Below are 144179 nucleotides of genomic sequence, written 5' to 3' on the forward strand. Positions count from 1 at the left end.
CTGCTTGGGATTCTCTCTGCCCCTCCCCCTGCTCATGCACTCTCTCTCTCTCTCTCTCAAATAAATAAATAAATAAATAAACAAATAAATAAATAAAATCTTTAAAAATGCAAATGTAATCAAGTCCCTTTCCTGTTCCAAACACTTTATTGGGATTTGAAATCCTACAAAATGCAAATAAAAAACCTCAGCATGGTATACAAGTTCCTCTAGGATCTTGCCTCTCTTGTATCATATTTGTTCATGTTCTTTCCTATCCCTTATGCCTTGGATATCTCATATCCCAGCCTTTAAGCTACATATCTGGATACACCATGTGGATTCCTATTTCTGTACCCTCACCTTGAATTCCCTCTTTCACTACCTTTTCTTCTCTTTCCCATCCTGGAGAAATCCTGCTGCATTCTTTTTCTTTGTTTCCTTTTTTGTGTCTTTTTAAACTTTCAATTTGAAATCATGTAAGGTAAATGGCCTAGGCCATTTAAAATAAAAAGTTACAAAATAAAATATTACAAAAAAATCTCTGTACCCTTTTCACCCAGATTCTGCTGGCTTCCCAAGTGCTATTCAGTTATACTAGGATAAGTATGCTAATAAAGTTTATCCCAACCATTTCCTATCAAAGCACCCAGGTGACACCAATTTCCAAACATTTCTGGTTAAATAAGTACCTCAAGAGGAGGAGTAGTCTGTTTTTCTGTATTTACTGAAATGGAAGAGCTACTGTTTTCCTTTGGGAAGACAAAAAACCACAAAGGTAATCAGATATGAAACTGGTTCCCCCTGCCTTTTCTTGGTACTTCAAAAAACTAAACTACAGTGAATTCTGAGAAATAGTTACTCATCAAGAGGAGTGAAGAAAATTGCAAAGCTGTCTGCCACAGTTATCATACCACCTGTCTTGTACTCTGACCACCTAAGAAAAAGGGAAAAATAGACTGGGCATTTCCAGGAAGAACCAGGCTGTAATTAACGATAGTGAGTCTTCTTTCCTCCAAGACAGACCTATTCCAGTTCTTAAGTTTGGGTTCAGTTACTTCTTTGCCACTTCTGCTCTTTATATCAAACTACACATCATACTCTCTTCCTATCATTATTTATTTGTCTCCACTAGACTCTGATCTCTTCAGAAAGGAGGGGTAAGTTTTGGTCATTTTTCTTTTTGGCAGCACTTATTATAGTGCCTGGCAAAGAATAGGAATGTGAAGATATTTGTTGACTGATTGACTGACTGATGAACTAAATTAATGAAGTGCAGCAGAAATTAATAAAGGCGACCTTGAGGTTTGTGAAGTATCTTTAGAAGGGACATCTTGGCATTAAAAAAAAAAGTGCTATTCTTGTGACAACTCTTGGTAGGATATGTTTTATTGTTCTAAATCATCTTAGCTGCCATAGCTAATTATAAGACTTTTAAAGAATTACTGAGATGTTTTTGAACTCGGCAAAGTTATGAGAAGTGGTAGCATTCAAGAGACCACCTGCTATCCCTCATGTACCCTGAAATGTTGGTGGTTGTATCTCAAAGACACTGGCAGCATCCCACCCTATAAACTTCAAGACTTGACCTACAGGTGTATTTTTTCTATGATTCCTAAAGGAGTCTTTCCATTTCCTTTTAAGAGACTGTATTCCTAATGAATCCCAATTTTTTGACCAAAGAAGCAGCCCTAAAACTTTTCATTAAAATAACACTCCATAAGTCAGAAAGGAGGGTTTTTTTTTTTTTTTTTTTAACAGAGTAAGCTTTAAAAGATGTATGTGAGGGCGCCTGGGTGGCTCAGTTGGTTAAGCGACTGCCTTCGGCTCGGGTCATGATCCTGGAGTCCCGGGATCGAGTCCCGCATCGGGCTCCCTGCTCAGCGGGGAGTCTGCTTCTCCCTCTGACCCTCTTCCCTCTCGTGCTCTCTATCTCTCATTCTCTCTCTCAAATAAATGAATAAAATCTTAAAAAAAAAGATGTATGTGAGAAGCAATGTCTTTCCTTCTCCATCAACTCTTTAGTAATCTAAGCATCAAGGCAGACACACTTCTTTTTTTTTAAAGAATTTTTATTTATTCATTTGAGACAGAGAGATACAAAGAGAGAGAGAGAGCAGGAGCAGTGGGGAGAAGCAGAGGAAGAGGGAGAAGCAGACTCCCCGCTGAGCAGGGAGCCCGATGTGAGGCTTGATCCTAGGACCTGGAGATCATGACCCGAACCGAAGGCAGATGCTCAACCATCTAAGCCACCCAGGTGCCCTGAGGCAGACACCCTTCTTACTAGCTTGTCCTTTTAAGTGGCTCTTGTCTGAGTCCTCTTAAGTTGCCTAGCTGTGTATTGGCCACTGGTGGTTTATTCACTCTCCACAGGTTAAGCCTCAATATCTCCTGAGGAACTTGTTAAAAATACAGATGTCAAGGCTCTTGCTTACGATGATAAAGGGATGGCCTGAGATGGACATTTCAATGTTTCTGCACTTCAAACAAAGTTTCTGATTCTTTCCACTATTCTAAAAAGAAAAAGAAAAAAAGTATCTTAGGATGGCTTGCCAAACTAAATCTCTGTGCTTATTATTTCTAATCAATAAAATAAGCTACTTTTCCAATTGAACTTTCTTTTGGCAGATCTTTCCTTTAACTTACTTTCTCAGTAAGAGTGACTCAACTTGTGTTCGGTAAGTGTAACTCAATTTGTGTTGTTTTTGTTTATTTGATTAACACTATGTTGTTATTGACATCTGATTTTGGTTTTACTATAAGGCCTATGGCCTTTGGAGACAGATAAAACAAAAGCAGAAATAAACTATTGGGACTACCCCATACTAAAAAGCCTTTGCATAGCAAAGGAAACCATCAATAAAGTTAAAAGGCAACATATTGAATGGGAGAAGATATTTGCAAATGATATATTCCATAAGGAGTTAATATCCAAAATATACAAAGACCTCAGACAACTCAACACTAAAAATCAAATAATCCAATTAAAAAATGGGCAGAGGGGCGCTTGGGTGGCTCAGTCAGTTAAGCATCTGCCTTTGGCTCAGGTCATGATCCTGGAGTCCTGGGATCAAGCCCCAGGTCAGGCTCTAAGCTCAGTGAGAAGCCTGCTTCTCCCACTCCCTCTGTCCCTCCCGACTCATGATCTCTCTCTCCCACTCTATCTCAAATAAATAAATAAAATCTTTAAAAAACATAAAAATACTAAAAAATAAAAAATGGGCAAAAAGCCTGAATATTTTTCTAAAGAAGAAATAAAGATGGCCAACAGAAACATGAAAAGATGCTCAACATCATTAATCATCAGGGAAATGCAACTCAACACCACAATGAGATATCACCTTATACATGTCAGAATTGCTAAAATAAAAAAACACAAGAAATAACAAGTGTCGACGAGGATGAAGAGAGAAACGAACCCTGGTGCACCTGTTGGTGGGAATGCAAATTGGTGCAGCCATTCTGGAAAACAGTATGGAGGTTCTTCAAAAAATTAAAAATAGAAATACCATACAATCCAGTAATTCTACTTCTGGTTATTTATCTGAAGAAAATGGAAACACTAATTCAAAAAGATATGTGCATCCCTATGTTTATTGCAGCAATATTTACAATAGCCAAGATATAGAAGCAACTCAGTGTCCATTGATAGATGGATGGATAAAGAAGATATGGTACACACACACTCCCAGGAATATTATTCAGCCCTGAAACAGAATGAAATCTTGCCATTCAGGATGGCATGGATGGAACTAGAGGGTATTATGCCAAATAAGTAAGACAGAGAAAGACAAATACCATATTATTTCACTTATATGTGGAATCTAAAAGCAAAACAAACAGTAACAACAACAACAGCGAAAACAGAAACAGACTCATAAATACAGAGAACTGGTGATTGCCAGAGAGGAGAGGGGTGATTAGCACGGCATAGTATATGGAATTGTCAAATCACTAGGTTGTACACTTGAAACTAGTATAATATTGTATGTCAACTATACTTCAATAATAAATAGAGTAAGAATAAACTAATAATGAGGATAAGAGTATTTTATTTCATCAACTACAAGAGTCACAACTCTCATATTTTAAGGTGCCTGAAACTGAGATGCATCTTTCAGTTGATGGCATTTTATAATCTCTCTTGGAGAGACAGCAGCTGTGACATGGTTAGAATTACCTATACATGCTTTCATAGCGTCAGGATCAAAACTTGCTGAATGGGTGGCAACAACATGGAAGGAAATCCTGGAGACAGAAGAGAATTGTTAACTATGAGAAACCAATTGTTATTCTGAGCATTGGCAATATTTCTAGAGCCAGAGTCAAAGAAAATTAACTACATAATTACAAAGCCATGTTAGTGTGATGCTTGGTAAAGGGTTTTCATGATATTATGGGTTATCTTAGGAAAGGCTTCACCATCAGCACTCTTCCCGGCATGGAGGCTGTTATGTGGAGTAACTTGGGTATTGAATGATGACTCTAAGTTGAAAAGTGATGAAGAGTAGGACTTTGGGTTTTGAAGTAGTTGTAGGAATGCCTTAACCAATTTATTTCACTTACATTTCCTTTTTATGTATGCACAGAGTTGACTTATGATAAAAGAATCTATGTTTAATTAAGCCAAAAGCATTCTTCCAATAAATATAATATAAAATTGTAAGTGATAAGAATGCCTTAGGTTAGAAAAGTTTATGGGTTCTGAGAAAGGTCTAGAAAAATACATACCTTTTCTTCTGAACATTGTAGGGCCCACAACTGGGCAGCCATTTGGCTACCAGCCTGAGGATGAAGTTGGCACACAGCAAGGGACAGAATTAAGATATCTGCAGAAGAACAGCTGGAGTTACTGGATTAAGTCAACTCTGCAACTCACCTCAATTTTGGATTCCAGTTATTGAGTCAATTCAATTCCTTATTATTTAGACTACCTTGAGTTGAAATTTCTGTTATTTATAGTGAAAAGCATCCTGATAGAATGAATAGCTCCAATTACTTTGCTCTTATTTGTTCCAAGTCCTGTGCTAGGCACTTTGTATACATTATATGCATCCCTGCATCATTTTCTTTATTTTAAAGATGACAGAATGGAAGTCAAGGGAACATAAGCAGAAGGTGGCACAGACAAGATGCAAACGCAGCATTCCTTTCTCTTTTTGCTTCAAAATCAATGATCTTAACTGTCATATTCTTCTTAAACTTACATTTGATAGAATTTTACAAACTCTGTTAAAATTTTGTTCATGGTACTCTGTTTTGTGTGAGAAATACTTGCCTTTGCAGAAACTGCTTTTAGTTAAATATTTAATCCAGCTTCATTATATCTGCCTTAATATCTTTCCCCAAAGTCACTGTTTTTTTTTTTTTTTAACTGCAGAGCCATCTGCATTTTATTGTTGGTTGAAGTGATTATATTATGGGTGACAGACTCAAATTCCTTCTGGACTCAGAGAAGTAATGAGTGAAATGATCAGGGATAGCTTGTTTCATTAGCTTTTCCTGCTTTTCACATGCTCTCCCCTCCTCTCTAGGTACTATTTCAGTGGAAATTCTCATGGAATGTTTGAGTTGGACTCAAGCAGTTGTCCAGCCCCAGTCATCCATGGGGTTAGAGGTCATTTAGTTGTCATTCACTATTTCTCAACTCCCTGAGATAGAGAGTGGAGTTTCGAGAAGTCAGCTATTCTTCAACAGGCTTATAAACTATAATTGGTTCCACTAAGATAGAAACATATAGCTATATTTAAAGAATCAATAGTCTCAGTCAATTATTAAAGTAGGTTAATAGCTACCTAGGGTCCAAGGACTAATGCAATATATGCAGTGATCCATACCCTGCTTTAATTAAAATTGGTCTAGGTCCTTAAAGCACAGGGCACTGTCTAGATGAAGTATGTAATAACTCCATAATGCTGAAAAGTAATGTGTATATACAAGGATAGTGAGGAAAAAAATCAAGTGATTAAAAGAGAAAAAATAGCTGATCACAGAAAATATACTTTCATAAAATTTTAAGGTTGAGAAAGTATCTGTTTCTTTTTGTCCCAGTTTAGTGGTATTGACTGAGTCCCAAGGTTTCAGGATTTCAGGCACCAGAAATTCAGTCAGGTGGGTGGTTAAGGAGACCAGTCTGAAAGGCCCAACGAGAGGCAATTGGTAGGTGTCCAGGCAAAGATGTTTATTATGATGATGTGAAGTATGAGACTATGCAATTTGAAGAGAACCGAATGCCACAGTATAGGACATACTAGAAGAGAGTAAAGTCTAGGAATCTGAATTAATGGAGAAGATTGGTGTGGGTTAATAAAGGCCTAGACCCCTTGCCTTAAGGTGAGACAACTCTAAACAACCATTCCAGCTCCAGAATTCCCATGGGGTTGGCCAACATCTTTGTTGTTACTCCATCATAGTTCAACAGTTCTCTGCCCAACCGACTTCTGCTCCTCTTGTAGATTTCAATTCCAAGTTTACTCCCTGATAAGCTTTCTGCACAAAAATCATTTTGATCTGTTTTCCAGGTAGCCCAACCCAAGACACCTCTCTTCTGCCATTTAGAGAGACAGTTGCTCCAGATTTGGTAGCTACAAAATGGCAAAGCCTGCAGCGGATATGTGGCATGAATGACAAATAAACCTTTATTGTATTAAGCCATTGACATTTGGGGTTAATCTGCCGTCATAGCCTATCTTTGCATATCTTAACTAATAAATACACTCACAGTGTCATCCATGTCGTTGGTGTTCCTGGTGGGCTCCTGCTAGCTTCATCCAAGTCCCTATCTTCAGGACACTTCCAAGATGGCCCCACTGAGCTTTGCCAGTCCCAGAACAAGAACACAAAGATTAAGTAATAGAGCCTTTATATATGTAACTCTGCCCTGAGACTTAAAATATTTTTGGATGTAAATTTCTCTGAGAGTAGATTCGTGAATCTATTTAATAGATGAGACCACTTCAGGGCAATGAAATATAGCTGGACTCTCTTTTCCTGTTCTACACTGTGGGGTTCTCCCAAATCTATTGGGGTAGGGGGACAAGTGGGGGAAGTGGGGCAAAATACAGCAATTGGCCTCCTAATGTCTCATTCTTATGGAGTCTGGCAGTCAGACTTTCTTCCCAAGTCATCAACAAGGAGAATCCTGGTGGTCCATTTGCCTGGGTGTGGCAGAAGACTGTGTAACTCTTTCCCAAGTTTTGCAGTACGGATGAATTATTGAGTTTCTGAGCAGTACAGGTGGGACATTATGACTTTATATATCTAATTTGACCCTTGTGTCAAATAAAAAAGAAATGGGGAAGCACTTATAGTTTCATTAGGGTGGTCCAAGGGGATGTACCTTCTCTCCTTTGCCCCAGTAACTACATCCTCACACACAGTCTCCCTTGTATAGCCTTAGTCAAGCCAAGACTCATTCTCTAGAATGCCATTCTTCTCCACTTGAGAAGCATTACTTTTTCCAGTGGAAGTTTTGGCTCTTTGATCCTTCTTATGTTTTGTAAATCCCTTCATTTTAGTCTTTTTCTAGGTGTGAATGATTGCTGCAAAGTGGGCATATTGGGAAGTTCAAGCTAATGAGAATCTCTGATTCTCATACAGTCTCTCCATCAGATATATAACTGGCTTCAAAGTGAGTTATTTAAAATCAAGCACATCTTGCCACATGGAGACATGAAGAAGAGAGTTTTCGCATGAATCTGACTTGATTTCTCTCCTTGTGAAATAATAACCAATAAATTATTGGATTACGGGTATTTGACTTCTTCCTGATAACACAGTGAAGGCTCAAATTAGGCAAAATGGCCCTGAGTTATGTGAAACAACTGATATAAACCCCAAAGAGATTTATTATTTTTTTTTATGTTCAAATCTTTCCTTTAATGATATTTTGAGAATTCATCCTGTTTCAGAAGCAAATATGTCCATGCTTGAAAAGAAGAAATGGTATTTAGGCTACAAAATCTTCATTTTTCCTTTGTCTTTTTAGTAAGTTTAAAAAATAATTATAACTTCTATTTATTGAGAAGTTGCTATGTACCAGGAAGTTTGTATACACTCTATTATTAAGAACTCACAATTCTGTTTTTACAGATGAGAAACACCAGAGGTTAGTTAAATTCCTTAAGATCACTCTATTATTCGTAGTATTCAGCAGAGAGAGGATTTAAACCTATGTCTTTCTGATCCGCTAACCAATTCTTCTCGCCATTATACCTACTCACTCTCTGTAATGAATAAAAATTCATAGAAATCACTCATCCTCTAGAGATTTCATTATTGATGTCAACATTAAATGGAATGTGAGAAGTACAATTAGAGTTACTCAAACCTGGAGCAACTTATTTTATTTTAAAGATTTATTTATTTATTTATTTGAGAGAGAGAATGAGATAGAGAGAGAGAAGCAGACTCCCTGCTGAGCAGGGAACCCGATGCGGGACTCGATCCCGGGACTCCAGGATCATGACCTGAGCCGAAGGCAGTGGCTTAACCAACTGAGCCACCCAGGCGCCCGGAGCAACTTATTTTAAAACTATCTTTGGGATGTCATGAGACTGAGGTATATGTACAAAAAGGGGTACAGACAAAAATCTGAGAGTCTTATCTGGACAAATAGCATCAATAGCATAATAATTTTCACTTATTGAGCCCTTTTTATGTGGCTGGCACTGTTTTAAAGGGTTCTTATGAATTGTGTAATTTAATTCTCAGGATAACCCTAGCAGATAAAAATTATTATCTCCATTTTACAGATGAGAGAACAGAGAGTCAGAGGTTGAATTATTTTGTCCTAAAGTCATATATTAATAAGTGTTGGATCCAGGAATTGAACTTGAGTGGTCTAACTCCAAGAGTGTATCCTTAGCTAGAAGGAGCTTCTGTATAATTACTGCCAGCACAATGCTTGACATAGAGAATAGCTGCTACTCAGAAATATTTCTAGGATGAATGGATGAATGAGCTATTTCTTTTTGAATCCTTTCTTTACTCCTAGAACACCAAACAGGTTAAATTTGGTTCACAATTAATCTGAAAATATCTTTTCTTTCTTACTTTTTTCTTTTTCTTTTTTTCTTCTTTCTTCTCTCTCTCTCTCACTTTTTTTTTTTTTTTTGCAGTTAGGTGGACAGAATCCCTTCACCTCAGCAGAAGCCTGACCACCTGCCTTGAAGGTAAACCATGGCAGTCTGTCCAGAATCTGCAGCCAGGAATTCCTGAGGTAACCTCTCTAGCTTCAATTGGTTCAAGAGAGAGAAAGCCAAAGCTCCTTACCATGTCTTTAGTCCCTTTTCTTACTGTGATTTATCTTGAAAGGGTACTGACAAAGCCAACTTCAGGGTGAGGAAGTCTGCAATCATGCACACACTTGAAAATAGGGACATGGTTTTCTGTATAGAATCTTTTACATTTCAGAAGCCTTTTACTCCATTTTGCTAAATATCCATGTGGTTCCCAGGGACAAAATCTGGATTTACAGCTGGCTTTCAGCTTCTGCCCTGCCTCCTTAGTGGGTCTTGGCATTGACACAGCAAGCATATGGTAAAATTCAATAAATATTTGTTGAATTGAATTATCGTAGTGGTAAGGGAAATGAACCCTGGAGAACCCTACAAAGCCACAGTGGTTAGGAGGTTTATTTGTGTTTAATCAGTTTAGAACCCTTGGGACTAGAAATATGATGGATAAAAATTGACCACAGAAATATCTTGTGTTATTTCCCTCATTGTCTTTCTCCTCTTTACCTCTAGCCACACAGACAAATCTTACAAGGTAATAAAATAAAGGTATTTCTATAGGCTACGTGAAAACAATTCAGTTGACCTAGATGTGGGTGGTATTTTGGGGGCTGATCCAATCACTAATATACTGCGTACATTGTAGAACCTTAGAATGAATGCTCACAGGGTCTTCACTCTGATTCTTAGGAACAGGCAATGGTGTTCAAAGAAACATAAAGGACCAAGGAATCCTGTTATAGCTTTTCTTGCTTATTTATCTCCCTGTATTAGCCAATCACTTATGCTGAAAATGGTAACCTAGAAGGAAAAGGAAAAATAGGGCAACCGACTGTTCCTTTTCTTTTCAGTTTCCTTACTCATCCTTAATCATCTATGAACCTAAAGTAGAGAGTACTGGTAGAATTATAACAAGAAGTGAGATGAAAACAGTTGAGTTAGTTTGTACAGCATTTGCACTGTCCTGGTAAGAATAAAATACAATTGCTTGGATGAGCTACAAAGTACAAATTGTGCAATTTCAGTGACTCCACATATGAACTAAACGCTCTTATATTTGCATTTAAAACTCACTGCATGGAGGGGAAGAATGAAGGGGAGTAAGTCGGAGGGGGAGATAAACCATGAGAGATGATGGACTCTGAAAAACAAACTGAGGGTTCTAGAGGGGAGGGGGGTGGGGGATGGGTTAGCCTGGTGATGGGTATTAAAGAGGGCACGTTCTGTGTGGAGCACTGGGTGTTATGCACAAACAATGAATCATGGAACACTACATCGGAAACTAATGATGTAATGTATGGTGATTAACATAACAATAAAAAATAAAAAAAAACCTCACTGCATGATACAGACAGAAAAGTTCATGTTAATAATTTAAATTTTTAATTTTTCTTGCTGAGAACAAATGAAGCACCAAATAAAAACACATCATGACAAGTTGAGAGAGAAGATATAGAAAAAAGGGAACGCTTTGTACTTGAGTACTTTTAACTACACTTTTTTGCCTGATTTTTTAAAAAATATATTTATTTTTATTACTTTTTTTGAGATTAAGAGAGAGTGTGTGAGCATGGGGGGAGGGGCAGAGGGAGAAGGAGAGAGAGTCTCAAGCACACTCTGCACTGAGCGCAGAGCCCAATGAGGGGCTCAATCCCACAACCCTGAGATCATGACCTGAGCCGAAGTCAAGAGTTGGACGTTCAATGGACTGAGCCACTCAGGCGCCCCTGCCTGATTTTTAAATGAGACCCCACATTTTCATTTTGCAAATATGTAGTTGGCCCAGATAACTTGAATGACCATTCAACAAATATTTCCTGAGTGCTCGTTTGTGCCTAGACTTAAAAGATTAGACAGAGAAGCAGAGCTGAGCTTCTGGAGAGAGGGTAAGAAGCTGAGCCTGGGACACACAGGGAATGTTCTTCAGGTGAAACTCTGGTATAAGTTAGGGAGGGTCCTCATGTTGCCCCTAGGAGACAACGAGGTGAGGCCCCCATGGATACAGCCTGAGCAAGTCTCCATTATGTTGGTGGAATCTGTGCTGTGTCTCCTAATCTGGGACTGGAATGAAAAACAACTTAGTTGAATAACCAGTGCCTTTCACAGGTTGCCTGGCTTATTATGGGTTCTACTCTGCTCCTACTATTGCTTGCATTCTGCTGGAAGATGTGTCAGATATCCCCTATGTTAGTTAAAGGTATCAAGGACTGGGCTATTAGCTTGGCTCAGTCCTCCCTAATGTATCCTTAACAAGAAGCTGACAGAATTAAGCTCTTGATATCAGGCTCTTAAAAAGGATGGAACTCTGCCTCCTTGAGTTCTTTCTCCTTTAATCTCCCACCCTTGGTCATGAGGTAAAACATGCCTAGCTATCTTCCTTCTCTTGGAAAGAAAGTAGCTGGTAATGACTATATCTAGAACTCCTTTTAGATCATGGCTTGACAACTTCTAGACCCCCAATTTCAGCAGCTTTAATTTTAAAACAAAATTAAAGGAGTTGAGATGGGGTTTGAATCTTCAACCAGATAAGGTGAATGTGTCCCCATTCTTATCAATCTGGTCTTGAGATAGCTTTCTTCTAGGCTATTTCTCTCCTATTGCTCCTTGATGGCCCATATCCCTCCAAGTTGTTGTATCAGATGCAGGACCTTATATTATTTTGGCTTATATACTTTTTGAAGTTTGGTCATTGATAATGTGGGGGTGGGCTTCTTTTCATTTGCTCAACTGTTTTGTCCTATTAAAATAACTTTTAGTAACATTAGGGTGTATAACTTTCTTGAGGGCAGGAATTCTTGTTAGAAAAATGCACCTATGTGGCACCTGGCTGGCTCAGTTGGTTGATCATCTGACTCTTGATTTCGGCTCAGGTCTTGACCTCAGGGTCGTGAGTTCAAGCTCCGCATTGGGCTCCATCGTGGGCACAGAGCCTACTTAAAAAAAAAAAAGAGAGAAAGAAAAGAAAAGAAAGAAAAATGTGCTTATTTTTTCTTAGAATGGTACTTGCTTGATATAAACAAACTTGACATTCGTTTTTGCTTTCCTCATCTCCCAAACTGAGTTAATTGCAAAATGCATTTAAAAACAATAACAACATTGTACAAATGATGTCCCATGGGAGAGTAAGACAGTCAAATCCTGTCAATAAGCTTTTCCAAAATTCTATTGCTTCATTCATTCATTTAGTCACATATTCAATATTTATTGAGGGCTCGCTGCTTGCTGGGAAGTGAGGTGGATACTGGACTTGAATGATGGAAAACAGAATTTCAGTCCTCATGGAGCTCAGCTCATTGTCCAGTGAGAGGCATGTAAAATTTTCAACTGATCATAAATCTAAATAATTACAAGGTGTGCTTAGTATTACAAAGTAAATGTTTAAAAACCTGCAGTATCATAGAACAGGAGGTCAGGCCTAGTTGGGAGGAGATTGTTCAAGGAAATTTCTCCTAAGGGTGTGATGAGATGAAACGCTAAGCTGTTATAGAGACAGCAACAGCTCTCAACTCTTTCTTTGCACATTTTTGGGCTCATTCTTTCATCTTTTCGTTTTCTTACACCAGTTCTTATGGTTGGAGTTGTGGCCAAGGGTTCTGGAAAGGAGAAGGTGCAGTGTTGATATTGTAGCCTCTCTTCTATACTGATGGGGTTTGAATTTTGCCCTTTTGCAGGGGTATGACTAGAAGAACTTTGCCTTCTCTGCAGAAGTACTGGGTTTGGTGAATACATTAGGAGGCCTTCCCCCTGTGTGTGGCAGATATTGCTACATCAATAGAGGCACTTCTTCTTGCTAAGCCTGGATGAATAATTCTTACAAAATGTCCAGGGTGTTGCTTCCAAATGATTAGAGCTTCAGTGAGGAATGTGGTCTACTTGCTATCCCACATCTTATACTTCTGCCTTAGTTGTTAAATGGAAGACAACTGGTTCTGTCTAGGCCTGGGGCAACTGGATGCTTCTAATGCCAATGGCCTGCCCCTGACTTCTGATGCATCTAACCTTCAGGTTAAGGAAATTTCTTCTTCCAGGTTTCTGTAAACCACATTCTGACATACTTCCAGCCTCCAGAGAACAAATGCATGATTAAATTATTATACTATTAAATTAATAGTATAAATTTTTTAGAATAGTATTTGGCACCTAGCATTTGAAAAATAGATATAAATAAATACTAATAAGCAATAAATAAATATCAGTTTAAACTCTGATCATCATTAGTACCATTATTATAAGAAAAAGGGCATTACTCATTACAGTGAGACTGGGTGGGGACTAAAGACAGAAATGCACCCAAGGGAGAATGGCATATTGTCATGTGAGCACAGGCAAGTTTTTCTTAGCAGTATTTTAACCTTGCATTCTGCTTGTCCTTGAAGCCCAGACCTCTCCCCACTTCTTGCTCACACACAAAACCATGGTGTCCTGGATCACCTGGCTTCTTTGCTTTCCTAGTGCCACCAGGAGCTAGGGATACTAAGAAAAATTACCATGGTCCCTGTCTTTAAGGAACTCACATCCTAGTGGAGAGGCAGAGAAGAGGCAGAAGAAAGTAAGCGAATAAAGCAGACCCCCTTCTTTCCTTCATGGAACTTGCAGTCTGGAAGAGGAACCAGTGTTAAATAATTAAGCACATAATTAAAATTTTACATAAATTCTATGAAGCTAAGTAGCAGAGTTCAAGAGAGTGAAATACAGGGAGACCTAATTTAAAACTGGAACAGCTGGTTAAGGAAGACTTCTCTGAGAAAGTAGAATTTAAGCTGAAGATGGTCTCATTTTTCCATGAATACATGCTTTGAGAGATGAAGTTTTCTTCATGTATTCAATAGTTTTATCACACATAAAGTCATGAAAATGCATTCTGACCAACGAGGACAAGTTAGTAGACTCACCTCTTTTTGTCCCTGTCTTAGTGCAAGGATAGAAATGTTAAAAACACTCAAAAGCTCCAAAAAGTATGAATATTTCTGTCCTACTTTAACCTTTGTCTTCATATGGAATCAGATTCTTGGGAAAGAACATGGCTTCCTCCTTGCCCCAAACCTATGTCAGGGGTAAACTGCTACTGAAAATATTACATGGACACTGAATGCTTAGCAATGCTCTTGTGGGCAACGATGGATGGCATATTGTAATCAAAGAAGAAAAGATGTGGATTTTCATTTATATTTGAGATATAATTTGGTTTCATGTCAGAGATGTTTGGGCTATCTTTTGGCATAGATGTATGTTACAGTATAAACCTCTGTTGGGAATCTACCCAAATCTCCTTCTCTTGGTGAGGGTCTTGTGACCCCTCTCAATCTTATCAATGTCTGGACATAATAGATCCTCAAGTAATGCTAGTTTGCTTCTTCGATCTATCTTTTAGTTCCTCCTTATATTCTTTCTGCACATTCCTTTCCCCTGGGTACAATTTATTACTTATATGCCCAGAGAGTGGAAAGGGACCTACAGAGTCATCTAGTCCAAGGGTCTGTAAATTGTATTTTGAGGATTCCCAGGGATCCACGGAAGACTGTCAAGGACATGAGAAGGTGGATGGACTGAGAAGGCTCAACTCCAGATTCCAACACTGCCATTTTGTTCCCTGAGTTCAACTGGAGTTACATATAAACATGCTTTTTAAAAAAATCTCCAGTGCTAAAAAAAACGTTTAGAAACCACTAATAGTTCTAGTCTTTATTTTATAAAAGATGAAACAGCACCAGAGAGGGGAAATAGCTGGCTCAAGGTCACATAGAAGGTAGAGTGAAACCCAGTTCAAACCTAGGCCTCCAGGCTCAAGAGCCAAGGCATTTGGGGCTCTGTTCTCAAATGTTCTGCCTTTGGCCTCCACCCCATCTCAGGTTTTCTAGTGAAATTTTGCCTTGGGAACAACACAGTTAAGAATTTCTGATTCTATTCATTTATGATTAAGTGCTCACAGTTGGCTGGATTCCTTGACACTGCTGAATACAGAAATAATTGAGAAACACCTCCAGACATAAAATAGCAGAAAGTATGGGCAGAATTGAAGTTGAGATGCAATGTGAAAAAGGGCAACACCACCTGGGGAGATGATGTCTGAAACATCATCAAAAAAAAAAAAAAAATCCTAGAAAGCTGGCTGCCAGTATGGCATGGGAGTAATGGGTGGAAATGCATATTTATGTTTGTAATGGGATTCAGTAACAGAAAATAAACAGACTGTTTGGGATGGGGCACACATACAACACAACACCAAGTCACAGCATATTGGGGAGATTGTCCCTATGGTCTTTGGTAATACTGTTCTTACAAAAAGGGCTGTTCCATTTTGTTAGCTCTGCAGCAAAGGAGAGAGATGACTTGGAGGAAGTTCTGAGCAGAGCAATGAATGGGAAGGATAATTGACTTTTGGGGTTAAAGGTAAAAATTTATAATGCTTTTGAGGGACTGTCATAATAGTCTTCCATTACACTGTTAGAAACCAGATACACCAAATGGGGAGTGAAATTACTTGGGTACACAGAGATTTCATGGAAAATGATTGCATACAGTCAGGAATATCAGAAAATAGGTTATACTTGGGGATAAAGTTCTAGTAGAGAGAATCAATTTATCAGCAAACTGAGTCACCATGCTAGAAGTAGGAGCAGCTTAATATAAAGTATAAGATATGTATCTTTCCTCATAAACTTTTACGTATGGGATGCCTCCAGCCAAACCATTTTCGTTTTCTTCTTGAACAGTCTTTGTACTCTAAGGAGGGTCTTTGCACTCTCAGGAGGGTCTTTGCACCTGCTGACTCCTCTCTCACCCCATTGAGATCACTGAATGACTGGTTCTTTCTTACTGTTCAAGTCTCAGCTAAAATGTCACATTCCCTTCTTTTAAAATGAAGCGTTGAGTGGTTAAGTACCGTGACAAGTATCATAGTGTCCCACTCCAAACCCTAGCTTCCATTTCAATACTGCTTTACTCAATAAGAAATACATATTTCAATTAAAGCAAAATGAGTGTATTGATATCACAGGAGACAGAAAAGTAAGAGCCTCCCATCTTAAGTCTAGGAAAGCTCAACCAAAAAGAAACTGGTGACCACAAGTCATCATTTGGGGTATCTTGAAAAAAGTTTTATGGTAAAAAATGAATGGGACCTTGTGAGAGTCACCAGTTTATACAGAATGTCAAATGGATAGGCTTTCTATAAATTTTACCAAAATAATTACAAACCAGATCCCTGAGGTCTAAATATCATCAGTCTCTGATATAGATTTTGGTACCAGGAAGTGGGTTAGATATTAAATAATCATATACATATGAATATATATTTATGCATGTTTTATTTTAAGGAACAAGTTCATACAATTGTGGCAGCTGGCAAATCTGAAATCTATAGCACAGGAAACAAGAAAGATTTCTATGTCATTTTTTTTAAGATTTATTTATTTATTTGAAATAGAGGGAGAGTGAGTGGGGGGAGGGGCAGAGGGAGAGAATCTTCAAGCAGACTCCCCACTGAGTGTGGAGCCCAACTAGGGGCTTTATCCCACAACCCTGAGATCATGACCTGAGCTGAAATCGCGAGTTGATGCACAACGGACTGAACCACCCAGGCCCCCCTACATCACAGTTTTAAGGCAAAACTTCTCTGGGAAAATCTCAGTTTTTACTCTAAAGGCCTTTCAACTTGTATAAGGACCATCCATATTACTGAGTGTAATCTCCTTTACTTAACATCAGCTGATTGTAGATGCTAACCACATTTGCAAAATATCCTCAAAGCAACACGTAGATTAGTGTTTGATCAAATAACTGGGTCCTACAGGCTAGACAAACTGACGCATAAAACTAACCATCACTGATGCCTGTCTCTATCTGTTTCCATTTCCAGCTTACCTTTCACATTACAAAGAGCAGAACTATGCGTGGCAGTTCAGGTATGACTTCACCAAGAATATAAGAACAGAAGTGGGGCTTCTTTTCATTTTCAGTGCACATGATAATTTTTGGATAGTTTTTCAGTGATAGCTCTTTGTTAGGCTGGTATTGGTTTTGGCTTTATTCAGCTCTCATTGTCTCATTTACTTATTCCACAAATATTTATAGAATATTTATAGAATACCACCGGGTTCTGGGGGGATGGAAAACAGTCTTCATAAATCAGTGCTTTCTGCAGTGATGGAAATGTTTTATAATCTGTACTATTTAATACAGTAGCCACCAGCCACATTTAACACTTGAAGTGTAGCTAGTGTGACTGAGGAACTGGATTTTTGTTTTCATTCAATTTTAGTTAATTTATATTTACATTTAAATCCTCAAATGAGGCTACTGTATTAGGTAATGTAGTTCTAAATTGCTGTTTCTTTAACTAAGATCTAGAGATCCATCGGATTTTGATTACTGCTCCAGAAGATGTTAGAATAAAAAGGACTTCAGAGGCCATTTGGCCAACCTTTAATAGATGAGGATACAGAGGTCAAATGAGTTCTTGAAGGTTAGACTTTGTTACTAACAGCGCAGGACTCAGAACTTGAATCGGCTAACTCTCAGTCCACTGTTCATTTCCTTAGTCTATACTACCTCTAATTAGACCATTTGATTTCCCTTTGGAATCTCCAGACCATTTAGACACCAGTTAACAAATACCCCTAAAAATGGAACTCAACCATGCAGATGGTTTCAGAATGATTACATCTTGCCTGCACCATGGCAGAATGATCTGGCATTTTCTATTTCGGAAGCCAGCTGGCTTGTGATACACCTATCACCTCTGCAGTGATGCCAATAGGATGTTCTCTCCAGTCATGCATGACCCCCATATGCTTTACTGGAGAAAGAACATCATTTTATCTGCATTAACGCTTAGTCATCAGCATTTTCTTTGGAGGAAAATGCAACTTGGGCCATATGATCCAACTTCCAATATAGTACCTTCTTTGATAAATCTCTAGGTGATAGAAATGGGGTGAGCAGAGCGTCCCAAGACTTTCTCATATGGCCACTGATTGACTTGTACTATGAGTCTTTCTTTGTTCATTTCCACTGTGTAAAAGAAACAGATTTATAGACAATGTACATTCGCCAGGACATTGTTCTTGTTAAAATGAGCTTGATACCATTTTGCACTATTACTAAAGCAGGATGCAATATTGACTCTGTATTTAATTTAATATCAAAGTATAAAATATAGGCCATGAGGACTCAGAGAAAAGTTTGCTTTTGCTTTTTAAAAATAAAGTAAAATTTAAAAATAATGGCAATCAGTTGTTGCATCAATGCACCTGTGTCTTGTAACGTGCATTGGATTTGAGGAGCAGATGGAAAGTGTCTCTGAGATGAGAATGATTGAATAATATAATTTTAAACATGGTTTGCCAACAACCGATTTTCTGTCACAGTGATCAATTATTGAAGATGAAATTCTTATACCAGCTAGAAATGAAGATTGTTATTTAAGGGAAGAAGACGATACTATCTCTTGGTGCAGGGTTTTATTATTTGGGGCCAGACGTCCAATCCACTCTCTGTGATTGACACAATGATCAAAGTTCCATCATTCCTATGAGAGGAGAGTCATCTATCCATTGCTATCAGAGAACCAAATTTAGATTGGATATTTGAGCCATAATTGCAACTGCTCCAAATCTGCTCAGCTAAAAAATAACAATAACTATCATCGAAAAATCTACAGGATAAGTCAATCAACTTATTAATCAACTACAATTCAAAGACAGTGGTTTGGAGTTGGGATAATAATTTTTATTTTGCTTTTATGGGAACGTTTCAATAGTTACAGTAAGTGTGGCAAAACCAAGTTCATTCAGATAGTCTTTCCTTTGCTCTCATCACCTTTACCATAATTGGCTCACTATGAAATATATGATTAGGGATATATAGGGTCTCTAAATTCTTAGGGAAAGAAAAGTTCTAGAGGAATTTATTGTTTAATATTTATCAGTATCATTTTATATTTGTATAATGTTTTATTTTTTTATTTTGATGAGTAGAACTATGTTTCTTCCTTAACCAGCCTTGGGGCATCAGTGGAACGATTAAAACTTTCAAAACTATCAGCAGTATTATGAATAAAATATCAGCCACCTCCTAGCAACATTTCAGGTTTAAAACTTTTATTAAAGTTAACAGGAGTTTTGCCTGCACAAGGACTGCTAGATGGGAAATCCATAGAGGAAGCCTACTTTTAAATGAGTAAATTAAAATAAAATGCTCCCAGATGACAAGAATAAGCAGAATGGTGTTTAGAGTGATATGTAACAACAGCCACAACAGGTCTAATATGCTATATTTAGACTTTTCTGATTTTGTTTGTACAGAAATTCGTTCCACAAATGGCTCCAAAGAGTGAATGGCCGGTGCTACTTTAGCCAGGGAGTGAACAGTGCTCAGAGGAGACACTCTGAGTGCCCAACCTGAACAGAAGAATGGAGAATGATCCCTCTCCTCATGGTGTCATTAGATCCTCACAACTATCCTAAAAAAAAAAAAAAAAGTTTAGAGAACCACCATTACCCAACTTTCACAGATGATGAAGCCAAGGAGAAGATCAGGTGTGCAGCCTGCTTCACACATACTGCTTCTTCATGATGGAAAGAGGATTCCAAAAGTTGCTGAGATTCCTTGAAGTTAAGTGGGTCAGTGTAGAGCTTTGGCCTTTAGTCCTGCTGGCTCAACTCTACAAGTTGAACAACACAAGATCAAAAATGTCCTTATCTGGGGTGCCTGGGTGGCTCAGTCTTTAAGCATCTGCCTTTGGCTCAGATCATGGTCCCAGGGTCCTGGGATCAAGCCCCACATCAGGCTCCCTGCTCGGCGGAAAGCCTGCTTCTCTCTCTCCCACCCCCCCCGCTTGTGTTCCCCCTCTCGCTTTGTCGCTCTCTGTCAAATAAATGAATAAAATAAAAAAATGTCCTTATCTCCTCCTCTAACAAATTGTTACTGAGCATCTATTGTGATCCTGCCTTGGAGCTGTTGGCTATTTGAGGATTTAATAAACTTACATTCCTGGATTCACTGTCACCATTTATTTGATAATTTTCTTTCTTCTGTGTCAGTTTTGCTCTCTGGCAGGCTCTCTCCATGAGGTGGCATCCCTTGGCTCTAGCTTTCATTTTCCTAAACTGGATATCCCATAGAATAAGAATGGTCTTGACTGATGATTCCAGCAAAAGTCCTGAGGTTGAGTTTTACTGGATTGTTCTGCATCATGTGCTTCTACCTGAACCAATCATAGTGGCCAGAGGGATTGAACACTGATTGGCCAGGCCTGTGTCATATACCTGATCTTGGTAGAAGAGTGTGTGGGCACAGCCTCATGTAAATTTCATTAGCACGGGGAAGGGATAATTCTCCAACGAAAATTAAGGTAAGAGGTAAGTTAAAGTGCTGTTCATTCTATAAATGAGAAAACTGAGGTTCAGAGAAATTAAGTAGCTTGACTGAGAAAAAGATGGTGAGGGGCACCTGGGTGTCTCAGTTGTTAAGCATCTGCCTTCGGCTCAGGTCATGGTCCCAGGGTCCTGGGCTCAAGCCCCACATTGGGCGCCCTGCTCTGCGGGAAGCCTGCTTCTCCCTCTCCCACTCCCCCTGCTTGTGTTCCCTCTCTCGCTGTGTCTCTCTCTGTCAAATAAATAAATAAAATTAAAAAAAAAAGAAGATGGTGACAAATTTCTTTACTTCCAGCTCCTGAGAAAATCTCCCCATGCATCCATCACATTCCTGATCACTCAGGTCAGGAAGAAGTGTTCTGTTCATCTTTTAAATCCAGCCACTACAAACAGGAAAAAACAAGAGAAGCTACTAACCAGATTTTATAAACATCCAAGAGCCCTGAGTGTATTTTGGCTGGAAAGTTGTTTGCTCACTTGTGTTTAATGAATGGCCCCTTATGTGACAATGCTGAAACACCCATTTAAACTACAACATCTGTATTTACGTTTGCCAAAGACATGCTGTTATTAAGTTGAAAAATTGCTATCTTAACAGTCTCATGTGCTTTCAACTTTGTCTACCAAGGTAAAAAGTCTTTAACAAAGAGCCTTAGTGCTGTTAAGGACAAATACTGAGAATTCAAGGAAGACATTCTATTGAGGGGATGATCTAAGAGGAATTACCACCCTGGATACCGGTCAGGAAAATGCTTCACAAAAGAGACAGCTCAGCAATTAAAGTGATTAAGATGCTCAGAATTACCCTTTCTTTATTGGCTTTTCCAAGCCCTCTCTGTTTTGAAAAACTAAACTATAGTATAAAGCATTTCTGAATTTTTAAATCCCCATTATACCTTGTAGGATAGGTATACAGGTATACAGGGCAAGATTATTAGAATAAAAATATGTTGATTATAAAAAACCCTCTTGAAAAAAATGACAGAAGACGTAGCTGCTCTGGATGTTTGGGGTGGCCCCAGAGAGAGATGCTGAGATTTGTCCAGATTTTTTCCACTTCCCTGAACTTTATAGGAATTCAGTAACATTAGTTTAACAAAAAAGCCATCAAATAGGTGGAAATTGAAGTCTGACACTGTGCATTCTGTCACTTGCTCATTCTGAATGACAAAGCTGAGGATTTCTTTCCAGTCCTGTGGGTGTAAGTGCCAAAAAAGATAAAATGAGCAGGAACAATGACATAAGGTTGCCATATGTCATGGTGTACTGTATGGGGATGGTGACCCAGAGAAAGGCAAGAGGTCCTCCCAGGGGTGGCCATCAGACTTGCAGAGCAGGAATGTAAAAAGCTGAGAGTAAAGGACCTGCAGGAGGTGGTCGGATACCAGGTCACACACTGGGCATACAATGAAGCTTCACCTCTTGGGGGGGGGGGTGGGGATCAAGTACATGGAGTCTCAGAGGATCTGAGAAGATCAGGGAACTGGCTAAAAAGGCTGTTCTTGGCAGAGCTAGAAGTGACTGACTATGGGAACTGGGTGCTGTGTATTTCTATATCCAAATTTATACCTGTATCTGCAATTTTGCTTAATTACAGAAGAAATAATCATAATCATAGTGCTACATGTACATCACCTCATCTAATCCTCACAATAGCCCTGAGAAATGAGATAGGCAGATCAGGGCCAATATCCTCTTTTTCATTTTACAGATGAGGACACTAAAGTCTGAAAATATCAAGTGATTTCCCACAAGACAGGAAAGTATTAATTGTAGACAAGTCCATGAAAATGTAGGAAGGACAGAGTATAGTGATTAATTGCTTAAGACTCTGAAATCAAACAGAACTTTATATCCTGGTTCTCCCATAATTGTCATGTTACCTTGGGAAAGCTCCTTAACTCTGAGCCCCAGCTGTCTCAACTAAACACGGAGTTAAGATAAAACAAATCTTTATAGGTGTTTGGATGATAAAATTAGACATGTAGCACAAATTCTGGCACAGACTAAGTATTTAATAAATATTACTAGCTAATATTAATGTTGTTTTCAGGCAGGTTACCAAGACAAGATCCAGATATAAAGAAAGACTGGGAGCCAGTTATCAAAATGGTGTTCAAGCTAAGGACTGGGTTTTTGAACCAAGGAGAAACCTAATTATCAGAATTCAGACAAAATCTAAGATCAGACTTAAAAGCAGACCTCTCTTGCTGGCTTACTCATCATCCTTTCCTTCTTTTTTTAGTAACAGTACCCCCAGTTTCCTTTGGGGAAATACTCCTCCCTAACTCTTGGTTACTGTGTTACAGTTGGGGTTCCACCCTCCAGCCCAAGAGGAGGCACTCAACTAGACCTGACTAAATACAATACATCTCTGGCAATGGTGATTGGTTTATTTGGCCTTGGACAAGTGGACCAAGCTCAGCAAACTGGAGTGAATCCTGGGAGTTTCCCGTGAACTACTAGTCAAGGAGGCACTTTTTTTCCACTGGGGTTGCTGAGGAGGAGGCCATCTTGCCACCCCAAGGGGACACCTTTCTGATAGTGAAGTCAACCTGGAGGAACACAAGCTAAGAGATGGAGGGAAACTGAGTCCTAATTACATGGTTTGAGGTAGCTGCACAGCAAACTATCTCTGCTCCTGGTGGAGGGTTTTTTGTTTGTTTGTTTTCTCTTTATTTGGGGGTTCTCAATTCCAAAATGTCTTTCTTGCTCAACATCTGGAAATGTCTAGATAATGGGGCTAATCTGTGCCTTGGGTGGAGCCCAGTAGCCTCAAGTAGGTAAGAGGAAGGCTGCAGAAATTAGGAAACAAGCAGTAGCATTTCTTGTTTTGGATTGCATCCCTCTGTGAAGAACAGCAGGCCATCCCGTTCCTCTCTATTCTGGTTATTGTCCCCCCACAACCCCACTTCCTGAAAAAAGTCCTTCCTGCTAAGAGTTTGTGAAGGTAACACCATTCATAGGCTGTTGTACATGACAAGTGTTTTCATGTTTTCCTGAGATAGATTCAAAGTGTCAGAGTGTCTTGTACACCAGACTTTGAAATGGGATTCCTAGAAAATGGTTTAATGTGTATTATATTGTTCTAGCTCACCAACTGTTCAGAGAATTCTAATTAAGTACTGTTGTATTCATCCCTTACTCATAATAAAGCCCTTTATTTCATAAATCAGTTCAGAACAGTTAAATATTTCACTTGAGGTATAAAACCCCATTCACCACACAGGAATTCTGTGTAGGTAAAGAAGTTGGTATATATGAAAAACCCCTTCAGAATCAGCTGAGTAACAAGATCTGGGCTCTAATTTTAGCTCTGTTGGAAAGACTGAGACAACTCAGACTTCTTTCCCCAGGGCAAAAATGAGAATGCTGAAATTGTTTTACTTTGTTGAACCTTGGCAGAAGTATGAGGGAGACAGTGTCTTCAAAGCACAAAACGTACTTGGAAAAAAAATCATCATATTATGTAGAGAGTCAAGACATATTCCGATGGATGCAAATACATAAACAAACTGTGTGATTATGGCCTCCAGAGTGAGCTCAGGGCAACCACTGAGGTGTATCCTAAGGATGCTCCTTCTCTGAAAGCCTTTTTGTTTTACCATCAAGTGATCACATGAAGTTCTTCACAGTCAGCACTTTCTTTGTTTCACTTACTGCTTGATTAATTCATTAATTCACTACTTATTTTGTGAGTATTTTACTATTTGCTCTGCACTGGTGATACAAAAAGTGGGTCAAGAATGGTTGGTCATTCATTATTTCACTGTCAATAAATACTTGTTGAGTACCTACTATGTGTCAAGCATAGCATGGTTACTGCGCACTAGAACCTCACTACTCAAATTGTGGCCTGGAGACCAGCATCCTCAGCATCTCTTAGGAGTTTGTCAGAAATCCAAAATTTCAGGTATTGCCTCAGACATACTGAAGCAGAATTTGTGTATTAACAAGATCCTCAGGCAATCTGTATGCACATGAAAGTATGAAAAGTACAGCATTAGGAAGGTGTATGTCATAGTGCAGTTTAGTGGGAAAAGAATGAATCAGTAGTCTAGAAATTTAGGTGCTAGTGGTGGCCAACTTTCTGCTCTGATGTTTGCCATGCAATGAGACCAATCACTTATCTATGCGATGACTCAATGCATTACCTTCTAAATGAAGATAATAATATCTGCCCTTCCTCTCTTGTGCGCTGTTGTGAAGATCAGATGAGAAAATAGTTGCACAGTGTTAGTGCCATCCAAAAGAAGGCATTGCTATTAAAACATTTAAGGTTTAGAGAGGTTTCTGTATATTATACCTAGCTGCATTGCCCAGGAACAGGGGTTTGATTCTGATTGAACAATTTCCTGCTTTATGATTCTACGTTAAGGCACTCTTACCTCTAGGACTCAGAGATGTGAATAACAGTTTTGTTAACATGCCAGCATGCAGTGAGGTTCTAGTGCTTTTTTAGCTATATACATACAGAAATGGTTGCAGCAGACATCTTATACATTCAACTCATTTCAATAAAACTTACTGAGGGTTTGACTCCTGGGAAAAAACACGAGGTATGGCAGGTTTGGTTCTCGCCCTCACAGAGTGTTTATTTTAGGATGATGATGTAATAGGCAAAATAATTATAATTCATGATACAGTAGGTAGGTGCTCCGAAAGAGGTTCTGACAACAGGCAAAGACATGGGTAGATTTGTAAAATACAAGAGATTTGTAAAATAAGAACATGACAGATTATTAAGAGATTGCATTTTTATCACCTGCTGTTTTAGCAAACTCTCAGGCCATTGCGTCATGAGATATCTACAGGTGTTGTAGAAAACTGCTAATAGATCACTAGACAGTGATGACCCAGCTCCAGGAGGGAAAAAAACACCTTGTTTTATTAACCATCAAAGTAGAGAATTCAGACACGTATCACTTAGGAACCTGAGCTTTTTTCCCCCTTCTGTGGTTTGGAAAGTTTCTCCAGGAAAATGCTACCATACTGCTTATCTACAGTTTGAAATAATTATTAGAGGAAAACAGACAAGGATTTAGATGAGAGAAACAATGTGTAAGAACCATCGCTGAAGATAGCAGGAAGGGAAAAATTAAGGGGGGGGGGAACAGAGGGGGAGATGAACCATGAGAGACTATGGACTCTGAGAAACAAAGGGTTCTAGAGGGGAGGGGTGTGGGGGATGGTTTAGCCTGGTGATGGGTATTAAAGAGGGCACGTACTGAATGGAGCACTGGGTGTTATACGCAAACAATGAATCATGGAACAGTACATCAAAAACTGATGATGTAATGTATGGTGATTAACATAACATAATAAAAAAAATCGCTGAACCCCTACATTTCTATTTCATGCCCTCCTCCCATCTTGCTCCTCTGAATTGCTATTTAGATTCCACCACATAGCTTTTGAACAGCAAGGGAGTATACTCAGTGGGGTAGCAAGGATTTGATGATGATGGAAAATGGGAAATCAATCTGGAGGAATTAAGTTTTATTACTGAACACTTAAGTGGTGGGGTAATCACTTAGAGTGAATTCCCCCCTCAAAGCCTAAGCTGACCCCTGCCAACTTTAAATCCCCAGCCTTCCTATTACACAGTGCATCATTTTAAAAAGTGAATTAACTGGCTGTTGAGTGAGCCAGAGGTTCAAGGTTCCCACTTCCCCTCAATTAGCAAATTCTCAGCCATATGAGACATGGCGACTGGCTGTATGAAAACGACGAAGTCAGCCCTCCAGAATGACTGCCGGGGAGGCCTGGAGCAGTCTCAGAAATGAGAATAAGGAAGTCTGAAGTCTATTTTAGGCTCTCCAAGATAAGCACCTTCTTCCTTTCTCTAAATGGAAAGCCAGCAAGAACTGCTGTAGTTAGCACGTGATCGGGCAAACTCATGAATAGCTCCAAGTTATCTCCCAAGTATCAACCCTGTCTACCATTCTGCCTGCCCTGTCTTTTCCCATCAGTCTTATGTTCCAATTCTCTTTGTTCCTTTTGGGTAATTACTTCTTCCCTGTGCACTTCCCCACTGGATCCCCTTGGCCTCCCCCCAAACCTTTCACCAAGTTTGTACTGTTTTTTTTTTTAGTAGCGGTAAGTATTCACGTTATGATTATTCTTTCATGATTGTAATTTTATTTCACTCCACAAATAGGCACTGAGCACCTACTATGTGTCAGGCAAAAGACAAACAAAGTCCTATCTCTCTCTGAGATTCCTTTTGGGCAAGGCAGGCAGATGCCATCCTAACCAATATATGAAATAGGTTCACTTCATTTAGCAATTAAGTGGAAGAAAGACAGTTCAAAAGTTACATGATGACGAGGCGGGTAAGCATGGAGAGCCACATTCTACAGAGTCATGGGGTAAATGCTCATTGAGGCAGTGGATATAAGCCAAGACCTCAGTGATGAGAAAGGGCCAGATCTGAGATTTGAGAGGATCATTCTGGACAGAGGAATCACAGGTGCAAAACCATTGGTGGTGCCAGATTTTTAATCCAGCAGGTGGTTGGGTGTAGGCTAATAGGAAGGGGGGATTCAGGATTTATCTGGAAGTTACATTTGCAGAGCAAGCACATTCTTCTTGCTTATACAGTGTGTTGAAAGACTATACTTTCAGGGATTGCTTCTTTTTTAAAAATTTTATTTCAGGGATCATTTCTATAGTTTGTTATTTATATAGTGTGTTCAATGTGTGCTTTTATGTGAGTGGCTTGGGGAAAGTTTGTAAAGATTTTACGGAGGGGAGAAGAGCTCCTTTGTCAATGGCATATGTGACATCCTGCTCATAAGGGCTATGGCTTAGATATAATACAAGGTAGACTATGGGAAATTCCCAGTGTCCTAGCTGCACATTCACTCTTTTTAGTGCTCCAAAAACATACCAGAATGCAAGAGTGGCATAATTATGGGCATTATTTTCAAGTTTGCTTTGATTTTTCTATAAAAATTTAGAATTAAAATTATTAATTACACATTACTCCCAGAGTACCTCACACACTGTTGGGTAGCCTGGCTGTCCTCTAGGTCATTCTCTTTCTTCTTGTCATCATCAAAATCTCTCCTCACGTAGCTACTACATGAAATTGGAAAAGTCTGATGACTTAGTTTACACCCAGTTGTCCTTAGGAAATAGGGACCTAATATGTCTATTCTCCAAGTATGTGCCTTAGAATAGGGGCAATGATTTCACCAGTAAAAAGTGTTCGGATGTGGGCGAGTGAGTTCAAGCCTAAGTCAGGGATATAGAGACCAACGTTGAGGCAAGCGCCCTTCAGAACTCTTGATTCCACCCCATGTAGCTCTTCTCCACACATATAGTGTTGCCTACGATCCTAATGTTTTAGAATACTGCTCCCTTTCCCCTACTACTTTGTGGGTTTTAGGCTTTTGAAAATTAATGCTGTGATGCTCTAGAAATGCATAAGACTCAACAAGTAATGAAAACAATTTGTAGCTACCATCATTTTTATCCTTCTAGAAGGCTCTCTCCTCCAAACAACTTATTTCTGTGAAGCATAAAGATTCTTCTGAATAACAACACAAAAACAATAATAATAATAGCCAACACAGGTGGTGTTCTCTGTGTGCCAAGGTTCGTACTGACTCATACTGACTCAATCCTTGCAACAAACCTGTGTAGTGAGCATTGTTGCCCATTCCCATTTTAAGAACAAGAAAATGGAGACACTTATGCTAAATTCACACACTTGTAAATGGGTGGATAATTTAGGAACTGAATATGTAACATCATCTCAGTAAGAGCTTCAACCATGGAGTCACACCCCAGAGGATAGGATTTATTAATCACTAAACTCATCTGTCAGAAAATGCCAACAGCTTCCACTGTTTGGGATGAGGGGGCCTTATCAAGAAAATTTATTCTTGTTAGAGAGTGCTATAAAGCTACAGAGAGGTTTTCAACTTTTAATTATTAAACAGTGAAATAGAATTTCAGATGAATCCCTCAGATGTAATTTATATTATAATGTTTTATATTGCTTTATGTACAGATGTCAGGAAAGATGACTCTTAAATGAATTTTATAGGATTAAGGGAGGGCTCATGGTCTCAGCTCCAGAGACGAAGGCCTGAAAGAAATCTTCATTGAAACCTGAAAATGTCAGAGGTAAAAGGCCTTTCAGACTAAATATTTGGCTTCCAAGGTAAAACTGCAAGTTAATGCTAACATCAGGATCTGTCTCATCTTTTCACTTTTTATTATATTTGCCTTTTTCTTATGAACATGACCAAGAATTCATTGCCTAGAGGTCATCAAAATTATGTAATTGCTCTTAACCTAACTTTTCAAAGACTTTTGGCCCTTGCAAATTTAACTCAGAAAGAGTCTGGGTTATTTTTCTAGTTGATACTATACCATTTCTCTCTCTCTCTCTCCCTCTCTCTCTCTTACTCTCAAAAAAAAAAAAAAAAAAAGCCTTACAAAACAACAGCTGCTCACAAATAAAATAAAAGCAACTGCCCATCTGTCATTATTAGTCTTTTAAAACTAAGAGTTGTCTTTCTAATTTCTCTTCAACTTTTGACATACAACTCAAAACACCTTTCCACTGACAGATTATGCTGTTATTTCAAATACTGTCTAAAAACTCTATAAAGAGATTTGATTAAAATGGAAGCAGAGATGACTGATACTCTTAAAATAATTGCTGTCTTAGTGATTCAACATGAGCCCTGCCATTTATTACACTTTTAAGGGAAATAATCTAAATTAAAATCTTCTAAGATCAATAGCTTGTTTTTTTTTTTTTAAACCACAGCACACTCTTAATGCATTACCAGACTGGATAAGTGATATTTTCAGAACTTGAGTCTACAGCAGCTCAAAATGAATGTAGATTTAGAGTAATATTTTACAGTGGGCCCCTTTTATTTATTTACTTTTTGCACAAATATATTAAAAAAATCAGCCATCCTAAGTGTAAAATTTCTCTAAATATATCTAGTTCCTTCTCTCCCTGTACCTCCACACTTGAAAGATATAATTTTTTTTAAATGTGTGAAACCACTCATAAGTCTGATCTTTTATCACCTGAACAACAATTTGAGACATTTATCTTTGCTTTACTGTGAGGTGATAGTAAAATTTTGGTGAATGTATAGAAAGAAAATCATGCAAACAATTCACTAAAAGTTGAAGCTCACTCCAAGATGTGGTATTGGGAAAAGGCAAATGGCTCTGAGCCTCTGACAGAGGCCTAATGTCCTCGGGGAGTCAGAGTTGATAGAAATCAAATATGGCAGTCCCCTTTTGGGTGACTTCCAGGCCAAGGAATGAAGAAGCCCTAATTTGGAAAGGACAGTCCAAGTTTTCATTACCTGTATCAGTAAGAGGGCTCTGGACCAAGTTCCAGGCAGGCTCTGTTGACAGGCTAAGAGAAGCTGGATGTGGAGCTGGTAAACTGGGGGACCAGCAGTGGTGGACTGAGGTCTAAACAACAGTCTCAGAGTTCTATTCTGCTCACAAAGCAATTCACAGCTTTTGCTGTTGTCTCTACCACCCGTAGTTCACCCACTTAGTGTTAGGGAGACATCTGAGACCAACCCAGGGCTACACTGTTTTGGAAGAGTTGCCTCGTTCCTGTCTTTGTAGCTCAGATTGAGTTTGTAAAGGCGAAAGAAAAGGAGATGCCTGGCCAATGCCAGGGCTCTGCTTGCTAAAGTCTCCCTGTCCATTTGCCACTCCCACCTTAGTCAAAGAGGAAGCTAAGGGGAGTGTGAGAAGAATACATTCTCTTAAGAATTATCCTACTCTCTGACCATGCATTCAGCCATCCTTCCTTCCTCTGTACTGCAACCCTCTCTGCTCCCCACTCCTGCATCACTTCACGTGGTCACAAGGGTGCTCATTAAGCCTAAGTTCCATTCTGCATGGTTAATACCATGTACAGACCGTGTCTAAAGTGCTCTTGGGAAGCCTAACATCTTGAGAGGTGATGCAAGCTACAGTACTGGGAAGGTGCAATATTATATTAATATAAAATATAAAGTGCTCCTACAGTATTGTCTCTGGTATGTGGACTTCTACAGAAATAGAAACCAGGGTATTAAAGAGTGGTCATTTACATCTAATGCTGCTTTATTGGGTGTTTATAGTCAAGCTAATTACTTTCTAGTAACTAAGTTTTAGAAGAAGTGGTAAGACTGGCTTTTGTACAGCCTGTAGACTCATCCTCATTGGTTTATGGCTGGATCCTCTGTGGGAAAATGAGATTAAAAGACCTATTTACAGCTGCAGAGTTTAGGCCCTTGCATCCTTGAATAGTAGGTAACATATCTTGAGTTTGAGGAAAGGTGGGCAGTCTTCCAAGGGCTGTTCACACTTTATCTCTTTTAATCACCACGGCAAAGCAATAACTTAGATACCATTCCAATCATGGACCTTTTACAGATAAGAAAACTAATTAAACTACAGGCCCAGTTGCCTAGCTCCTAAATGGCAGAACTGGGATTCAAACCCAGGTTTCTTGCTCCCAGGGTCCCCTCAACCACTGTCCTACAGCCTCCCCTCAACTGTACCCACTGCGGTTTCTAACAGCCAGGCTCACTGTCTACAAGAACTCTTCAGCTGAGGACAGACAGACATCCATTGTGGACCCCAGATGAACCCACAGTGGAGGCAGGCAATTTTAAACATTCTCATATTCTCATTTAATAAGACTTAGTATTAGCTTCCACACAACATTTGAGCTCTGGGTGTCCACGGAAGAACCCCTGAGCTGCCTGACCCCTTACTGAAGCCTGAGTCTCCTTTTCCACAAGTGAGGACCACAGAGATTTGCAGTGTCCTCGGCATCCTTGTTGATGACCATACTCTCCCTTTACTCCACAGAGGACCCCAGTCCCCAATCCCCTTCAAGGGCTCTGACATTGAATTGGCTTTCCTCTCGACCATTAGAATACACACTCCTTAGGAGAGGAACCTGTTAGACTCAGTTACCATTGCAGCATCAGCACTGAGCACACTGCTTGGCACAGAGTAGGCATGCACCACACATTTATTTGTTGAACGAATTAATATGAAGTTTCTCCATCTTCAGTCTCACCTTAAAGGGTGTACCTCAGGCCAAGCTCCATCTCCTCCACCTTCACTATTTATTCCTTACCACTGGGAATTAACCATCCTTTCGTGGACCTAAGTTTTAATACATGACAACTGATAGAATGTGCCAACACTTAAACCTTCCCATTTACTCAAATGACACAGAGACTAAAGGTCTACTCACCTGATCCGATGCCTTCATGTTTTAAATATGTGATCTACCTGATTTTATGCAATGCATAAACAGACATCAGAATGACACTTAATGATGGCATTTACATAAACAGGCTATCAATATTAAACTAACACGATGGAACATTTAAATGTAATATTAATTGGAAACCTGAACTAATTCTGTTATTAGCCATTAATACCCTGAGGACAACATCATACTTCCTGAAATGCTGAAATGAAAGTCTGTGGTATTTTTTTGTGTGTAGAGTAATAGGAAAATTTCATAACATAAGGCAATAGTTGACTTTTGAATTTATATTTTATTTAAAGCAATCACCCATTTCACTTGGTCATTTTGAATGGTATTTTAAGGTATTATTTACCTAACATAAAATTCACTTGTTTTATGTGTACACCTCAAGGGTTTTTAGTAAATTTAGAGTTGTGAAATTTCATCACATTCTAATTTCAGAACACAACATGTCATCCTTAATGTACTTCACACACAAGGTAGTTGCTTATTTTAATTTCTCAATTCATTCTCAGATGTGGTAGTATGAACCACAAAAAGGACACTGAAGATAGTAAACTATTGATGAAGAAATTGAACAAAGAACCAGCACTAGGTATTAGCTAATACAACCAATATATTGACTTACTGTGGGGAAACCTCCCATCTATCATCTTTTTTTTTTTTTTTTTAATTTTTTATTGTTATGTTAATCACCATATATTACATCATTAGTTTTTGGTGCAGTGTTCCATGATTCATTGTTTGTTCATAACACCCAGTGCTCCATGCAGAACGTGCCCTCCTCAATACCCATCACCAGGCTAACCCATCCCCCTACCCCCCTCCCCTCTAGAACCCTCAGTTTGTTTTTCAGAGTCCATCATCATCTTTTTGTTTGCAATTGGGAAGCAAGTGCCTGGTTAGTTTCATTTGCCAGGACCTCGATAGACAATGTCCAAGGAGAGGCAAAGCTGGGGAGAGGAAGGGATGGACAAATTCTCAAAAAATGGAGCCTTTCCAGGCTTTGAGACTCACAGAGAACTTTGTCAAAGGGTAGAACCTGTCTTACGTGCTCATTCTCTGATAGTAAAACCTACACTAAGGGAATGCAATCTCTTGCCATAGGGAGCAAAGGGTTGTGCCAGACCTTTGCAATAAGAACTGTGTTAGACAGAAGAAGCTAGATTACGCTACAGAAACAAAAGAGCCACAGGTCTCAGATATTTACAGCAACGAAGCAACATGTTTCTGCTCAGATTACAAATCAAATTACCAGGAAATAATTAATGTGACTTTCCCCCTTAACCCACTGGTAATTAGCAACATGACCGCATGCAATTTGAAGAGGGCAGAGAAATGCTCCCCTTTGTCCAGAAAGAGAGGACAATTGAAAATCAATGAATGGCAGGAAAGACTGTCACGTATATAGTACTATTTCATGAAATGAGGAAAAAGAAAGTCAAGAGACTGAAATTGTAGCATCAAAATTCCTTTTAGTGAGAGAACTCTTCTCATTTGGGAAAATACCTTGATAAACGTTTTAATGTGAGGATAGAGAACTACATAATCTGGCAACAGAAGATTATCCTCAAATTACTCTGAAGGTGATAGGTTTAAGAATTTAAACCTGATTTAAATTTAAACCTTGCCCTGATTCCAAGAGGAAGAAGAGAAAAGAACAGAAAAAGAATGAAGTGACAGAACTCAGCAAGATGGGCAGACTGAGACCAGGTGAGTGAAAGACAGGTGAAAACCTTTAAACCCATTAGTACAAGGAATGAAGTATCTTTTTGGAATGCCGATGCCTATGGTCCCATTATGTAATTTCACATGGATGCAATTTAACTTCCTCCTTCACCCCTGGCCTCCATCTTTGGTAAATCTTCTACGTTCATTAATGCACTGTGTGCATAGTTTTTCTGTGAAAAATGGAGGAGAGTCTTTTCTGGTTTAATATGTTGCTAAGTGAAGATAGTTGACATGGAAGGAAAAGCTGGAGTCAGACATCTTCCTACTCCTTCCGTCCTTTCTGTTCCTCAAGAAAATTGCCAAAATAAAGGGAAGACTTTGGATTTCTATAGGCCAAGTATCTCAGGGGCCAGGAGACCCCTCAGTTGGTTATATCAGCATATATGTAGGATTTTTAGCAGAAAAGAAATCTGGGTGTTTAAGAAAGTTCTTTGTTACATTTATTGAGATTATTTGAATCTAGTCCTCAAAACTCGAAATGTAACTTTGTCTTATGGGTTTCAGTTCTTTTTAATTTTTCCATTCTCTCATACTTTTTGCATTGCCCCTTCTTCACTTCACCTGAAGAGACACCAGCTCAGATATGTGTGTGTCCAGTGTGGTCAGTGGAGAAACCAGGAGTTTATACCATCAATTTTCATTCCTACTTCTGGAGCCTTTGGAAACATGAATATTTAGGAATTTCTTTTCAGCTCAAGGAAAAAATTCACCAAATGTTGTTATGAATGGAGATGTGCATGAGAAACCAGTCACATCAATGGGTGGCATTGTGGAGAGTAGGGGACCACTCCCAGCAATGGCTCTTGAGGCTTGGGAAACCAACATGGCTAGGATGCTCAGAAATGCAAAAAACTTACCAGGTGGTTGTGCCTTCTTCTAATTTTAGCAGCAATTATAAGGCTGATAAAATGGAAAAATAAATATTTGTGCAATGACTGGGAAAAGCCAATTAGTTTTGCACCAATGAGAAATAATGCAGAACTCCTCATGTCCTATAATAAATTGGTTCTCTCCACATATATTTTTAAATGCATATATACTGTCCAAATGTACCTAGAAGCTTAAATAGCACTAGAATAAAGTATATTCTGAAAGTTTAGTAAGAGAAATAAGCAATAAAGCTTCTGTATTTTATGAAGATAAAATTAAAATAGCATCTAGTTGTGTGATATTTTAACTAGTACGTGTCAGAGTTGTCTTTTTTGCTTCCATAATGTGTCAGCTTGCATGATCTCCTCTCTCTTGCTGTCTTTTCTTCCCCATTCAAGGAAGCATAGATAAAACTAAGACATGCCAGTTAGCAATGCAATTTCAAGCTTAGTGCCCTGCCAACTCCAGATTTTTTTAAAGGGCAAAAAGTCCAGTCTGTTATAGTTTTTCTCCTCCTTATAAGTTGACTTGACAACTAGATCTAAAAGTACTTTGTGATTTTTTTTTCATATTTGATCAGGCAGAATTGCCTGATTACAGGCTAGCTTTATATATGGAGTATTAACATGGATATCCTTTATTTATTAAGCAGTAACTATTAGGTTTATATGTGAAATGAATCTTCCATAAATTACTGCAGTTAATCTTTATAACTATAAGAAAAATCTAATTACTCCTATTTTACAGGCAAGAAAACAGAAGGTTCAGAAAGGTTCAGCACAGTTATGATGACCCCCCCTGGCAAATAGAGTGATACCCAATTCTCCATGACTTTAAATGGTTTACCCTGAATCCCTATGCAGTATTTCTCACCAGTATTTTCCATCCGTCCATCCATTCAGCCATTCATTCCTTCATTCACGGATTAAGAAAATGTGTATTATTCTTTATTTTTTAAAGAATTTATTTATTTATTTGAGAGAGAGAGACACAGCGAGAGAGGGAACACAAGCAGGGGGATTGGGAGAGGGAGAAGCAGGCTTCCCACCGAGCAGGAAGCCTGATGGGGGCCTCGATCCCAGGACCCCAGGATCATGACCTGAGCTGAAGGCAGACGCTTAACGACTGAGGCACCCAGGCGCCCTGAAAATGTGTATTATTCACCCATGACATACCACACACTCTACACCCAGAACTGAGGATAGAACAGCATGAAACAGCGGGACTCATTCTCATTAAGAGCTTACATCTCATAGGAGTGGATGAGACCAGAAACAAACACATAGTGCGGGTAACACAGATAGTGATAAGGTCTCTGAAGGAAATGAAGAGTGCAAGGTGGAGGGAAACTGGATGTGGCTGAAATCACACTGCTTTTCACAGGAAGATCTGAGAAGGGCTCCCTGAGGTGGTGATATCTGAGCTGAAACCTTAAGATGAGAAGGTTACACCCGTGTGCTCAGCCAGAGTGAGAGGAAGTGTTCCAGGAAGATGTGGCAGTATTGGGGAGGTGTCTAAGAGGGCCATTTCCAGGTGGGGGAAGCTTACTTGTTTGAGTGCCAATTTTAAAAAACAAGGCAACTAGTTCAGTGGAAACTCTCCACAATCAATTATACACACGCTGCTCTCCAGAAGAGAGGCCGCTGGACCTGTCCTCTGTTTTTTTGTTGATTACATTAAAGCCACTATTACATTCTCAGGTGTTCAGTTTAGATAAATAACTCTAAAGCCTGTTTATCATCTGTACCACATTTATTTTTGAAGCCTAGGAGAAAGAAGTCTCATGTGGAAGTTCTTAGGGAAAATGATGGGCAAGTCACACTTCTAATTAGTCTTTTCACATTACTTAATGTCTTAAATTACTTTTTTTTTTGGTAGCTTTCCTATTTCTTCTCATCTACTGAATAATAAGTTGCTGAGTATTTGTAAACATTATGCTGAAGAACAAGAACTGAAACTCTCTGTAAAAGAGATATGTAGTGTAGAGCAATGAGGATAATTTTACCCTTAGGGTGTTGGAAGAGAGATTATTTCTTGGGTACTGTCATTACTTTCACAATTAGACTAAGCCAGAAAAGATTCACCTTCTTGTGACATTTCCCTGAAAGGCAGGAAAATATCTGGATTCATATGACAAAGTAAATGTTTCATTTTAAGTTGTCTTACTGTTCAGAACAATGTTAAAATCTTTAGTGTCTGTAATTTCAGGCCCTGGAGAGTGAGATTTTCTTTTTAAGGTCGCGAGAAACTTTAAGATAATGTGTGAAGTGTAATGTTTTTGACTGATGGAGCCAGATCTAATAACTCGAGGGCCTAAGATAGGAGTTTCTAATTTCTATAGTGTTGGCATTTGAAGGTAACTGGGCTGGTGATAGTCCCTTTTATCCTCACTCTCTGCTCAGGTTTTGTGAATGAATGTTATATACTTTAAGTATAAATATGTGGGCAGTCCTGTGACATGTTTGCTAGTTTGTGATTACTGTGATATGTCACCCAGTACCAAGTGGATTGCTTTTCAAAGGCAGTCCTCCTTTAGATTATAAACTCCCAGACAGCAGGAATTATGTCTGTCTAAATAACTAGAGCTTAGCATACACTTATAGCTTAGCTATTAGAAGTGGGAATTTTGTCAAGGCTTGGGAGGAAGAGGAGTATGGGTTGATGTGCCAATTGTTGGATTGAGCAATGGAGCTGAGTTCTCTCTTAGGCCTTCTTGCTTTCTTCTTCACTTCTTTCCCAGTGAGAGCAACTTCTGTGAATTGCAGCCTGTTTAATTTGCTAGTAAACAAGTCATGAGGTAGACGTGGAAGTGTAGCGCTGCTGACTCATGGGGCAGTTATGGACCAGCAGCCACAACCATCAAATCTTCTTGCTCCAGTAGGTAAAGGACAGGCCTGGGAGTCTCCCAGCAAAAGCAAAAGTTAAGAAAATAGCTTCATTATCGATGCTTACCTTAACATTCACTAAACAGCAGCCTCATAAAAACTGGACAAGTTTGGTTTAAGAAACTGTGAGTGAATTTTAGGGCAGTGAAACTACTAAGCAGGATGCCAAAATGGTAGATACATGTCATTATACACTCAAGCCATGGAATATACAGCACCAAGAGTGAACCCTAATGTAAACCATGGACTCTGGGTGATAACAATGGGTCCACGTAGGTTCATCAGTTGTAACAAATGGACCACTCTGGTGCAGGATGTTAGTAACTGAGGAGGTTATGCATGGGTGGGGACATGGGGTATGTGAGAAATCTCTGTACCTTCCACTTAATTTTTTGGCAAACCTAAAACTGTTGTAGAAAATATAGTCTATTAATAATTAAAAATGACATGTAAGTAATTAACTGTTGACAACCTCATAAATTATTCCTAAATATACATATCTTCCATGAAGATATTCAGGATATTCTTAAAACTGATTTATTCCCTGGATCTTAGCCTAGGATCTTAGGTGGAGGACATATTGCCCATTGTCTATCTTTTTTAATTTTCAATGTGTTTTGCTGTGTACATATCTTACTTTTTAAACTAAAAATATGTTTAAAATTTTCTTTATGTGGTATTTACCTCATGGTACATTTTACTTATTTTATCCATAAATGACTTCTCAAATTTTAATGTGACTATTTGACAATATTAAATACTTGGAAGTAGTTTTGTTACTTTTGAAGGATGAAGGGGATTATTTTTACTCACAAGTCTGAGGTGGCTCAGTACTGTCATTCAAAATTTTCTGGTTAGGAAATTGGGGCAGAAAGAAGCAAACATGTATTGATTGACATACTGAAAATCAGCAAAAGGAACAGACTTAGATTTTACAGCCCCCAAATTTACTAACTGGGTGCATTCAGCATGATAGCATAGTCAACTCAGCAGTAGTATCAGTTAAAATGGGTGGTTGGACTGATTCAGGTGTCAAATATGATAGTTCTGAGGAGAAATATCCTGAGAAGAATTTAATATGTGGAAGTATCCCATATTGTCTAAGCCATTGGGTAGAAATTAAATAATCACATTTACCCGGCAAAGACTTTGAATTAGGAGCTAATGACCACAGGGGTTAGAGTGGAATGCTCAAAGGCCTATAATCTGGTCAGTCAACAGTGGAAAGGATATATACAAACAGACAATGAATCCAATGTGTTCAAATCTTAAGATTAATCAGTAGACTTCTCTTCAGTTGGGGGGCTGGTCTTTATTAATAAGTTAGGGTAGAAATGGCTATGAGTATAAAGCAGATTAAAAAGAACAATTCTTCATTTGCTGACAGCAACATCCATAATAATGATGACTCTAAGAAGTAATGAAGAATTAGTATTCATTGGGACATTACATTAATCATAGAATCGATTTCTCCTTCTGTTTCCTTCAGGAGAAAATGGCCAAGGGGCATCTGACATTACTTACTTACCAGCTTTCTTGGAAATTAACTTGTGACTAGGAAATGCAAGTTATGCCAAATCCCACTCTAACCAACTTCTATCAAATATTGTTCATACTGTTTTGTCATATTGATTTTTTTTTAAAGATTTTATTTATTTTTCTTTTTTTTTTTTCTTTTCTTTTCTTTCTTTTTTTTTTTAATTTTTTTATTGTTATGTTAATCACCATATATTACATTATTAGTTTTTGGTGCAGTGTTCCATGATTCATTGTTTGTTCATAACACCCAGTGCTCCATGCAGAACGTGCCCTCCTCATTGCCCATCACCAGGCTAACCCATCCCCCTACCCCCCTCCCCTCTAGAACCCTCAGTTTGTTTTTCAGAGTCCATCATCTCTCATGGTTCGTCTCCCCCTCTGACATACTCCCCTTTTCTTCCTCTCCTGTTATCTTCTTCTTTTTCTTTTTTCTTAAAATATGTTGCATTATTTGTTTCAGAAGTACAGATCTGTGATTCAACAGTCTTGCACAATTCACAGCGCTCACCGTAGCACATACCCTCCCCAATATCTATCACCCAACCACCCCATCCCTCCCACCCCCAACCACTCCAGTAACACTCAGTTTCTTTCCTGAGATTAAGAATTCCTCATATCAGTGAGGTCATGTGATACATGTCTTGTCATATTGATTTTTGTTGCATAAATAACATTTAAAATATGAGGACAATGTCACTGTGCCTTGGATATTATTTTTGTGGCAGTTTAATCTGGGCATTGATAATGTTTAAAACAAAATTTTTATTCTGTGAATGATGAATTATCACAATTCTGTTGAAGACTGACAGAAAAATCTTAGTTTTAAATTCTGAAGGGTAAGGGGGACTATTACCCTAGGTATTTAAAGCTTAAAGTAATCTGTTATGAAATGTAATACTTTCAATAATGCATTACATATTTGTCCATGACAATTAAATACATATTTTTGTTCTCTTTTGGAGTTAGCTGCCTTTGAAGGAAATGCAAGCTCCCATTACCTGCTCCTTGACCAATATCTGAGTGACTGAGTAGGGAATTTAGGATTGCAAAAGGCAATATGATACCTCACTCATGTACATTGGATGCAAATTCAATGGTGGATGGTGGCGGAGAGACTTGCTACCATTGGACTGACTGCATTTTAAAATGTAGATTCACCAGATGCAAATCTGTTAATACCCAAAGAAGAGATGAATTAGTTAGCAGTGCCTTGTGGTTGTGCTTCCAAGCAGAAAACGCACCTGCCGTCCCTTGATGCATTTTGGGTTTGATGTGAAAAACAATGGCTCAGTCTTTCAGGGGAAAGCTTCCAGGTGGCTTTTGTTTTGTCTTCTGGACTATCTCCTGAGAGGCAGTTTTGTCAGCCTCAAGTCAAATAAATCCAGACTTTGAGATTCAGGGGAGAAGATGAGCTATGTCTTTGCTTTCTTGGCATCCATCTGGGGACTTGCTGTGAAAATCCGTCTCCTAAGACAAAAGACCCCTCAAGGCCTTTCACTAAAGGAAAGTAGACTGTACTCATAAAAATTAAATGGTAGCATTCCAGATAATGACAAGGGGCTCTCTCTCTCTCTTTAATTAAGGAATACAGTGCTTCAGTTTTTAGTGAGGCTCTGTGCATATATAGACTAAGGAGCTGGAATATTAGAAAGTATGTTTTTGTCTACCTTTTTTTTAAAGATTCAAATAGGGAAGTAATTTTCCAGAAAGACCAATACAAGTGTTTGTCAGCCACAATAAAAATGCTCAGATAATAGTATTAAACATCCAAGAGATGTCCAAAAGCAGTAACAACAGAAATAAAATTTTGGTGATTCGACAAAACAGACCAATGGGATTGTTGTCTTGAAGCCAAAAACAGAATAAAACCTAGCTTGATTGAAATTTTCTATGTAAACAGAGATAGACTGACATCCTAAAGTGGTGTCAGAGACAAATACTCATTAGCCACTCTAAGGAGGCATCTTCAGTAAGTTCCTTCCTTGACAATTAGATACTGTAGTTCCAAGATCTATGCCTTCACTTCTAACAGAGTAGAGATAGGACCAGGGAAAACAAAATGCAGATGGGTAAGAGATAATCACAAAGTCTCTATAAAACCTTTTGTAAAACTTAATCTGCTAGACACAAGAGCCGTGGGCTGGATGGGCAGAAACAATCTCTAGGTGACACTTTGTATACAGTCTCCACTAGAGGCAAGAAGCAATCAGCAAGGGAAGGAAAAACTAATTGAATGAAAAGGACCAGCTGAAATGACAGAGAAGTGACCCTTCTGGAAACGAAGGTCCCTGGCCAGCCATGCATCAGGATCCTCCTCTCAATGCAGAGTTCTTAAGGACCAGCATCCTCAAGGTCCTGCAAGGTCACCACCTTGGGGCAGCCTCCCCGGGGAGCCTTGAGTGTTCTCCTTCATGTACCTTCCACTGGGATTAGAGCTGTTAGTCTTGGTCTCCCATCTGGCAGGACAGTTTATTGCAGTGAATTGTTGATCTGTAATCATTCTAGGGAAGAGACTTGCGTTCATCAATTCCATCAGTGCTTGGCACAGAGCCTAGCTAAATGAATTCACACACACACACACACACACACACACACACACACACACACACACACACACATTTAAACTTCCTGAGACTGTGCCTTTTATCTTCTGTTCTCCAGAGCTTAGTGAGATGCCTGGCACATAGCAGTCACTTGATAACTTCTAAATAAAATCGAAGTATGAATCATGCTAAAGCTCTAATTTTATTTGTTTATTTAAAATGTATTTATATCTCTTGCAAAAGGCAGTCTAATGATGTATTTTTTCCCTCTGCTAGCCCCAAAAGAACATAAAAATCTTCTGCCTCACAGAAATTTGAAATTATAATTTTTTTCTCAAGTATTTCAATTACATTTTTTTTCTTTTTTTTTTTTTCTGGTTAACTTTCTGTCATCCAAGGATGATAACTTCAAGCTGACTGAATAAGGATATTTACCATTTTTTCCATTAACATCCTAAATTATCTTTAATTCATCTGCAATCTAATTAGACAGCTAATTCCTTGACCATCTTAAATGGTATCCCTAGATGTTACACGAAGGCCAAAATGATTGCTAATGTCATTGCTTTTTCTTTGCCATTTTTCAAAAGAAATTACATATTTTGTAGTTGTCAAGAAACCAGGTGATAACAATTTGGTGGAATATTTAAGGGTAATTTCTTTTGAAAAATTTTTAAAAATTTATTTAAACTAAAAAATAAAAATAGTTCATCCATTTTTCCCACCTCTGGCAACCACCAATCTGTCCTCTGTATCCATGAACTTAGATTTTTGTATATATATAAACATATATATACATATTTTAGATTCCACATATGAGATCATATTGTATTTGTCTTTCTCTGTCTGACTTATTTCACTCAGCATAATGCTCTTGAGCACCATCCATGCTGTTACAAATGGCAAGATTTCCTTCCTTGTAATGGCTAAGTAATATTTCATTGTATACATATATCACAATTTCTTTATCCATTCTTCCATTGATGGACAGGTATTTTCATATCTTGGCTATCACAAGCAAGGCTACAATGAACATGGGGCTGCATATATTTTTTTGAATTAATATTCCTGCTTTCTTTAGATAAATACCCAAAGTAGAATTGCTAGATCATAGGATAGTTCTATTTTAAATTTCTTGAGGAACCTCCATACTTTTTTCCATGGTTGCTCCACCAGTTTGCATTCCCACCAACAGTGCTCAAGAGTTCCCTTTACTCTACATTCTTGCCAACACTTGATATTTCTAATCTTTTTAATAACAACCATCCTAATAGGTGTGAAGTGATACATCATTGTGGCTTTGATTTGCATTTTCCTGATGATTGATGATGTAGAACATCTTTTCATGTACCTGTTGGCTATCTCTATGTCTTCTATGGAAAAATGCCGTTCAGATCTTCTGCCATTTTTTAATGATTATTATTATTATTTTTTTGCTACTGAGTTGCATGATTTCTTTATTCCCTTATCAGATACATATTTGCAAATATCTTCTCCCATTCAGTAGGTTGCCTTTTCATTTTGCTGGATGGTTTTCTTTGCTGTGCAGTAGGTTTTAAGTTTGATGTAGTCTCACTTGTTTATTTTTACTTTTATTACTTTTGCTTTTGGTGTCAAATTCAAAAAATCATCACCAATACCTATGGCAAGGAGCTTAAGGGCTCTGTGTTCTTCTAGGAGTTTTATGGCTTTAGGTCTTTTGTCTGTAATCTATTTTGAGTTAATTTTGTCTATCATGTCAGATAGTGGTCCAGTTTCATTCTTTTGCATGTGGCTGTCCAGTTTTCTCTGCATCATTAATTAAAGAGACTGTCTTTTCTCCACTGTATGTTCTTGGCTCCTTTGTTGTAAATTAATTGACATGTATGTGTGGGTTTAATTCTGGACTCTCTATTCTGTTCTTCTCATCTATGTGTCTGTTTTTATGCCAATACCACACTGTTTTAATTACTATAGATTTATAGTGCAGTTTGAAATCTATATTAGATAGAGTCTAATCTCTATTAGATGAATGTGATGCCTCCAGCTTTGTTCTTCTTTCTCAAGATGACTTTGGCTACCTGGAGTATTTAATGGTTCCATACAAATTTTAGGATTTTTTTGTTCCATTTCTGTGAAAAATGCCATTAGAATTTTGATAGGGATTGTGTTGAATAGATTGCAGTGGGTGGTATGGACATTTTAGCAATATTAACTCTTCCAATCCATGAGCATGGGATATTTTTTCATTTATTTGTCTCTTCTTCAATTTCTTTCATTAATGTCTTAGAGTTTTCAATATACTGGTCTTCCACTTCCTTGGTTAAATATACTTCTAGGTATTTGATTCTTGTTGATGCAATTGTAAATGGGATTGTTTTTTTTAATTTATTTTTCTGATAGTTCATTATTGGTATATAGGAATCAACAGATTTTTGTGTAGTGATTTTGTATTTTACAACTTTATTGAATTTATTAGTTCTAACAGTTTTTTAAAAAGGTTATTTATTTATTTGAGAAAGAGAGAGAGAGCACAGAGGGAGAGTGAGAGGGAGAAGCAGACTCCCAGCTGAGCAGAGAGGCTGATGCGGGGCTCAATCCCAGGACCCTGAGATCATGACCTGAGCTGAAGGCAGACTCTTAACCGACTTAGCCACACAGGCACCCCAGTTCTAACAGTTTTTTGATGGAGTCTTTAGGATTTTCTATATATAATATCATGTCCTCTGTAAATAGTGACAGTTTTACTTCTTCCTTTACAATGTAAATGCCTTTTATTTCTTTTTCTTGCCTGATTGCTCTGGTGAGGACTTCCAATACTATGTTGAATAAAAGTGGCAACATGAACATACTTGTCTTGTTCCTGATTTTAGAGGAATCGCTTTCAGCTTTTCACACTAATGGGCTTATTATATATGGTCTTTATTATGTTGAAATACAGTCTCTCTATGTCCACATTTTTGAGAAGTTTTAATCATAAATAGATGTTGTGTTTTGTCAAATGCTTTGAAATAATCATGACTTTTCTTTTCTTATTCTTTCTTATACATTTCTTATTCTAATGCCTTAAAAATCATGGCTTGGGTCCTTAGAACACTCTCTTGCTTGTCAAAGTAAAAAAAAATAAAGAAAAGAGACATATATAGTTGTAAGAATGTGAAGCCAGCAGATAACTACTTTGGAGTTCGTAAGACTAAGTCAACCATATCTTTCTTGGAGAATGCATTTAAGGGTTAATTAATTTAAGTTTGCAGAGTGCTTGTGAAAGGAATTGTGGGACATGGAAACTAATCAATAAAATATACACTTTCATAAACATTTTAACCACCTAGTCCCAATATTTCCCCTACTAAAACAGTGCTAGTTTGTTTTTGTATTATTTATTTGCATCAATCAGGCTTAATAAAGTATTTTTATTGTTTTCATATCAATATTTTGTCAAGTTTTTTTCAACAAATATAAATTGCATTTGCACTGAAACATTTCTATAGCTCAATCTTTTTAAAAATAAAAATGGCAAAAGAAAGAGTTACATAGTGCCAATTTATCAAGAAGAAAATAAAACTCAGATGGCTCAGTCCATTCTCACATAAAGTATGAAATATCAGGAAATGGTTTGTGTTTTATACATGATTACTTTAGATTAAAATGAAATTTTCACAATGTTCTTTAAAATACAATCCAATTAAATTTTCAGTGTCTTTGTTTTCACATTCCTGGATGGAACTTTTTAAAAACTCACACTGTAGTAATAACCACAAAACCACCTTGCTAAGGAAATGCCACTGAGCTTAGAAATAATATCTTTATAGTCTGTGTGGGACTACAGAAGTCCAGAATCTTCAGCAGGTGATTATACTGATTGAGTTCTCATTTCCTTCCTGTTTTGTCCTCTTTATGGAGGACACATTCTGAATGGCACTCAACTGCTAAGCGAGTAGAATGAGGCAGGCAAAAATCCATTTGAGAAATCACAAATCACAGATTATTTGAGAACATTGGGCCTAGGGAGCTTGAGGGATTTACCTGAAGTCATATAGCTGACTGACGGCGGGTTCAAGCCCCCGGTCTTCTTTGCAATAACTTCTACTTCCTTGATGGATTCTTCCATTCATGGGTAATTCTTAGCCTTCTGCTAAGACTGGGGTCAATTTCTCTGAGATAGCCGGGACATTTTACTTAGACATGGCCAAATCCACAGCAACTCACTTCTATATAACACTGATTATATGCCAGATGCTAGGCTAAAACTTTTATACACGTTATCTCTTTTACTCTTCACGAGCACTCTGTAGAGAGGGATTCCATTAATGCACCATTTTACAGATGAGAAATTGAAAACCACAGAAGCCAGGTTAACTTGTTGAAGGTCACACATGTGAGGAAATGGTCAAACCAGAAACTGAAATTAAGTCTCTCTGATTTGAAAGCCCATGCACTAAGCCCCTTTACTATACTGCCTCTCCACACAAACAAGAAATAGCCAAACAGAATGAAAATCCACATTATTATTTTAAAACAAGCACACTTTCACGTCTCTTTTTAAAAGACAGTTACATGCAAACAATGGCAATATGAAGTGTTTCTGAAGTATTAGTTTAAATTTGGGGAATGCAAATCTTGAGAACTCAGTACTTTAGTGTCTAGGGATGATCATGGTGGTTTTCCAAACACACACTTTCTGCAAGTAAAATATCAAATGATGTGTAAGACACCTGTGTAAATTATTTTTGCACGAGTATTAGTTACTGTTTGTAAAATCCTATTAAGAAATTGTTGCCAACAACAGCTAGCACTGGGAAGCTGAACCAGTTCTTTGGTCATGTCAGTGATGTTCTTGTGGCTGACAGGATATTTATTCCCAGAGGTAACTCTTATAAACTGCATTTTGCCCCTTCAGTTGCTACAAGCTTGTGATGGTGAGTGGGAGGAGAGGACAACCTGTAATTCAGGATGGTTTAGAAGCTGGTTGCCTTGGAAACTGGAAAAAACAGCACAATGCCCACCAAAACGACTGTCAAAAAGAGAAAGGATTTTCTTTTTTTGATCTGTGTTGCTTTCCAAGTGCATATTTTGTGAATTTTGCCAGTTTGATTAAGGCCATTGGTCCTCGGTGGGCAGTGCAAGCCAGAGTGGGCCAAAGGTCAGTCAGCGAGGATGGGAAATTCTTCAGAGACATGGTACTGATAGAATACTGGGGGGAAGTGGATGATGGTGTAGTTAAAATGAGTTTATAAGGTGATAAAGTTATCAACAGGTGAATATTTCACACAATGTGACATGCAGGCAATTCTTAATCATAATTTATGTACATTTAAATTTATAGCAGCAAAACTTACTTTTTTAACATAAAAGTTTTTTTTTTGCTGTAATCTACTCTTTACTACTCTTATGCTACTTACACCGGAAGTTTTGGTTTATACTAGAGTAGTTATTTTCAAGAGTAGCACTTGGAAATTCACAAAAATTTGATGAAAGTAATTTCTTAATACTTTTAAAGTATGCATTTTTTATTTTTAAATGATCACACATGTACACATACACATTTTATAGGTTTGTATATATGTGTGCACATATATTTAAGGAAATCATAAGAAATTGCTGATTTTAGACTATATTAGGTCTATAAAAATGGCAATTTTACATATTTCAGCTTATAAATAAATAGCAGAGATCACAGAATACATGTTTTTCTTCTTCTTTGCTGGGGTCCCCATTCCCTCTTTTCTCATCTCCACCTGACCCTCTTCTGTATCAGTCCTTCCCTACACTTCCCATATATCCTCACTCTCTTCTTGCCTCACAGGCAATTCACATTAACAACCTAGTATGTATCACTGTGCTCACAGAATCATGAACAGATGTAAATATGTCTGCGCATCTATATATGTGTTAGTGACAAAACTCACCATGCAGATCTCAAACTTCCAGATTGTTTTTTTCCTGTTAATAGTTATAGCTATATATTCACTTTCCTGCATCTGAATATTGCTTATCTTCTCTTCTTTGCACTTATCCTTAATGGATTTCAGCCTAATTCCCTTTTTGACATTCATTCACTTGAATTCTATTTCTCTCCTATGTACTAGAAACAATTCACAAATGATTCAAGCTGCAAAGTGTTGCAACATGTCACACAGATGGATTAGTAATTCTTTTCTGGTTTCCTACTTTGCATCCACAGAATAACCTATTATTTTGCAAAGTTAAGAGTAACGATATATGAGAAGGAAATGCTTTGGATTATTCTAGTAACTCTAGACCCAGAATTTCTCCTGCAAGGAAAAATGGCCTTCCAGAGCCATTTCTCTGATTTCCATCAGTCACAACCAAGTTAACGATTGGTTAGGCAATGGAGTCATATGGAAAGACCTTAGAACTTACGTTATGGATGAGGCTGTTTGAAATCTTAAACATGAGGTACAGCCTCACTACAGATGTCATAGGACACCTGATGCTCTCACTGTTAGCCAAAGGTGACTTCTCCTCTCACTGCTACTGAAATTGCCTTTGAATCCCATTTTCTTCTTCAGAGGCAATATCTCTCCTATTTAGGCCATTGTGGCAGACTTTGGCTCAGTACTATGGGCAGATTCCCAAGATGCTGGGCAACTGGGCTATTCCAGGACTACACCACTCTTGAGTTTTCTCACTAGGAAGTGAATGTTGACAGAGGGAGAAGGAAATGAGTACTCAGTAGTTGGAGATTTATGGCTTCTTCTCCAGTCTGTACTCCCCAATCCCCCATGTGCATCTGTACAGGTCTTGGATGCTCTTTGGCCTCCCCACAAATGCCCACCACAAAGAGCTGCTGCCCTCGGGCTATAGTCCCTTCTCTTATTTGGAAAGCAAAATGCTTTATAATGAAGTAAAATGTGAATTCCTAGGAGTTTGGGGGTTGAATGTCCCTTGGGATCAACTCAGAAGATGCCATTCCTGAATTGTGATTTGTTTTCCTGATAGGGTTTCCTTGGGTGAGTCTTTTATCCTCAGCAGAGGATACCCTAGCCAGGGAGAAGACAGATCATTCCAGTTCTTGTAGGTATGACCGAGGGCTGTAATTTAGAAGCTGAGTCTGCCCTTTTCCTGCCTGTGAAAAGGGCTTCAAAGCTGCCATACCAGGAACTGTTTCAGATTACAGACTTCAGCAACTAATGACCCATGTCCTCCCTTCAGCAGTGAAATCCCAAAATGGCCCTGGGAGAGGAGAAAGTAAATCTTGACAGTATTTAGAAGTCATCTTAGAACTAACTCTCAGGAGAAATGTTTTTAGGTTGAGAGAGAGATTTCCCCCCCCCCAAAAAAAAGGAAAGGAAAAGAAAGGGAAATCATGAGACTAGTGCCCAGAAGGATGTCTGCAGCTCACCCAGGTGTGTTCTGAAGACCAAACATCTACATCAGCAATTAGCAGGAAACCCTTGAGTCCTCCACCTCCCAGGAAACAGTGGAATCAGATAGCATCGGAAGCACACACACACACACACACACACACACAGTCTCTCTCTCTCTCTCTCGCTTCACCTGATCCTTCCTGCAGGTGTCTGTAGGAAAGGAGTTTCTGTGGATGAGAGAATGAGACCAGGTGATTGTCCGAGGAGGCTGTAATTTTAGCAGACCTACCAAGAACCTTGATGTAGGAGGCTTGTTATTCTAAATCACAGAAGCCTTTTTATTTTTTTCTTTGGAAAGTATGTGAATGATTGTAATGCTGCTTTGCTTCCCAAACTGAGCAGTGAGGTAAACAGCAGAAGTCACAACAACCACAAACAACAGCAGAAGCTCTCATCCTGACTACCATGGAGTTTCTTGAAAGAACTTACCTTGTGAATGACAGAGCCACCAAGATGTATGCCTTCACCCTAGACAGGTAACAGGTATCTGTTTCTGCTTCACAACTTTCTGTGCCTTGACTATTCAATAAATCCTTAGATCCTACTTCTTCAAAATTTGAAACTTTTGCTGTGCAACTCAGGGCCATTTTGTAAAATCTGATAAGCTGTTGACTGACCTGTATAATTCATATCCTGAAAAATACAGGATTTGATTCCTTAAATATCCTAAGTGCACAAAGGATACATTTTATTAATATATTTTTCATCTGTAGTTTATCTTCCAGAAAACAGGCATATATGATCTAATCTTTTTACCTTTCTTTTCCTCAATTATTCCCATTTTTAAAGTTCTAAGTACATTTTACTAAATTATATTTAGAAAAAATTAAGGCTTTTCAAGATTGTGACAGAATTGGGGTTACATTTACCTTTAAAACAACTGCTGTTTTCTTAATCATAAAATACCATAGTCAAATGTACACAACTATAATGAATATAGCTGAGTTTAATGTGCTACATAGTTCTAGTCTGTTTACTATCTCCACAGTACCACATGCACAGTATCACATTCATTCATCTTCCCCTTATTGAACTACTATTGATTGAACACATTCAGATATATAACAGGAAGAATACATGCCTACTTTCAGATCTCTGTCCTCTTGAAACTTTGAGTCTAATGTGGAATGCACACAGAAAATGGCAATTACAAAATAGCATAGAAGTGTCATTCTGGAGGTGTTTAATGAGAAGATCTCAAAGGAACTTAAGCCTTAGCTAGACTTTAGGGGTCAGAGAAAGCATTTCAGAAGTGATAGAGTAAGAAGTGAAAAATGAAAAGGAGTTAGAGCAAGGTTAGGAAAATTCCATAGAAAATACAGGTGGGGGACATTTTCCAGACTGAGATAATTGCCTGGTAAAAACAGAGACATATAAGAATAAGAGTTTGGTGTGTTTGGGGAATTTAGTCTGAATGAGGAGCAAAGAGAAACATCCTTAGTATGTACAGATGAATGAATGGAAATCTGAAATGATTTCATGTAGGAGCAGAGCTTAAGAGAACACATACCCATTAATAGTATGTGTAATGTTTGTTTCATGGAACCAAATTCATATTCTAAAAAGTAGCAATATTGTGTTTGATAGCATCAAATGTTCGAACAACTGTAAAGGGACATTTTTAATAGGATCTTTATAATTTTGCTTAAAAAATATATGATAGAATCTAGCACATCTATTATCTCACATTATAACAATTATTTTTCTTAGAAAATAATATTAGACGTGATTTATTAAGACCATAAATAACAAAACCTCATGTTAGGTCAGGCAGAAATTTTAGACAAAGAATTGTTTTTACTATAGACACTATTAATAGAGCATCTCTACATTATTAAAATAACACTATTTCCCTTCTCCTTAAAATGGACCATTAACTCTGTTATACAAATAAAGCTAACCATACAGAGTTACAGGTCTCTTTCACTTCCTAAATGGGTATGGTTTTCAGGATATGGTGATTATAGAAACTATCAAACTCATTTTTATTTTCTTTTCATATAAAAACAGTTAAATCTTGGAGAGATGATTTATGCTGATCCCTCATTTCACCAGTTAGGAACCTGAATGCCAAAGAGAAGTGCCTTTCTTAAGGTCAGCTGTCTGATTATGGCAGAGTTGGGATCTGAACCCATGCCTCCTGTTCATGAATTTAGTGCCTGCTTACTCCTCTTCCACATCTCTGCACACACACTTTCACCTTGTGGCCTCCTGAATCCTTAATCTATTTCTCCCTGAGGTCACATGGACCTTGATTTCCTCACTTATTTGCTTCCTTTTATCATCTTCTCCGATCTCCTTTCTCATGGGTTTTCTTCTTTCTCTATTTCCCAGACAACTTTGCCCTCTGATAGTCCTTCTCTTTTCTCCTTCCTTCTCTCTTTCTACTTATAATCAGCTTTCAATTTAAATTGTTACTAGCTATTGAGAAACTTAACCTGAAGGAATCTTTATTCTCTAATTCCACGAAAGGAGTATTTCATTTATCTACTGCTGGGCTACAAACTAGTCTTGGAATGTAGTAGCTTAAACAGCAGTCATTTTATTATTCACAATTCTTGGGTCAGTGAGGTTTGTTCATGGGGGTGCATTCTGCTAGTGTCCGGGCTGTGCCAAAAGTTCCAAGATGGCTTTACTCACATGTCTGGGGGCTTTGTACCAGCTTTTGGTTAGTCTTCATTCTTCTTCCCATGACCTCTAATATTTCCCCCTTAAAGAAACCTGCTATGGACTGAATATTTGTGTCCCCCCCTCCCAAATTCATATTTGGAAGCCCAAACTCTTATGTGACTGTGCTGGAGATAGGACCTTTAAAAAAGGTGATTAAGGTTAAATGAAGTCATCAGGATGGAGCCCTGATATGGCAGAACTGGTGTCCCCACAGAAGAGGAAGAGACACCAGATATCTCTCTCCACCGTGTGAGGATATAGAAAAGCAGCCATCTATAGACCAGGAAGAGAGCTTTTGCCAGAAACTGAATTTTCCAGCACCTTAATCATGAACATTCAGCCTCCAGAACCATGAGAAAATAAATTTCTGTTGTTTAAGTTACCCAGTCTGTGATATTTTGTTATAGCAGCTTGAGCAGACTAACACAAGGTCCAGCTTTAATTGGATCAGATTGTGGAGCAATTTATGCCTTAGGGCATTGTTGAAGACAGTAGAGTAATCAATAAGTGATTAAATAGGTCAATAGTTGGATGTGATACCCATTTACGCAGAACAGCCAGAAGCCTAACAGTGAGACCATGGAAAGAGACAATCAAAGCAAACATGATTAAGCATCCCTGGGCTGGGGTGGAGGAGGTAAAGATGATTCTGTGTATGCTAAGGCTTCACCCTCTTGGGAATAATAACAGAAGTTGCACATGTAGGGGACATCAGAGGAAAGAGATTCCACTTAATTAGACAAGCCATTCCCAAACAAATAATAGAGCAAACAAGTAAACATCAGCGACAACAGGCCCATAGGGGATCAGTATTCAGAACTGTTACCATGTATTATCTAAAACATCCAATTTTAGGCTAAATATAAGACCTGCAAAGAAACAGCAAAAAATAACCCATACCTAGTAAAAAGAGCAGGTAATAGAAACTGCCTTTAAAAGAGCCCAGGTGTTGGACTTAGCATTCAGAGATTTCAGAGTAGTCATTATAAATATGATTAAAGACTTAAATGAAATCATGTTTAAAAAAATTAAAGAGAGGTATGATGGCAGTCTCATCAAATAATGTCAGTAAAGAGATAAAAATTGTATAAAAAAGAGATAAATAGAAATTCTGAAGTTGAAAGTACATTAAGTAGAATTAAAAAATTTGTTAAAGGGGCTCAGCAGTAGATATGAACTGACAGAAGAATCAGTGAACTTGAAGATAGATCAACAGATATGCAACATAAAGAACACAGGGGAAAAAGTGAGGAAAAAGTAACAGAACCTCAAAGAAATGTGGCACATCATTAAATGTCCTAACACACACGTAATGGGAGTACCAGAAGGAGAGGAGAAAAAGGAGGAGAGAAATATTCAAAGAAATAATGGTTAGAATTTTCCAAAATTTGGTGACAATATTAATCTACACATCTACAGTGGGTCAACAGACTCTAAGAAGAATCAAGGAAAACAGATCTACTTCACTGACATATCAAAGTGAAAATACTGAAAGCAAAACACACAGAAAAAAATCTTGAAAGCATCAAGAGAGAAAAAGATTCATCATGTTCAAGAGCATCTCAGTAAGATTACAACCTGACTTCTAGCAGAATAAAAGGACCTGGAAGGCAGTGGAATGACATATTCAAAGAGCTAAAAGAAAAAAAAAGAACTGTCAACCAATCATCTTATATCCAGCAAAACTATCTTCTAAAATGAAGGTGAAATGAAGACATTCCCAGGTGAGCAAAAACTGAGAAAATTTTGCTAGCAGACTCACTTTTCAAGAACTAGCAAAGGAAAATTTTCAGGCTGAAAATAAATGACACCAGACATTAACTTGAATCAAGACACAAAAACCAAACAGCATCAGTAAAGGTAAAGGTAATTTAAAAAGACAGCATATTTACTCTCCTTTCTTCTCTTAACTGATTTAAAGATAAATTGCATACATAATATATAATATATATTATATATATTATAATATTATATAATATTATTATATTATATATTATATAATATTAGATGACATGTTAAAGTTATAGGAAGATACAAACTACCAAACTAACTCAAGAGAAAACAGAAAATCTGAGTGGATCTATAATAATAGTACTAAGGAAACTTCATGCAAAGAAAATCCCAAACCCAGATGTCTTCACTGGTGGTTTTTACCAAACATATAAAGTAGAATTAATACCAATTCTTCACAAACTTTTCCAAAAAATAAAAAGGAATGAACATTTTTCAACTCATCCTATATTTTAATATTCCACTGATAGCCAAATAAGAAGATATCACAAGAAAATAAAACTATAAGTCAATATGCCTTATATATACAGATTCAAAAATCCCTCCACCCAATACTAACAAACTGAACACAGCAAGACAAAAAAAAAAAAAATTATGAACTATGGTGAAGTCAGATTTATCCCAGTAATGCATACTTGATTTAACATTTGAAATACAATCAAAGGAATACACCACATTAATAAAATAAAGGACAAAACCCACCATATGATTATCTCATTAGATGCAGAAAAAGCATTCAACAAAACAACAGCATTATGGTGACATTCACCAAACAAGAAATAGAAGGGAACTTTTTCAACCTGATAAAAATTTTCTATGGAAAACATGAAGCTAACATTAATCTTAGCGGTAAAGGCCTGAAAGCTTTCCCTTAACATCAGGAACAAGACAAGGATGCCCATTGTCACCATTTCAACATAGCAGAGCCCTACTGGGGCTCGATCCCAGGACCATGAGATCATGACCTGAGTAAGAAACCAAGAGGCCAACACCAAGAGTCCCATGCTTAACTGACTGAGCCACCCAGGTGCCCCTAGCTTTAAGTTATTTCACAGTACAACTTATTTTATTGTTTCTGAAGAACAATGATAATCATGTAATGTGAAAATGGTAGACTAACTTAAAAATTCACATTTTTTGTGTGTATTTATCTTGTTCCAAACACACTCTGACGTGTTCATATGAATTAGATAAAATCTCAAAGCTACCCTGTGAGAGAGGTGTTATCATTATCCCCATTTTGCAGGTGAGGAAATTGAGGCACAGAGAGGTTAAGTTGTTTTCTTACAGTCATACAATTACTGAGTGGTAAAGCTGGGATTTGACTTAGCAATGGGATGTCAGAGCCCAAATTCTCAGCTTCCTCCCTGTACTGTCATCTACTCAGCCCATTTTGGAAACTGGCATGATCTTCACCTAGCTGTTGTAACCAGGAATCCATGAGGAATCCTCGGGTCCCACCCTTCCCTCTTCCCCTCTAAATAATGCTATTGGTTAGTAAATCCCATTAATGCTACCTCCCAAACATCCCTCAAATATGGCTACTTCTTCCCCTTTTCCTTGTCACTGCACTGGTCCAAATTGCCAGCATTTCTGCTTCAGCGACCTCCTAAATGGTCTCCATGTTTTGTCTCTTTATGCTCAAGCCTTCCAAGCATCACCCGAAGTGAGCATTCTAGAAATGTGAACCACATTATGCTACTTCCCCGCTTAAAACTTTCCAACTTCCTTCTTTCAGACTTTGAAGAAAAGGAAACCCTTTTTAATGGTTCACAGAGTTCTGCATGATCTAACTTCTGCCTACTTCTCTGATGTCATCCAATATCACTTTCTTCATCCCACAGTGGCCACCTACGTAGTTCCCTTTCTGTCAAGGCAAGCTTTTGACAGGATAAGCTCTTTCTTGTCTTTGTGCCTTTGCACCAGCAATACCCTCCACTTGTGATGTTTCTCTTTCATGTAGGTCTACTCCCATTATCCTTTAACTCACTGTAGAGATACCTCTACAGAGGTGCCTCCCATTACCACTCTGTTTGAAGTAGTCCCACCTTCACTCCGTGATCACTGACGATCATACTACACAGCCTCTGTGACTATCGGCTGGCTTACTATTTGTCTCCCCCTGCTAATATATAAGCTTCTGAGGTCAGGAACTTAGTCATAAATACCATGGATCAATTAGCATCTCTGAAAGTGTAGGCACATTGCAGGGATGCAGTACAGATTTGAATGAATGAATACCTGAGGTATTGGATATGCATAGTGGGACCTAAGCTTTCATCTCCTCTTCTCATAGGAATAGTGATTTGAGGTTCTTGAGAGAAGTGATGTGAAAGCGCAAAATAGAAGTGATTTTATGTAGTCAACATATGAAATAAGAGGGTGAATGTTTTACCAGCTCTACTTTAGAGACACAGAAACAAAGGGGTTTAACTTCTACCATCAAACAAAAATAAAATACAAAAGAAAAAAAAAAAACTTCTCCAAGATCACAAAACAAAGCTCCATTCTCTAATTAGTATTTTAAGAAATAAACTCAAAGTTGTAGGCTATTGCAAGAAAATTTTTGAGTATTTCCCTATTTCTCCTGTTATTCCCCCTTTTTTTCTTTGATGCTACAGTAACTTCCTCTGCTCTGGCTTATTATGCCTATTCTTCAGAACTTCAACCATCTTTGAATTCATGGGAATCTATGGAGATTTATTCATAATTCATTTTTTGATGCATCATAGCATTTGCTTTTTAGAACCTTCTTAAAATTCTCAGGATTCACATCATTTTTTAGATTAAGAGCCTCTTCTGCATCTATAGGTACCCAGACCACTTTGCTCTAATGAGGTAAAGAGAAATGTACTTTAATTTTGGTTTTTAAGTTTTGGGGGGATTACAGACACTTTTAGGAGCCCAGTGAAGACTGTGGGTTCTTGCATCCCCCCATAACACACACACAAACACATATATGAACACATTGCATGCAGTTTCAATGGAGCCTCTGAAGCCCACCTTTGGATCTCCTGCTTAGTATTTCAAGGAGCAATCTCAGCTCAAAGTATATCCATATTGGTTAGTCTTAGAGTCTAGGACAATAAAGCAGTATTTAAAGGTAAAAATTGGCCAGGTTTCTTGCACTTTTCTTCTTGTGGCATTGCCCTGGAGGCTGTGCCCTTAGTAGGATTCCTGCCTTTGACTTCTGCACTGCTCCAGAATAAGTTCTTTCTCCTGGTCACTTACCACCTGGTTTTCTTTGGCCACAAGATTCATGAAAAGTATAAAATAAAGCAAAGCTTCATATGACTTCAGCAAATCAGTGGCCATATGAACAGTGCCAGAATGATCGGTGACCCTGTCTTGCTCATGTTGCCTTCTCAGCACAAAGGAAGAGGAAACCTCCATCATGCTATATTTTTAGTTCTCAGGCTCCTCTGAGTTGATGGCCATTGGTGATCCACAGTGCTACATGATATATTTTTTATTATCAGGGTATGTATCACATCACAAAGGTAAAAATGTATAGATACAAATATTCTATGTGCTTATTGCCAAATGGTTCCCATTCCAGCCAAGGAGATTATTTAGAACTGTTGGAACTGTTCAAAATCCTGAGTGTTATTAATATCAGCAGTACAAACATTCCAAAGTCAATTTGGTGATATATACCAAAATCCTTAAAAATGTAGATACCTCTTGACCAGACAATTCCCCTTTTAGGGTTACATTTTAAGAAGATAATAATATACTGAGTAAAGATTAACTATAAAGATCAACAGCCCCATTTATATGAGCAAATAATTGGAAAAGAATAAATTGTTTAATAATAGGAAATCAGTTCATTATTTATGACATATTTATATTAAATACAGTGCTCTCTATATGCTAAAATAATAGTGTAGAGTATTTAATAAATTGAGAAAATGTCAACAATACATATAGCTAAGAATCAGGTTCCAAAGCTGTATCTTTGGTAGGATCCTATGGTGACACTGTCATTTCATCCATAAGCCATTCCAGCCCTTCTCCACAGAGTTGCAGCCATATGATTTGGGTAGCATCTACCCCAATCTCAGCTCCAGGAGTCAGCATGGTAGGGTTTAGCCATTCTGATTATAAGAAGGTCTAAGCCAATTAGCCCATCCATATTCCTCTGGCTATAAAGGTTGGTTCTCATTTGGCCAAATCAGCATACAACTCAGGACCCTTGTTTAGGAGTTGAGAATGGACACTCTCTCTGCCTGTATAAGAAAAGGCAGGTGCACAACTGTGATTACCTTGGGCAACCATTCCACTACCATGAGGAAAACCAGCATGCGGTTAAAATGTACTTGAGAATGCAGAGCGATGCCTCTGGTGTCTTCCTAAATCAGGTTAAAGCCTGATACATCTAGATGCTTTCAGTTGCAGAACCAATAATTCCCATTTAATAGCATGAGCTTTGTTTTCAGTACTTGTAACCAAAAACACCCTAATTAATTATGGACTCTGATTATGTAAAGAAAGTGTGTTTATATATTACAAAGCTAAATGACAAAATATCAGTAACAGCTGTCTTTTGGAGGTAAGGTTACCAGTGATTTTTCCCTTTTCTTTGTGCTTTTCTGTAATTCTAGATTTTTTGTAATGAATATATACTTTAGTTTATTCAGGAAAAACCCAAATATAATGATAAGTAGGGTCATAATAATTACCATCATCTAAACCAAAACCTTCAGACCTTTAATTCCAGATGGGGATGAGACAAATGAACTAGCTCTTCATTGGAGGTGAATTTATTTTTCTTCTTATACCCTTCAAAGTCATGAATGCTAAGTTCCTAATTCTAAGAATCTTATTAATGTCTTCTAATAAGTTTATTTAAAAAATGAAAGTCTGATCAGCTCAAGATCCATGGACATTGATATTGGCATCAGTAGAGATTGGTTTCAGGTGTACCGAAGTTTAGGTAGGGAGGTGGGGTGGAGCCCAGCGGAAAAAACACTAGGTTTAGAATCCCAGTTCCACTGTTTCCTGGTTATTTGGTCTCAGGCAATTACTTAACCTCTCTGAACCTTGATTACTTCCGCTAAGAAACTATGGCATTGGACTGACTGTTACCTACAATCTTTTTATCTATGAAATTCTAGAGCCGTATACATGGCTCTAAATAATGCTCTACATTTGAGAGGAACTGATAGGTACTGCCTGCTTCAGGAAGTGTAAGTAAGTTTGACTCCCAATACAGCTTTGATAGATTGAGACAGATCGTCTGCAAAGCTGTGTTAAGGTTTCTGAGAGTCCACATGGACTCAGCAGGAGAAAGTGCTATGATCTATTAACAGTGTTGCTGTGGAGAAGAAAGGAAGAGTTTTGGCATTTAATATTGAGTATTTGAATCATCAAGCTGACTCCTACGCACATATCCAACATTGCCCTGCCTCCCCCCCTTTAAATTTGTAACACAGGGTCCAAAATCTTTTCAAAGTGCAGTAATTTGGAAGGAAATGCATCAAAGTGTATCTGCTTCCCTTCTCCTGTTCCTTTGACATCTCTTAATCACTGCTGGTAGAGACTGAATAAGAATAAAAGCAAAACCTTTAGTAGTTGAGAATTCAGAAGGAAATTTCTTACTTGTTCCTTACACTTGATATTTTTTGTGGAAGGAGCTGTGAACAGCAACTTCCCAGCTAGTTAGCAGATGTCCTAATATCAGTTCTGAGAATGGGCAGGGCTGTCAGTGAGGTATTTGCAACCATGTTCACTTCTTGCTTCTATCAAACTCATCCAGTGTGGAACTCCAGCAGAAATCCTTGAATAAAGATCAGTGTCCTGGAGAGAAGCCAGAGGAGCTGGAGTCAGGAGCCATCTATCACTGCCACAACAACTCCAAGGCCACAGAGAACAGAGCAAACGAGCAAGTCTATGCCAAGTGGAAACTCTGTGCTGCTTCGGGAATATGCTTCGTTTTCATGATTGCAGAGGTTGTGGGTGAGTATTACTTAAAAGAGACTTCTCTGATTAAACAAGCAAACAAAACCCCACATCACTGAAGGAGGGTTATAGACGTTCTCCTTTGAAAGAAAGATTTCATATTTTTTGTAAGTACTGAGTAACAATATGCTCATTATAGATAAGGTGGAAAATATTAGGAAACAAAATAAAATTCATCACCGTCACACATTTGAGTAATAACCTCTAATAACATTGTGGAGTATTTTTGTACAATATATTTTTCTATTCATAACTCAGTTTTTTTTAACATAACTGAGAGCATACTGAATGCTTTTGACCATGCCATCAAATACTCTTCAAAAACATTTTTATGCCTGAATAATATTCTATAATATGCTCCACTGTGATTTACATAACCATCTCCCTATTGTTAGAAATTTAGGGAGTTGTTTTTTTTCCTGCTATGGACAATGCTGCAGTGAAAACTCATGAATAAAAGTCTCCCTGCCTCTCTGGTTAATCCCTTGAAAGAGATTCCTAACAGTGGGAAAATTGATTGAAGGACATAAATATTTTTATTACTTCTTGATGCACATTGCCAAACTGCTATCCAGAAAGCTTAAAACAATTCATATGTCTGCCTGCTGTATGTAAGAATAATTCTCCAAATCTTTACCAGAACTTATTTTAATCTTTTAAAAATCTTTGTTAATGTATAGGTTAATATGCTTTATTTTATTATTCATTTTTTTGTTACTGTTAGAATATTTTTGCATGCTTATTAGTAATCTATATTTCCCTTTGTTGATGCATTTCCTGCTTGCCTCTTAATGTCTCCTGCTCATTTGTTTTTTAGATAATTTATAATGTTCTATATTGATCTCTGGGAGCTCTTTATATAGTTAGGATATTGAACTTTTTATATTTGTTATAAGTACTTAGTTTATTGTTTACTTTTTAATTTTTGGTTTGATGTAGAAAAGTTTTAAATTTTATATATGTAATTGTACCAAACATTCCATTTTGAGCTAACTTCTTTTATTGCTCTTTCACTATTTTAGTGCTTTGGTCCCTATCTACTGAGAAGATAAATATCATTTTGTTGTTCAATTTTTTGCATTTAATTTTAAATCAGTGTGGGATTAGATATGCTCTAAGGGCTAAAAATTCTTTTCCTAAATAACTAACAGTTTTCAGCATTATTTCTGGAATAATTAATTATTCCTTCCATTGATTTTTGATGTTTCTTTAATCATTTATCAATATTTTATAAAAGAATAAGGGTTTGGTTCTAAGGTGTTGCACTGATCTGTATTGTTCTTCTCTGTTACTAGTAACATATTTAATTAACATAGATTTATATGTTACAATATCTGTTGTTCTTTCCTCATTATTCCTTGTTTAACAGAAAAAAGGAAAAATGCATTTATTTCTGTTTATTATTCTAATACATGAGAACCATTGTGTTCAGTTCTCTCCAAAATCAGATTATGATTTTACTGGTATGTAAGTTAATTTGGAAACACAAATCTTTTTAAAATACTGTTTTCTCCTCTAGGAATATGGTATGTTTCTCCATTTATCCAAATACTCTACATCTCTCATTTGTTTTGTGATGTTAGTTATTTGTTTTAATACAGGGGCAGACTATTTCTTGCCAGGGTTATTTAGATGTGTTTGGTTTATTCTTTCCAGAGGTGAGTGGGGTCTTCCTTTTTGCACGTCCTCTTTTCTAGGTGGTTACTTTTGGTATTCTGGAATGTTTTCCATTTTGCATATTCATTTTATACTGATCAGTGTATTTGCATTATTTTCTTTCTAAATGTATCTCAGTCCATTTCCTTTGTTCCTCTCTCATCCATCCTCCCCCCTCCTAGGAGATAACACTCTCTTGTGCAAAAAAACATATTTCTCTTCTTTTTCAGTAATTGTATCTCTTCTGTATGTTTCATATTTTTATCATGTTAAATAATACTTTGTGCTAAATCAAGTCTTCTGTTCGACTCTTTAACTGTTAAGTGAAATGTTTCCTGAGAGGTTAAGTATTTTCATTCTATGAATGAAGTGGGTCTTTTCCCTAGTTCTTAAATGATTAACAAATAATTAAGGATACTTGTTGATTTTTATCAAGTATATTTTCCTTTACACATACTCCATTAAAATTTTTTTGACACATTGTTGATGTGTTTCATATTCAGAGATTTCCAAATATAATACAATCTTTGCATTTCTGGCATTATGATAATAATAACTGATACCTACTTAATGCTTATTATGTGCCAGGAACTGTGATGAGTGCTTGTCATTATGTTACCTTACTTAATCCCGTCCAAATCCCTGAGAGGTAGGTCTTCTTATAATTAGTTGCACTATATAGATGAGGAACCTGAAATGCAAAAAGTACTCTATTTGAGTACTTGTAAGTGGGCAGGCAGTCTGAATTCAGGGGCTCATGTTCCTAAGCTGTGCCTCTCAAATTCACTGTGGTGGACCATTCTTTCAGTGCACTGCTAATCTGGGTCACTCATATTTTCATTAGGATTTTTTATCTTTATTGATAATTGAACTTGATAGTTTCTGTTTGGAGCTATTTTCCTAAGTTTTTGAATTAGAGTTATACATATTAAAATGAAAAGTTTAGTCTTAATGATACCTCTTTTTTAATTAAAAAAATGGAAACGATTCATGTAACTCTGTAATTATATCTTCCTTTTTTAAAAAGAAATCCCTGGCAAATTGTCTAGCTTTGGAGACATTCTTGGAAACAATTTTAAAAATATTTTTATTAGCTTCTTCCTCATTTTTTGATGTACTCAAAATTTCTACTTCTCTAGTAAATTTTGGTCATTTATGTTTTTCCAAAGTCAGCCATCTCATTGAAATTTTCCAATTTATTTTCATACATTGGAACATGACAGTTTCATATTAATATTCTCTTCTTTATTCTAGCTACTTTCTCATTTTAATATTGTTTATATATTTTCTTTTCCTTGATTTAACTTGGTAGGTGTCTAGTGTGTATATATATACATATTGAATATATTATTATCTAAATTTTTCCTCTGTTTTTAATTCACAGTTTTAGCTTTAAAAATATTTGTTGCTTCCTCCATCTTTCTTCAGGGTTGTAATCTTATTGCATATTTTAATATCTTGAGTTATATCCTTCTCTGGTTATTTTTATCCTTTCTTTTTATTAACAATAAAATTATGTTTAACTATGAACTTAGTCTAAAAGTTTTGATATGCAATGCATCTTATTTATTATTTCTACCCCCAAAAATAAAAAAAAAAAGAACACTAGGAACTACCTGGCATACAGTATCATAAGCTACTATTACTCCATTACCACAATTACCTGTTACACTCTTACCAATATTTTGGCTTCATTTTTTGTTACCCAAAAGGTGGACCAAATTAATAATAATCCAAGACTGGAAGAAAACAGAACCTGCTATGTTTTTGTCTTTGTTTTGTTTTTTGGGTTTTTTTCCTTTGTTTTGTTTTGGCTTGGTTTGGTTTTGCACTATCAAAGCTAACAATCGGAATTAATTGGTTTCTTAAACCTCTGGAGTCTTATAGCCTATATATCCACACTTAGACTTTTATACCTTTTGAAAACTGGAAAAGAACTTAGACTCATCCAGTCCAAGAAAAACCCAGGGTTGACAAATAATTTTCCAGTCAAAGATTATACAAATAATTGATACCATCCCAGGGTAAGTCTTTTGAAGGAACCGACTTAATGGTTTGATGAAGTTGCAAGGAATTTACTTTGAGTAGTTCCAGTTTGAAAATCCACTGACATTTATGCCAGAGGTATATGTCTTTCTATTAGTTAAATTCATAAGATCGTGGACAGTATTCTATTGCTCATGTAAGAGATGGATAAAACGGAAAATTTAAAAAACAGAACCTATTCAAAACGTGGCTTAAAAAGGTGATGTTCTGGAAATTCATAGCTCTCCAGATAAAGTCCTAGCAGCACTGCACGTAAACACAGCTCAGCAAGACGTATAAACTGGCTTGTTTTCTCTACTACTTTCTTCCTCTGCTTTCCCCAGAATCCATGTAGATGCTGAGAACAGAGGGCATCTTCTCCCCAGCTGATGTCTAATCAACAGTCTGAAATGAGATGGTCTCCCATTCATAAAACTTACTTTTCTCCCTGTACCTTTCCTATGCCCTGTCATGTTGCTACAAAATAACTTATATTTTTAGGGGAGGGGGGATGAAAAACTATTCACTTGGAGTGAGCCAATCAATCTCCCTCTTCTCTCTCATTCTTAATCATTAATTAGTCTATAAATTCTAATCTGGCTTCAGTTTAGAGCCAGAAGAAAGTGATGTTGTCAGTACAGGAATTAAATGGATACTGACACTCATTTTGAATTTGAGCTGCATTGATTTTGAACTGATTTCCCCAAAACATTGCTCTCATCATGTAAATCCATCTTCAGAATTCTTCAATGGTTCCTCTTTGCCTAGTTCAGTGCTTCACAATGTTTCCCCCATCATGGCAAGCACAGGACACTTTACTGAGTACTGGGATAGACCCACGAGCATGCTGTAGCAGGGAGAGGGTGGTTCAGGGGCTCCCTCTGTGCTTGGGCTCACTGGGCTACCCCAAGTGAAAAGAGATCAACGTACTCGAACTCTCTGGCATTCTGGAAAATTTGACGTTCAAGTCATTCCACCATCTGGCTGCCAAACTGACTATCAATCTCTTTCTTTTACTATGTCACAACATGATTCTTCTGTTTCAGCTATTTATCCATCCTGTGCAAAATAACCATTGTATCTTAAAGTCTCTGTAGCCTTTGCTTATGTCTTTTTATTTGAATGGAAAATGCCTCTCCTCATTCCCTGCACTCATCAAAACCCTGATCATCATTCAAGACCCCAACCAGACCTCACCTAAAGCCATTCTTGACCAGGTCAGAGAAAGCGATTCTTATTCTCAGGTCACTTTTGGGAATCCAGGAGGTCCTCATACAGCGTATGGGATTTGAGACAGGCCTTAAAGTTTGTGTAAGAATCAAAAGGTGGCTAAAAGGGAGATGAAAAAGGCCTTCCAGAGGGAGGGCCCTGATGAGCAGCACCTGATAACTACTGTGGTCCAGGAGGTACAAAATAACAGCCTTGCTTGGGAAGATTTTAAGTGGGTGGGTGAGCAATAGGACAAGAAATCTGTATTCTTAGGAAGAAATTCAAGTGATTCTTGATGTGTAGCTGCATTTGGTGGCCACTATTTGTAGTGGTCAAGGATTGCTGCGTTCCAGAAGCTTCCTCCTACTCTGTGCTGGCTGCAGTTCTGGTCCTCCTGGACCAAGAAACTCATGCTCAGAGGCAAGGCTGGGCATGAGATGCCAAGCAAGATTATTCAGTCTCTGGGTCTTTTTCATAGAGAGGCTCGGGGTGCGGGAGGAGAAAAGCTTGATATCCTCCACAAATACTCTGCTGAAATGATATAAACCTGGAGCTTCCCAAGTCCAACCCTTCTTGCTAAGGGTGAGGTAGTCTGTCTTCAGTAAGACAATAAATAGCAATAGTTAGAGACAGAGCAGAGCCCCCCAAACGTTTTTTGAACCTTAGGATTAGGCTGCACTTGATCCAATCCCACCCTGATTTGTTCTCAGTTGTTTGGGCCAATAAATTATCATTTTGTTGCTGTTGTTGAAGCCAGTGTGAGTTAGGCATTTATGACTTACAGCTGGACCTCTGAAAGATCTACCAAAGTCAGTGATGTAAGATAAAACATGACAAGTGCAGAAGAGAACTAGAATGGTAGCTGGGATTCAAGAAAGACCATGAGGCTTGACTGGAGAATCTGGATTAATTCTGGAGGCCTTGCGGAATAAATGACATTTAGAACAGGGGAGAACCAGGTCAAAGGGCTGTGTTTTGAAAGAGAATTGGCCACAGAGCAGACTGGTGGAAGGAATTAAAGAAGGCTATGGAGACATCCTGAAGGAGAACTATTTAAAGTGTGAAGCACAGACAGAGGACGCAGGAGGTTACTAGACAGGAAAACAGGGCTGGGAGCGGCGTGGGGAAGATAGTAAGTACCTCCGAGTACAGAACTTCTCCTAGAGAAGTGTCCAAACACACCTATGCAAACTGTGATGTGTTTTAAATACTTGTTAAATAATAACTCCATGCATTGAGTCTTTGATAGTATAATTTCGTTTTTATAGTATGCTATTATGGTATATTATTATTATTAATATACTATTATATAGTATTATATAGCATAATAATGCTATTCATAAGATAGTTAAAGGATTTTTAAAAATATGAATTAATAGCAGAGAGTGGTGTCATCCAGTAATGGGACACAGGCCAATGTTGTCGGAGAGATATTTGCTTCTTTCATTCCAGTCGGTATGTCTCTGTTCTCCACAGAGCATGTCATGTGTACTTAACATCCACTTCCGCACCTGAGGTGAGTATGAAATGCAGGTCCAATGGCTCTGCCGATGTCCTCTTACCCCACAAGCCCTAAGAAGAGTGCATTTCCAGAATTTAGTCCTTAGTGCCTCTCCTATCTTGTTATCAGTACACTGCTTTCTCCTTCTTGTCAGTAATCCATAAATGAGTGCTCCTGCCTTCCTTCATGCCTTCCTCATATTTCCTTGGCTCTTACTGTTGCGCCTTAACCTCCAGTTTCTCCTCGCTCCAGGTCAGCCTCCACATTGCCGGCAAAGATCTCTCTCTTCAATACAGATTTGAGTATGTCACAACCTCGCCTCAAAATCATAGTAGGTTCCCCTATCCCAAAGGATAACATTCAAATTCTTTAGCCTGACATAGTTTCCCACAAGTGGGTCCCCAGCCCACGTCTCCACTCTTATTTCTGGTTAGTCCTTCAATGCTCCACTCCTCTTGCTTTTCCACAATGGCACCATCTTCCTTCATTTCTCTCTGTTTTTGTTCCTGCTCTTGACTCTTCCTGAAAAACCCTTCCTCTCTAGCTCAGTCTTACCCCTCCCTCTGTGAAAACTTCCTCAATGCTCCCAAGGAGAGTGGTTGTCTGAGCCTCTAGCCACCGCACATGTCTTCAGTACGTGAATGCTGGACAAGGAGATCACTGAAGACAGAGACTGTGATGTGTTTAACTCTGTTTTTATCTTTGTATACCCCATCCCTGTACCGCACACAGCAAGAGCTCAATAAATACGGGCCGGATGGCTGCGTTCATGGTCAATAATACCCCATGCTTTCAGAAGCAAACGCAAGTTCAGTCAGAAACTACCTCTTGCACACAGTTTTCTCCATAGGATTCAGCATGATTGCTCACAGTTTTCTGGGCTATTCTTATAAGTAGCAGGGATGGTTGCAAACTGGTTCTCCCTTCCCGGGCCTCCATATAAATGTGCTTCTTCCAAAGCAAGTTCTTTTTCTCACTCAGTTGCCTCCTGATTCAGCTGAGCCTGTTGAAGAACCCCTATAGGACTCCATTTCCTTGACTTAGGCTACAATTTGAGCCCAGCACATGGAACTGTCACCATCATTCTTTGCTGAGATGGTAGATGGCTGCTAATCTGCATGTCGCCATTCTTCGTGTAAGAAATAATGCATTATTAACACAGCTTTATTATCAGACCCAAGTTTGTCAGATAGAGCAACATTAGAGGATAATTGGAAGAAAAGCTGATTTGTTAGCAAAATGTTGCTTTTTGGCTAATGAATCATTCTGATTTTTTGCACTGACAGCTCAGTAACAAGCTTGAAGACTACTTTGTTTCAGACCATTAAACTTTGACAAACCAGTTATTAACTACAGCTAGAGCCAGTGGTCTGTGGGAATTATTGCAATTATGCACCATATATGTAATTTTAAAAAATCATTAGTTGAGACAAGGTGAGTCTGATGATGGAGGGGCTGGCGACTGATAGTCCCTGTTGCCTCACAGGCAATAAACAGCTGCCGGGAGGACAATGGGTCAGCAATAGCTCTTTTTTGGGGGGAAGAAGTAGTAAGAGGAATCCAGATTGAACCCCAACAAGGAGCCCTGTTTGGGAAGGAAGAGAAAGAAGTTTCTTCTGACTTCTATTTTGGAGGCTGGAGGTCTTTTCTCTAAGGGGAACTAGAAGGAGGTAGAGAAGGCAAACCAAATAGAAAGAAAGGCAAGGCAGGACTGCCACGGCTTGGGTTCTCTTCCTATGCTTTTTTTTTTTAATTTTTAAATTTTTAATTTTTGTATTATGTTATGTTCGTCACCATACAGTACTTCATTAGTTTTTGATGTAGTGTTCCATGATTCATTGTCTTCCTATACTCTATTGGGTTGTCATTATAGTCAATGACCCCAGCCCTTTCCTTTATGGCTCCCCACTATTCATAATAGGGATCTTGAACTCAGATGGATAATACAACTTAGTAGAGCAGAAGGCAGTGGTGAAAACGATGGTAAAATCACAAGTCAAATGCAGACACAGTTGTGTGCCAGAGCGCAACCCCTAGGTTACAGACAGAAGTCTAGGTCCTCAGCCTTAAGTGCAAGACTCTTCAAATCTAGCCCACACCTCTCCAGCCTCATCTTTTCATATTCTTTGTGAAATCTAATGTCCCCGTCTAACTGTGATGTTCTCTAGATGTGTCCCACACTTTCCAGTCTCTGCCCCTTTGCTCTTTGAGGAATGGCCGCTCCCCTGAAATCCATTTCTATGTGTTCACATCCTACACACTATCTGGGTGTCAGTTTCTTGTCAAATTGGGAAGAAGAGGTAGACTGAATCCATGTTAAGACCTTTTCTTATAAAGTTTTGTGAGTCTGTGGCATCTTTCACCAATTGTGGTTAGTATGCATGTGAAACTAGTTGCATCCTGGGGCCCTAATCCCACGTAATGTTCTGCATCCCCTAGGTGGGCACATTGCTGGGAGTCTTGCTGTCATCACAGATGCTGCCCATCTCTTAATTGACCTGACCAGTTTCCTGCTCAGTCTCTTTTCCTTGTGGTTGTCATCGAAGCCCCCTTCGAAGCAGCTGACATTTGGATGGCACCGGGCAGGTACAGTTCACCCACTGAGCATTAATGGCAAAGTAGCTGTGCAGTCAGACCAAGGATAAAAACAGAAGAAACAAAGCAAAGCCTTGTTTGAAAATCCTTTAGAGGCACATCGGTGCACAGAATATAAAGGATGTATGCATGGGAACACGTGTTCTCAATGCTGATTTGGCAAAAAGCCAGATTAATTGCGCTACCTCTACTGCAATAGGACAACAAGAACATCTGTATTGCTTTAGCAACCGCCCCAGCCCAAGGGTCTCAAGTGTACAGTAATAGCCATGAGACCATTCATTAAGCTACTCTGCATCTGGGAGGGAGGATGGGATAAAGCTTCTACCATTTTGCAAACTAAGGTGCAGAGAGCCCAGGACAGCTGGAGAGATTAAAGAATTTCTCACAGGTAAGTCGAGAATGGAATGGGAAGGAGAATTTAGGGCAGAGCAAGGGTGGCCAGCACGCTGACACGGTCAGCCTTCATTGAAAGCTGCCTCTAGATACAGACCACAACTTATATACTGACAATTTGGGCTGTGGTTTTTCAAGCTTAGACTGGTAGGAAGTTCTAATTTCACACCAAACAATTTATCATCACAAGTGTTTTGAATTGCCTTTTCTTTAACATTCAGAGAGCAGGAGAGGGAGAGTGAGAGGTGAGGCAATAAACATCAATAAAAAGAATTTGTCACAATGTGATCTGAAGATGCTTTTCAGTCCCTGAACAGTGCTACGCCTGAAAACATGTATCTTTGGCTGAGCACCTGTCATTTTTCTGTATATATTTTTACATGTACTTTCCCCTTTCTGATACTATATATCAAAGCAGTTTTGTAAACACAGAGAGAACTTAGAATACTGCTTGTATTTTCTCATCCTGGTGATGGAAGCCCACGAGCACTGATGCTCTAGAAGACCAGTGCTATTCACTAGAACTCTCTGCTTCAAGGGAAATGTTCCATAATATAGAGTATAATGTGGCCATAGAGCACTTTATTTTCTTTTTAATTTTTTAATTTATTAATTTTTTTAAGTAGGCTCCAAGCTGGGCTCCAGCATGGAGCCCAGCGTGGGGCTTGAACTCACGACCCTGAGATCAGGACCTGAGCTGAGATCAAGAGTCGGAAGCTCAACTCACTGAACCACGCAGGTGCCCTAATAGAGCACTTTAAATGTGGCTACTGCTACTGAAGAACTGGATTTTTAATTTTACTTAATTTAAATGGAAACTGTCACATGTGATGATGGTTACCATATGAGGCAGCCCTGTTAGAGACATAGAGGTGAAAATGAACTAGCTTGTCACACATGTAATTTCATGGATGGCTTTGTTTAGGAAGAAGCTAAGTTATACAAAATAAATTTATTAAAAAATATTAAGTGGCTAATGAGACAGGTGGCATGCAGATGTGGTTACAATCATGAAGGCTGTGTGTAAATGACCAAAGTCTGGGAAACAATAGCCCCACCCTAGGAAAACCATATGTTACATTGTTCTGCTTTAAAAGAGGGAAGGCCAAAAGTACCGAATGTGCCTGGCCACTGAGTCCCAGATTTCTAGACCCTCCTAGGCTTTTAGTACCTACCTACAAGGTTAAGTTAAAGATCGGGGTGAGGTGTTAAGGAACTCCTAAGTGAGCAAAGGTGCTTTACTCAGCCTGCAGACTGAACACTATCTTATCTTTAAATATTAATGTAAATGTCTCCACTCATACTTATTTTCCATATAGTTGCTCTTAAAATGCTGTCAGAGTGTTGATATAACTCTGAGCTTGCCTCTGTGTTTATAATACATTGGGCTGGCAAGTGAAACTCATCTTCATCAAGTACCCTCTGAAGCCTTCCCTTGTTACTATTTTATTCCACACAAGGTACCAGTACTGGCAAATTGTAAATGTTTAATGACGAAATTAAGAATTTCTAAACACATTTTACTCTTTGTGTCTCATTATTTCATCTCTTAATAAGTTTCAATCATTTTAGCACCTGTTTAAATTAAAATCCCTGAGGAAAACAGCAATGGCAGAGAGCAATTAATATGCTTTAAAAATTTGCTAGAAATTACTTAGTAATATGGAGCATAATGAACTCAGATGCTGGTGTTTTATGAATGCAACATTAAAGTGTCTCATCTTAGTGCTAAAACCCATCCACACTTTTGCTTTGTGAATCACTGAGTGAACTAGTTTAAAGCCTCTTTGAGGGGAGGGGGGGTACATCAAGGAACATTAATGTCTTATGACTCTCGGGAGGTTAAGGTGATTCACAAATTCTTTGTGTATGGGTGTCTGTGTGCTTGAATCCCTAGAGATCCTTGGTGCCCTGCTGTCCATCTTGTGCGTCTGGGTGGTGACTGGGGTGTTGGTGTACCTGGCATGTGAACGCCTGCTCTACCCTGATTACCAGATCCAGGCGACTGTGATGATCATTGTTTCAGGCTGTGCTGTGGCAGCCAACATTATGTAAGTCACCCCACACACTGCCCGTAAAGCTTGTCTTTAACCCTGTGTGGATGCAGCTGGTGGGTTTTTGTTGATGCTGTTTGTTTTTGTTTAATTTCTCTACTTGTGAAGATGGTAAAGTGAATAAATTGCCAATGAGGTAGTGCAGAGCCAGGATCCGAATCTAGATCCACTAGGCCCAGAATCAAGCTCCTAGCCAGTCTGCTCTCTCATGCATACTGATGGTTCCATATGGGATATGACTTATTCCTACTTCGTTTTTGTTACATGAACACATTATGGGTTCCCGGAAGGCTGGGTTGGAAAGGATCTTAAATTTTATTTACTTCAGTTCCCTTCCTACTTTTGAATTCTTTTTTGCAACATCCCTATAAAATAGTCATTAGTGTCATATATTTTAACAGAACTAGTAACAGGGAATTTATTTCTCTCCAAAGCAGCCTATTTTATCTTTGCATCATTGTGACTGCATGAAAATTCCTTCTTAAGCTGCATTAGCTAAACTCTCTCCTAAACTCTCTCTTTAGTATTCTACCTGTTGGTCCATTCTCTTGTCCAGGCAGTCTTAATTCATTCTTATGAGACATGTGATGTCCTACTGGACACGTGATCATTGCCATATTGCTCTTCTCTTACCCAAATGAGCTGATTGTTTGTGACAAGGGGGTTTTGAGGCCAGGCCTTTGATCTTTTTGGTTGTTTGGCTCCTTCCCATTTGATAGCTTGATTCCGGGCAACCCCACTTAAAACTGTATTATCTATCTACCTACCTACCTACCTATTAATCATCTATGGTAGAATAATGGTCCCTCAAAGAGTTCCACATTCTAATCCTTGGAACTTCTAAGTATGTTAACTTATCTATATAGCAAAAGGAACTTTGCAAATGTGATTAAGTTAAGGATGGGATTTTGAGATGGGGAGATTATCCTGGGTTATCCAGACAGGCCCAATGTAACCAGAAAGATTCTTGTAAGAGGGACACTTGAGGTCAGAGTGAAGGGAAGATGCTGTATTGCTGGCTTTGAGATAGAGAAAGGATCCTGGCACCAAGGAATGTACGTGACCTCCTGAAGCTGGAAGAGGTAAGACAATGAATTCTCTCCTAGAGTCTCCATAACGAATGTAGTACTGCACACCCGTTTTAGACTTCTGACCTCCAGAACTATAAGATAATAAATTTATGTTGTTCTAAACCACAAAAGCTTTGTGGTAACTTGTTATAGCAGCAAAAAAAAAAAAAAAAGACTCAGACATACTATGCATCGTCTATCTTGCAATACGACATGATACATGCTATGAGGTGTGCTTATACATGAAAGTGAAGAAGATAGTGATAGAAGAATCGAATTTAATTAATTAATTAATTAATTTTTATTTATTTATTTTTTAAGATTTCATTTATTTGACAGAGACACAGTGGGAGAGGGAACACAAGCAGGGGGAGTGGGAGAGGGAGAAGCAGGCTTCCCGCGGAGCAGGGAGCCCGATGCAGGGCTTGATCCCAGGACCCTGGGATCATGACCTGAGCCAAAGGCAGACGCCCAACGACTGAACCACCCAGGTGCCCCAAGAATCGAATTTTAAAGAGTGTCTTTTAAGAGAGGGCACAATGGAATCCCTGGTATTAGAGGAAATTCTGAATGTGTACATTTTGAAAAAGCTCCTCAGGTCACTCTAATCTCCTTACCTTATGCCTGCCTCAGTTCCTTACCTCTTAGTGTGCAAATCATTGCTTGAAGTCTCTGAGCTAAACAATTAGAAGAGTGGTATTTTGACTGCTATTACTGAGTAGATTCCTATTTCTATCCAGCTAACTTGAAAATGTGTTTCATATTGGAACCAGGAGAAAAAGTGTGTGGAGATCAATGCAAATCTATCACCACAAGGAGACAAATAAGGCAGAGCACATGTACTGCTGACTGGGGGTCAATAACATTGCCTTTGCATAAGGAGAACAATATGTCCACAAGACAGCAGGGAAAATGAAAATATTAATAATTTCATGAGAGTCATATGTCACATAGGTTGTGTCGATGCTACATGAATATGAAGGATACACCTAGCTAACTACCCCATAAATCTAGAAACTTGATGATCAAGTTTGACTTTCTAAATAGATACCATCCAAATTTTCTTTTTACTGCAACTGCTTTTGAACTTTGACAACGCTGCAGGTGTTTCTCATACTGACAAAGACAAGGGAATTGAAAAGTGGTGACTTCCCTGTGCAAATAAGTAGTCATTTATGGATAAAGATACTGAGTGACTATAATGTTTTCTCCCAGAACCAGGATTATAGGTTTCAAGTGTTGCTAGATGCTGTTATCAGAAATATCAGAACGATAGTTTGGGAATAAATCTATTCCTTGGAGACCCAAAATCAGGACAGGAGGTTCTAAGAGATGTTGCAAAGGGATCCTAGGACAAAGATTACTAATACAGCCTTAAGGCTGTCTCATGCTAAGTTTTCTCTGCCTAAAACATTCTCACCCCTCCAGCCTGTAATTTAACTCTACCATAACCTTTTGAATCCAACTCAATTTCTTTGTCTAACTAAATCAGACTTCCTTGTTGTATTACCCAGAGTACCCAGTTCTTAGTAGACTTACTAAAATTAGAATTTTTATTTATCTGGGTCTTTTTAAAATCTCTACCATCTCCATCATACTTAAAGCTACTTGGGGGAGGGACCATGTCTCTTTCACTCACCTTTATACCCCAAGCATTTAACAGTGCTTGGCACACAAGAGCCCCTACGTAAGTTTTTTTTAAGAAAATGAGTAAAAGAATGAATGACAATATGATAAGCACACATGAATAGACCTAGAAAGAGAGTATGTTTAACTGTGAGCTATATCAGGCTGTCTGAAGATTCTTAAGTGGTAACTATTAACTAAGGGTGAATTTCTGCCCAAGCAGCAACCATCTAAAAACTGTACATTATGTAATGATCAAATCTTGCTGGATAGCAGTCATTCCACTTTGTGGTGATGACCTTAGATTTAACAGATACTTTACCAGCAAATAGACTGGTATATGTGGTACTAAACAATCATTTTTTTAAAACCTTTGTTCCAAAATAAAATCAGGTACATAATTTATAGTGCCTAATACTTATCTCCTTGACTTGGATAGGAGATGTTAAATTTTGCTGTATGTTATATATAGAGAATGAGGCCACAGCTCATATTCTTAGGACCATATAAAATATACATATGTTTATATATGTACATTTCTATATACATTTGCATGTTAAATTACATACATATTTACACACATATAAAATACATTAATATATTTTACTTTCTTGTTAATAGCTACATATATACAAACACATGACTATCATCATTGGCCACTAAGAAATTATTCAGATTTTTAAGTTCTCATAGAAATGCACAAAATTAAGTAAAATAAAATATTTTTAAAAATCCGACCTTGGTGACATTTTCTTATTTTGTTTTACCCCTTATGCCGCTTTTTGCATTTGAAACCAGTACATTTAATTTAGCTCCCACCAAAGCTCAGCTTTAAGCCTAGCTTAATGCCTAACGTTCAGTAGATTCTCAATAAATGATATTTCCTCTCCTCATTGTCAAATTGTTTCATCTAGGGAGTGATGCTTGCCAGTTTTCATGTGAACCAGAGTAGCACTGGGTAGATGGAAGAGAAAACTGAGGTGAACTTTTGTTGTCTATCCTTCTATACAAATTTAAAATTCTATGGTACATGTGTTTTCAAAATTAGTCCAAAATAGGACATTTTACAGCCTTAATATTTCAACTCTCTGTGACCCCTGCATAATACATGCTCTTGCCAACTCTCCATTATGCTGCATAGGTTTTCAAGGGCTAATCTCATGTGCCAAGAACACCCTTCTCTCTTTCAGGCTAAGTGTGATTCTGCACCAAAGACACTCCAGCCACAATCACAAAGACATGCAAGCTAATGCCAGTGTCAGAGCGGCTTTTGTACATGCCCTTGGAGATCTATTACAGAGCATCAGTGTGTTAACCAGCGCAATTATTATCTACTTTAAGGTGAGAATGTTTGAGTTTACTCATTGTCATAGTAAGTTTATAGATTAGGTAGTACAGAAGCTGACCTGTCAATATTAACTTAAATGAGGGTGGACAGCCTATTTGCCCATACCAACTGCTTTGCAGGGTTTACACAAGCAAACAAATGTTCAAAGCCTGAAACCTTAGACTTTCCAAATTCCTAAGTGCTCTGTCTTCAACTGTAGGGCTATCAGTCTTTCTGTAAAGTAGTTCCTTTTGTCATGGAGTTAAGGTAAACACCATGGATACCTTAGGTTTCTTGGGTTGTATGCAACAGAAAAGATGCCTAGCTTACTTAAGCAAAAATATATTTATTGGCTGAAATTTACTAGATGTACTTTTGGACAGAAATCAAGGTAGAAATAAGGGCAACATTGGGTATCTTAGTTTTAGAAACTTATCCACATTCTGTCCCAGGCACCAATGCAGAAATGAATGTGATTCAACCAATTTTTTTTCCCCATTTCTTGTCATTCTGCTGGAGAGTCATACTTCTGGGAAAGAGTCCAACAGCCTAAGGTTGGGTCTTTTACCTGCTGCTTGGCTGGGGAGGGAGAGCACCTGATTGACTGCCCCACCAATAGCACCCACAATGGGGGAAAGACAATTCTCCTCTCAAAATCAGGGTGTTAATAAGAAGTTGGATGGATCCTAGATGAACCTCTGACCCTAAACAAACATTTACTACAGATCTGTTAGACCAAGAACTAACAGAAGTGGGTTGGGGTATAGGTGGGGGGTAATGGAGAAGAGCATTTAGCTCTCATTTGCACCTTGATCATCCAGTTAGCGGGGATTCCTTATCATTTTTACTAAAAAATGAAAACACATATATAAAAATTACAAAGACATATCTGAATTCAATTGAACAAGCATTCATTGAAAGCTTTAAGTTTAAGGCAAAATTGTTCAAACTTGTACTGGTTAGTGAAGTTTGAGAGTTTCTCAGAGGTAATGAGGCATGGACTCTTCTGTGGAACAGAAACTTCATCAAGGGCAGAAGACAAGGTACCCCAGCCTGAGGCTAAGGGCTCTGGTGGTGAGACAGTGCAAGAATGAGGCCTCAGCTCATACTCTTAGGACTTAATCAAAGATGCCTGCCTCGAATATGTGTCATCCTGAAGAGGGAAAGAAAGAAACTAACCCCAGTCTGCCAAGACCAAGCTCCAGCTGGACCTTGGTCATATGCAACCTCTGGGCAGGTGATACCCTTTCTTCTCATCATGAGGAAGGCTGAAAAGCCATCTAATATTGTATAAACTTGTGCATATTTTTATCACATACTCTGTGCTTCTATTAATTTGAGCAAAGTCAAATCAGGCCTTTGGAAAGAACACTCAAGGATATTTTCCCCTGTACATAGTTCGAAGCTTAAAAGAAGGATTGAGTCTTCAGGAAGTCTTGGCTCTGAGTTGGATGTAAAGTGTCAGGGAGGTGAAAGGGTGACAGTGTGAAAAAGAAGCAGGGACATTTACTTATTTTATTAGACTTTTTGCATGGAGGGCCTGAATTCAGATAACTGAAGTCCCTTTATTTTCTAGCCAGACTATAAAATGGCTGACCCAATCTGCACATTTGTCTTTTCCATCCTGGTTCTGGCCAGCACCATCACTATCTTAAAGGACTTTTCCATCTTACTCATGGAAGGTAGGAGTGATTTTATTATTATTTCCAGGATCAATGTTTTCTCTTCCCTATAATCACAGAAGGGAATGGCATCAAGACATGTTCACCGTTAATTTGCATTCTAAGGAAAATACAGATTTGTAAGGAATTTTTGTGAAATATTGTGAAAACAAATATTATGATTTTTATTCGTATGGGAACAAATAAAAAAAAACTGGCTTCTCTTTTCCTCCAGCAACTATTAAATAATAATATGACACAGTATAAAAACAATATGTACAAATACTAAGGATAGATATTGAGGGAGATATTGCAAAAACATAAATTCCTCCCTAAATATATGGAAAATACCTAAGAAAAATTGCATGATCTCTCTCTCAGGCAGCATTATAACTCCTATGAAGGGCTTGCCTAAAACCCTTGTTAGACCAGGCCAGCCCTGCTCCAGCTTCAGTGCATCAGAATCACTTGGGATCTGCTGGGGCTACCCCCATATTCCTGAACCAGTCAGTCTGGAGTGAGGCCCAAGAATTTGAATTTCTAACAAGATGCTGATGCCGCTGGTTCAGGGACCATACTTTGAGAACAACTGGAATAGTCTTTTCATAGCACTTAACGGGTTACTACATGAGGGCACTGAGAGTGGCACCTAGAAAATTCAATCAGAACTAGAGGGTTGCATCACATCAAGCATTCAGATGATCAAAACTATCCAGACCTTGGCTTGACCTTTTCTTTTTTGTTTAGCACATTTTGACATAAGGGCAACACAGTCTCAGAGCGCAGGTGCCTTGACAAAAGCCCACACTTCCTTAGCATTCACTGCTGAGTACACGTTTAAGGGTTTTGTCCTGTTGGACACTATAACTGTTAGAGTACTTGTACTTAATGAAGTTTTCTAAAAATATGGAAAGGTATAAAGTTATAAAAAGTCTCCCCACTTTTCCACCTTTGAAATCTCAATCCCATTCTTTAAGGGTAACACCTACTAATAAGTTGAAATGTATCTGTCCAAAAATATCCATGCATTTACATATATATGTACCTGAAATATATATGTATCTATAGAGTATATATATCTTTTTTTATACAAACAGAATTATGCATTGATACATATTTTGTTCTGCACTTTATTTTCTTCACTTGGAGGTCTTTCCATATTAGCACATACAGAGATACACCCTATTCCTTTCCATGGTACAAAGTATTCCACTGTATGCATGTACTTGCTTATTGATGGATATTAGAAATAACAGTGTAATTACCATTCTGTACATATATATTTTTAGTGCTTATATATCTGTAGCATAACTCCTAGAAGTGGTATTGCTGTTTCAAAAGTTATATGCATTTTAAAATTTGATAGATATTGCCATTTCTACCAAAGATACCATATCAATTTCTTTCCCACCAACAGCATGTGAGAATGCCCATTTCCTCACATCCTCACCATCGAGTATTATCAAGATGTTGATTCTTTCCTAATCTGATAGGTGAAATATTATGGGTCTTTGATTCCATATGCAATTCCTTCATTATGAGAGATATTGAGTGATTTTTCATATATTTATTAACCTGGGTAATTATTTTTTAAACACTAATATGGGTATTTTCCTGGATGCTTTGATATGTCTGCAGGCTCTCTCTCAGGAAAAAAATTTTCTAGTATATGATGGAGCACTGAAGGCCACTGGGAACATATCCTCTTGCTTGTCAACATTATTCTATAGAGTAAAATAAGTAACAGTGGATTTGTGTTCTCCATAAAAATAAAGAGATAAGTGAGGCAAGAGGAAAGGGGGTAGTGGGCTTGTGATTTCATCTCGAGGGTCCTAGATGAGGACAATAGGTCTTCAGAGGGTTACATGAAACCCTCAGAGATGACACATTAGGCATAATAGTCAATTTTGGGTTCCAAGACTTGGTATAACATTTCACACTCAGAGCATGGACTTGAGAATCTGATGTCCCCCTTCTTTCTTGGCCTTAGCAATGGTTCTTAACCTCTCCTGACTCCCAATTTCCTCTCTCCCAGTTAAATAGGAATTGTGACATTGATAATTAGCTCTTAAAGTTCTTATAACTATTAAGTAAGCTAATCACTATGAATACAGTACTTAGCATAAACCCTGACATATGGTAGTTTCTCAGTAAAGGTGTGTTATTATCATTACAATATAACAATGTCGACCATGACATTCTATGGCTAATCTAAGAACTCTTTTGTTTCTAGTGCCCTGGGCCCTGTGCAGCTCACAGAGTAAAAGAACATGCTTTTGTTACCTCCATGAAACAATATGAACCAGCTCCTTGTTACCTCCATGAAACAATATGAAGTGGGATTAAACTAAACTAAAACTGTAGAGAATTTTAATATTAGCCCCAAGAAGGAAATCCCCATGAGCAAAGTTCTTAAATCCTGGAAAAGGAGGGTTAAGGATTCCCTATTCCTCTAAGTAAGTTGTTCTTGACTAGCTGCTCATTACAATCCTTTGGGAAGCTTTTTAAAATACTTATGCCCAGGCCCCACACCCAGAGATTCTGATTTAATTGACTCAGGTGGGGGCTGGCTTTGATGTTTTTTTAACATGCAGCCAAGCTTGAGAACTAGAGCTGCCCAGTGGTTTGTAAATGTTAATGCAATGGTTCTCAAACCTGGCTGTGTGTTAGTCACCAAATGAGCTATAAAAATAGTGATGCTTCATCTTATCCCCAGAGGATCTGATTTAATTGGTCTTGGATGTAACCTGGCAATCAGGATTCCTAAAATCTCCTCTGATGATATTAACATGCATTCAAGGTGGAGAGCCACTTTGAAAGCATGTCGATTTCAGAGCCTCATCCATAGAAATTTTCTTCGGGAGGACGGGAATGGAGCTAAGGCATATTTATTTTTAACAAACACAGCAGGTGTTCATGTTGTGTATATATGATTGAAGTAGAAGTTAAAATGTGGTCATCCTTAGAAATCTCTTCTACAGCATACTCTTTGGGTCATCGTTAGTTGGCAGGGATTTACTTATTGCATCAAGTGGCTTTATCAGTGTTATGCTGGTTGAGTTGATTAAAAAAAAACTGGTATTAAATTGATGTGTTTTATAATTCTAACCCACCATTGGCTTGCCTTCTCTCTAGCCAAAGCAAGGACCCTTACACTTTCATATTCTCTCATCTTCCAAATGACAATCTTTGCAATGTTTGAGAAAAGTGATCCTTCTAACCTGAGCTATCACTTCTTCAGGCTAGAGAAACCCCAGTTCCTTCAGCCCAAAAGAACTGTTGATTGGCTGACAGGGTCCATACCTTCTTCTGTGCCCCTACACCATTCCTTTAGAAGCAAGGATGATGTCAAACTCTGACATTATATGACCCGGACCAATAAACCCTGGCTAATGCACCTAAATCAATAAAAATTCTATAAAGCGAGTAATAAGATGGCATTCTAATGTTAGTAGCAACTATTAACACAGTTCAGTAAGTGACCTGTTGGATAACCACTATTTACATAGCATTTCAAGTGTATAAAGAGCAGATATTTTCCCATTTGCTCCTCAAAGAACTTAGTATACCTATTGCTCTTCCTGTCCCTATTTTAACCACAGATGTGCTGAGGATCAGAGAAGTTCCAAGATTTGGGTAAATTCATGGTAGTTGTGGTCAGAGTGCTAACCCAGAATTACTTGGTACCAAGTCCCATGTTTCTTCATTTTGCTTTCTAGAGTGTATGCAAAGATCATTAGAAAAAGCTCAATTGGTTTAATAAAACACACCGAAAATAGAGAATGATTACTATTGTTGGTTATTGCATAACATCTGCAAACAGTCTTTGATGTTAAACCCTTTGAAAGAGTCAGGTGAATCTGAATTGTAAACATCTGAAGTCAGAAACCAGAAAGGGGGAGGGCACATTGATATTCTGGAGCAGATTTTGTGGCCCCTTTTAGCCATGTGGATGAGCTGTATTTAGTTAAATAAAAACGGCCTCCCTCCCTTTCCTCTTGTCAGGTGTGCCAAAGAACCTGAATTACAATGATGTGAAAGAGCGCATCTTGGCGGTGGATGGAGTGGTGTCTGTGCACAGCTTGCACATCTGGTCTCTAGCAATGAACCAAGTGATTCTCTCGGCTCATGTTGCTGCAGGTCAGTGCGTTCTGTAAACACTCTGCCAAAATTCAGTCCTTGTCCTGTAAACTCAATAATTTCTCTCCTTTTTGTAGAGCTGCTTATAGTGTCCATTGCCTATCAAAACAACCATGGAGTGTTTCCTTTTACCAAAGGCCTTTGAAAGCACCTCTTGTCAATGTTATCGTAGCAACAATGATACTGAAGGCACCTTTTGAGGCAGACTGCAGAAGGTATCGGGTAGACTAGATGGTTTATATGCACCCCAGACTTCAAGGTCTTAGACTCTGAAAATCAGACCTCACCTGTTTGAGTTGGTACCCGATCAGTTAAATAATGGGATGAATTCAACAATAAATCTTTGTTGAATATTTCCTGTGTCTAATATGCTCTGTGTATCACTGAAGATAAAAAGATGAAGGAGACATAGGTCCCATCTTTAAGGTTCTAACAAGCTAAAAGACGTGCTAGCAGGGTTTAATGGTGGTTCCCTCAGTGGATGGTTGGAAATTCTGTAATCATGTGCGATAATTCTTAGGATGTTGGGTTTATTCTAAAAATTACTTTCTCAAGTAGAAGGTGATTTGTCCATTATGTGAGCTTGGGGTGGGGAAATGGGCAGTGGAGAAGGGGAGGGGAGAGGATCCCTCACCACCTCAGGAAGACAGCTCAGGAGAAATGATATGTCAGGCAGCTAAAAAATAACTCAAGAAGTCACGGAGAGGCAGGCTACAGCAACAACGGTGACAGGCATTTGAGGACTATGCTTTCTTTGACATCCTCATCTTTGCTGAGAGGCTTAGATCTGGCTACAGGTAATTTATAGCATCTGCTACACCAATATTTCACTGCAGATGAAAGAATCTAGTAAGCAATCAGGTTACTATGGAGGGAAACTTACAGTCTCCTGATGCCTTTTGGGACAAGAGAAAAGATGGCGGGGAGATTGCTGTTCTAAGAACAGTCTGTGGGGAGCTCTAAATGCTTCCCTGTTCCTATCACTAGCCTTGATATAAATGCTCATGAGATACAAGGGCTGCAACCCAGAGATCTCTGAGGACTGGTGGAAAGGGCCATATAAGAAATAAATAGCTGTGTCTTAGCTTTCTTCAGGCCTTATCTCCCCTTCCATGCTCAGCTTCTAAGTGTGCCAGACCCCAGAGAGAACTGTGGGCAGGAAGAGTTCCCATAGTGAGAGGTACTTTGCCGCACTCGAAATTCCCCGTCTTGTCCGTGCGAACAGAGCTGACTGTCAGAGCCAACATGGCTTCTTCTGAGTGTCCCGCCTACGCCCCTCCCATCAGGTCAAAGACAAAGTACTTGAAGCCGGAAATGTAGCAGTCGCCCACGTGTGTGCAATCAGTGCCAATCTTACCGTAGTTCTTTCTCAACAGGAGCCAGCCGTGACAGCCAGGTTGTTCGGAGAGAGATTGTTAAAGTCCTCAGCAGTAGCTTTACTCTGCACTCACTCACCATTCAGATGGAATCTCCAGCTGACCAGGACCCCGACTGCTTTTTCTGTGAAGATCCCCGGGACTAATTCAGTCACAACATTGACTTCTCGCATTTGATGGGCCACTATATGCTGCTCTGCCATTTCCAGCACACAAGAAATAAAGAACCAAAGGATGAAGTTTGAGAAATTCGTGATACTGTACAATGCACATTTTATCCTTCTTTATTTAGCTCCATCTGCCAAAGATGAAAATCCGTTTAGATTCATCAGCCAATTGGGTTATCAACTCATCAGTAGCTGTGTTCAATTACAGGAATGTGTGTATAGACTGTTCCTGACTGGGGCTGAAGTAACAGCTGTTTGTAACCAGAGGCAATAAAAAGTTCATGTCCCTTCAATAAGGTATCCTAAGGATGAGTGGGTAAAATTGAACTCGGGAAAGTCTTATTGGAGTCGGTGCCTAGGAATTCTCCCAAAATATGAGAAGCAAAAGAAGAAGAGCCAAGCCAGGTTAAAAGAGATTCTGGAGACCTAACACGCCACTATAACTTGACTCTCTCACCATGTTATAATATGATTTTGAGCACTATCTTTTTGCTCCCTATCCACATCACTATCCACCAAATGGGGTACAAATATCCTCTTTCTCTCTTGCTTACAAATTATGTTTTAATATGCTGAAACTATTGAATGATATTTTACTTGTCTGTATAAAAGCTCTAGACAAATGAAAAATTATGAAATTGCTGCTTTTTGAGTGTTTTCATGTAGTGTGACCTAATAATAAAATAAGGAGGCACAGAGCATTGGGGTTCTTGTCCCAGGTCACATGGAAAATAATTAAGTCAAAGAATTAAGAAGTCCCAGGTCTTGAATAATACTGATGGAGTCCCAACTATTGTCCAGGTATTGTACCAGGCTATTTAGATGTGTCATTCTATTTGAATGTCAACATTGGAAAGTTGGAATTAATACCATCATTGTATAGATAAGGACATAGGCTCACAGAGGTTTAGTAAGTTAACCAATGTCATTTATTTATTCATTCAAAAATAATTTGTCAATGCAGGCTATGAACTAAGCATTGGTGAATTATGTCAATATGGTCTTTATGTTCAGGGAGCTCCTTCCCTTTTGTTGGGGAGACAGGCATTCCATCAATAAACACCAGGAATGTACTATAAATAGTGGCAAGTGATGAAAGAAGAGAGCCTGGTTTAGATTGGGGGAAGTCAGTGGAGATCCTCTCTGAAGAAACAGCATCCAAGTTGAGACCTGAACAGATAAGTAGGTGAAAGCCAAATGAATTATAGGAGGAAGTACATTCTAGAAGAACCAAGAGCATGGGTGGGCACCAAGAAGAAAGAATTTGGTGCATGGGAGGAAATGAGGAAGGCCCTTGTGGCTGGAGGGTACTAAGTGAGGGGTGAGTTAAAAAACATGGAGGACATCAGGGAGGAGATATAAGCAAGTGCAGTTGGCAAGGCAAGATTCTCTCATTCAGAGTCACTGATTGTATAATTCCATGCTTCTAGCACTGATTGTAGCTTAAAGTAAAATAAAGATGTACAGGCCTACATCCTGGAAATCTTGAGTTGATGGGTCTGGTTTGGAATCTAAACGTCTGTATTTTTTTTTTAAACATACCCAGAGATATACTAAAGAATAGCTGGAGTCTAAAAGAACTTCAACCAGGGGCGCCTGGGTGGCTCAGTTGTTAAGTGTCTGCCTTTGGCTCAGGTCATGATCCCAGGGTTCTAGGATCGAGCCCCCCATTGGACTCTCTGCTCAGCAGGAAGCCTGCTTCTCCCTCTCCCACCACCCCCTGCTTGTGTTCCCTCTCTTGCTGTCTCTCTCTCTCTGTCAAATAAATAAATAAAATCTTTTAAAAAAATTAAAAAAATAAAAGAGCTTCAACCAAAGGAGGTCACTGAGTGGGGGATTCACATACCCAGATACCTACAGTAATATCTTGAATTGCAAACATGCAGATGGGGTATAAAGGGGCATTGCTGTGTGGGCATGGCCACTGAGGCTTCATGTCATTGAAGTGACAGTCATGTTGGACTCTGATTTGTATCTGGAATTTCCCTAGACAGATCAAGAAAAGGGCATTCTAGACAAAGAGAAGACTATATGGAAGGTATACTCATGTTTACCTGTTAAGATTAATATTTTAAGATTTATTTATTTGAGAGAGAGCATGAGTGGGAGGGGCAGAGGGAGAGGGAGAGAGAAACTCAAGTAGACTCCACACTGAGTGTGAAGCCTGACTCGGGGGCTCAATCTCATGGTCCTGAGATCATGACTTGAGGGGAAACCAAGAGTCGGACGCTTAACCAACTATACCACCCAGGTACCCCTACCTGTTAATTTTTATTTATATGTGGCAAAGGAAACTTTCAACTCTGACTTTTAAAACTATATAATTTTTACTACTTTAGCATTGTAGAGAACAAAAGTTGTCTTTGATGATTTTTATATCATTGTCAGCATCTAGCAGCGTGTTGGAAACCTAGCAGGCATTAAATAATTATTGGGGCAATGACTCTGGGGCTATGTGTGGGCCTTGCCATTATTTTTCATTTACATTTGTATTTTTCTGAAATTCTGAGGGCCAAGAAAACAATGACTTTGACTTAGGCGGTCACATCTGTGCCATCTCTGTGAATCAATCGGCACTGCTGAAATAGCTACTTAGCATTCTGCTGACGATTCACCCTGCTCAGTAGAGACAAATAGACTTGTCCCCCACCTCGGTAAGCACGTTTAGGCAACCAGAATTACAGCCACTCGGGTTTCTAATGTGCCATGCCTCAGCTGGCTCTCAAGATGGAAGGGATAGTTCACGCCAAATCATTTCTCCTGTCTCAGAGGCCATTGAATGGTTTTGCTTTTCCATATTTTGTGTAGGACAGAGCCCTTAAAACCTGGCAAACACAAAAGTTCTTGTGTAATTTCTCTGCTTTTTTTTCAAAATCATATTTATCTTTTATTTTATGTCAGGAATACACTGAATGTCAGGTAATCGTAAGGTAGGGGGATTTGTATACCAACCAATGAATTGCCCCATGGTCCCTAGCCATTTCTGCTATTTCCCTGAAATTTGACCTCTTTTGTCAGCTAGATTGAAAACTCTGGATGGTAGATGTTTTGGAGTAAAGTGCAAGACAATCTGCAATGGGGATTTTAAGGATTTGAAGATGAAAGAACAGATGACACCAAGAGACTTTAGGTACCATGTATCAATTTTGAAAGTCAGCTTCTCTTTTTGCCTCTTCCCTGGAGTCCAGGATTGTGAACTCCAGGCCACTGACATTCCTGGAATAGCATAGTAGAATTCTTCACTTTGTGGCATTGTATTCTCTCTGGCTATCAACACATCTTTCACGTCATTCAAAGAAACACACTTTATTCTTCAGAGTACTGAAATCAGGCCAACTTTATTGCCACCCTCCATCCTTAATATGCTTCTTTGTCATCCAGCACCCAGTCAAGATTTATCTAGGACTCTATGGTGATGTTAGGGCCCATAAAAAAAATTGATGCATTCCATATGTTTGGTTATAGATGGGAAACGGGAATGTTGAAGGACATGAAGGAGAGAATGTTTGCACTTTGAACATCACGTTTGTAGTTAGATTGCCTGAGTTTGAATCTTAGCTCTTGCCTTTATTAGCTCTGTGACCTCGAGCGGGTTACTTAAATGTTCTGTCCCTCTGTTTCCTGATCAGTAAAAGCTCCCTATTCAGATATGTGAGAATTTAATACATTAGGACACTTAAAGATGTCAGACTTGTGCATAGCATGTGGTTAGTTAGCACTCAGTAAATCTTAACTTTCATTGATTATTATATATGAAGTAAGTGCGTATGTATGTATGCACCAACACAGATATTTATATCATCCCCACTTTTAAAAGGTTTTGAGTCTTCAACACAACTCCTGCAACAGAGTGGCAGAATTATTGGAGAGCATTGAACAGCTCTTTCTCTCATGGAGTAATTGAGGCTTGCTGAGATAAAGACGTCTACTGAGAACATTGCCTAGTGTGTGAGGCATGGACTCATTAAAATAGTTAAGTCCCATTCTGACGCATTCTGAACACTTCTACTTTTATCTTTAAAGGCTGAGTTAGTCACTTCAAGTACACTTAATAACAAAGTACAGCTGTCCAGTTCAAGAAAGCAGAGTCACTGATCTCCCAACCCTTTCCCCCTGCTCCTGTGAAGGATCCCTTCCTTGGTTTCTCTCTCCTAGCCACAGTTTGTTCTAACCAGATGCATTTCCTCCTTCTGGTTTCTAAATTGTCATTGGCATGGAGGCACCATTTCCTTATCTGTTAAATTTTGCAGAGCCATCAAAGGCCTTTAGCACTCAGGTGTCCAAAAAAACACCCGGCATATACACTTTATAGATTCTTGGAGAATGCGGCTCTCCAGCTCCAGCTCCACCACTGAAGTATGGGCCAGAGACTCCTTCAGAGATAAGCCTCATTTTCCTCAATTAGTTTAAAGTACCTTTAGGAAATGATTTTCTCAGCTCATCTCCCTGCATTCCCTGCATTGGATCACAGGGCAATCTGTTTAAATGACTAATTACAGAAATCATTAAAGGCACCAAGCAAATGTCTTTGAATACCCACATCCCAAGTTTTACAAGTCCTGCTTGATGTGACAATGATGAAACCACTTAATGGTCCAGCGCAGGCGGATATTTAAAAAAAAAAAAAAGTGACCATATGTGGCTCAGTTTCCTAACTTTCAGATTTCACACTTAACATTTGTCATTCTGTTACTGGACACCTGTTTAAATTCTATTTTAAAATGTTAATGTATGTTGTTTAGAACAAAATCAGGAAAAAGAGAGAGTTTGGGTTAAGTCATCATCTTTTTATCACTAAAATCATGGCGGAAAATATTTCTCATGACACCAATCAGGACTGTAATGAGAATATACTTTTCCACTCTCAAACTTTTATTGGAGGAAAGAACCCATTGAGGGAGCAAATTGGGCTAAAGGAGATGGAAGATGATCTGAGAATCAGGGGCACTTCTGAAATCATCTTGGTCATCCGTATGAAACCCCAGTGAGGAAAAGGATGGGGGTCAGAGTCAGTGGGAGCCCTTGACAGTTGCAAAAAACAAACACACTTGTGCTTTGTCACCCATGAAGGCCAGGAAGTGGAGATGTCAAGCTGAATTGCACCCTTTTCAGGTGTGTCAATCAAGCCCTAGGAGACAATGTTTCAGCATAATTGCCCTATATTTCCTTCCTTCAAAGGGATACCCATTTGCTAAAAACATAATTATCCTATTTGAAGCTATTGAAGCCATGTGGTTGTTGTACACAGTCCAATGGTCCCTTCAAGTGTTATTTCCCTAGATTGTAGAATTTAGGAGGTTTTGGGGGTATTACGGAAGAAGAAAGGGCACCGGTTGTACTGAAGATATTATAAACCACGGTGAGTTAACCTGTACAAAAGAATCAGGATCAGATGTGACTTTGGGTTCTTGTTTGAAGTTGAGCTGCATTCTTCACATGAGACTGTAGGCACTTAATAAGCTAATACCCTGTTTCTTTTCCATCCCCTCTCTTATTTTTTTCAGAGATGAAGAATGGATTTTATCTGGCATATACATGCAAATGATGAGCAAGAATTTCTGTTACTGTCCCATTCTCCACTCCATATTTGTCTTTGATGTGGGAGAAGTCTATAGTCAAAAAAATATAAGTACCCTGTGTTGACATTTCTTCAGAGCAATACTTTCTATGAATAATTAATGGCCTAGAAAGATGAAGTGTCCTTTTCTAGTTTCCACTTTCTCACAGAGTTCAGCACCTTGTATGAATTTGGAATGGGAAAGGATGGTTCAGATTTCCTTGGCTCAGTAAGCTCTGAATTCATAAACAAGAAGCAGATTCTCTTTCCATTCAATCTTTAATCCTTTACAAACACAAAGCTATAAAGAAGATTCTTTAGGGTCTTAGATTAGATCATCTTTAAGGTTGACTAAAGAGAAAATTCTGAGGGAGGCACTATGATCAAGCACAGCTGATGAGGACATATAATTGTTTTCCTCCTCTACCTTTCTCCTTCTTTCTTTTCCCTTACCCTCTCCTCTCCTCCTCCTTCCTCTTATCATAATTATTATTTTGATAGCTTTTAAATACTCTGGAATTTACCCCTTATACTACAACAATGGAGAATGTTTTACCTGGGTATAAACATTTGCACAATAGTAGAGACATTTCCATATATAGATTTTGAAGAATACTACCAATCCCCTACCCTGAGACTTTTCATTAATTTGTTAACTCATGTAATTCATTTTTCAACTCATTTTACTAATATTTATTGATCAACTACACGTCAGACACAAGGCCAGGAAGTACAATATTGCTTTAGGTATGTTTAGATTAGTCTAGAAGATTCTATCATGGATTAAGAAATGGCTGCATAACAAAACCCTGGAGGTCCTGAAAAAAAATTAATACTCAAATGCTAGGCATCAACTCTGAGAAGTAAAAACACCTGCACTGCTTCTCCCTTGAAAAATATATTTCATAAAGGTATTGTTCAGGTGCAGTCAAATCATGAAATTAGTCACATTTCCTGATGCAATCTTACTGATTATTACAGAACTTGAAGTATTTCACTTCACTTCTTTCTCCAATGACTGAGGTATCAGTGTCTCTAATGCAATAGCAAATGTTGGGCAATGACTTGAGGATTAGATGAGCTTGGAATGTTAATGCTGGAACAGGTAAGATGACATACTTAGGAAAAGAATTAACCAAGAAGGGAAAAAATTTGCACACTGAAAATGATATGACACTGATGAAAGAATCTGAAGAAGACACACATAAATGGAAAGATACCAGCTGTTCAGAGATTGCAAACATTAATATTGTTAAAATGGTTATACTACCTAACATTATCTACAGAGTTGATGCAATTCCTACCAAATTTCCAATGGCATTTTTCACAGAAGTAGAAAAAACAACCCTCAAATTCCTATGGAACCACAAAAGAGCCTGAAAAGCCAAAGCAATCTTGAGCAAGAACAGAGCTGTAGGCATTGCACGCCCTGATTTCAAAATATATCACAAAGCTACAATAATTGAAACAGTATGGTATTGGCATAAGAACAGACATACAGATCAATAGAGATCTCAAAAATAAATCCATGCATTTATAACCAACTGCTCTTTGACAAGGATGCCAAGAACACACAACTGGAAAAGGACAGTCTCCTCAATAAATGGTGTTGGGAAAACTGGAGATCCACATGCAGAAGAATGAAACTGGACTCCTATTCCACACTATGTACAAAAATCAACTCATAATGGATTAAAGACATAAAGGTAAGACCTAAAACACCAAAACTACTCAATGAAAACATAGGGGAAGAGCTTCTTGACATTAGCCTGGTCAATAATTTTTTAGATATTACCCCCAAAGTACAGGCAGTAATAGCAAAATAGACAAGTGGGATTACATCAAACTAAAAACTCCTGCACATCAAAGAAAACAATCAGTAGAATGAAGAGACAACCTATGGAATAAAATAAAATATTTGCAAATCATACATCTGATAAAGGGTTAATATCTAAAATATATAAGGTACTAAAATAGCTCAATAGCAAAAACCAAATAACGCGATTTAAAAATGACCAAAGCACCTGAATATTACTTAAAAGAAGACATGTAACTATAGGAAACAAACTGAGGGTTGCTAGAGGGGAGGTGGGGGGGATGGGGTAACTGGGTGATGGGCATTAAGAAGGGCATGTGATGTAATGATGTAACATACACTATATATTAATTAATTGAATTTAAATAAAATAAAATTAAAAAAAAGAAAAAAGAAGACACACAAATAGCCAACAGGTATTTAAAAAGGTGCTCAATGCCACTAATCATCAGGGAAATGAAATCAAAACCATAATGAAATATCACTTCATACCTGTTTGAATGATTATTATAAAAAAGACAAGAGATAAAAAGTGTTGGTGAGGATGTAGAGGAAATGGAGCCCTTGCACACTGTTGGTAGAAATGCAAACTGGTGCAGCCATCGTGGAAAACAGTATGGAAGATCCTCAAAAAGTTAAAAATAGAGTAACTATATTATCCAGGAACCCTGATCCCACCTCTGGATATATAGCCAAAGGAAATGAAATCAGTATCTTGAAGGGATATCTGCACTCCCATGTTCACTGCAGCACTATCAATAGCCAAGGTATGGAAACACCCTAAGTTGTCTGTTTACAGATAAATGGATAAAGAAAATATGGTGCACGCACACGCACGCACAGACACAGAAATATTATTCAACCTTAATAAAAGGAAATCTTGCCTTTTGCAACAACAGGGATGAACCTTGAGAGCATTATGCTAAGTGAAATAAGCTGGACACAGAAGGACAACTACTGCATGAGGCCACTTATGTGTGGGATCTAGAAAAGTTGAACTCATAAAAGCAGAGAGTAGAATGGTGGTTGCCAGGAGCTTAGGAATGGGTCAATGGGGAGATGTTAGTCAAAGGGTCCAAAGTCCCCGTTTCTGCATGATAAATACGTTCTGGAGATCTAATGTACAGCATGGTGACTATGGTTAAAAATATTGTATTATATGGGGCTCCTGGGTGGCTCAGTTGTTAAACGTCTGCCTTCAGCTCAGGTCATGATCCCAGGGTCCTGGGATCAAGTCCTGCATCGGGCTCCCTGCTCTGCAGGAAGCCTGCTTCTCCCTCTCCCACTCCCCCTGCTTGTGTTCCCTCTCTCACTGTCTCTTTCTATCTCTCTTTGTCAGATAAATAAATAAATAAATCTTTAAAAATACTGTATTATATACTTTAAATTTGCTAAGAGAACAGGCCTGAAGTGTTCTCATCACACACACACACACACACACAGTAACTACAGAAGTGATGGAGACATTAATTAGCTTGATCATGGTAATTGTTTCACACAGTCAAAAAAAGTCAAATTGTACATCTTATAGACAATTATTATTTGTCACTTATACCTCAATAAAGCTGGAAGAAAAGAAAAAGAGAGTGGGGAAAGGTGAGAGGATGGGATGGGGCCGGATTGGGAATCTGGAATTAGACAAGTTAAGTTATTAAACAAAAAAAAAGTAAAGATGTCAAATAGGCAGTGTTTATGAGACTACAGTTCAGGAGAGAAATCCGGGCTGCAGTTACAAAAGTAGTGGTTTTGTAAGCCCCACACAGTTATACAGGTGTCCGTGGTAATGAAGGTCATATAATGGCACCGTGTGGAACATTTAGCCTCTGATGTAAAGGGGGAGAGAGAGAGAGAAGGAGAGACACGCTGGTTTTTAACCACTTCTTAAACTTGTCACTTGTAATGCCTTTAAACTGACACATCCCATTTCTGCTCAGAGTCCACTGGCCAGAATTAACCCCAACCTAACTGAAAGGAATCTGGGAAATACAAGTAAGCACATGGATTACTAACTCAGAAAGAGGAGAGAATTTCTAGAGCGGTATACATGGATAAGCAGGAGGGGAATGATTCTATTGTGCAAGTGTTGGGACTGGCTCTAGGGGAGCATGGGTAATTTATCTACAAACCCGAGATTCTACAAGAACAGAACTCTGCGGGTTGGTGGGCAGATGCAATGGAGACGGCGTGGCGTGCTCTTCTGGTTGCTTCATTTTTCTAAGTGAAGGAGGAAGCAGGATTATCAACAGAGTATGACAATGGAGGAAGAGGTATTGGGGGTTTAAAGCAAGAGGAGAGAGAGTGAAATAGTCATCTAGGAGAGTGAACAGTGGAAGGGCAATGATGAGAGGATGACCAGGTGGCTGTGCTAAGTCCTTGTCTCTCAGCTCCCAGCTCTCTATACTCGGCTTCATGATGCTGGGGTAGGGATCGTGTTCACCACACTTCTCCTTTGCGGGCTGCTCCCTGGTCAGAGGCCCTGGAGCGAGACCAAAAGCCACAGGGAGGAAAAGAAGACTTTCTGCTTGTCAGATTCCTGCTTGATCTTCTGATCTGTGTCAACCAGCAATGTTTCTTCAACCTGGCATTGGAAGTTCATTCCAGTTGCAGCAGTATTTCCAAATTGCAGTTTATCCAGCACTCACAGAACCAGTGTCATCACAAAACTCAGAGCAAAGCACCAGCTTACTATATTCCCTCCTCAGAGGTCTAGATCCCAGCTCCATGGTGGCCACCCCAGGCTAAGAAACCAGCATCAACTGCTCAGTGCCTCCTCCTCATGGGACAGAGTTTTAGTTCCATGGGGGTTTACTTCTCCAAGCTTCTGATTTCTATTACCTTCCCAAGTCCTAGGAGTGTCAGCTGCTTTGTGCAGTTCTGTGTTTTATATTTTAGTGTTCTCTTTTTGCCTTCCAGTTCTTCAATACCTAGTTAAAATATTTATGTGAAATATAAAATAATAGAGAATAATGAATGTGGTCTCATTGGACCCTGATTGACAAAGTGGCTGTCTGGCCACAGTTGAAGGCTATTCAACTATTCAACTATTCAACTGACTTAAGTCTTTGTTCCATCACTGATAAATGGGTTAATAATACCCACTTTATTTTGGTAGTCATGAGGATTAAATGAGTTGTGAGGATTAAAGCACTTAGCATAAGGCACTACTCAGAGTAAGTTCTCAGTAAATTTTACTTATTATTTTTCTCTTTTGGGGCAAACCTGCTCAGATGGTCCCTCATCTGGAAAGCTTTCCTGACCTTCCACCCAATGCCAGTTATTCCATCTTCAGTGCTACCCTTTCAACCAGATATGTGCTTGTGCTTTTGCTTTTGTCTCTTTGTATTATGTCTGTTTCCCTCCCTATTTATCATATTTATGAATAATATCAGCTAGCGCACGGCCTAGCACAGAACAGTATTCAGTGAATTACCTTATCCAGAGTAATGTACTCTTGTCCAGCAGACTTTAATAATCATTAATAAGATGATGAAGCATTTAACTCTTTCATATGCTTTGTTTTAAACACTAGATATGCACATTTAAATTCTAGCCTTGGATTCATTCACTCCTGGTTCTAATCCAGTACGTTTTTCTAGTTGCATGACTTGGGCTACATCATGAAGTAGAGTTAAATTTCTAATAATAAAATGAGGATACTGAATACTGCCACCTATATCACAAGGTTGTTGCGATTGTTTAGGTAACTAATGTGACATCCTCATTGTGGCCTGCATCTAGCACAGACTGAGAACATAAAAGTTTCCTCTTTCTATGAACTAGATCTCTGCTTTTGATGCAGTGTCATAGAAGGTATGGGTTCTGTATTTTAAATGAAAAGTTAATGGCCTCACTTGGAGTATTCAATGATCAAAATATGCCAGGAAAAGATATCTGGCCCATATCAGGGGACCTTTAAAAATTAGATTCGTTCTGTTGAGTATACAAGTATTTTAAGGAGTTGGTGGAAATAAACAGGAAATGGAAAAATAGAAGGGAAAAAGAAGCTTCCAAAAAAAGAGGAGGTTATAATGCAAATTTGTAGGGTCTGACAGTATTTGTAAGGTATTTACAGCAAATTGCGTTGAGATAATGCATATAAAATGCCCAACATAAATAAGTGTACATAAGATAAGTATAAATCCCTCTCCTTTCATGTACCAGAACAGACTAGACTGAGAGACTGAAGAGATATGGGGTGGAGAATGGGGTATGGGGTGAGAAAGAAGGGTAGGAGGTTGGGGATAATAAAGGAAAACTGATTTACAAGTTACACACATCCTGGCTGGGGGACATTGAAATAACGTGATGTAAGCATAAGAAGAGATGGCATTTCCCTCCATGCTTAGTGATGTAAAATAGAAATTAGGTATTTGAAATACTAATGCTAAGGTAGGGTAGAATTTAAGTCACCCTAAAACTGTCTTTGCTTTTTCATCCACTAGTTTATTTAATGAGCGTTTAGTGGCTGCCGAGTATGTGCTAGGCTCTGTGGTAGGCATGGGCATCCAAGAGTGACCATGACACGCACTCTCTAATGGGGAATATAGGCAACAGACCAATAAATGAAGGCTTAAATGAGAAATTTTCAGATATCTATAAATGGTACTAAAATAAATTAAGAATTAAAATGGAGTCAAAAAGCCCTGAAGTGGGAGACCTCATGCACGTGGCCTGCAAAACCAACAGGAAGGAGGAAGATGAGAAATATTTCAACAAGGGAGGGTCCTTTTCACATAGGACTTCCTCTCTTGCCTTTACAAAAGGGCAGAAAGATCCCTCCCTGCCCCAGCAACAATGCAGGACCTGCCACCAGCGGCCAACCAGAAGCCACACAACCTCAAACTCTTGCTCTCCAATGAACTTTTGTTCAGAATAACCCTCCCTAATTTTCTCCTACAACCTAGTAAAAGCTGACTTTCCCATTGTCTGTCTCTTTGGACTTTCCTATGGTTCACCATAGCTTGCTTTTCCCAAATTACAACTCCTCTGTTATGCCCAAATAAACTCATATTTTAACTAAAATAAGATTGCTCTTCATTCTGTTTAAAGTTAGCAGTGGTAAGAAGAAAATCAAACCAGAGGATATGGTATTGAGTGGGGTTGCATTAGAGGGAGGTCACAGTGTGGCATACAGCTTGGTCACATAGGTCCTTTATGCGTAGATGACTTACGGGCTGAGGCTGAACGTCAAGAAGGAGCCAGCCGTGCAAAGGGGCAGAGGTGAAGGGAGGCCAGCATGAGCAAAGGCCTGAGGTAGGAAGAACTTGACGTGCTTGAGGAAGAGAAAGGAAGTCGCTGTGCCTGAGCATTGTGAGCAAGCCTGGGGGAAGAGGGGCAAGCTGGGCTGGCATGGCTCAAAGTCTTGTAGGCCGTGGTGAGGAACTGGAATGTTAGTAAGTGCAAAGCTCTCCACAGAGTAGAAGGGGAAACTGCTGCAGAAGCGTGGAATGCTGCCCTTTGGCAGGTTTGTATGTTTTGGCAAAACACATTTTCAAACAAATTGATGAAAGATTGACCAAGCACCCCAAAACCCCTTGTAAAGAAATTCTTTGCTTTTAACACACACACACACACACACACACACAGTGAAGCACTACTCTCAGGGCGATGCAACCCATGATCGGTGTCAGGAGAATCACCAGGTAGAGGTGGGGGACAAGATAACTAGCTAATCTCATCTTCATGCTCCTGAGATGCAGCTCTTCTTTGGAGCCCTTCTGCTATCTGCTATCACCACCGTTTAAACAAGATAATAATAAATAAACCCATCCTTGGCTATCTTTCCCCTTTTTGGCTATGATGGTATGTTTTCCTCCAATGGGTCTGCAGAAGCTGTTCTTTTCCTTCAGGCAGCCACCTGGGAAAAGCCATGGTACCCAGACAATCCCCACCATGAACTTCAAGGCCCATTTCCTAACCACACCTGATCTGGGACAATCTTGGCCTCTGTCCTGAGGAGGGATTTTAAAGTTTATTAAGCAAGTACACAGGTATAATACTTGTGCATAAACCTTGTGCCTTTCCAAAAATTTAGTTCTGAGAAAATACATTACACACAGGATTAAAAACCAGACTTCTCAGTATGGGGTCACCTGACTTGATTTCATTTTCCAGTTTCATCCACTGTCACTCTTCCCAAGCATCCTATACTCGTAGCACACTAAGCTCCTCATCTGTTCACAGATGGCCATCCTGGCTCATGGCTCTGCACTAGGACTCACTTCCCCTATCTGAAATACCTTCCTTCTCTTCTCCTCCTCCTTAAAAACTCATATCCCACAAACTTCAAGTTATAAGATAAACACATTCCAGGGATGTGATATACAGCATGGTGACCATAGTTAACAATCCTGTATTGTAAATTCGAAAGCCGCTAAGACAGTAGATCTTAAAAGTTCTCATCATAAGAAAAAATTTGCGTCTATCTTAACTTACTGTGATGATCATTTCACTATATATATATATATATATATATATCAATCATTATGCTATACACCTTAAATTTATACAATATTATATGTCAGTTGTATCTCAACAAAACTGAAAGAAAATACAAACTCCTATTCATCCTCTAAGGCCTTGCCAAAGATCACCTCTCTCCAAAGCTTCTCTGACTTCCACCCTCAGAAGAGTTAGATCCTCTACCTTCTTTGCTTATTCAACACTTTGTAGGCATTTATCACATTCCACAAAAAAAATATTTATTTACAAATTTGACTTTCCCAGTTAGGTTTCAAGTATCAAGAAAGCAGTGATCTTGGGTGCCTGGGTGGCTCAGTTGGTTAAGCGACTGCCTTCGGCTCAGGTCATGATCCTGGAGTCCCTGGATCGAGTCCCGCATAAGGCTCCCTGCTCAGCAGGGAGTCTGCTTCTCCCTCTGACCCTCCCCCCTCTCATGCTCTCTCTCTCTGTCTCATTCTTTCTCTCTCAAATAAATAAAATCTTTAAAAAAAAAAAGAAAGCAGTGATCTTTCTCTTATTTAGCTTTTTATCCTCCCCTAGAACCCATCCTTATGCCTAGCATCTAAGTACTCACAGGACTGTTTATTGAACAAATAATTATGGAATGTATTAATTTTTTTAAAAGATTTATTTATGTGAGAGAGAGAGAACTGGGGAGGGAGGCAAGCAGACTCCCCACTGAGCTCAGAGACCGACTCGAGGCTCGACTGCGTCCCCTGACCCATGAGATCATAACCTGAGCCAGAACCAAGAGCCAGATGCTCAATCAATTGAGCCACCCAGGCGCCCTGCAATATATTAAGATTTAAAATGTAGGAGTGGCTCATGGGTCCCTGCCTGAGCCTCTGGGAAGTGGCGTGCGGGGAGCAGATGGGAATAGAGGGTAGCAAGTGTAACAAGACAGGTGTCCACAGAGCCAATTCCGTCATTGTAAATCATTCACAGCCAACTCTGGAGCTGTCTCCCTACAAGTAAAATGGGGATAAGAGTCTTCTTGACCTTTTTTAACCCCCTGCACTTGGTATGGAGGTCAAATGGGAAATCACAGGCAAAAGCACTTTGTAGACTGTAAACTGTCATATAATCAGTGGCTATTATTATTATTATTATTATTACTAACTGTAATGATTACTGCATGGCGCCATCTTATAGAAATTGTATTATATAGATTTGCCTCTTTTCATGGGAGTATTGCTCCCCAACCTTCAACATATCTAAAACACACACAGTCGTATACACAATGACTATTTGCTTCTCTGAATTGTGGAGAATTGCTTATTGAGGTCTTCCTGTAAGACCACTTGACCATGAGGTTGCAAATAGAAATCCATTTAAACCGAGAAATAATTCTTTAGGTAGTAATTATTGCACTCTGTTCAGCAAACATCGACTGAGCAGCTTTTACACACCCAACACTATACTTGAGGAACTCAAAGTAGTTCAGTGGAAAATGAGGCAGAGGGTCTGATCTGAAGTTTCCCCCAGGCACTGTAAGTCACATTTATAACACAGGATTTTAACAGGAAGTGTTGCTTAACTGGCTGTGGGAAAGTAGACACAATCAGACTTCTTGGAATGCCATTTACCTGGCTGAAGCAGGTATTCAAGAAAGCAATTACGGGATGCATTTTGTGACTTAGAATAGAATCCTGTTACTAATTAATATGTTGGAGGACACAGCTTCTGCACTGATGTTATGTTGGAATCCAGGACACCCTCGGCCTTCAAACAATTTTTGGAAGGGTTGGACGTCGAGGACTGGGTGGTTCTAGAAGGAACGGTTGGCCAGAGAAAGCCAGCCCACTTTCCTAACAAGAAAGGGAATCTGGTATCTCTTCTAGGAATATTACTGGAGTGGCAAAGCCATAAACTACCAAATGTGTTTAGGCCTCTTAAAGTGAGGGTTTGGCAGTGGTGTTTATTCAAATTAGGATTTTGATTTATTATAAGGGAAAAGTCTCTGTTTTCCAGTGGATCAATCCAGCTGCCAGGAGTGAGATGGGGCAGAAGAAAAAGCAGCAGCCTGATTGATGCGGGCTCCTATACAACACAGGCCTCTTTATGACAAATTAGCATCTTAGACAGGAGGGCTTGGAGAATTTTAACGTTAAACTGATTAGAAGCCAAATTATTTGGTTTAGTCAGAGGCCCCATGGGTTTCCTGGGAGCCCTGAATGCACTGGGCCAGATGGTCTTTTTTGGCTGTGCTGTTCCCAGCCACATACCCAGCCGGCTCTCAGCTCCCAGCTCTATTGAGAGCTGGAGAGATTTGCCCCCATGAATGCTGTACCTTCTCAGTGCTCAGTGAATATTAAATAACCAAATACCATTAATAGCTCAAGCTTGGCATATCCCTTCCAAAGTCTTGGACAGGGGTCAGGTACTGTCTTGAACTGGCTGCTAGAGGGAGAGAACAGGGTCCAAACATTTCCTCATTATAAATGATAATCATGACAGCAATATACTGTTGATATAATATCAATAATAATGATAACAGTAGCTAGCCAGGTGTCAGGTACTGGCATAAGAAATTAAATACATTTTCCTATTTAACCCTCAACAAACTTCATGATGTACATATGATATCCCCCATGTTGCAGATGGGAAACAGCTCAGGCGGGTGAAATGACTGGTCCAAAGCTTGTAAGAGAGCATAGATTCAAACCCAGGTTTGTGTCATTACCAAACACATGCTCTGAAACTTTATTCTATATTCCTTATTTCTCATCATGGCTACATGCATAACATGAAAATATAACTTTATTTTAAGATTTTATTTATTTATTTGAGAGAGAGCAAGCTTGAGGGTATGCACGGGGGGAGGGCAGAGGGGAAGGGGAAAAGTAGGAGGGAGAGGGACAAGCCAACTCTCCACTGAATGCAGAGCCCAATGCTCTGAGATCATGACCTGAGCTGAAGTCAAGAGTTGGGAGCTCAACCAACTGAGCCACCCAGGAGCCCCTCTATTACTTATTTTAAAAAATAAACTTTGAAAAACAATCACCTTCAATGGCTTAAAACGCTTAATTAATATATACTTAATGTAGAGTTCTACATCTATAGTCTCTGAATTTTCCATATGCAAAAAATACACAAAACAAAATTTATGAATAGCTTTTTCCACTGTATTCCCCTTGTTTCTCATACTGTGGATTTGGGTGAGGCAGACTTTTCTTTAGAACTTCAAAAAAGACACCTTTGCATATGAAGGTAATCACTGCTCTCTTGTACATGTCATTTGAGGGAAAGAAAAAGTCCAAACTTTCAATACCCTCTAGCCATCATTAAAGGTTGGTTGTAGCTGCTAAATGATTCACAACCACCCAAGAGCCCAAGATCTGGGTTTGACCTTGTGCATCTCACATTAAGGTAATTAGACTGTGCCATCAGGAGCAGACTACAGGATGGCTGGGCGGGTGTGGGGAAACTTCCACTAAGTAAAGAAGATATTAATCCAAGGCTTGCTATAAGGCCAGAAATGCAGGGAAGGTATATGACAGCTTAATGGAAGTTGCTGAAATATGGACTGCTTCCTATTTTTGCAGAGCCTCATAAGTGCAAAATGTCTTACAGGTGCAGAAAGTACTTCTGCCAGAGATGTTCACATTTGTCAAAAGGCCTCCTCCAGCAGTACATACTCAAGGCAGATAGATGACTAGTGATTTCTTCTTGGAATTGTAGTCTACTTTCATTCACTCATGTAGCCAACTGATATAACTGATGTATGGAACACGCTTATCAATCCGCTCTCCTCCGAAACACAAAGCTAATCATTAGAGGCAGCGTCAGGTAACGGTTCTGGGAATCTGGAGCCAGACTGCCCCCGGTGTTAATCCCAGTTCAGCTTTATGCTGGTTGTCTAACATCAGTTACTGAAATTTTGTAAGGCTGAACATCTATAAAAGAGGGGGAAGATAGAAAATTATCCACCTGGTAGGGTTGTAGAGTTAACACATATAAAGTACTTAGAAGAATTCCTGGCTTGTTGCTATTATGTCACATCCCACCTTAAAATTTGTCACGTAACTTCTAAGTGCTCTTAGAATAAAATCTGAAAAAAAAAAAAACAAAAAAAAACAAAAAAAAAACAAAAAAAGAATAAAATCTAAAATGCAAACTACAGTTGACAAGGTCTTCCCTGACCCATCTCTACCGTCTCATGCGGCACCTCTCTTCCTTCTTCCTGTTCTTACTCCAGCCACATTCCCACTCATCAGACGTCCCAACTTTCTCCTTCAGGGACTTGGCATATTCTAATCCTCTGCTTGAAAAATTCCCACCTTCTTCCTTGCAGAATAAGGGCTAAATTCGCATTCAATCTTGATTTAAATGACACACAGTTAGGCCTGGCTTAGATCACCTATATTGCACTCCCCTATAAGCATCCTGAACTCCTCCTTTGTAGCACCAATCACATTTATAATTAAACATAGATTTTCTGCATTTTAAAATGTCTCTTCCTCCACCCTATATTGACTGTAAGTATTTGCCAGTGATGAACGCAATCAGTGACATTTAATAGAGGCTGAAGAAATATTGGATAAATGAATAAAGGCAAGCCTACCATGGGTAATGGTTGGTACCTCGTGTTACACAATAATAAACTTGGTCAGCAGTTTATCAATATGGACCTGATTTCATGAGTCTTTGTAGAAACTTTTTGAGGTAATGGATAAGTTTATGGCATAGATCGCTGGTTTTCTTGGATGTGTTTACTTATCTCCAAACTCATCGAGTCGTACCCATTAAATATATACAGCTATTGCATGAAAATCATAACTCAGCAATGTGGTTTTTAAAAAATACTCAATTATGTTACTTCTCAATTGTTTTTTAAATAGAGTCCAGTAGCTGTTCATGTGCCTATCTCCCCACGAAATTCTACAGTCTTCAAAGACAGAAGCCAGTGGCTGAAACATATTGAATCTAACAGAAAGCATGCAGAAATCATTTAATTGAAAATAATAAAAAAGATCGGTTATTCTGTAAAAGAACAAGGATTCACTCTTACAAATGTATGGGTAATATGTATGAACTCGACTAGAAGTTGACACTTCAGGGGTGTTGTGACTTATAATTATCAAGTGCTGATACTGCCCAAGGCTAGGAGTGCAGTACCTGACCTCTCTGTGCCACATTCCTGATAAGCAGCTATGCCAGCTGCTGTGTGTCATCTGTCACTCTGTTCTGCTCCTTTGCCCCGGGAGCTGTTAAAATGCTTTCTGCTCAGGGTCAGCCTATCTTGAGTTACCAGATACACCTGTGTATCTTTCTGCTGAGAAAGGGACTAGGCTGCATTATGTTGCTGCAAGTTGGCTGTGTGGATCTCCTTTATCAGCGTTTGGCCTGTCCTGTAAACTGTGGGTTCCTTATGAGCCAGGCTTGAGCATCTGTAGGTAAAGCCACCGATCATCTTGGCCCAGTGGCTTCAGCCTAGCCCTTGTGCAATATGGAAGTCAGCATGATTTCAGTTTCTCTAGGAACAATACAGAGAAGTAGTTAAGAGCAGGAACTTTGGAGTCAGATGGCTCTGAGTTCATTCCTACCTCTGCCATGTGTTAGGTGTGGTTTTGAAAATTGGATTCAGTTTCTTTAGCTTTTAAAAGGACTAACTTACAGATTGTCACAGGATTTAGTGAGACAATGTATATAAAGTGATCAACATGGTGGCTACTATGTACTAGTATTATTACTACTACTGGTACTACTATTCTTATTTCAAGTTAACCCTGAGTTGATTGAATTTCCCCAATCCACACGACATAGGGCAGGTGCCAGGGACTGCTGTCTTACAATTAAAAGTACATTAAAATATCTGAATAGATGATTCTGTACCCCATAGGGAAGACTTCTGGCAATTCTTTAGCATCTTCATGCTGATGGAAACACGGTGGTTCAAATAACATTGAAGGGAAGAGGGCAGATGAAAAGTGAGGACTGATGAAAGACTTGTAAATTGAAAATTATACTTGAGAATCAGATAGAAGCCCTTGCTATCTATTTTGCAAATTAGTTTGCTTTTTAAATTTCCAAAAAGCTCAGCTTCACCAACTAGCAAGTCAGCAGGAAGCAAAATTTTGTGAGTTTCTCATATTACACAGCATACTCTCAATTCTTCATTTCATAAAGTATATAAACACACATATAATAGATCTTTATGGAGAAACATAAAGGCTCCTGTTTGGAGTCTGATTTCCAAAATTACCATTTCTTTGCACCAATTTTGACCCATGGCTATTGGGGATAGGGGAGAACAAAGACAGAGGTATGATGAACATTTTTATGAGATGGTTGTTATCCCTGCCCTCTGACAAAACCTACTTGTAGCTATCAAGAGGAGGCCCTTCCTCCTGATGACAGGATAGATCAAAGCAGCTTCAGGTTCACAGGCAAAAAGGGTCTTTCCTGTGAAATTTCCAGGTAGAGGGACATACACATGTTTTTCATCTTGGATGGCTTGTTTGGAATCTTATTTTATTTTTTGCTGTTTGGAATTTTAATCTACTTAATTGGGCAAGGGTATGATGATAAAGGGATTGACCCAAGTCTTGAATACCTATTCCAGGTACCAGATTCAGATTAGGGTCATATTTGCCTTATTTGCTTATAGGGCTTCCTTGCTCACCTTCTCAGGACTTGGGACCCACTGTCATGCTGACTTTTACTTAATCTTACAAATAATCTTTTTTTTTAAGATTTTATTTATTTATTTGGGAGAGAGAGAAAGAGGGAGCAAGAGCAGGGAGGAGAGAGAGAGAGAGAAGCAGGCTCCCAGATGAGCAGGGAGCCCGATGCAGGGCTCATTCCCAGGACTCTGGGATCGTGACCTGAGCCGAAGACAGACATCTAACAGGTACCCCCAGATAATCTTTTATCTCAGCAAAATCTCAGCCAAAAACTTATATTTAGCAGCATCTGCCACCATTGTAGGTAATTTCCTGAGGTGTGTTTATGATACATGTAAATATATATGTACATGGATATATATACACATACATATATAGCAAATATAACATATATATACAAACAAAATACGTATACATGCATGTGTTGTGTGTGTGTAGCTGAATCGATATATAGGATGTCTAATATAAATACATTTATACAGTTTTTATAAACTTGCCTTATAAATTTTATAACTCACAAACAATATTTCTACATCTCTTCTCAACTAGGTCAGAGATGGGAGGCAGTCTTCCACAAACACCCCTTAATACTGTACCTAAACATTCAAAATTTACATATATATTTATTGTAAATATTTATAATATAAATATAATTTCATACTTGTTTATTTATATATAAATACATTTACATATATATAATTAAGTATATTTAAATACACTTTATTTTTGTATTTTATTTATACAAACATTGAAAGAGAAGACCAAGAACGAAGAAAAGGCCAAGTTAGGTTGTATTGTTTCTTTAAATCACTATGAGCACTCCTGCTCAAATGTAGGAGCTGAAGGCTAGAAGCTGTTGGTTGGGTTAGCAGTTATCTCTCTTAAGGCCCTGGCAGTCTGATCCACTGTGCATAATCTGAATCTTATTTAGCAGTATCAGGATGCTCCACTCTGGGGTCTAACAAACTGTGAGCCTTGGGAATTTGTAAGTCCCATTCTTGAGAGTCACCTTGAAAGTCAAAATAAGCTAAAAGTTCAGTATTGAAAAATATTTTTAATCTCTAAATAAAAGATAATTGTAAAGGTTTCCAGTACACGAGAGAATAACTTTACCAATAGTAGCATATATGGTGTATGGTAACCACACCCTTTACGATGAATTTGTTCCATATCTTCTACGACAAGGTGGAGTCTTTCCCTCCAACTCTTGAAACTGAACTAATTTGTGGCTTGCCTTAGTCAACAGAAGGCAGTAGAAATGAAGGAAGGCTAGCTCCAAGTTTAGGTCTTGTAGATTTCTGCTCTCTTTCTTCCTCCTTTTTGTAGGCTAGTCTTCTTAGAATGAGACACATGGAGCAGAGCAGTCAACCTAGTCATCTCAGATGAAGCACTCACTAGTCATGTGAGAAAGACTATTCTAGACCAATGTTTCCCAGCCAACCCACCAGCTAACTGCAGAGTCAGCTGTGAGGCCAACCAACGTCATCCAAACCCAGAGAGGAAAATTTCCCAGATAACCCATACACTTGTGAGAAATAGTAATGCTTGTTTTTTTGAGGTATTAAGTTTTGCAAAGGTTCTTACATAGCATTATTGTGACAGTCTTAATTGGTATAGCCAAGTGTATAAAAATTTAGAAAAGTCTCCCATCCAAGTACTAACCAGGAGAAGGACCTATACCTAAGACAGAGATAAAATAATTGTCAAGAGGGTAGCTGATCATCAAAACTCAGTTATTTCCTACTGTGCTAAGTGTGAGACAAGAGAGGAATGTGATTACCAATAGCTAAAATTGACTGTTCAGTCCTAAGACCTTTAAAGATGGGCTACTTGGAGGTGTTTGTCTTTCTCTGACCAACTTATTTCACTTAGAAAGACAAATACTGTAGGATCTTACTCATATATGGAATTTAAGAAAGAAAAGAGATGAACATATGAGAAGGGGGAAAAGAAAAAAAGGAGAGAGGGAAACAACCATAAGAGAGTTCTTAACAACAGAGAACAAATTGAGGGTTGATGGAGGGAGGAGGGTGGGGGATGAGCTAGGTGGATGATGGGTATTAAGAAGGGCACTTTTTGGGACACCTGGGTGGCTTGTTAAGTGTCTGCCTTCGGCTCAGGTCATGATCCCAAGGTTCTGGGATTGAGTCCTGTGTCGAGCTCCCTGCTAAGCGGGGAGCCTGCTTCTCCCTCTGCCTGCCACTACCCCTGCCTGTGCTCGCTCTCTCTCTCTCGCTTTCTCTGAGACAAACAAATAAAATCTTAAAAAAAAAAAGAAGGGCACTTGTTATGATAAGCGCTGCGTGTTGTATGTAAATAATGATCCCTGAATTCTACTCCAGAAAACAATATTGCACTGTATGTTAACTACCTAAAATTTAAATTAAAAAAATGTTTTGAAAATAATGAATGAATGAATGAATGAATGAATGAATGAATAAATAAATGAAATGGGCTACTGGGAGGAGCAATGTCTAATATGTACTTCACCTCCATCTATGGACTTCACATTCATCTATGATTTGGTGTATACTTCTGCCCATGTACAAGACTCAGACACTCTCCTAAGTGTGAATGATGGGGCATAGGCCATCAGAGTCCCACCGGGGAGTTCAAGCATGTTTGACCAACTGCTCAGAGTGAGACATGATTCTGGTCACTCAAAAGTGAAATTCTTGGAAGTCAGATTTCTGATGCAAAAGTGGGACACTGCACATGCACAATAAACAGCAGAAGTGGTTACTTATTAAAAATTCAGGGGCGCCTGCGTGGCTCAGTCGGTTAAGCGTCTGCCTTCGGCTCAGGTCATGATCCCAGGGTCCTGGAACCGAGTCCCACATTAGGCTCCTTGCTCGGTGGGGAGCCTGCTTCTCCCTCTGCCTGCCACTCCCTCTGCTTGTACTCTCACTTTCTCTCTCTCCCTCTAGAAAAAAAAAAAAAAACAACTTAAAAAAAAATTCAACTAAATGATGTTTGAAACCATTTCAACCACCCAAAACAGGGAAACAAAGCCTGCTCCAGACTGCTCTAAAGCCAGTGGGCCTCGGAGGTGTTAGAGCCTGACCATAATCCCAATGTAAATCCTGGAGGCCTCACATTTTAACTCTCGAGATTAAGGCCTCCACTTAGCTCCGTGTGGCACAAATCCCACTTTGAGGGCTGTCTGTGCAAAGGGTCAGAGGAGAGATGCAGCTTTCCCCCTTCTCACCTAGAGGGCAGGGATTTCTCCTGAGAGGGCAAGCTGTGTTCCCCTTCATTGATTGGGCTTCCCAGATAATCCTAGGACTGTGAGTTGTTTGTGACTCTATTAGGATTCTGCTTTCTCAACCTCAGCAGCCTTCTGTGGATGGACACATAGAAGTTTCCAGCACACTAAATATGATTTCTGCTGTCTTTGCTCTTTTGACATCAAAGATAATTTGTTTCAGACCAGATGGTGTCAGTTTAATCACTGGCAACTAATGTAGCATGATAACTCTTGTTGACCCAAAGTACATTATGGGTAATTTTCTGAGATTTTGCTTTGGAAAGGAGAATGGAGAAGGGTTTAGAGAAAAAAAAAATATTTGTAGTAGTATGAAAATCTGATCTAAGATTTTTTTCCTACACCAACATTAAATATACATATATTAACTATTTAATAGTAGTATTCATCTTCTATTAAAAATCTAAAATATGCAATTGGTTGCTTTATTTTTAATTAAAAATTTTTCTTATTTTCTTTTTTCAGCCTCGTTGATTTTACTTAATATACAAAAATTGCACATTTTTAATGTGTTCATTTTTATTTATATTTGGACATAGGCATACACCTATAATAATATCACCACAATCAAGATAATAAAGATATTAATCATCTTGAAATGATTTCTTGTGTTCCCTTGTTTTGCTTTTTTTTTTTTTTTAAAGATTTTATTTGAGAGAGAGAGAGCATGAGCGGGGCTCAATCCCAGGACCCTGAGATCACGACCTGAGCTGAAGGCAGACGCTTAACCTTGACTGAACCACCCAGGTGCCCTGCTTTATCTTTTTTCAACCAGGGGGTCAGGGGCAAGAGCACTTAACACGAGATCTACATTCTTGACAAGGTTTTAAGTGCACAACACCATATTGTTAACCATAGGCAGTATGTTACACAACAGATCTATAGAATTTATACATGTTGTGTAACTGTGACTTTATACCCATTAAACAGCAACACCCCATCTCCCCCAGCCCCATATCCTAGAAATCACCATTCTATTCTCTGCTTCTGTGAATTTGACTATTTTAGATAATTCAGATACATGGGATCATGCAGTATTTCTGTCTTTCTGTGTCTGGCTAATTTCATTTAGCATAATATCTCCCACCTCCATTCATGTTGCTGTAAATGGTAGGATTTCCCTTTTTTTTAAGGCTAAATAATATTTTGTTGCTTGTATACACCACATTTTCTTTATCCACTTGTCTATCAATGGACACTTAGATTGTTTCCATATCTTGGCTATTGTAAATAAATGCTACAGCGAACATGGGAGCACAGGTATCTCTTTGAGATCCTGATTTCAAATCTTTGGGATATATATCCAGAAGTGGGATTGTTGGATCATCTGAGAGTTCTATTTTTAATTTTTTGAGGACCTTTGTACTGTTTTCCAAAGTATCAGTATCAATTCACATTTTTATCAACAGTGTACAAGGGTTCCCTTTTCTCTGCACCCTCACCAACACTAGTTACCTTTTGTTATATTGATAATAGCTACCCTAACAGGTTTTGATTTGCATTTCTGATGATTAGTAATATTGAGCACCTTTTCATATACCCGTTGGCCATTTCTATGTCTTCTTTATTTTTTTCAAAAGATTTATTTATTTATTTATTTGACACAGAGAGAGAGATAGCAAGAGAGGGAACCCAAGCAGGGGGAGTGGGAGAGGGAGAAGCAGGCTTCCCGCGGAGCCCGGAGCCCGATGCGGGGCTCGATCCCAGGACTCTGGGATCATGACCTGAGCCGAAGGCAGACACTTAATGACTGAGCCACCCAGGCGCCCCTCTATGTCTTCTTTAAAGGAATGTTCGTCCAAGTCCTTTGCCCATTTTTTAATCCAGTTATTTGCTTTTTGTTATTGAATGGCAGGAGTTCCATATATATTTTGGAAATTAACTCATTATCAGATACATGGCTTATTTTCTCCCATTCCATAGGTTGCTTTTTCAGTTTGTTGTTTTGTTCTTTGCTGTGCAGAAGCTTTTTAGTTTGATGCAACCCCTCTTGTTGATTTTTGCTTTTGTTGCCTGTGCTTTTGATGTCATCTCCCTGAAATCATTGCCAACACCAATGGCAGGAAGACTTCTCCCTTTGTATTGAATCCACTGAATTCCCTAAGTATTGAATCCATTTTGAATTGATTTTTTGGTACATAATGTGAGATAGGGGTCCACATTCTTCAGAATGTGGATCTCCAGTTTTGCCAGTACTATTTGTTGAAGAGACTATCTTTTCCCCATTGGTGTTCTTGGTGCTCTTGTGGAAGATCAGTTGCCCATATACGTGTAAGGTTAATTCTGGGCTTTCTGTTTTGTTCCATTGGTCTATACATTTGGTTTTATGCCCGAACCAAGCTGTTTTGATAACTGTAACTTTGTAATATGTGTTTCTGAAATCAGGAAGTAATGCCTCCAACTTCATTCTTCTCTTCAAGATCACTTTGGTTATTCTTTTGTGTTATATCTTTTGTTATTCCATATAAATTTTAGATTTTTTTTTCTATTTCTTTAAAAAAATGAAATGTTGATATGAACAGAATTGAATCTATAGATTGCTTTGGATAGTATGGACATGTTAATAACATGAATTTTTCCAATCCATCAACATCAGATGTCTTTCCATTTACTGTGTCTTCTTTAATTTCTTTCATTAATGTATTACAGTTTTCAATATAAAAATATTTCACCTCCTTGGCCAAGTTTATTCTTAAGTATTTTACTCTCTGATGCTATTACAAATGAGAGTGTTTTCTTAATTTCCTTTTTGGATAGTTTGCTTTTAGTGTATAGAAATGCCACTAATTTTTGTAGGTTGATTTTGTATCTTGCCAACTTTACTGGATTCATTTATTGGTTCTAACAGGTTGTTTATGTTTTGTGGAGTCTTTAGAGTTTTCTATGTATAAGATCATGTCATCTGAAAACAAAGGCAATTTCATGCCTTCCTTTCTGATTTGGATACTTTTTATTTCTTTTTCTTGCCTCTGTGCTTAAGATCTTTAAATTCCAGACTCTATCATGTTCTATAGGGCTCTGTGTGGTCTGACTTCTGTTGACATTTACAACTATATCAATTAAGAAGTATGGTTATATATTCAGTACAAAAAAAACTCAATAAAATGGGTTATTAAAGGAGGGAACCATTTTTCTCATATAACCACTTTCTAAAAGTAGGAAGTCCAAGCAGCTGATCAAGAGAGTCATCTGAGTCCAGGCTCCTTCTATCTTTTCTCTGTACTATTTTTACCATGTGATTTTTGTCCTTATGACTACAAGATGGTTGCTATATCTCCAGGCACTGCATCACTGTTCCAGGGAGAGAGAAACATAAAGGAACAAAAGCAAGAGTCTTATCATTTGAGACTTTGTTAATGTTTTTATTTCAGAAAGAAAGACTCTCCACTAAGGAATTGGGTCTTACCCCATCAGCTCCAACAGTGTCATATGGTCACCCTTATCCAATGGAATCTGCTATTGCGCCAAACAAAATCAGGGTATTGTGAAGAGTGAACAAAGACAGACTAGGAGACGATTAGCATCTGCCTCAGTAACTTCATCTTATACCACTCTGCTTCACTCCTCATTTCCCAGCCACACTGGTTTCCTTTGGATTCCTTCAGTGTAGCAAGCTCTTTCTTCCTCAGGGCATTTTTGCACTTCCTGATTTTTCTGCTTCGAATATGGTTGCCCTCACTCTTTCCCATGATGTGCTTCTTCACAGCTAAGCTTATACTATGTACAGTGGTGCCCTCACAACCCCTAAGCAGTTACTTCTGAGCACATCCTTTTGTTCACGGCTCCAGCTACCATCTGTAATAACATTTATTTGCTTGCTTGTGTGGTATCTGATTTAATTGAAATCTCCATAAGCATCTTCTAAAATTTTTCTCTTGTTCCAGGTGCATAGCAGGTACTAAGTAAGTAGAAGTGGACTAAATGAATATTTTACTGTGTTTAATATTCCCAGCAACCCTGGGAGATAGAGAGTCATTTCCTGTGGTTATAGAACAATTGAATGTGTCAGAGTCAGCATTCAAACCCATGTCTGCCTGGCTCTGAAGGCTTTTATCTTTCCAGTAACACTGCTTCTCATAGAAGAAGTCTCAGCTGCCAGTTCTTAGAAGTCTCTCTCTATTTCGAGGCACAGAGGTCATGCTCTACACCAAGCTAATTTGTTTGTTTGCCCCCTCCTCAGCAGCCAGGGGTTCCTGACATTAGCCCTCTCCTAAAAAGCCAGTCTTTTCATTTGATTCTCTCCAGAAGGCCAGAAACCAGAGTGTTCATAGTTCCCCTTGAGTGGCTTCATCTTCCATGATGGAAATTTAACTTCATTCTGCTGACTAGTAAATGGGAACCCCCAGTCCACACTGTATTTATTAACAAAGCATTTCACTTCAGAGATAAGGGAGTTATTCTCCCCAGAAAAGGGACCCCTTGGACTCAGGTTAGTTGTTTCTAAGCATCATTACTTAATTGCAGTCACAACATATCTTGCATATAAATCTTGCTTAAGGACACCCTCTCCTGATACAACTTTTATCAAAGCAACTACTGACCAGGGTCTCTAGTGCTTAAAAATGACTCTGACATTGGAAATGGATTAGCTGCCTAGCTCATCTCCTGGGCAATTCAAAATTTCTGCCTCTTGCACACCTGTACATTCTCATTTCGAGTGTTTTGAATGCATTCCTATTCCCATTCAGAAAATTTCACTATACATCTTGAAGATTTTTTGTTGTTGTTGTTATTGTGTTTCTTTGTTTTCTGTCAGCCATACTTCACTCTCTGCTTCTGCCTCAATTACCACCAGAAGCTTCCTCCTTTTGCCTTTTTTCTGTGTTAAGTTAATGGGGGTTATGGTTGGTTTGTCTTCATGATAAACGCTGTTGGTTTTCTTCCTCAGTTTTTAATCATGGATGTTGAGAGAGGCCTGTGCTCCATAAGAAACATTAATTTTTTGGCCTTAATTGTCATGCCCTTTTAGCCTGGGTCAGATGCACTGCCATGTGATTTCACCGCACTCTTTCCCTATCTCTCCTCCTCCTCAGATTAAATAAAACCCATATCACACTTGATCCATACCAGACATTGCTCTTTCTTCTGCTTCTTACCTTGATCATATGAATAAATATTAGTGAAAATAATAAATGAATGAATAGATTGCCAGTATTCTTCTCTTGCCCTATAGGAAACTAGAAAAAGAGGACTTGACACAAAAATAGTGTTCAATAAGTATTTAATGAATAGGTGATCACTTGCTTTGCATCATCTCTTGTGAGTGACTGTTACCTTATCCCCAGTTATTTTGTCTGTGGGCTTTATCTTTTCATCAGTAACACTCAATGAAATAACTTCAAGGCTAGTGGGCAAATCAAATTTATGTCTCCAATTCAAATACTGAGCATCTATTTTGTTAGGCACTGAAGAGAATACGCAGATGAGAAAGACACTGGCCCCTGTCATTTAAAATAAAAAAGACTAGAACTATACAGTCCTGTAGTTGTGCAGGGGGAAATACAGTCAGGGCTAGAAATCAAATAAAAAGGAAGTGATATGACAGTCCAATGAAGAAGGTGATAACTTCTGTGTCCTAGGTATGAATTAGGAGAAATTTCTTTGGCTATAAATATAAATAAAATACGATTTCCCTTTTCAGAAAAGTTAAAATGAAAAAGAGTGGGATATGCTTGGCTAGTTTATCAGCTTGCTATGGGTTGACTGGATCTCTCTACTCTACCCCAGGTCCTGGTAGGGAAGCCTCTATTATACTCAGCATAGCTAACCAACCCTCACCTACTAGGACTGGTAATGGGTCCTTGCTGGGGCTAGCCCCTACTCTTCCTCACTAACTCCCTAGACTTTACCCTTCCCTTTATAAGAGTCCCATGATGAGACAGTCCTCAGTGACTCAGTTTGAATGTCTGTCTACTACCAGGGCAAAGCTGGAATAGGTAACTTGCAAAGTGCTAAGCATGGCACACTTTCTGATTTAATTTTCAAAACAAAAAGGAAGTACGATTACTGCTTTAAACATGAAAGATATTCATTTCTGAAATATTAATTAACTTAGGAAGTAGCAAGGGGACCAGGTAGCCTCAGTCTCTGTTTTCAGTTCTTTAACCCCCCCTTCTTTCTAACTACAGAAACATGACTTGAGCAGATTTTTCTTACTTCCCTTTATTTTAGTGCTCAAGGCCTATTCATTACTTCCCACCCCTCACCTCCTGCCCTTATATGCTCTACATATGTGCCTTTTGAGGGACTTGCCTGCCAACTCTTTTATGGATAGTCTGAAAATGAAAGCACAGAGAAGGCCATTTCTCATCCACTATAGGTACATAAGAGTGGCAAAGAAAATAAAGTTCAATTCTTGCAAGTGACAACCGCAGATAATAGATATGATCAAACCAGGAATTGGAGAGTGGGTTGTAAATCAAAACAACACAATATGCAATCAAATAGATAGGAATAGGAGTGATCAGGGCTCTTTCCATCTATATATTTATCCACTCTCAGCAAAAACCTTTGGCTCTGGGGAATCTGAACGCCTAGAAACGCCAGTTCTCATTGCCAAGCAAGGTTGGATACTGAAAAGTTATTTCACACATCAGGCATCATGCTGCCAGTGTAGTCCCCATGGCAAAATCTACCAAATGCCAGAGAAGGCTGTTATGGAGGGATGCATGTTTTCCATGATGGTAAGAAAAATAATAAGGCTCCCAAATGGAAGCATCCATCAAAGTAGAGGCTAGCTGACGTCTTTGACAGGAAAAGGGTAAAAGATGCTTCACTGTAATACCATGAGATGCTGTATGGCATTTTAATACCATGATAGTGATAAAGCCATTTTAAATTTATAAAGTCCTTTGTATTCTGAAGGAGACAGCGGGAAAACCACAGAAAGCACTGTACATTTTGCAAATCTGGTGCTAATTGCCCTGCTTCGAGACAGTTTATGGTCCAGAGAATGTAATAGGATTACGTGGGGTATTTATCCTGACTTGAATTAGCACTTTCCTGGTTCAGGAAAGATGGTATCAGGCAGAAATATTTGATTCACAGTATTCAGGCACATGAAGCATCATGTTGCTTTATTTTTCTAAATCAAATGAAATATGGTTCTGAGTGCCCCCAGGGCCACTATGGGAGAACCAGTATCTGTCATGATCAAGGAGCTTTTCTTTTTCATTCTGGTTGTTCTGGGTCCCAAATGGCTTATGCAATCCAATGAACTTGAGCAAATGTACACACCATGCAACTACTCCCATACTTAAGTCATAGAACATTTCTATCACTCCAACAAGTTCCTGGTACAGATTTATAGGGAATATACTCCCTATGCTTCTGGCCAAAGGCAACCACTGATCTGCTTTTCTGTTACTATACATCAGTTTTAGATTTTCATATAAATGGAAAGAATATAGAATGTATTCTTTTGTTCTGGCTTCTTTTGCTCAATAGTATGTTTCTTTAGGTTCACACATGTTATTGTGTGAATCGATAGTTTATTCATTTTATTGTTGAGTAGTATGTCATTGAATACTTTTATCACACTTTCTTTATCTATTTACCTGTTGACAGGCCTTTAGGTTGTTTCTATCGTTTGGATATTCTGAATAAAGCTGCCACCAACATTTGAAATACCAGTTTTTGTGTGGACATGTTCATTTTTTTTCAGTAAAAATCTAGGAATAGAATTGCCAGATCTTATGGTAGGTATGTTTACTATATAAAACACTAATGATCACTTTTCCAAAGTGAGTATACAATTTCACATTTCTATCAGCAATATTTGGGAATTGTAGTTGTTATACAACCTAACCAAATCATGGTATTTTAAATCTTTTTTATTGTATTCATTTAATCAGTGTATAGTGGTATCTCAATTTGCTTTTAATTAGCATTTTATTGATGACTAAGGATATCAAGCATCTTTTCATTTGCTTATTGTTTATCCTTTTCTGTGAAATCTAAAACTTGTGCACATCTTTATTTTCTTATTCTTGAGATGTAGGAGTTCTTTATAGATTCTGGATACAAGTTCTTGTCAGATATATATGCACTGCAAACATATTCTTTTTTTAAAGATTTTATTTATTTATTTATTTATTTATTTGAGAGACAGAGAGAGAACAACCAGCAGGGAGGAGCAGAGGGAGAGAGAGAGAAGCAGACTCCCCACTGAGCAGGGAGTCTGACTCAGGGCTGGATCCCAGGACCCTGGGATCATGACCTGAGACAAAGGCAGATGCATAACCAACTGAGGCACCCAGGTGCCCCTGAAAATATATTCTTCTAGTCAGTGCCTTGTATTTTCATTTTTGGAATGCTGTCTTTCAAATACCAGAACTTTCTCCCTATAATGAAGTCTAATTTATTAATTTTTAAATTATTTCTGCTTTTTGTGCTTTATCTGAGAAGACATTGCCTCTTCCAACTTTGTAAAGATTGTTTTTTCTTGTTTTAATCTTGTAGTATCAGAAATTGGCATCATTTCATCTCCTTACATCTTTGTTCCTAGTTTAATTGCCTGTTCACTTTCTAATTCTCTTGCCATGAAATTATTTCTTTCTTCTTCCTTCTTTATCTTCTCTTCTTCAATTCCTTTCTCTTCCACAATATTTTTAAGTACTAAGTATAGACTTGAAAACAGAACAAAGATTATTGTCTGTCTATGTCTGGTCTATGGTAGGAAAAGATAATTTTAAGATTTATGCCTCATTCAGGTGTGTGTTTTGAATTTGCACTGCCTGTGTTGGGAACCCCAACCCAAAAACTTAATATAAAAATTGGATCCAGAAAGTGCCTACCAAAAACAAATGCAAACTCACTCTTGAAAAATGCTTCTAGAATCTAGGTCACTCAATTAAAACAACAATAACAAAAGAAATCAGCTAGATGAACCTGTTATAAGAGAACATATGAGGAAATAATTCAAGTGCACTAGAGTCAACACACAAAGTAACTACAGAATTACTGTTATTTACACTTGAAGTATTAAAATGACAATCTGAAAAAATAATTATATTAAAGATGAATAAAAGTTAAATAAAGGAATAAAATCATCAAAGATGAAGATTTGGAAAAATAAATTAATTAAATAATTAAATTAATTAATAAATTGTACAGACACTGAACCTAACAATTCGATAGATGTGTTTAACATCAGATAAACACATGGAATTAATGAATAGAAACATGTGTCTCAGAAAAAAAATCAATAATGCATTGTGAATGATAAGGGATGAAAAATAGGAAAGCACTGTTTAGAAACAAAAGAGACAAGAATGTCCAAAATAGATCTAGTAGGAATTCCAAATGGAAACACTAGAAAGGATGGGACAATGGTAATATTCATAAGAGATAATAGCTGCCAATTTTCCAAAATTAATGAAAAAAAGGAATCTATAAATTCAAAAGTAGAACAAAACTGAAGAACTATTAATAATATTTTTAAAAATCAGAGAAAAATAGATTACTTCTAATAAACAAAAATAATCACACTGAAATTGTAATTCAGTTGTAATTCTCAGCAGCAATAACAAAGATCAAAAGACCTTAGATGCTGAGGGAAGAAACTGATAATCTAGTTAGCTTGAACTATATAAAGCTGTGGATGTTAAAGCCTTATGCCTACATGATGGTTAATTGCATATAGTTTAACCAAATAATAGATTTTATTCAGGCAACTTCTTATTCAATTGTGATGGCAAAATTCTGATATTTTCAGAAAAAGACTAGGAATTTTTCACCTGAGGATCCTTGTAGAAAAAAAATGCAGTTCAAGAGAAAGGAAACTGCAGACAGAGGACAGAGAGGAATGCGGAAGGCAGTCGCACAAAAAATAATTTAACATGGATAGGCTGACATCTAAACGATCATGAGCTTCATTAAGCAATCAAAAATAATGACTAACTGGATTACATAAAACTAAGGGATAACTAAAATACTAAACAACAATTACATTAAGGGACAGGAAATTTGGTTACAAATTTTCTAATAACCGCACATAGTTCAGAGAAGGATAAAGATAGTGGTTTCTTTATATTTTTTCAAACATGAGGGAGTGTTAAAATTTAATGGTAATCTCAGAAGAAGAGAAATCAAATGTATAACCTAATGGAATAAAGGAGAAAAAAAACCTAGACTAACACATTAGTAAGCAGAAAGGAGAATAAAGGAAATAAAAGGGAAAAAAATCCCACTAAATGAAGAATTACATAATAAATAAAAATATATCAGCAATAGGAATACATGTTAGTGAATCAAATTTGCTATAAAAGATAGTCACAGGTTCATTAGAGAAAAGAAAAATCTGTTTTGTTTATTGCTTTATCTCCTGAATCCATAATAAGGCCTAGTATTTAGAAGGGGCTAAATAATGCTTAATGCTCACTGAAATAATTAAAAATCAGATTGAAATCCTATTATATTCTGTTTACGAAAGACATAGTTAAAGCAAAACAAACAAACAAAATACAAAGCAGGATAAAAGTAAAGGACAAGTAAAGGACTCACCAAGTTATTTCTAATGAGAGGGAAGCTTATATAGTTATATGAATAACACAAAATACTGTTAAAAATTTATTAGAAATGAAATCATCATTAGGGATAGAGTATCATTACATACATCAATCAGACAGGATAGGTTTTGCTACAGTAAAAATGAACCCAATCCCAGTTTTTTAACATGACTTGCTCACATTTTATATCCATCACAGGTCACTGTGGTATTCAATTCCACATAATCCCTCAGGACCCCAGGCTGACAGAGTCTCTATTATCTTGAGGCAGCCCCATCAGAAGTATACATAGCCTTTTTTTTGCCATGGAAGGGTAAGAAAGCACCAGAAGGTCTCATGCAATGAACTAAATGTTTCATCCTGGAAGTGACATTCATTTCTCCACTAAGCTTCTTTTGTGTAAACTGATTCCTTGGTCTTGCCTTACTGAAAAGGAGCAGGTAAGTATAGTATTCCAATGTATCCAGAAGGCAAGGCTAGGAATCACCATCAGAATTTGATAAAAGAACACATCTAAATTTTTATACAGCTAACAACATGTCCTAGTATAAGATAATATTTAGCACATTTTTTAAAAAATGTCAAATATACTATCACAGAAGGCAGTTTCAACACACGTTTCTTAGTAATTGATGGGTTAAATAGACAAAAATTAATAAGAATAAAATATTCTTAAAACACAATAAAATATCTGAATTACTCAATTAACAATTAGATCTAACAGACATATGTGGAATCCAGTACCCAACAAAGAGAGAATGCTCATTCTTTGCAAATATACAAATTTTGAAAGAACTAAATTTTCAAACTAGAATTTTATACCCAGTGGTATCTTTCAAAAAAAAGGTTAATAAAGACTCATCAGATATACAAAAACTGAAAAAAATGTATCACTAGCAGACTTTTTCTCTAATTATTTATAAATGATAGTTTAAACAAAAATAGTAATAATGTAGTATGAAACTTTTAATCTATGTAAAGGTAAAATGCATGACAATAAGAACACAGTAATCTGGAAGGGAAAAATGAAGTGTACTATTCTTCCAGTCTTATACTATACTGTGAAGTCATATAATATTGATCAAAGGTAGACTGTAATATGTTAAAGATGTGTACTAGACACCCTAGAAGTTACTAAAATAATAAAATTAAGAATAATGGCTAATAAGTAAAAAAAGAAGATAAAAGGGAAGCATAAAAATAACACCTAACCCAAAAAGGGGCAGAAAGAGGGGAAAAGAAAAACTAAAACAAAAACAGGTGAGATAAATAGAAAAAAAATAGCAAGATGATAAATGGAAACCTAAATGTATCAATATTCACATTAAATGTGGTGGTGGGAAAGTAAAGTGGTATAACCACTTTGGAAAACATAAACATACACATACCTCAGCATCCAACAATTTCACTCCTATGCTATTTACCCAAGAGAAATAAAAGCATATATTCATACAAAGAACTGTTCACAAATATTTATAGCAGCTTTATTTGTACTAGCCTTAAATGGAAAATTCCCAAATATCCATTAACAGAGATGAGTGGATAAACAAACTGGCATATTCATACAAGGTAATGCTCCTCAGGAATAAAATGGAATGGACTACTGATATGCTCATCAATATAAATAATCTTCAAAATAATTATGTGAGTGAAAGATTCCAGACAAAAAGAATGCTTACTATATGATTTAATTTTTATAAAATTCTGTAAAGTGCAAACTAAGGTAGAGTGACAGCAAGAAGGTAAATAGATGCCTGGAGGTTGGTGGTGGGTGGGAAGAGGTGGGAGGCACAAAGTTATAGGATGATAATATATTCATTTTCTTGGTTATGATGATGGTGATGGGTCTGTATATACCAAAACTTAAGAAAATGTACACTTAAAATATGTGCAGTTTATTCCGTAATAAACCTGTCTTAAAAAAATCTCACTTCCACTCCTTCAAAAATTATGATGCTACTATATGCTCTATATAAGAAAGTAATTTCAAATATAATGACATATATTAGGGGTCAGTAAACAATGGCCCATGAGCCAGTCCCATTTTAGTAAATAATATTTTATTAGATCATAGTCACTAACACATTCATTTACATATTATTTATGACTACTTTGATGCTGCAATGCCAGAATTGATCAGTTTTGACAAAGACCACGTGGACCACAACATTTTGTGGACCACCAACTGAACAACCAATATTTGCCATCTGACCCTTTAAAAAAAGTCTAATGACCAATGATATAGGTAGGTTGAAAGTAAAAATGGAAATAAGATATAATATGCAGATACTATTCTTTTAAAAGCTGGAGAGGTTATATTAATATTAAACAAAATAGATTTTGTACTTAAAACATTATGAGCAATAAAGAGCTATGTTCCATAATCACAAAAGGCTCAATACACCAAGAAGACTCTACAATCCTAAATAATTATGCACCTAATAACAATTCTTCAAAATACATGTAGCAAAAAGTGACAAAACTAAAAGGAGAAACTGACAAGTCCCACAATACAGTTGGATATTTCAACACTCCTCTCTTGTAATTGGTAGAACTGGTAGGCAGAAAACAAAACATTTTCTTGAAGTATTTGACAAATCATTCCCAAAGTGTTTGGTATCTGAAGGTTTCTTTTTACATCATGTTCTGATATCAAGTGACATATTTTGAGAATTACTCAATGATGAGAAACAAAAGCTTAACTTGTTTCATATATATATATATTTGTTTTGTTTTCTTTTGCTTTAAGTGCATGTTACTATTTGATTTAAGAATTGTTTAAGTTTCCATTTCTGGCAGTGTGGTGGAGTACATAACCAGAAAATCCTCCTGTAGCAAAACACCTAGAAATGCTGGTGAAAATGAGAATTTTAAAATGCATAGTTACCTCACAAAATAAATAAGGGAAATTTCCAGGAGATACAAGGAAAAAGATGAAAATTCTACAGTTGTCCTTGAGGTGGGTTTGGAATTGGGACAGATCTGGTTTCAAGCAGACAAGATTTGATAACCATGCAGGAGCAGGAGATAAGACCTATAAGCCTTCATAAAACAATGAGCTAGTATTGAGCCACAAAAAAATGCCACATCCTGATTGAATTGGTAGAGTAGAAATGATTCAATCACCAGCACGAGAAGAAGATAAAGCAATTCGTGTATTTTTACCTGGTATTTATAGGAGAGGGTCTCTCTTAAAATTGGTAACCATATGCATTTGTGGTCTGACTTTACATTACCTGCATTTTCAAGAAAACACTCAACTAAAAATTAACAAAAGCTCCAGGTTACTGATACTGAGGCACTTGGTGAACACAAACATCAAATCTATTTCTTGGGATACATCCTAAATCCAGACCTCCTATGATTTTCACAAATGAGTCTCCTAAAGATGTGCTCACAACCCCAAATTAAAAAGCTCAAAAACAATGGGTAGACAAATTAAATAGCAGGTTAGTCTCCCAAACACCTGACATAAAGCTTACATGGACTATTTCAACTGGGAAAAGAATACCACATTTAGTAAATTTAATCTAATCATTATTTCTTTTGAGCTATAGTCTTCTTCACAAAAGTCACTGCTGTCTGTCACAAAATAATAAAATTTTTAATTTACAAAACATATGTGGACTTCATGATCATGTATTTCAAAGTTGGGATCTGACTGACTGAATAATTTCACATGCAGTTTTCTGTTTTACAATATAACTCCTACAGAACTTTTATTCTTCCATTTCTCTTGTTCTTGAGATACAATAAATACAAACAATATTGTATCTAACTTGAAAATAAAATTGTATAAATCTAGAGGTCAGTATTAATCTATGCTAATGCAGAAATTAGAATTTAGTTTTTGGATTATTTGTTCCATATTAAGCTTCAGTGATTTTAGCACATGGAGTGCATGTGTCTGTGTGTGTTTGTTTTACATGCACATGTGTGTATGTGTTGTGTGTTTTACAATGCCTATTTAAAGATTAGATTTTTACAATTTTTAAATTTTTTTATTTTGGGGGGAGGGGCAGGGGGAGAGAGAGAGAGAGAGGGAATCTTAAGCAGGCTCCACGCCCAGCATGGAACCCCATGCAGGGATTGATCTCACAACCCTGAGATCATAACCCAAGCCGAAATCAAGAAGTGCACACTTAACTGACTGAGCCGCCTAGGTGCCCCTAGATTTTTTTTTAAAAAGAAGTGGCTGAGAACCAAATAAAATTTGGGAGAGAAATTTTTATCATCTCATTTTATTTTTACTCAATAGCCAAAATTTGGGACTTTTTAGCTTATCAACAGTTGTTTTCTTTTGAAAGCCCAGTTTGTAATGTATTATTTACCTATGTTCTGTATGAACCATGAGATGATTGGTGCAACTTGGCAATGACCTTGCCTATTTTATATTAAGCACTGAACATTACTTGCATGTTAAGTGGATTGAGGATTGTTTTATAACTGATTTCTTTTTCCAGTGATGATCTCATTGCAACTCATACTGCTCTGACAACTAATGTGAGTTCAGTAGCTTCAAGGACTTCATACATTATTTGCTGTGAACACAAAGAATCTTGGCAAAGAAGCAAAGGAATACAAAGATAGGTTTTGCCCAGGCACATTTCTAGAAACTATATAGATATTCAGGAAAAAGAATCTGACTACATCCACTGTGGTTCCCCTTCTCCATCCCAAATTATAGTTTGGAATGACCCTCTGTGTAATAAAGGGGTAAAAAAAGAAGGGAAAGAGTCTGATCTTTGTATAGATGTAGTTTGAATAGAATCAATCCAGGAATGCTTAAAGCTTTGTGGGAGTGATTAGGCAGTTTACTTTTGGTAGAAACAATGAGACTGTCAAATCTGATTTTCAGTTATTCTTATTCACCATTGAAAACCATGAAGTGCTATACAGAGAAAACTATGTAGCTTAGGCTTTCACATACTCTAATTAAGGCAAACTATACCTTTTAAAAAAGAGTTAAGGAATTTCATAATAGCATAACTCAGTGGTGATTTTACCGGTGCATTACTAGTGGGATTGGCCCAGGCTGAACTGTAAGATAGATGAAGCATGATTTCTGATGCCTAGAACATTCAATTTCTAGGACCCTCTATGTAAGTCAATCCTTCCAAAGAGTCCTGTCCACCAATGCTTTCCCAATCAACCTCATTCATCAAAACTTACTGGTTTATTTCATGAATCTTTATTGTGCACTTCCAATATTTCAGTCTTTGGGTAAAATATGCTGAAATTATAACAAAGGGAAGACACAGCAACTGAACAAGAATTTATAATGACAACAGATCATTGCTTTGATAGAGAGATGTGTGGATATTCTGAGAACAATTAGGAAGGGCCCCACATATGTCTTGGAGGATTGAGGAAGAAATCCTGAAGGAAGAGACATCAGGCTGAAACCTGGAGTAGAAGTTAGCCAGTTGGGATGAAGGGCAAGGGCATTCCAGGTAGATGAGAGGCACAAAGGACAGAGCATGGCATGTTTAAAGAAGGACAGTAGCTCTTGCTCAGTGTTCATCAGAACACCCCAGGACCCTCTTTCAGAAATCCTTGGCAGCTATTTACAAAAATACAAAAATAATTCTGAAGGGTACTTTTTATCAAAGTGGTTGAAATTTAAGTTCCAAATTTCATGCCAGTGACCAATCCTCCACAGTTAACACAGATCATGGAGATAGAATCTTCCTTTGTGAGTCATTTCTAGAGTTCATTTGGTCCCTTTTTCAGCAAACATCCAATAAACGTCTCCTCAGTGCCAGGCACTATGCCAGACACCAGGACTAAAAAGACTGGGTTAGGAAAAGCTTCAGTAGAGATGACCACTCAAGATTTGTCAATTCTTGAATCAATTTCATTTGTTTAGAACATTTCAAAAATAAATGTTCTTATTACGAAAATTCTTTTCAAGTTATTTGTCCATTTTTTTCTACCATATAAAACACTCATTTGTGTACTCATTCTTTCAACAAATATTTAGTAAGCACTTATTATGAAAGAGGACAATTTCATCTTCCATGGGGCTTACAACCTGTTAGGGGAGACTCCTATAAATCAATAAGTATAGTGATAAGTAATTATTAATTAATAATGAATGATAAGGGTTGCCATTAAAGCCCATTTAATCGAAGGGGGGCAAAGATGGCAGAGGAGTAGGAGACCCTATTTCAACTGGTCCCCCTGAATTGAGCTGGCTATCTACCAGACTACTCTGAACACCCAGGAAATCAGCCTGAGATGTAAGAAGATATATCTGGATCTCTACAAACAGAATATCGCAGGCAGTTGGTTTCAAGGTATGAAGTGGGGAGCCGATATTGGAGGATAAATGGAAGGGGGAGGGAGCCTCCAGGATCCTGCACTGCTGGTGTGTGAAAGCCTCCTGCACTGGGGACAGGGCACAGACTTGCAGATTGGTAGCCAAGGGGAAAGGACTTTAGGGCAGCCCCCCAGGTGAAACCTGGAGCTGAAGGGGCATGTGTGCAAACTGGGGGCAGCTGGTGGTTTTAGAAGCACAAAGGGCAGAGACTAACCCTAACCTGGAGGCGAGGACTGGGAGCCCTCTGAGGGGCGCACAACCCAGGATGCCGCAGTTTATAGCAGCACAGACAGAAACGGAGATAGTGTGGCCTGGAGAGCTCACTGAAGAACAGACTGTGATCTCTCTGCTCTGAGGCAGAGGGTTGGGAACAGTCTCTTCTGCTCTGACTCTCAGAAGAGAGGCATAAAGTCACGAGGGAAAGCCACCAGAGAACAAAAGCCCCCCAAAACCGGTTTTCACTGAGCCCATCCCCCCCCACAGGGGGCAGAGCAACTCTGCCCAAACAGGGTTGCCTGAGTAACAGTGCAGCAGGCCCCTCCCACAGAAGACAGGCTGGGAGAACAAGAGGCCAGCAACCCTAAGGTCTCTAGAAAACAGGTGCATCTTGCTTGGGTTGTGGTCAATAATTTGGACTCTGTACATTCCCTCAACTACCCCTCAACAGAATGACTAAGAGGAGGAACCCCCAAAATAGGAAAGACTCAGAGACTGTGACTTCTGCCACAGATTTACAAATGGATACAGATATAAGCAAGACGTTGGAAATAGACTTCAGGGTAACAGTTATGAAGACAATAGCTAGAATGGAGAAGTCAATTAATGGCAACATAGAGTCTCTAAGGGCAGAAATGAGAGCTGATCTGGCAGAACTTAAAAATGCTATCAATGAGATCCAATCCAATCTAGATGCTCTAACAGCTGGGTAAATGAGGCAGAAGAACGAATTAGTGATCTGGAAGACAAACTGATAGAAAAGAAGGAACACGAGGATGCCTGGAAAAAACAGCTTAAAATCCATGAAAACAGAATTAGAGAAATAAGTGACACCATGAAACGTTCCAATGTCAGAATTATTGGGATCCCTGGGGGGTGGAGAGAGAGAGAGAGAGAGGACTAGAAGATATATTTGAGCAATCATAGCTGAGAACTTCCCTAATCTGGGGAATGAAACAAGCATTCATGACCTAGAGGCAGAGAGGACCCTTCCCAAGATCAAGAAGAACAGACCAATGCCCTGGCATGTAATAGTAATTATTACTAGTAATAGTAAAACTTGCAAATCTTAGAACCAAGGAAACCATCTTAAGGGCAGTTGGGGGAAGAGATTTCTTACGTACAGAGGGAGGAACATTGGAAAAATGTCAGACCTATCCACAGAGACCTGGAAAGCCAGAAAGGCCTGGCAAGACATATTCAGGGTACTAAATGAGAAGAACATGCAGCCAAGAATACTTTATCCAGCAAGGCTGTCACTTAGAACAGATGAAGAGATACAGAGCTTCCAAGACCAGCAGAATCTGAAAGAATATGTGACCACTAAGCCAGCCCTGCAAAAAATATTAAGGGGGGTTCTATAAAAGGAGAAAGACCCCAAGAGTGATATAGAACAGAAATTTATAGAGACAATCTATAGAAACAAGGACTTCACAGGCAACATGATGACAATAAAATCGTATCTTTCAATAATCACTCTCACTGTGAACAGCCTAAATGCTCCCATAAAATGGCACAGGGTTGCAGGTTGGATAAAAAGACAAGACCCATCCATATGCTGTCTATAAGAGACTCATTTTGAACCTAAAGATACAACCAGACTGAAAGTGAAAGGATGGAGATCCATCTTTCCTGTCAACGGACCTCAAAAGAAAGCTGGGGTAGCAATTCTCATACCAAACAAATTAGATTTTAAACTAAAGACTGTAGTTAGAGACACAGAATGACACTATATCATCCTTAAAGGGTCTACCCAACAAGAAGATCTAACAATTGTAAATATCTATGCCCCCAACACAGGAGCAGCCAACTACATAAGCCAACTGTTAACCAAAATAAAGAGACATATTGATAATAATATGTTAATTGTAGGAGACCTCAATACTCCACTCTCAGCAACAGACAGATCTAAGCAGAAAATCAACAAAGAAACAAGAGCTTTGAATGACACACTGGACCAGATGGACCTCATAGATATATACAGAATATTCTACCCCAAAACAACAGAATACTCATTCTTCTTGAGCGCACATGGAACTTTCTCCAGAATAGACCATATACTGGGTCACAAATGAGGTCTCAATGGATACCAAAAGACTGAGATTATTCCCTGCATATTCTCAGACTATAATGCTTTAAAACTGGAACTCAATCACAAGAAAAAATTTGGAAGAAATTCAAACACTTGGAAGCTAAAGAGCACTCTGCTCAAGAATGTTGGGTCAACCAGGAAATCAAAGAAGAACTTAAACAATTCATGGAAATCAATGAGAATGAAAACACATTGGTCCAAAACCTATGGGATATTGCAAAGGTGGTCCTAAGGGGGAAATACATAGCCATCCAAGCCTCACTCAAAAAAATAGAAAAATCCTGGATTCACCAACTAACTTTACACCTTAAAGAACTGGAGAAAATAAAACAAATGATGCCTAAGCCACACATTAGAAGAGAAATAATTAAGATTAGAGCAGAGATCAATGAATTAGAAACCAGAAATATAGTAGAGCAGATCAATGAAACTAGAAGCTGTTTTTTTGAAAGAATTAATAAGATCAATAAACCACTGGCCAGACTTATCCAAAAGAAAAGAGAAAGGACCCAAATTAATAAAATTATGAATGAAAGGGGAGAGATCATGACTAACACCAAGGAAATAGAAACAATTATTAGAAATTATTATCAACAACTATATGCCAATAAATTAAGCAACCTGGAAGAAATGGATGCCTTCCTGGAAACATATAAACTACCAAGACTGAAACAGGAAGAAATTGACAAACTGAATAGACCAATAACCAGTAACGAAATTGAAGCAGTGATCAAAAACCTCCCAAAAAACAAGAGGTCCAGGGCTTGATGGATTCCCTGGGGAATTCTACCAAATATTCAAAGAAGAAATAATACCTAGTCTCCTGAAGCTGTTTCAAAAAATAGAAACAGAAGGAAAGCTTCCCGACTCATTCTATGAGGCCAGCATTACCTTGATCCCCAAACTAGGCAAAGACCCTATCAAAAAGGAGAATTTCAGACCAGTATCCCTGATGAATACGGATGCCAAAATTCTCAACAAAATCCTAGCTAATAGGATCCAACAGTACATTAAAAGGATCATCCACCACTACCAAGTGGTCGATTTATCCCTGAGATGCAAGGGTGGTTCAACATTCGCAAATCAATCAATGTGAGAGAACACATTAATAAGAGGAGAAAGAAGAACCATATGGTCCTCTCAATTGATGCAGAAAAAGCATTTGACAAAATACAGCATCCTTTCCTGATAAAAACTCTTCAGAGTATAGGGAAAGAGGGAACATTCCTCAATTTCATAAAGTCCACCTATGAAAAACCCAGAGTGAATATCATTCTCAATGAGGAAAAGATTAGAGGCTTTACCTTAATATCGGGAACATGACAAGGATGCCCACTCTTACCACTATTGTTCAACACAGTACTAGAACTCCTAGCAACAACAATCAGACAACAAAAAGAAATAAAATGTATTCAGTTTGGCAAAGAAGAAGTCAAACTCTCTCTCCTCACAGATGACATGATACTTTATGTGGAAAATCCAAAAGACTCCACACCCAAATTACTAGAACTCATACAGCAATTCAGTAATGCGGCAGGATACAAAATCAATGCACAGAAATCAGTTGCTTTCTTATACACTAACAAGGCAACTGTAGAAAGAGAAATTAGAGAAACAATTCCATTTATAATAGCACCAAAAACCATAAGATACCTTGGAAGAAACCTAACCAAAGAGGTAAAGGATCTATACTCTAAGAACTACAGAACAGTCATGAAAGAAATTGAAGAAGACACAAAAAGATGGAAAAACATTCCATGCTCATGGATCAGAAGAATAAACATTGTTAAAATGTCTATGCTGCCCAGAGCAATCTATACCTTCGATGCCATCCAGATCAAAATACCAATGGCATTTTTCAAAGTGCTGGAACAAACAATCCTAAAATTTGTATGGAATCAGAAAAGACCTCAAATCACCAAAGAGATGTTAAAAAAGAAAAACAAAGCTGGGGGCATCACATTTCCTGATTTCAAGCTATATTACAAAGCTGTGATCACCAAGACAACATGGTACTGACACAAAAACAGACACATAGATCAATGGGACAAAATAGAGAGCCCAGATATGGACCCTCAACTGTATGCTCAAAATAATCTTCAACAAAGCAGGAAAAAATATCCAATGGAAAAAAGACAGTCTCTTCAATAAATGGTGCTGGGGAGATTGGACAGCTATATACAGAAGAATGAAACTCGACCATTCTCTAACACCATACACAAAGATAAACTCAAAATGGATGAAAGACCTCAATGTGAGATAGGAATCCATCAAAATCCTAGGGGAGAACATAGGCAGTAACCTCTTCGACATCAGCCACAGCAACTTCTTTCAAGACACGTCTCCAAAGGCAAGGGAAACAAAAGTGAAAATGAACTTTTGGGACTTCATCAAGATAAAAAGCTTCTGCACAGCAAAGGAAACAGTCAACAAAACAAAGAGGAAGAGGCAACCCATGTAATGGGAGAAGATTTTTGCAAATGACACTACAGACAAAGGGTTGATATCCAAGATCTATAAAGAACTTCTCAAACTCAACACCCAAAAAACAAATAATCAAGTCAAAAAATGAGCAGAAGACATGAATAGACACTTCTCAAAAGAAGACACACAAATGGCTAACAGACACATGAAAAAATGTTCATCATCATTAGCCGTCAGGGAAATTCAAATCAAAACCACATTGAGATACCACCTTATACCAGTTAGAATGGCAAAAATTGACAAGGCAAGGAACAACAAACGTTAGAGAGGTTGTGGAGAAAGGGGAACCCTCTTACACTGTTGGTGGGAATGCAAGCTGGTACAGCCACTTTGGAAAACAGTATGGAGGTTCCTAAAAAATTAAAAATAGAGCTACCCTATGACCCAGCAATTGCACTACTGGGTATTTACCCCGAAGACACAGATGTAGTGAAAAGAAGAGCCATATGCACCCCAATGTTCATAGCAGCAATGTCCGCAATAGCCAAACTGTGGAAAGAGCTGAAATGCCCTTCAACAGACGAATGGATAAAGAAGATGTGGTCCATATATACAATGGAATATTACTCAGCCATCAGAAAGGATGAATACCCAACTTTTGCATCAACATGGATGGGACTGGAGGAGATTATGCTAAGTGAAATAAGTCAAGCAGAGAAAGTCAATTATCATATGGTTTCACTTATTTGTGGAACATAAGGAAGAGCATGGAGGACGTTAGGAGAAGGAAGGGAAAAATGAAGGGGGGCTGATCGGAGGGGGAGATGAACCATGAGAGACTATGGACTCTGAGAAACAAACTGAGGGTTCTAGAGGGGAGGGGGAGGGGGGATGGGTTAGTCCGGCGATGGGTATTAAGGAGGGCACGTGCTGCATGGAGCACTGGGTGTTATATGCAAACAATGAATCATGGAACACTACATCAAAAACTAATAATGTACCGTATGGTGACAAACATAACATAATAAAAAAAAAGCCCATTTAATCCTCAAAACCACCTAAAGTAATAAGCACTATATTATCTACATGTCAGCTCAATATTTCCATTTGAAAGTCTACCTGGCCTTTTAAACAACATGTACAAAACCAAACTCCGGTCTTCCTCTCCCTGCCCCCACCCCAACACACTGCTTCTGCAGACTTCTCGAACTCAGTAAAGAGCGTCCTCATATGCCCAGTTGCTCAGGGTAAAGTCATTCTTCACTCCTCTTTTCCTAACATCAGATATCTTGACTACCTATAAATCCTACTGATTCTACATTCAAAATCCACCCAGAATTCAGCATGTCTCACCACCTCCCGGCCTAGCCACCATCACCTCTAGTCTAGATAACCACTGCTACTTGTGAAGTTGTCTCTCTACTTCTGTCCTGACTTGCACTCTTACCCCTTCTTTTCTCAAACCAATGGTCAGAGGGCCCTTTTAAACTCTAAAATCATATCACTTTGTTCAAAACCTTGAAAGAGCCTTCCACTTAACTCAACATAAAGGGCATTGTGGTACAAAGGGTGACAAGCCCTACAAGATCTGTGCCTCATCAGTGCTTCCACTTCACCTCTTACAACTCTCAGTTCCTCACCTTTTTCAACCACCTCAGGCTCCTTGCTTTTCCTGAAACTTAGCCATCCTCCCATATCTGGCTCTTTTACTTCCTTGCCATGCCCCAGATATTCCCACGACTCATCCCCTCATTTCCTTCTGATCTTTGCTAAAATGTCACAGTCTTGCAAAGACTGTCCCGGGCTCCCCTATTTAAAATTGCAACTCCCACCTACATTTCTGGTCTCCTTTCCCACTTTACTCTCTTCCACAGTATTTTTATTTACTTAAGTTTGTAAAGTTTTTGTGCACCTAAGGTTTTGTTTCTTTTTTTAAGATTTTATTTATAAGTAATCTCTATACCCCACATGGGTTTCAAACTGACAACTCTGAGATGAAGAACTGCGTGCTCTATTGACTGAGCCAGCCAGGTGCCCCAGAAGTTTTTCTTCACTTAAGTTTTCATTGTCAAAATCCTCTTAGAATGTAAGCTAATTTAGGGTAGAACTGTTTGGTTTGGTCACCGATGTATCTAAGTACTTAAAACAATTTCTGATATGTAATAAACAGTCAAAAGATATTTGCAAAATGAATACATTGCCCCCATGTCACAAATGAGGGCCACAGAGAGGACATGAAACTTGCTCAAGGTCCCACAGTGACTTGTGTGCCATGCTGATCTTGTCTGGTTATTTCATAGGTGACAAAGTTTTTCAGAACTGAAGGCTTTATTCTAGGCTACATCTTTTTAGAAATATTAGAGTCTGAATCAGAGTGCAGGACTGATGAAGGAGAGTGGGGTCCTTCAGGTCCCTGATGGCACTGATTCCCTTTGTCTTGACAGGTGGTAGGATAGTGATCCCATAGAGCTGCCTCGCAGGGGGCAACTCCTCTCATCTCCAACAAGCCAGTCAGGGACTTTTCCTGCCTTTTTCATGCAGGGACTTTGCTTCTGCCCCCTCTTCCTCTGGGTGGGGAGTTCCCTTTGAAGCTTCAAATAGGGTGGGTAGGATGTGAAGGACTTTAGGGGTGTCCATTATGAGATGGGCACCACTGGGCTAAAGGAATGCTTTGAAGACTTGCCTCTGAAAAGGTCCTCTGATGGTTCCATGGGGTTTGCCTTTTAGAGGCTCTATGGAAAAAAAAAAACTTTATGATAAAAATTACCTATTCTGCTTTGACTGTTTCTTGATAAATATGTGTGAAATTTAAAATCTCATTTCAAAGGGGAAAAAGTGATCCTTGTTCAATGGAATTCTATGAAAAAAATCCAATTGGAGAGAAAGGGGATTTATCTATTGTCAATGCATCTTTATGTAGGAAGACAAGCTTTGATGTAACTGATAGCTTGGTTATATAATAGCCCATGAATGCAGAAACGGCATGTGATGTATTATGCAGCACTTGAGACCAAAAGTTTGCTTCTCTTAGACAAGAATGAAAGTTCAGTCTGAAAGCTTTTGTTGGAAGAGACTTTCTTTGTAATAAATCAAGAGGACCTGTTAAAGTTATCTTCACTAGGCACCTCATATACACTTTGGAAAAAAATTTTAACTCATTAAGCTTAATGGCCCCCAAAGCATCCCATGATGCTACAGAAGCTAAACCTTTAACAAAGAACTTCACTTCTAAGGAGGTAAGTATTGAACCTACAAAAGAGAAATTCTTTAAAGTGGAGATTAGAAAGCTGAGCTATTATGGAAGAGCCAGAACAGAAGCTAAGTCATTCTTTACTAAGGGCAGTTAACAATTCCAGAAATGGATACTACAAATTGTGTAAACTGGGAAAATCACTTAATAATGATCACGTGGCAAAAAAAAAAAAAAGAATCGTAAAAGATCATTTCCCGAAAATGAGTCAGGAGGAAAATCTGCTTAATTTGGGAAGTTCTGTTAAGTACATCTGTGTGTGGATGTGTGGGTATGTGCATACCTGTGTTGCACAAGCAAAATATTCATCTCGTAAATGGCATGAATTGACAGAAAAAGCAATGACACACAGTAAATGCATAGGAAGTGACACTAGGGTCTTCGATGAGTAGTAGGCAAATAAAGCACTGAAGAATTTCTGGTTCTATGGTCATGATTTCGGTACAGAAAATTAAAAACTAAATGCAAATGTGAGGCATGACTGCACGTAAGGGGACATAATGTTTTCTGATCTCTGCATTAAATTCAGTAATAAGAGGGGTAAGCTCAGGGTGCCTGGGTGGCTTTGTTGGGTAAGTGTCTGCCTTCGACTCAGGTCGTGATCCCAGGGTCCTGGGATCGAGCCCCACATTGGGCTCTTTGCTTCGCGAGGAGCCTGCTTCTCCCTCTCCCTCTACCAGCTGCTCCCCCTGCTTGTGCTCTCTCTCTCTCTCTGTCAAGTAAATAAATAAAATCTTAAAAAAAAAAAGAGTGATTAGCTCAGTGTCCGGCTTATAAAAGAGCTCAAACATTGCTAGCTATCATAATTACTATTATTATTAGCCTACTATAGACCAACATTTGTGTTAGCAGATTTACATGTGCTATTTGACTTAGCTGCCCACATAAATGGTTAAAAAACACTGAGTGAAAAATTCTTTCAAAATGAAGTTGAACACCGACAAATTAAAATCTCAAGGAATCCAGATTTGAATCAAAAAGATCTAACTCTCTGTCTATGGATAATGCCTTTCACCTGACCATCCAAAACCACCGAAGTGAATGAGGCATCAGGCAAATACATGGCATGGCTTATGTCAAATCACTTTTCTCAAATAGTTCAGATGTCTGTCTTCCTAATTTATTATGGCCAGACACTTACTTCCAGTTCTTTTCCCATCTTTTCTTCTGCCATTGAGACTCAAACTCCCACCCATCATTCAGAGACATACTACTTGACTCGTTCTTGTCCAAATTATTTGCAAAGATGCTGTAATTTAGTGTGGGTGACTTGGGGGAGTGCTACAGTGAAAATTATTGCTTGCCTAAGGTTTCATTTTGGGATCCTGATAAGTCATTTCAAATGTGAGCCGTGTCGAGTACATTTCAATTTATTACTTTTTCTAAGTGAACTAATCTAAATTAAAATCTCACCAAATCAATACCTCATTTTTATCATCGAGCATTCAAATTCTACCTCCCAATCATTCATCCATCGTTCACTGTGGCTCAGAAATTTCTAACAATGAGGAGTTATTTCATATCATATTATGGAAATGACACATCTGTAGCCTGTTGTTTCATATATATGAGCCCCCAAATTCACAGTAAATGTTGCCTTGCTCTAACCCCCTCATTTTATTTATTCTGTAGAACATTCCCATAACCCCTATTGTGAGGATTATCTAATGCTTATTATGTGTTCATGACATGCACGATTACAATCTAAAAACTGTCACTAAAACTGTCTCATTTGTTTGGCTTCAGTTCCTGATTATAGTAACAGTCACCAGCCTAGACAAATGGGGGGTTATTTTCAGGTTTTTCAAATGCTATTCAGTGCCCTTCCCCCAATGTATTCATTTGAGTATTTCCTTTTGTTTTAAAGTTCTAGTGTTGACTTGGAGATAGTGCAAAGATTTTTAATGCACGTGCCATTCTCCTAATATATTTTCATTTCTGGTGACCTAGAAAAGAACAGAAGAAAAAAATGGTCCAAGGGGAATTTATTCTCATGACAGAGTCTTAAAAAAAAAAAAAAAGCTTTCAAGGGATTTATTTAGTCAGGTCTCGTCTTTTCCATTATTCTTTTATGTTCCACTTATATTGCATAGTCTATGGCCAATCCATAAAAGAATAATAAAAGCTCCATTTTATGCAACCACGTACTAACATGTCTGCTTAAAATAGGTGATGCATATATTTTATGCCCAGAATTCCAAATGGCTATTCATATTTCTTTTCTCTCTCAGCTTTCAAGGTTGGGTTCACAGTTTTCCAAGAGCAAAAAGATCTTCAATGTATATGTTTCATGAGGGCAGGGACTGTGTCTGTCTTATTCACTGCTTTCCAGAACCTAAGATGAGCTCTGGCACATAGCAGGGTATCAATAAATGTTTAAAATGTTTCTTCTCTAATTTACCATCACTCAATACCTGAAACAGGTACCCCTGCCGCTCTGTTTGCCTAAAATCCTGAGAAATATCTGCAGTGAGACATTCCAATTTCCTGAATATGTAAACACATAGTTTTTAAGGATGGAAATGCATTTGCCACCTTAAGAAAAATGAAAGAGAACTCTAAGTACCGTGGCTTAGTGGGAGCCTGCCATATGTGATATTAAAGAAAAATCCAAATAGTGAAGAGGAGAGCCACCAAAGATGGTGAGAGTTACTCAGCAGGTTCTATGCTGACTGGAATACACACACACACACACACACACACACACACACACACACCCCATCTGTGCCTTTGTCCTATAGTCTCTAGAAAATGAAAGAGGATGTATGTTTCTTAAGTTAGAAAGGATGAAAAGACAGTTGCTGACTTCAAGATGCTCATTGTCCAGTTGAAGACAAAGCACACAGACATTTAAAAAAAAAGATAAATGGGAATATAAGGCTAAATACAGTGGATGCCTAGTAGAATGTGGGGAAAGATCCTATTGAATTAGGATGCGTGGGGGTGGTGGTGGTTGGTGTCTGCAAGGTTTTAGACAGGACCTAAGTCCTGAAGAAAAGACGAAGCTAATGAAATTGGAGCAGAAGGATATAGGAGTGAGGAAAGGGGAGAAATAATGGAAGTTATTTTGGGAAGGAGGAATGGTGTCAGCTTGTGATGTCTGGACATAAGAGCGAGCACAATGCTAGCTAGCAATGTTCAGATACAGGAGCACAGACAATGCAGGTTTGCTCTGGGAAGTAATCGATAAAATAGTTAGGTCATGGTTTATGCAAATATCAGTCATAATGAGACCTGGGTAGAATCAGAGTTTTTCCAAAATACACAAATGATGATGTTTATACACAAGACTATATCTGATTCCCAACTGCAAATGTATCATTTGGCCCAAATGTTGGCTAAGAAATTATATTCACCAATGAAAACAGGGGCCAAAATCTAAATAGAGATGTCTCATTAGTGCCCTAGGAAACAGATGGACTTTGGAGAGTTGCTCTCTATGCTCCAGGCACCGCTCTTTTTGTAACTGCCAATAGCAAAAAATGAATAAGAAGGGGACTGAAAGCACTAGGCAGAAGGCAATGCAAGAGAGTATGTACCTGGTGACTTGTGCAGTTAACTCTGTTGCCTGAGTGCAATTCAGGGCAACCATGCACCATATCTCAAGTTCTTCTCAACCAGGAAGTCAGAGATGCTCACTTGCTGCCTCTGTGGCTGACTCTGCACTTGGTGGAAATGTATATTCAGATCTAGAATGGAAGCAGGGTGAAGGAGAGAGCTGGCTTCCATAGAAGTGTAGCAGATGGGGCTTTGGCTGTCCCCAAACATCAGGCATCCTGCCCTTAATTGTCACTATGGAGCCACCATAAGATTTTCCCTGCAGAGGGGAGAGGACAGCACTCAGGTTTCCACTGAGAGTTGTGATGTTCAGGAGCTCCATGTGAGGCTTATACATAAAGATCAGGTCAAGGCCACACATCCCGTTTTTAGAAATCTACCTAAAGACATGTACTACATGGACACGGACTACCCTTTACAAATGGGGGGGGGTTAAAATAGCAAAGATTTGCTAACTAAAATATTCATCTGTAGGAGCTTTGCTAAGTAAAACGGTATTACATTCATGCACTAGAATACAGTAGCCCATAAAAGAAGATGACAATCTACAAGATGTCAACTGTAGTTCTTTGAGAAAACAAAAAACAAAAAAGAAAGCCCTGTTCAAATACACTTCAGAAACACTTAGTTAAACGAGGCTAAATGGATACTGTTACTTGATTTCTGAGAACTGTTAACACGTGAAGGTACCCAGGGAGTCTTCTGGTGGGAGACGGAGTAGGTTAGCTTTCCCCATATACTAATTTCCTTAGGGGTGGAGGATTTCTTGCACAGTATTTTGAACACTGTGAAGAACTCAAGAATTACTGAAAGTCTGAGATCCCAATCTTTATACCTTAATTTGCTTTGTTTCTAATCTAAGTCTTTACGGGGAAGAGTAAAGCAGCACCCTCTGCAGAAGTCAAGGGTAAGCAAACTTTGTATTTGTCAAATTCCTAATAACTCTGGTTAACGCTGGTGTTCAATTCTGGTATAAACAGTCATTTTTAAGGACACCATTTAGAATTTTTAAAATTAATGTGGAAAAAAATGTGTTCTTGGCAAGAGCAGCAAATTTTATTTAATCAGCAACCCATCTATCACTGTATAATGTATGCAGTCTCTGTAAACGCACAGGAAGGTGTGCAAAGTAGAGCTGATGAATTATGGAAACATTATACCTATGCTTAGTGCATTAAACACTTTCTGTTAACCCTTCCCCTCAACCTCCCAATAGATATGGCCCAAATAATCCTAGATAAACAAAGCCTTTATTTTTTTAAATGTGTTATTTATTTATTCATGAGAGTCAGAGAGAGAGAGAGAGGCAGAGGCAGAGGAAGAGGGAGAAGCAGGCTCCCCGCCTAGCAGGGAGCCCGATGCGGGACTCGATCCCAGGACCCTGGGATCATGACCTGAGCCAAAGGCAGACGCTTAACCATCTGAGCCACCCAGGCGACCCAAAGTCCTTTAATCACCTTTAATATTCGAAAAAGAGAACACAATTAGCTAATATGCATAACAATTTAAAAATATGATCACATTTTCCTCTGTGCTAAACTCAGCTGTATTATTGTTTATACCAAGTCTGTTAACTAAGTGAACAAATGGAAATTTGCTCCTGACTGAGGCTCCTATTAATTTTACATATTGTATATCCTATCAAATTGAATAATTAAAAAGTAATTCATAAGTTCAGTGCTTCCATCATCAATAAGGTGGATGACAATTATCATCCAAAAGGAAATGATGGGCACCTGGATCCGGAAGAGTTTCAATTTTCCAGTTGGTTATTTGAAGTTAAACTAAAAGAAGGGCTCCTATTTATAATCAAGCTATCTGAACAAATCATATATAAATTACATACAAACACAAAGTGTCAGTCATTTATTTGCCACGTGAGTGCATTTTTCAGTGCTCTATTATAATGAAGAAATTACTGAGCTCTAGGTTAAAATATTCTGCTTTGATAATTTGATATTTTATAGTTTGCGATCTTGAGAAATTATTTAATGAGTAATTGATTAACATTCCATTTGTTGTTTTCTGATCTCGAAAATGAACCTACTATTTATCAAGCATTTACTATGTGTCAGGCACTGGGTTGATCCCTTCACAGACCTTACCTCATTTAAGCTCTATGACAGCCATCCTGTGTTAGAGTTAACAAATAAGGAAACAGAAATCCTGAGAGGTTAAGGAACTTTCCCCAGCATGACTCAGAGAATAAGCGATAGGGAACAGAAGTGAACCTAGGCCTATCAAGCTTCTTCTTGACAAAATGCTTTGAAGTGTCCCCTCCTGATGATGAAGGATAAAAATGTTTGCTCTACCTGTGTCCCCAGTTTGTATGGGGCTTGCAGCATACTCTCTTTCCCAAAAATGGACGCACCAATATATATATTCCATTCTACAAGCTCTTCTTAAATGTGATGTTGATAATCTTCCACTGAGAGACAAAGTCTTTATTTTCTTCACTGGACTGAATTCTAATTTCCTAGCCCAACAGAATGGAAGAGACATGGTGGGGATGACTCCCAAGGCTAGGTCATAAATGGCACGATGCCTCTACTAACTCTTTCCTTCTTTTGGATGACTTGCTCTGGGAGAAGCCAGCCACCACATTGTGAGGACAGTCGGGCAGCCTGGGAGAGAATCCCACATGGAGAAAAAACAGGCTGCTAGCCAACAGCCAGCACCCACTTGCCAACTATGTGAGCACTTTGGAAGTAAACCCTCGAGCTTTAGTTAAGCCTATGGATGACTGCAGCCCCAACCCCCAACCCAAATCCAATTGCAACAACATGGGGGATCCTGCACCAGAATTACTGATCCAAACCACTCCCAATAACTACCCACAGAGAGCAGGAGAAATAATACGTGATTATTATTGTTTTAAGCTATAAAGTTTGGGGATGATTTATTACATAGCAATAGATGATTCAAGGCTCAAATAAAAGTATGCATTTTAAGCTCTATAAACTGCCATATGAATCATTTACAAATCTAAAGCCTGTTTTACAAATGCAACTGGGTGTATATATTCTGACCCGGGAAATTTAAGTAGATATGTGCTTTTAACTGAATAATCTAGATTGTGGCTATGACACAAATCATCTAAACCCCAATTTGCATCAAGTTTACTTCAATGGTATTAGAATAGCAGCCTGGTAAATAGACTTCCCATCAGGCAACAACTCTGAAAATGCAGAAAATGCAAACAACATGTTTCACTTATATTGTACTTCACAGTTCATGAATACCCTTAACAAACCTCATCTCAGAAACTGATTTACCACAAAGCTAAGGAAGCTTTGGCTTCTGGGCACCTGGCAGGTACACGTCCCTTCTGAGACCCTGGCAATGTGTTCTCATGTTCCGTGCTTTTGTAAAATTTGCGAAAGTCAGTATTTTAACTGCAATTTGTTACAATCTTGCTTTACCTTCTCTCACATGTCTCTTCCCAGCCACTTTCTTTGCAGTGTTTTTGACATCTGGCTAAAATAAACTTGAGCTGGATGTACAGTTTTCATAACGTATTGTGATTCCTTTCCTTATTCTAAATTTCCACATTTATGCCTATTTTTGTTTTTATAATTTAGTACTCCTCTTTTTTAACCAGGGTACCCCAAATTCTATAAGCTTCAGGCCCCACAAAACCTGGATCTGCCCTTGATAACTTGGGTTACAATCACAATAGTCTTGTGAGGTTATTAGGGGATGTGCTATTATGGCAATTTTATAATGAGAAAACTGAAATTCTGAAATTCCAAATGACTTATCCAAGGCCATGTAGCTAATAAGAAACCAAGAGAAAGCTCAAACCCCAGACCTTTGATTCCTGGTTCAGTGCTCTTTCCACCAACCCACCCATCTGGAAGCACATAGCCTCTCCACGTCTCCTTCCATTAATTTCCCATCAAAACAGACCCATCCTATGTCCCATTCTTTTGCATCCTGGTCTCTCCTATGATTCATATGATAATGTAATTCAACTTCAATTTATGACAAATAATTGGAAACGTTATCATTCAAGAGCTGCCTTCAAAGCTAATAACCTTAGAAATGAGGGCTGTAGGGATTTCAGATACAAAGGCAGGCTCCTATAGGTTACATTTCAAGTGTAAGACATTTTCCAGTGTTCTCAAATCTCGTAATCCAATTGTACATTGGACTAGGAAAAGGAATTCTAGGACATAGCAAGTGTAAAGGAAGAAAACTTGATGACACTGGGCTATACTTTCCTGTGAGAGTTGCAGAAGATAGGGGATGAATAATTCCTTTGCAGATGGCTTGGTTGGCGTCATCTAAATCCTGCTTCAGGAAACTATCCTCAGCTTCATGCACCATTAGTCTGGCCAACTTTTCCCTCAATGAGTGTCTTGCCTCCTTCCCAGCCCAAAACATCATCCCTATGCTTCTCATCAGAAGGGGAGTGCCCGCATTTCCGCCTTCCAGTGAAAATATAGTCTGTTTTGAAAACTGAATCACCTCATTGAGGCCTCTTAGATCCTTTTACAGAGCCCTACTTGTTGATTCAGAGGTGGGAAGAAATAAAGTATTCCCAAGGGCAAAACTGAACCGGATAGAGTTGAGGCATCAGAACAACTGATTTCATTTCAGTGTAAATAGTAATAACGAATGCTCAAAAGATCCCTTCCCAAAATGTCCTTCAGCTGATAATTTATTTCTACTCCTTTCCCTCTTTAGAGGCAAAACTTAATGGACTGCTTTTTTGCGGCAAATCTTAATATAACCGTTAATATGCAGATGAAGTGACCGAGTCCCCTTGACGCAGGTGTCTGATCTCCATTTAGCAAGGATGGGAGGGAGGGAGGAAGGGGAAGCAAATACTCTAGAGAAGATGTGGTCCCCTCCCCCACCACAGCGCAAAGTACAGGTTCTGTGTCATTAAGATTTTTCTATTAGTTTCTTGCAACTCTCTCTCCAAAGACAGCAAATTGTGAGGCCATCTTTTTTTTGATTCCACTAATGGCATTTTGGCTAAAATATCATTTCTCCATTGGATATTATGAACAATATTTACAGTTGATATTTTTTATTCTGTAGTATTTTAATCATTTACTCTGTTTCAACATAAACAAATAAGACATTAATTTGTCTAGCTCTTTTTGCTTCAGTTTATATTTAAAATACCCTAACTGGGGCGCCTGGGTGGCTCAGTCGGTTAAGCGACTGCCTTCAGCTCAGGTCATAATCCCAGAGTCCCGGGATCAAGTCCCACATCAGGCTCCCTGCTCAGCAGGGAGTCTGCTTCTCCCTCTGACTCTACCCCTTCTTGTGCTCTCTCTCTCTCAAATAAATAAATAAAATCTTTAAAAAATAAATAAATAAAATAAAATACCCTAACTGGTCTCTCTTCCTGTATCTTCTTTGCCTTATCCCAATTTTCTAATGAACCACTCATGAAAATACCCATTAATCTGCATATCATTTTGACCTTAAGCCTTCTTGTCCCTCTCACTTCTTAATTGTCTCAGGATTCCCAGTCTTATTCCTACCAGTTTCTATTTTTAGCTTCTTCCTTTCTTTCTATAATAAGGTTTAAAATGATATTCATCAATTTTCCAGGGGGCTACCCCTGGAATACGAGCAATCAGTTCTCATCAGATTTCCTGAGTGCTAGAAGCAGCCTGCAGGTCTGGCTGCCCGGGCCCAGGCTTTGGAAGGAAGTAGGCTGGCCATGAGAGAGCCATAGAGGGGACAGCCCAGTGATGCTGTGAGCGCTGTGTGGACCCAGATGAGAGAATCTGGGAGAAGAGATTTGTGAGTGACCCCCATAAAGACCTCAGGAAGAGAGGCACAAGAAATTTTAGGATGCCCTACTGTGACTTGCTGTGTCCCTTCCTCAAGGAAACCTACCGTAAAAGAGATACATTATTTTTAAAGTTTTCCTGTACCTGAGGGCATAAGTATGTGTTTGTGAGTGGTGTGGGGGAATGCAGAGACTGTGGTCATCAGCTGCGGGGTAGCCTAGGAAACATTTTGGGGGCAGGTCTCTCCCTCCCCGTGTCTCAGTTCACAGCCCTTATCCACCTTCTGCCCACTGAGCAGCCCCACCCACACCAATAAGAAAAGATCCCCCAAGAGACAGGAATTGCCTTGGGCTACAGTTCCATTGAGAGTCTAAAATAGACTAGAGACATGGCATCGATGGCTCAGGGCCTGCTGTGGGCACCGCTGTTGTGTTGGCTTTGACTCCTAAGAGCAGGCAGGATGTCGTGGCTGTGCTAAGGAAGTCGCTGTAAGATTTAGGAAAGAGTGGGAATGACCAAAGCTGCCAGGCGTGAGTGTGATTCTTCCTTTCCCTCCCATGCTGGCTCTGTCATTTACTCTCAAGAAGTCACTTTCCTCTCCCTGGCAAAAGGCCCAAATGCCTTGTAGGCTACCCATCACAGCTTGTGCATCAACTTGGCCATGTATGTTTCTAGAACAAAGCTTTCTCTTCATCACATTTCATGAATAAAACAGGAAAATTAGTTATAAATATGTGTTCTGGTGTTTATGTCACTCTCCTGACACTTGTGGGTGTACCACTCTCTTGCTCATGATATAAAAAGTTTTAAAGGAGAAAGACTTTAGGGGCACCCGGGTGGTTCAGTTGGTTAAGAGTCTGACTCTTGATTTCGGCTCAGGTCATGATCTCAGGGTCGTGAGGTCAAGCCCTACATCAGGCTCCACGCTCAGCAAGGAGTCTGCTTGTCCCTCTCCCTCTGCTCCTTTCCCTGCTCATGCTCTCTCTCAAATAAATAAAATCTTTAAAAAACTAAATAAAGGAGAAAGACTTTAGACAAAGAGCCCTGAGCCACGTACAATCTCAGTATCCTTCATTCCTAGTTGGAAGTCATGGGCTTTATTTGTTCCATTGACTTAAAGAGCAGGAGGGAGTCTCAGCAGGTGTTTGGTTAGTGATCTTCATATGTTTGCAGTCCTAATTCTTTTTGTCAGACAAGAATCTTAACCCAGTGAAGTGGGTTGAATATTGGGATGGTTCTGACCCCTGTCCCAGATTTCCCTTCCTGCCTTGTCCTCTCACCCCACTGCCGTGTGACCTTGGGTAAGTTCCTGAAGACCTTCTGGTGCAGTCCCATTCCAGAGGGAAGAGAGCAGGACCTGCTGCATGCTGTTGGTGCCAGGCTTAGACAAGAGGGCTCATACAAAACTCTTAGCTCCCTTAGATGCCTGGAAAAGAGCATGCCTAATAAATGGTACATTGCTGTATTATTAATGGCAGAATTAAGACTAGAGCCTTCCTCACTCTTCTGGACTCTTACATTCCCCTATAGGGAAACATATGGAACCAGGCCTCGCTTTGCTTGGGCTTTCCTGTTGTTTTTATCACTGTTTCCCTACTGGCCGAGTCCTCATTATATACCACCAGCCCAGGCCCAGGCAGCAGCCCGGCCAGAATGCCTACTCTGAGAGCGAGCTGGTGCACATGCACAGAGGAGCACCCAGGCTTCTTTCCTGCAGGGCGGGATGGGCTTAGACGGTCTTATCGCTCATTACTTTGGTATCACCTTGTGTCTGTCTCTCCCTCTCAGACTCAGCCTTTCCCTCTCTGCCTTGTAAAACGGGTTTTTCTCTGTCCTCCTCTCCCTGCTCTTTTTTTATTATCTCTTCTGCCTTTTCCTTCCCTTGTTTGCCTGACAAGCTTACTCTCCTGTCTCCTTGGTCTTTCCTCTCTCCCAGTCCTGCCTCCTTACTGAAAGATGAGCCTACTTGATTACGTGCTTGGTTCTGTTCCACCAACTGTATCCAGCAAGCTCCCATGATCTTTGCCTCAATCTGGTGGTATCATACAGGGACCGAGTGCTATACGGATGCTTGTGGCAGGATCATATCTCACATCAGGTCTTATGGTCACAATAGGGACACTGTTGGAATAAATATGACAACCAGGTGCTACTGATCGTGCCAATACAAGATCCCCAGTCCCCAGTGAGGGGATCCACGAGACCCACAGTGACATACTCTCCGATGAATGAATGCCATCTGGATGCTCAAGTCTGGCCAGGAGGGCAGTAAAGTCATGGTGCTCAGTATTTAATTTTAATTTCCCCTGGATAACCCAGAGTGAATTTTGAAATTTGCAGTATTATAAATTTTGTCAACATGTGGGGAATTAAAACACTGTTTATCCAGTACACTCTGGCTAATCATACCCTGGCTGTCTTTCTGATTGCTGATTCATTTGGTTCATACTTACAAGGGAAGAAACATATTCCAGAGGAAGCATTTGTGTAGATGAGCTCTGAAACCAAAGCAAAGACTGAACTCCTGAGGATAATTGGGCTCAGAGTTAAATTGTGCTGCTTCCAGGGAAAAGTAAATCTATGGATTCGGAAGGAGTTGAGTTCTCACGTATAACTGAGATCAAGAAATAAGTCTTAAAGTAAAACTTATTTCCCCAAATTCCCTGGTCATTCAAGGCACTTACCTCTACCTCAGTTCTTTCATTGGCCGAGAATAAAAATTAACTTTCTTACCAAAATTCTATCAACTAGAGAATTCTATTAACCAGAAATCTCTACTGTTGGTGCTTTGCTGGTATAATTTCATATATAATTATATGATATATAACCATATAATGTGAATGTACTATATTACAGAACTATATATTTCATATGTTATATATTGCATGTATAATATATAATTAATAGTGCTCTACTAGCAAAATTAAATATGTAATACATGTAGTTGTAATAGAGAACTCACGGTTTGGTTAATTATGAAGCACATCCCTAATAATTTAAGAAATTCATTTATCATTTCAACAAATACCGAAGAAACTTCTGTAGGTGTGAGACAACCTGCAAATTGTGTTCGGTTAGTTCCCATGGTAAGGATATTTTATTGTAATTTAATCACTTAAAGATTTGTGTGTATATACAGGATCAGATCTGGTTTTTCTTTCTTGTGTCTTGAATGCAGCATATTGAATGATATATATATATATATATATATATATATATATATATATATATATATATATATATATATATATCTTATCACTCAATACTGTGGTATCACCTTGGACCTATCTCTCCCTCTCAGACTCAGCCTTATATATATATTATAATCCTGCTTCTTTTGTCTGTCCAGCATGTCTTCCTCCTTATTGTGAATTGTGCCCCAATTTATCTTTGGGGAACTACCTCTCCCCATTGTGAGCAATAAAATAATATATATTTAAAGGACATATATTTACTCAAATAGCTTCCACAAATAATTCACTTGTTTTTCTTCTTGGATTGTTTGCAGGTCAAGTGGTTGCCTTTTATCTCCTCTTCAATGCATTTCTTCTTCCCCACAAATCAATGAAATTGAGGCCATCGGGGTAATGCTTCTCTCAAATTCATAGTCCAAGTGGTTTATTTTCATCTCTGCCTACCTCCCCTCCCTTCCTGAGAGCTCACTGTTTCCACTGTATTTGGTTTTCTGGGGTCTTTTTACTCTCCTTGGTCAGGAGAGTGGAGAGCAAAGGAAGTTAACAGGGGCTTGGGACACGTTCACCCGTTAAATAGGAGTATCACTGAGGCACCCCTCTTCCACAATTATTCAGTAGATTTGGGGGTACACCTGAGTTACCCTTCCTCCTTGAGCCAGAGACTCAGCCACCTAATGAGGCCAGCCTGAAGGACCTCATTGTAATAGTGTCATCTATAACCCAAGCCCCAGCCTGGACCCCAGAGCTGTGTCTTATAATCAGGTAGCAGCACCATTAATCCATGGGAAAAGCTCGAAGTTTTAATAACATTTGCTCTCTGTACTGCAAGTTTTACATCCCAATGACTTTTTGGAGGATTAATTATAGTTTTCTCTAAGAGCAAATTGTGAAACTCTGTAGTTCGCCTTATTGTGCTGCAGGGATGATTCTCATTTGACTAAAATTAAGAATTTAAATAGGTGCCCTAGGAGCCCAGGTAGCTTAAGCCCCAGGTCCTCTTTACAGTTGAGTTATGCTCTACAAGCTCCTGTTAGAGGAACTACCTGTGACTGAAATGCTGTGGAGACTGCTTCTTTTATACACTTCCTAAATACTTCTCCTCCTC

General features: G+C 38.5%; 1 protein-coding gene across 1 annotated transcript; it reads left to right on the plus strand.

Annotated features, from left to right (window-relative positions):
• Positions 1–48825: 48825 nt before the first annotated feature.
• On the plus strand, positions 48826–83690 carry SLC30A8 (solute carrier family 30 member 8). The gene is made up of 8 exons (XM_027616227.2): positions 48826–49279; positions 59023–59222; positions 68056–68202; positions 70505–70658; positions 74548–74698; positions 76261–76366; positions 80351–80485; positions 81862–83690. The coding sequence occupies exons 1-8, from the start codon at positions 49209–49211 to the stop codon at positions 82005–82007; spliced, it is 1110 nt and encodes a 369-aa protein (XP_027472028.1). The 5' UTR covers positions 48826–49208; the 3' UTR covers positions 82008–83690.
• The last annotated feature ends 60489 nt before the right edge of the window (positions 83691–144179 follow it).

The sequence above is a fragment of the Zalophus californianus genome, chromosome 4 (genome assembly GCF_009762305.2).
Source record: "Zalophus californianus isolate mZalCal1 chromosome 4, mZalCal1.pri.v2, whole genome shotgun sequence".
Classification (NCBI taxonomy): Eukaryota; Metazoa; Chordata; class Mammalia; order Carnivora; family Otariidae; genus Zalophus; species Zalophus californianus.

Coding starts and splice junctions, on each gene's coding strand:
- SLC30A8 (XM_027616227.2), top strand. CDS start 49,209: ATGGAGTTTCTTGAAAGAACTTACCTTGTGAATGACAGAGCCACCAAG. Junction 74,699..76,260: donor CAATTATTATCTACTTTAAG/GTGAGAATGTTT, acceptor TTTATTTTCTAG/CCAGACTATAAAATGGCTGA. Junction 80,486..81,861: donor CTCGGCTCATGTTGCTGCAG/GTCAGTGCGTTC, acceptor CTTTCTCAACAG/GAGCCAGCCGTGACAGCCAG.